The 104,300-nt window shown below is 49.3% G+C and overlaps 1 protein-coding gene across 1 annotated transcript; it reads left to right on the forward strand.

Annotated features, from left to right (window-relative positions):
* The first annotated feature begins 9,451 nt into the window (after window positions 1-9,451).
* On the forward strand, window positions 9,452-92,619 carry gpp (DOT1 like histone lysine methyltransferase grappa). Its single transcript, XM_077643021.1, is given in 22 exon segments — window positions 9,452-9,625; window positions 9,948-9,988; window positions 20,221-20,295; window positions 24,403-24,466; window positions 28,628-28,765; window positions 30,017-30,118; window positions 30,891-31,093; window positions 31,625-31,673; window positions 62,422-62,521; window positions 62,669-62,775; window positions 65,031-65,072; window positions 68,744-69,020; window positions 69,785-70,012; window positions 70,557-70,909; window positions 72,451-72,594; window positions 78,066-78,293; window positions 81,618-82,691; window positions 82,693-83,053; window positions 85,215-85,582; window positions 85,584-85,772; window positions 85,774-86,722; window positions 87,750-92,619. Coding segments are annotated over 22 exon segments (5,187 nt in total). The 5' UTR covers window positions 9,452-9,556; the 3' UTR covers window positions 87,776-92,619.
* The last annotated feature ends 11,681 nt before the right edge of the window (window positions 92,620-104,300 follow it).

Below are 104,300 nucleotides of genomic sequence, written 5' to 3' on the forward strand. Positions count from 1 at the left end.
AGCCCTCCACTACGACGCCTCTTTCTTCCTTTCTTATTTTACTCCCTTCTTTATCCCTTCCCTTACGGCGCAGTTCAGGTGTCCAACGATATATGAGACAGATACTGCGCCATTTTCTTTCCCCGAAAACCAATTATTATTAACAAACGGAACGCTGATTTATACGATGTTAGGTCGCCGCAGTTTACTAGGTGTTTATTTGAAGTCAAAAACTAAGTTTACAAAAGTCTCCTTTTGATTGCACATGGCAATGAAATGGCGTCATAGCGCTACATCTGAAATAAGCAACACTTGAGAGCATTAATAATGAGGGGGTAAATGAGAAGCCCTCTCCAGTTGCAAACCATTCGCGCAGTGAGAAATCATCGGTCCGTGCAGTTAATGTAGCGCGGCAATGGCGGCGCCGGTGGCGCTGCTTGCTGCCTGGCTCATGTGTTGGTAATTTGTTAGCTCGAACTACGGGAGGTGACAGATTTTCGAGGAGGGGGGGGGCACCACGATGCTTCACTATTGTATCTGACTAGACAGCTCGTCTGTGCGATCATCTGACGAGGCATATGATAGTATATGGTGTGGTGAATGCGCAAGGATGCATTGCAGCGGGAGGCAGCGAAATTCGATGCTGAACCATGTCGAATAACGGCCGCAGAATCATTCCGCTAAAACATGTCCGGAAAAGGAGACCGGAAAACATGCGAGCTACCCGCTAGGGGGTGGGGTGGGGGTGGGGGAGCGGACAATGGGAGAAGATACACTGGAAATGAAGCCTATGCCACGACATCCGGCCTTATTCATGGCGAAAGCCTGTGTCAGGGTGTCGATTACTGCGATCGTCCGTCCCGTAACTTTCGCACTTGGTAGTTCGGCTATAGTTCGGCTCGGAGGACACGTGGAACGGCAGGGCGGGCCCGCCTGTGACAGTACCGAACTTCCGGCGTGGATGAGCTCCCCAATAAAGCTTAGCACTCTAGCATGGAACTCGAGAGTATCGAGTATGGAATGTTACTAAGCAAAGGTGTGTGATGTGGAAGAAGCGTGATGCATTCCGTAGAACTTTCTGACGGGCTAGTTGGTACATCTCTATTAAACAGCGTGCGCTAACAGGACGTACACAGGAAACTTGGAGACAGAGGAATGAAGCGCAACTTCCCACTTTAATGACAGGAAAGGATGCCAGACGCTCTTTTATATCTGCTGGGGTGAGGGTGTGCGAAATGCATGACAGAGGCAAACAACTTCAAACAGCGGAAAACAAAAAAAAACAAAAACACGTGGCGTAACAAAGCTCACCATGCAGACCGAAAAGCTGAATGTAACAACAGGTGACCAAAGAGTGATAACGGTTGATATGAAGTGCAAAAACATGAGCAGATAACGGTTGATATGAAGTGCAAAAACATGAGCAGAGAAAACGTAAGGAACAACACGAGGCATATGTAAAAGAAGAAACTTAAAAAGGCACGTAAAGCGGCGTGTAAAAGGCGCATACAAAACAGTAAAAACGGAACAACATAGGGGAATGCAGAGTAAGAGAATACTGCTAAAAAAAAACATAAGGAAAGAACCTAGACGGAACCATCTAGAAAGGATAGTTCCTTTCTAGAAAGAAGAATAGAAGGCGTGCTAACGCACTTGTCTTTTCTTTGGTCAACGTAAAAGGCCTCAATGACTTCTCTTTCAGTCTTGTCCGGTGCCTTGGCTAGGAACCTTGTTTCGTGGAACTTGGGACGGCAATCTTTACATTGGCTGCAGTTTACAGGAAGGTTACCTCCCGTCTTGCTATTCAAGGTCACATTGTGCTTTCGGGCGCGCTCATTAAAACATTTTCCTGTTTGTTCCACGTAAACTCTGCCGCACGTCAAATGGATCTCGTACACCACATTGGCAGTACACTCTGTGAACTTTTTTGATGTTTGATGAGACAGGACTTCTTAATTCGCTTACTGGAAACCATAGTTCAAAGTTTTGCCAGCTTGCAGGGAGCTGAAAAAACGAGCTGCACCCCGTGTATGGAAGCAACTTTTTTCAAATTGTGCGAAAAACCATGTAGGTAGGGTATGACCTGCAAAGGTTTCTTTTGAAACTCTCGTTTGTCACCTGGATTCTTCAGTTTTTGAAGAAGGCCTTCAGACACGCTGGTAATCAAGTGCGCTGGATAGCCTGCTGACAGAATTCTTCCAATCTGGCACTGGAAACTTTCACCTATCTTACGCGGGCAAGATTTGTCTAGGGCTGATTTTAGGCAGAGGGACAATATGCCACGCTTAACTAGCTTGGAATGGGAACTATCATAAGCCAAAAGTTACTTTTTTTATCGTCGTTGATACATCCAACATACGTGCTTGTAGGCGAAGGAAAGTTGCAGATCAAGAAACTGAAGACAATTGTTGTGTGCTCTTTCGTGCGTAAATTTTAGACCTGTCGACATAGAAATAAAATCATTCAAAATTTTCGTGATAACAGACTCTGGGTCACACCCTGCCGGTACATCAATAAGCACTAGATAGTCATCCACGTATCTAAAGATACGAGAGACTGCCTTGTTACACAAGCTGCCCTTAAGTTTCCCGTCGAATGAGGCTAGAAACATTTCGCTCAAGACGGGCGCTACTGAAGACCCTATACATATGCCTTGCTTTTGGACGAAACATTCTTCATCGAATGACACAGCAGTAGAATTCAAATAGAAAAGTAGCAGGTCTAAAAAATTGCCTTTTGTAGTGCCCACTTCATTCTGAAATTTTAATTCGCCATAGCTTTCCAAATGCTCACGAACAGCCGTAAACAACCCTTCATGAGGAACAGAGTAATAAAGATCTTCTATGTCTACGGAAAATCCACTGTTGGCTGTGAACTTGCCTTCTTCGAGGAACTGCACCACTTCTCTTGAGCTTCGAACACGAAACGGGTCTCTGCTTGTAATTCTGTCCAAATGGCGTCGCAGGTAGTCGCTCAATGCTCTCTGCCACGTATTCCTTTCAGGCACAATGGCTCGGAGGGGGCACACAGGTTTGTGCGTTTTTTCTGCAAAGAAAATCTCTAGGCATCCTGTGTCTGCCGCCTTGACAGCCGTCGCCAGAGACACTCGGTTCATCCGAGCAATGAGTTTCAGTGCGGCGCGCTTCTGTTTAGCCGGCTGAAAGTCGACAGGTCGAAAACTCTTGTTGATAGCTTCGGTAGCTTTCTTCTTGAAGACTTCATTTGTCAGGACAACAAAGCCGTCTTCTTTGTCAGCTTCCAATACCGCGTAGTCGGACGCTTTCATGAACTCAGCAATCCTTTTGAGCGGTGGCCACCTGGTTGACACCGACCCTAATGACTTTTGGAGGCACTCAAAGCCTTCTCCAATGACACGATCCTTGTCCTTGTCCTTGTCGAGGTGTCCTACTTTTCGTACCATGGATACTAGGGCTGACCGGTTTGTTCGGGGTTCAAAGCAATGCTTGGGACCTTTTTCCAAGGTGGACTTGACATCGTTAGGCAGATCAACATCACCGAGTGTTGTGACAGAGTTCACGCACTTACTGGGAAGCTCTTTAGGTGGAAGCGCAAGTCTCGTTGTCTGCCACAGGAACTCGGTAGTTTCTGCTGCGAGCCTCTTGTACCCTTTGAAGAGGGATTCAGCCAGAAAGTTGTCGTTTCCTTCATACAGCAGGATGCGGAGCCAATCGTAGTAGTATCGCACTTGTCTCCAGGCTTCAGACTTGAGAATCTTGCAGATCCTCCTGGCATGACCCCAGGAGGGCTGAAGAGCACCAAAGAGCTGTTGAATTTCCCCTGGCACAAGTCTTCGCTTCATATAAAAGGACAGGGCACGAGAACGGCAGATTGTGGTAGCGATATGCTTGACACACACCGAAGCAGCAGCTTGCCTGGGTTGAAGACATATGAAAGAACCCGTAGTAGAAGATTTATGCTGCAGTAGAACTTTCTGACGGGCTAGTTGGTACATCTCTATTAAACAGCGTATATCTTCATATATCTTCTACTACGCATATGCAAGATTCTTAAGTCTGAAGCCTGGAGACAAGTGCGATACTACTACGATTGGCTCCGCATCCTGCTGTATGAAGGAAACGACAACTTTCTGGCTGAATCCCTCTTCAAAGGGTACAAGAGGTTCGCAGCAGAAACTACCGAGTTCCTGTGGCAGACAACGAGACTTGCGCTTCCACCTAAAGAGCTTCCCAGTAAGTGCGTGAACTCTGTCACAACACTCGGTGATGTTGATCTGCCTAACGATGTCAAGTCCACCTTGGAAAAAGGTCCCAAGCATTGCTTTGAACCTCGAACAAACCGGTCAGCCCTAGTATCCATGGTACGAAAAGTAGGACACCTCGACAAGGACAAGGATCGTGTCATTGGAGAAGGCTTTGAGTGCCTCCAAAAGTCATTAGGGTCGGTGTCAACCAGGCGGCCACCGCTCAAAAGGATTGCTGAGTTCATGAAAGCGTCCGACTACGCGGTATTGGAAGCTGACAAGGAAGGCGGCTTTGTTGTCCTCACAAATGAAGTCTTCAAGAAGAAAGCTACCGAAGCTATCAACAAAAGTGTTCGACCTGTCGACTTCCAGCCGGCTAAACAGAAGCGTGCCGCACTGAAACTCATTGCTCGGATGAACCGAGTGTCTCTGGCGACGGCTGTCAAGGCGGCAGACACAGGATGCCTAGAGATTTTCTTTACGGGAAAAACGCACAAACCTGCGTGCCCCCTCCGAGCCATTGTGTCTGAAAGAAATACGTGGCAGAGAGCAGTGAGCGACTACCGGCGACGCCATTTGGACAGAATTACAAGCAGAGACCCGTTTCGTGTTCGAAGCTCAAGAGAAGTGGTGCAGTTCCTCGAAGAAGGCAAGTTCACAGCCAACAGTGGACTTTCCGTAGACATAGAAGATCTTTTTTACTCAGTTCCTCATGAAGGGTTGTTTACGGCTGTTCGTGAGCATTTGAAAAGCTATGGCGAATTAAAATTTCAGAATGAAGTGGGAATTACAATAGGCAATTTTTTAGACCTGCTACTTTTCTATTTAAATTCTACTGCTGTGTCATTCGATGAAGAATTTTTCGTCCAAAAGCAAGGCATATGTATAGGGTCTTCAGTAGCGCCCGTCTTGAGCGAAATGTTTCTAGCCTCATTCGACGGGAAACTTGAGGGCAGCTTGTGTAACAAGGCAGTCTCTCGTATCTTTAGATACATGGATGACTATCTAGTGCTTATTGATGTACCGGCAGGGTGTGACCCAGAGTCTGTTATCATGAAAATTTTGAATGATTTTATTTCTATGTCGACAGGTCTAAAATTTACGCATGAAAGAGCACACCGCAATTGTCTTCAGTTTTCCTTCGCCTACAAGCACGTATGTTGGATGTATCAACCCCGATCAAAAAAGTCACTTTTGGCTTATGATAGTTCCCATTCCAAGCTAGTTAAGCGTGGCATACTGTCTCTCTGCCTAAAATCAGCCATAGACAAATCTTGCCCGCGTAAGATAGGTGAAAGTTTCCAGTGCCAGATTGGAAGAATTCTGTCAGCAGGCTATCCAGCGCACTTGATTACCAGCGTGTCTGAAGGCCTTCTTCAAAAACTGAAGAATCCAGGTGACAAACGAGAGTTTCAAAAGAAACCTTTGCAGGTCATACCCTACCTACATGGTTTTTCGCACAATTTGAAAAAAAGTTGCTTCCAGACACGGGGTGCAGCTGGTTTTTTCAGCCCCCTGCAAGCTGGCAAGACTTTGAACTATGGTTTCCAGTAAGCGAGTTAAGAAGTCCTGTCTCATCAAACGTCAAAAAAAGTTCCCAGAGTGTACTGCCAATGTGGTGTACGAGATCCATTTGACGTGCGGCAGAGTTTACGTGGGACAAACAGGAAAATGTTTTAATGAGCGCGCCCGAAAGCACAATGTGACCTTGAATAGCAAGACGGGAGGTAACCTTCCTGTAAACTGCAGCCAATGTAAAGATTGCCGTCCCAAGTTCCACGCAACAAGGTTCCTAGCCAAGGCACCGGACAAGACTGAAAGAGAAGTCATTGAGGCCTTTTACGTTGACCAAAGAAAAGACAAGTGCGTTAGCTCGCCTTCTATTCTTCTTTCTAGAAAGGAACTATCCTTTCTAGATGGTTTCGTCTAGGTTCTTTCCTTATGTTTTTTTCTAGCAGTATTCTCTTACTCTGCATTCCCCTATGTTGTTCCGTTTTTACTGTTTTTTATGCGCCTTTTACACGCCGCTTTAGGTGCCTTTTTAAGTTTCTTCTTTTACATATGCCTCGTGTTGTTCCTTACGTTTTCTCTGCTCATGTTTTTGCACTTCATATCAACCGTTATCACTCTTTGGTCACCTGTTGTTACATTCAGCTTTTCGGTCTGCATGGTGAGCTTTGTTACGCCACGTGTTTTTGTTTTTTTTGTGTTTTTTATTTGCCGCTGTTTGAAGTTTTTTGCCTCTGTCATTCATTTCGCAGACCCTCACCCCAGCAGATATAAAATAGCGTCTGGTATCCTTTCCTGTCATTAAAGTTGGAAGTAGCGCTTCTTTCCTCTGTCTCCAAGTTTCCTGTGTACGTCCTATTAGCGCACGCTGTTTAATAGAGATGCATTCAGAGCCGAAAATCTAGCGCCAAAATAGTAAAGACAAACTAAGAAGAGAATAAGTTCGGGAATGTTGGTGGTTTATACTTAAAAAAAAGTAACGCTCAAAAGAAGACTGGACGAATGAGACATGGGTTCGTCGTATCTTTTTTGTGTGTGCGCTATTATTTATTTTTAAGTACCAACTGAGAATTCCTGCTGGTCCCAGGCTACGTTCGCCACATTAAAGTAAACTGTTGAAAGTAAAAGTAAACCACGTGTAAGTACATTTATGGCTCACTTAGGATCGGGAGTTATTTGGTAGTTTCATCATCATCAGCCTGACTACACCCACTGCAGGGCAACGGCCTCTCCCATGTCTATCTAACTAACCCTTTCCTTTGCCAGCTGCACCCACAGTATGCCCGCAAACTTCTTAATCTCATCCGCCCACCTAACCTTCTGCCGCCCCTGCTACGGTTACCTTCTCCTGGAATCCACTCCGTTACCCTTAATGACCAGCGGGTTATCTTGCCTTCGCATTACATGCCCTGCCCAAGCCCATTTCTTCCTCTCGAAGTATATTATTAACCCGCGTTTGTTCCCTTACGCACTCTGCCCGCTTCCTGTGTCTTAACGTTGCACCTATCACTTTTCTTTCCATGGCTCGCTGCGTAACCCTTTTCGTTAGTCGTTTGGGCTGGTTTCGGGACTTTCAACGTATGCTGTACTAAGATGTAATAGGGTCACACCGTGCGTAACCCTCTTGCTGGCTAGGCTAGTGAGCGTGCCGTCACCCAGTCCGATTGATTCCGTGCGACATATTATGAGCCCACAGAAGCAGTACTTGGGAGAAAAACTTCGCCAACGTCGCCGTGAATGAGAGCGCAGGCGACAATTGAGTGAAGGTCCAGAGTTGCACACCCGTGAAGCGCAATGGAGACGACACTGAAAAGGTGAGAAAATCACGCCAGGAACAGGAAATGCGCTAACACAAAGCCACGATATGGTGCCTCTAAAATAACACGGGTGTTTGAACGTCGAGCCCAACCTGTTCTGCTTTGCGTGTTCGGTACGCGACACTTAACGATGCTGCGACTTTTCGTGGTAGCTTAACCGCCTTATTCTTCAGTATTTTCATAGGGAGGCGCGGTGAAACGACTAGCTGTGGCTGAAATTCGCGGCATCTTTAATGGTCTTCCGGTAATTTTTTGAACTCCCGCTGAACAAGATGACGATGGCAATGGTGTCGCCCCCGTCCCGATGCTCATAGGGCTCGTCCGCGTCGGACGCGCGATGGTATGGCTCACTGCAGCCTGTCAGTTTCTTAGGCACTGAGCCAGTTGCTCGTTGAACACAAAGTAACGACAGACTTTTTTTTTGGTATCGAGGTGTTCTATATTCCACAAAATAATATCAAAACAAAGTCTGTTTCTCTAATTTCTCGTTTCAAATTTTGGTTTTAATACTGAAACCAGAAAAAAGGTTTCAAAATTAATCACAATATACTTGTTTATATAAAAGCAAGTTTATCACAGTGTATATTTTGAGTTTTTTATTAGTACCATAGAGCTACTTCTACCGATTAGTACTAAAAGCTGCTTTTTGTCATGCAACATGTAGCGCCATAACAAGAACTTTCCGAATGTACTTTCGGTTTCGGTTCCGAAGGGCACAAAATGAAGTCTATAAAACATTGATGGGAGTGTTCATATTTGTTGACATCGTTCATTTCATTAATCACAATAAACTTGTTTATATAAAAGCGAGTTTCTCACAGTTTATATTTTGAGTTTTCTATTAGTACTAAAAGCTGCTTTTTGTCATGCAACATGTAGCGCCATAACGAGAACTTTCTGAGTGTACTTTCGGTTTCGGTTCCGAAGGGCACAAAATGGAGTCTATAAAATATTGATGGGAGTTTTCATATTTGTTGACATCATTTCTTAGAAAAGAGAAATGGCGTACGGGCTGCCAAGATTTTCATGAAGAGCGCACAGACGCAGTAGCTATCAGGGTGGATAAGTTATCAGCCCGTACAGGAGTGGAAGAGACTGGAATAGTTACGCATAAACGTGCATATTCTCTCCATGGAGAACACTTCTAATAAGCAAGCTACATGTAGCACGCAATGCCTTGCCATTCATCCTCGGAAAGGTCACCTTGGTGAAGCCTGTATAATGTCAAAGGCCGATATATGAGGCCATATGAATTCGCAGACGCCACCGTTTTCCAGTTTTGCCGTAGCGTTTCGCTGCTGTGTAGGTGCTTTCTGATGGAGCTCCAAGCACCTCTGCACTTCCTGAGTGCTCGTTAGTTCGCGATATGACCTTGAGGTTGTCTCTACGGCGCAAGAAATGATTCACGGGCTAAAGAAAACGCACTCGTGACAGCGGCAAAGAGCTCGCGAGAACCGCGAGAGAAGATGCGCGTACACGGTTGAGGCTAGTTCATGAGATCAAAAGACCCGCTAAAATGCTAGATTGCGTAATTCTGACACGGTAAACACTTCCTTCGCGTCCTATCGCGCACGGCACTACAAACTAATAAGCACAGCAAAAGAACTAAAAGGTTAAGCCATTGCTATAGTAGTGAAACCAAAATGTTACCGTGCAGCTGGAAATTTCGATGGAAGCGCCGTTAACCGTCGTTTAACGACGTGTTGCCACCTAGCGATACTAGCAGAAGCAGTAAGTAGCAAAGTTATGTTAGTTTTGTAAATATTTAAGAGATGGCAGGCGCGTCGCTAAAAGACTGGTTGGCGTCGCAGGCGTTCTACTGAGGTGCGCTGAAGTGGGTTTCGTTTCTGTTCTCTCCTCTAGCGAAAGGGGGCTGGGATCGCCTCTAGCCAATGGTGTGCCGATGCGCTGGTCACGTGACGTCCCATCTCACATGGCGCTTGCGATCATGGAGGCAGTCCATGGCCGTCGGCCTCTGCGCTCCACCGCGGTCGTCTTCGGGCGACCCCAGGTCGTCGACTGAGCTCACATGGAGTTACGACTCCACAGCCCCGCCGGCGCTGAGCCGGCGGTCTACCAGTGGCCGCTCTCCACCTCGGTGAGTATCCCCCTAGCCAGAGGATTAGAAAAAAAAAAAAGGAAAGTGTCGACCGAAGGGTAGCCCTTCTCCAGTGTATACTTTGGGTCCCATAGGAGGCTTAGGCCTAAGCTCGTTTGCGGGGCCCGTTACTGGGATGCGCGTCGTTTTCGTGGCCATCGGCACGTAGCCGCGATCGACGGCCCGGTCGAGTTTTCGCTGTTCGCCTGTCGTACGCGTCGTCGGATCGCCTTTCGGGGCGGCCGCGAAGCTTGCTGCTCGGCGGTGTGCATCTATATCTTGTGTGTTTTCTTTTTTCGTCCTCCCCCCTGCCCGTTCGCAGGACAAGCATGACGGTGCCATCGAAATCGTCGAGACAATTCGGTGAGTCGAGTCATCGCCGCCGGTCGTGAATACATGCGCGTGGCTTTCCCCAGCGACGCCTGCGTGTGCGCCTCGCGATAGCAGCAGCTTGCGATTGTGACGCGCCGAGAGTCGCCGCGTCTCGTCGGTCGAGCGCAGGTGATTGACTTCACGCGTCGCTAGCTCGGAGCAGTGCATGTGTTGTAGCGTGCTCGGCGTCAGCTACAGACAGACGAGCGCACCTGCTGCTGTGTCGGCGGTCGTAAAGAAAGCTCTTCGCGTGCGGGCTTCGGTACTGTGTAGCGCGGTGTAGCCGAATGGTGTTCTCGGCCCGTCGTCGGTGTGTTTTTGTTTGGTCGTCGGCGTCTGTTGGGATGCACCTGCCCACCTATCTCGTGCGGAGGACTGTTTACGGCAGACGACGTGTGCCTTTGGCGTCATGTTGGCGTTCGAGTATCGTGTGGCAAGCTACGATCCGCCGAGCGTGCAAAAGAAAAAAAAAATGTCGCTTGCAAACTACGTGGTCGCGTTCGCGCGCACCTGTTGGAAGCGTACCCGGTGGGCTACGTTACTCTTGTCGTCTAAACGGAGAAGTACAAAGTCTGGCTCGCATTGTTTCGTGGTGAAGGCTGCGAGAAGTGTCGGAGAAAATAGTCGATCACCCGACTGTGATTGTTTTCACGGCCCGACGTCCCTCCCGCCGTTTAACGTGTCTGCAAGACGCACATTTCTCAGGCGTTGGTTCATATTTCAGGCTGCTGCTTTTGATATATCGACTATTTTTCGTCATAAACGCTGACGCGAGCCATCGTTCAAATTCAGGAGGGTAGTAAAAAGAAAAGGAAAAGATGTTCATTTCGACTCTAGCTGTCGACGGAGCTGCAGTCACTATTTGAATACGGTTCTGAAATACACGTAGCCATGTTGCGTAAGGGGTGAGGTTTATGGTTTTGACGTGGACAACCTTTTAGAGGCATGGCGCGCACGAATTTATTGATGGGTTGCGTTTTTGCCGCGCATTGTCTTCCAGGAGAACCCCCCCACAAGTGAATTTCACAGAGATGACATTTATTTGGAGCCTTGAGCAGAATAATTTTGTGCGCTGAACATCTGTTGCTATTGAATTGCGTGACAGCCTAGTAGTGCTGCTCTTTTGGTTGCTTTATTGGAGCTGCTGGCAGTAGTCATTCCTGTTAGCCTTTCGGCAGTTTGTGGTATTGAGCATGCACAAAAGTCCATGCCAGACTAAAATCTTTCCATTGCAATCATTGCTGTCTCCGAGTGATGGCTTTAATGCCAGCAGCATTACTTATGCCTTTAAGAATGCATACAAGGGGGCCAGTGGATCAATGAAACTTAGCACTAGTGCTGTGCTTAAATAACTTAGTATTCTAGTAAGAACTGACACAAGACACATTAGTGCACTTTCAAAAGCACATTCAATGCATATGCAAAACAATATCACATTAGTATGTCGTCACCTCATTTTGCAGGTTGGTGCTACTTGACTTACTAATTTTCAGCGCATTTATAGTGCTGAAGTTACAGAACACTTCAAAGGTGATGGGTGACACGTTGGTGTGTCTAGATTGAAATTTATACTTTGCAGCACCTTGTGGATCTTGCATCAGCTATGAACAGAAGCTGAACTGGTCTCGATGGTCAAAAACTGAGAGTAAAGAGAACCGGCAACGAATGCCATTTATTCTTTGTACATCGCCAGTTCGTCTTCATTTCTCACCGGTTGTCATTTTTTCCAACTGTGAACCAGCTATCTTGCCTGTACCGGTCTTTTGTTCACTTCACTTAGTATCCATAGCAAGTGATGAGCTGTACAACCTGGTTCAGGATCACTTTAGTCTCACGAGCTGCCAGACAACTATGCGTTATTTGTTCACTCATCACGAAACAGGTGTAGCTTGCTTTGGCTTGAAGGACCTCGTTTTAATGCATGTACACATTGGAAGTGTTACAACTGTAATTACGTACTGCACTGCATTCTACGTGCAGCTGCAGTACTACTTCAGAGGGCTCCTAGAAAGCCGCACAGTTGGGCCCCAAGTGTTGTGTATGGCACTTCAGTGGAGTTACCTGTTGAACAAGTAGAATTCACACTTTTTCCGCCTATTCCTTGCACCACGATTTTCGTAAGAGCGAAGTCGAGACTACTCCATCATAAAGACCGCAGGTTTTGGCTGGAGGAAATCTCGATGCCCGTGCGTTAAAAAACCCGACGGGGCGCGCCTTTTACCATTAGGGCGAAGCTGGCAGCAGTCGTTACGGGCGCCAGGAAGTTGGCCTTGCGTTACGTGTTTGGTTTACCTGGGCGGAGGGCAAGACAAAGACGCATCCGACTGGTTGGTTACCTGACGCGCTTGTCTGCCGCGTCCTACGCGCCAGCACCGCTGAATCCTGTTTTCCTCGGCGAGCCGCATTCTCGAAGTCTCTTGCGTATGCGGCCAGTTCGCAACCAACTCTTCTTCCGTTTCAAGCGGGACGCCGCGCGTTTTTAATGGCCGTTCTTGCCTCTTTTTTTTTTATTCCTCGAACTCGCGTCGCATTCCGGGTTGTGTTTCTCGGCGGTGGCAATCTTTCTGGAGGTAGTTGGTTTGTTCTTAGCGGTAGGACACCAACCAAACCCTTTGCTTCCGCGATTGCGTGGTGCCGCCTGGCGAGACGCGCTGGCGACCGTGGCCTTTTTTGTTTATGCGTCTCTCTACCTTGTTCCCGCGTTTTGCTTTCCTGCTTTGGCGTCCTCTTCTTCCATGACCCGGGTGCCCCGGGCTTCCTTACCGGTTATTTTGATAGCGAATTTTCGGGGCGTTGCACCTGTCGACCTTGAACTGGTGAAAGCGCGCCCCCCTCTCCCCTCGCGTACCGGCCGTGCCTCTGCTTTGCGCTCGTCTGCATGGGGACCTCGTCGATTGGTCAGTCCCGCAGCCGGCCCCCGGTCTGTCTTTTCCGGCGACGTTGCGAAAGAGGATGTGCCGCGAAAGAGTACACGAAACTGGTCCGCTGCCCTCTTTCTCTCGGCGGCATCTCGTTCGTTGCACTCGCAACAACACGCACGCACACGCCCTCGAGCCTACCGTTGGCCGAGGCATCGAAGGAGGCGCCGGATGCGGTGAACAGGGTGGTGTTGCTTTTCGTCTGCTGCAGCCGATCTCGTACGAACGCAGCGTGCGTGATGTTGCTGTGACCGAGGCTGAGGGTAGCAGACGACACCTCTTGGGACGAATGGCGCCGCGCCCGTCTGCCTGGCTGTTCTTAAAGGCGCGCGCCGCTGAATCGCTCGTCGTGCGAGCCGACGTCCCCGTGAACTCGTTTCTCTTGTGCGAAGAATTCGCGAGAAGGGCCGTTGTCGGAAGCTGTGAGCTTTCTGTTCGTGACGGCACACCACTCTGCCCGCCGTGCGTGCGTACACATACTCGCTGTAACGTGTGCCGTCTGCGATTAGATTAGTGTGGTCCGAGGAAGTTTCACTTTCGGCGTTTTATCTCGCGAATGCGGGAGACACGTGTGTACAGTGTGTCTTGTGTGTTTGCTCGCGGTATCTCCTTTGACACACAACACTTTGTCCTCACTGAAAGCATCTCGTTGGCTTCGCGAAGTATCGCTTTTTGCATGCGGCGGGGACTCATTCAGAGTTTCGCACATTAGTTTCGGTTTCGGCGTGATCGGCGTACTTGAGCCTTCTTTGTCTCGGCGCCTTGCTGTACGCGCGGATTGTGAAAGTGAGCGGTCTTTTTCCTGCGTTCCGCTACGAGAGAGCCTGCGCGGGGGTCGAGAACAAGGGAAGAGGAGTGTCTTGTCGCATCAGGGCATTCTGTAGACCTTGATCGAAGCTTCCCATTTTGTCGTGTCGTTCCCGGCCCCGGCGCCGCATTTTTCTTTTTTGCCATAGCGACGTATATTTCGACTAGGTCGTCGTCTGCGCGGGCGTGCAGCGTCATTTTGTGCGCTACCTGGCCGTCGGCTGTCCTCTTTTTTTTTCCTCATTATTCGCGAGCGTAGCGCACTTCGGGTTGAGGTTTTCACCATTTCCTTGAGTGTTGTTTCGTTTTTGTTTCCTGTAGGAGGTACTTCTTTCCTTTTGTGTTACTTAGGAGGAGGAGGAGGGGGAGGGACTTTAATGGAACAGGAGAGGTCTTCCTGGCTGTAGGCCTGGCTGCATGTTTTGTTTGGCAGTGAGTAGTTTCGGTTTCGCCTATGCGTGCTCGGTTGCAGTCGTCGCCGTGGCATGACGGAATGGAGGGGCGTTTTGGCGCTGGCGTTCCTGCCCCCCTCTTCCCCTCTTTCTCATCCGGGGCGAATTCGCCGATCGATGGCTGTGGGAGCGCGGGCTCCGATAGCGCGCACTTCCGAAGCCCTGCGCGTCTTTTGTTTGTTTTTTTACCCGTGGACGTTTGCCGTGCCCGTGGCCTTGTAGGCGCAGGCCCCGTGCTGAATGGAACAAATAAAATGTGAAATCTTAAGCAGGTGGTTGCTGCTCGAGTTTGGTTTGTGCGTCTGTTTTCGTGAAGTCGATGGGCTACACCTGACAGTCATGGTTGATAGCTGTTGCTTTCTTTGTTCTTGACGCATAATGCGTTTAAGAAAGCTCCGGTATAACTGCGGTACAGAAACGTACAGCCTTTGCCAAAAGTAACCAGGCTGCATGGTTTGCTTCTCATTCGAATAGTAGAGCCCTTACGGCTTCCCTAAAGATCAAGAAGTTCTTAGTAGGTGAGGACAAGGGCTCTCCTTACCAAACAGAAAACAGAGATTTAGAGCTTGGGGCTGGCATAATAGGTTCAGTAGACGACTGAGAAACAAACTGTCCAGCCTGGTTAGTTTTGGCAACGACTGTACAGGGGCCCGGAAAAGTTTCGAAGCCGCGAAAAAGTCCTATTTCTTGGCAGTCTAAGCACGCAGCTATGAACTCAATGCTGTGCTCAGAGTTCCCTGAGCTCACTTCCATACGCGATCTTCACTGTTCACCCCTCAGTAGGCACCTTTACATCAGCAATATTGCCCAGATTCAAGTCAGCTGACTAAAGAATTAATGTCAGCTAGCATCCATTTTTTTTTCATCTTTTTTTGTTGCTTTCACAGCGATAGCTGCTATCCTGCCTGGCAGATTCAGTGTAGTCTGTGAACATCGTGTCACATGATGGTCACGTGACCAGCACCAGGCATGTGACCATGTAGTCATCATGGTAGACTTTGTTGCCAAAGGTCTGTAGGTCTTGGGCATTGGCAAAAGTCGAGTAGCAGCACAGTGACAGCTTTCGCTGAATTTAGTGCATTATGTAGCAATGCATATACACTTGCCAATTTTTTTTTTACCCATGTCTCCTGTGGGGACGCAAAACTATGTGCAGTTTTTTACCGGTGCCTGTTGTAGGGGTGTTCTATGCAGTTAGGTTCTGAAGTAATCTTCAGGGTATGCAGGTCTCGTCATTTTTCGTAATTTGGCCTCAAAATTGCTCTCCAAACATACTTGAAATAGTTGCTGTATCAAGGTGCTTAATTAAGAAATAAATCATGGTGGGGAAAGGAATTGAGCTTCCAAGGGTGTGTAGGTCCCAGTACATAAAAAAAAATTAAGCAGTACCAAGGGGTCTTGCTAGTGTAGTCAGGAATGAGCATGTTGCATGTTGAACTGCTTGCTTGTGACTTTGAACAAAATCGATGACTAGCTTTGGTATGAAAAATCTGTGTGAGGTATTAAGCGCCCTGAAATAATGGTGGACAAAACGAAGTGGATGGCAGAGAGTGGCGTTGCAAAAATTTCAGGGTGGTTGTAGTGCAGTGGCTTGCATGCCTAATTCCAGCGCCTTGGGAGCATGTGGAATGCTGTTTACTGCAGCTTATGCTTTTTAGGGCTGCATCTTCCTGACTCCACACTTGCCCTGTACTGAAGTTCCACGTGCCTGCTGCATTTCTTGGGATTTAGGGGTCGAATCATCTCTTCGGGAAGTTTGAAAAAACAGAAGTGTAGTGGAGTGTGTAGAGCCTTTGTCAAACGTGAAGGGCCCAAAAAGTCGGCGTCGAATCTTTTGGTAGGGCTCTTGAAACACCTGTGGAAGCCCTAGGTTTCAGAGAGGTGTGGGTTAAAGCTGTTGTCACCTTCAAAAGATTTGGTATGCTGGCGATGTATAATAAGCCACCCAGCATGGCGCAAAAGGAAACCCATTGGGTTGTTTACTTTTTTACAAAGGCTGCATGTAGCGAACGCATGAATGCTGTTGGTAAGTTGGGGCTGACAGATGACAGGGCTGCATGGGAGTGTGTAAGGGACTGTAAAGAAATTGGGAGTGCACATGATTGATGGATTGCCTCAGACTAGCCTCGTACAATTTTGCCTATTGTCCACGTCCATGCATGCTTCTGAATTTCATATCCCCCATATCGTTTGAATCATGCATTTGTATCATGCTGTAGCGCATTACACAAGTTAACAGGGCCAGACTACATCCACATATTTTGCTTAATGCGGGCAGTATATTGAGTGTATTCAGGAAGAAGTGTGGTTTTCAGTTTTCCATCAATTATTTTTTCCTTTATGTTATAATTGAGATTCTGACTTCCCAATTATGTTTGAATTTGCAAAACTACACAAGCGTTGCTTCATTCCATTGTGAGAAGTTTACGTAATGCCATTATTGGTAGTTGCTATTGCTGTTGACAGTGGCTGTGTGGAGGCATGATTTAAGCAATTTTTGTGGCTAGATGCTGCGTTCAACTGCATGCTTTTCAAAAGAATTGCACAGCATCAGCTCAGTCAGATGAAAGTGACAATTTGAAGCAGTCTAAAAGGTTGCAAACCTTTTTTTCATTATGCAGAGTAACAAATGACAATCTAGTATTTGAACTAAGGCATATTCTGACATCGAACGTGGCATACAAGAAGCAAGGCAGGCAGTGTGATACTAAGGTCTGTAAGTACATTGTCAATGGGCCATTTATACTCTGTGTTGTTGTTATCATGACCCAACCTTATATTTGTGAGCACAGTAAAGATTAGGCATTAAGGATAGTGCACAAACACATTGATATGCAACCCTGTATTTACAAGCACAGTAGGAAACACCAGAAATGGGAAGTGTTGCACAGACTGTGTATGTAAGCTCTATGTGCTTTGTGAGCCATGAATGCTCTCGACGACGTGTGTGCGGTTTGTATCTTTTCCAGCATTGATAACATAGATAACAGAGATAGTGCAGTTTCTCGCTTATGAAGGCCATCTGTTTTTACCACTGTCTCGCTGCCTGGGGCCCTTACAAAGAGATATCCTGGGCCAAAAGCATGGTACTCATCTCCTGCAGCAACAGGCAGGAAGTGGCCCCAGTGTTTTCCAGTAGTAGCTCGGAACGCTGTCACAAGGGAGACTGGAGTGGTGACTCTTAGGTGGCTCATGGATGGTGTTCTTCGAAATTGAGTTTGAGTGCTTCAGCAACTTTGCATTGCATTCTCACTTGCAAAGGGGGGCGTTATGATAGAAATTAAAAATGTGCCAGGGTGGTCTGACAATTTCATGAATGGATGAACAGATTACATGGTGTTCTGATCACACTTTTCCGAGCAGTGTTCAATGGCTAAACTTTTAGTTTGGAATCTGAGATTGGTAAGCAGGGTGTCTTAGTTTCTTTTCGGTGATAAGATAGCTAAGGGGTGCCAAGCACGTGGCGAGCAGGCCTGCAGAGCTTTGCTGTGTGACCCTCTGCCCTAAAAAGTTGTGTATTTTGTTCTAGAAGGTGGTCACTCGTTCCCCTTTTTCACTCTTTGATGACAGTTCTTCAACATCCAGTTAGCCTTGATTACGCCTTGATTACGTAGTTCGCTTTACAGGATAAGGACCTGGAGACTGGCTATGAAAAAGAAGTGGGAAATCAACTGAAGGCAACGAAAGAATAAATATTTAGTAGCTTATGAGCCGCACTACTCTCTGCAGTGTATGATTTATTCACTTCAATTTTCTGTGCTAGAATTTGCTTTCCTTGCTTTTACTTTTATTTTTAAAATTTTTTGCTTCGAGCCGCTCCTCCTTTCTCCTTCCCTATTCCAGCTACCGGCCTACGGGAATAAAATTTTTGTCGGTGTAGCCTGCGGGGCGAGATGAGTTCGAGGCCCCTGGGAATAGCGGTTGTGGGAGAGTTTCTGCAGGGTCAGCAGTGTTTCCATCACTGGTGCCATGAGTGCAGTTTGTCACAGCTGCGTGTTCCTGCATTCTCCTGACGACCATAAAGGCACGAGTCATTATGGGGATGTGAACTCTGCAGCTGGTGTTCTCAAAAATATTTCATCTGTGGTGGGCTCAGGAACAGGTACATTAATGGGGAGCGGCTGGTGTTGGGAATGTTTTTTTTTTTTTAACTATCTCTGTCTGTCTTGAAACACGTTCGGAGCACGAAAAAACGGGGTGTGTTTTCTTCGTGTCCCCGTTTTTTCGTGCTGCGAACATGTTTTAAGATGGATCTATACCAACTGGCCCAAATATCGGTGTTATTGCATAGTATCTCTGTCTGGTTAGTTTAAACACCTCTGCTTTCTTAGTCAAGATGTATCTTTCTCCATTTCATCGTGAGACTCTGGGACTGTCTAAACTTGTGGCGGATGCTGATTTTGCGTGCACGCCCCCTCCCCCATGTGCAGTTAGTGGCATTTCTGCTGTTCATGGCATTTGTTCTTTAGGCGCGTATCGTGCTTGTCCGTAGTGTTCTGGAAACTGTTATAACAAACATTGGCTTTGATGATGTATTGCCAAACCATTGGAGCAAGCGTTGCACAATGTCTGGTCGGCAGACATGGTGAGCCATGTGTCTGTAACCGGCACAAAGCTATCCTCATCTTTGTGAAGATATTTTGCTTTCCACTTTTTCATACAGGATGTGAGGTCCATTACAGCTGAGGTGTTTTACAATTGTTATGTAATGTGCATGAAAGGTATGCATTGCCCTACTTACAGACTTGAAGTCAGGTGGCATTTTTTATACAAGTCAGACATCTGAGAGTTTTGATTTCATGTGGGACCCAAGTTAATGCATTTCACCTCTAGCTGTTCCGGTGTCCAATTTGAATTTGCACACATGACTTTATGGATTTTGAAATGCTCTTGTTGCTTGGGGCCTTTGAGAAATGTTTGTAATTATTATAGTGTTGTGTCTTTGCTAGACACGCCTTGGAAGCCTCATAATTTCTTTTAGCTTACCGTGGAAGAATGCGAGTTTCGGGTCGATGTGTGTAAAAAGTTTATTCAGCATAAATTAAAGTTTTGCTTTAATGGCAGCTCCTCATAGTGTAGTTAAAAAGCCCTCTTATTTATGACATGGACGAAAAGTACAGAATTAACAATGCTTATGAAAAGAAAAATCCATGGTTGGCTAAATCTGTGTGACTCACACAAAATTTAACAAAAATATTGAATATATTCAGTAAAATATAAGAATAAAAAATTTAGGATGTATGTCTTATGTGTAAGTATTTAGAAAAGGGATTCAAAGTTGCAGAACTCGTGATGCTAAAATTCCGATCTGTAAGAACAATATTGCTCACATGAAACGCTTTAGGATGCAATGCAATGCTGTGTCAAAGGTGAACCGGGGTTGTCTTGGAGAAAACATCACCTGCTACACTGCTTGCAGCTCGGAATCGTTCAGAACATGCGTGCTACTTTCAAAGATACTCAGAATGCAGTGAATCTCCTGAACAGCGGCGAGAATGAAAGTTACAGAGGGGCACCTTTTGATGGTCTGGGCAGAGTAGTCATTGCTGTCTGAACTAAAATCAGACGAATGGACATCATTTCACTCATCACTGTTGCTTGCATCTGCAAAGTCAATGCTATGGAATTGTGAGAATACTGCCATTACTGAGCAGGGTTGATGCGAGATGAGGACACCACCTTGGATGCCTTGCTCGCTGTTATTGCTCTGTCTTGGATATTGCGGTCAGTTTAAAAGTGCTCCCTCATATGATTGGCTGTAAAATCTTATGCGAAACTGAAGCACAGTTCTTTTGCAACACACTGAACGGTACATGTCTAAAAACGGCCGTGGTTACTCTTTGGCCTTGAATCAAATTTATTGATTAGAATAAAGCACGCTAAGGAAAGGGTTCAGTCTTGAAAGCCTTCTACCTTTGACAGGGGGCCATTTTTCGCAGTTGCACCTGAAAAATATTTTTTTAGGGAACTTCTCTGTTTTGCCGTTTTATCACACAAGGACAGTGCTGAATTTCATGTGTTTATTTATTTTTTCTTTTCTTTTCAGCTGGGTCTGCGAGGATTTCCCAGAGCTCAAGGCAGCCATGGAAAACCATGTCCTCAATGACTATGACACCAAAAGGTGCATCTTCATTTGCCTGCTTTGGTGCAGTTTCTGATATCTTCGTGATGAAACTCGCCGAAATTTTGGCTTTGTTCTGATATCGGCTCGTTGGCATGTGGTGCGGGCCGATTTGCAGTTGCTTCTGTGGATCGGGTTGAGTTGCTGATGTTGAATTTGCAAGCTTGATTTCCTGATGGGAGCAGCTGTATTGATCTATCCTTATTGCGACAGTTTATCCAACTTGTTCTGATAAACTCGGAACAAGATAAGCTCAGTTGGTAGAGCACCGGACGCGGAATTCGGAGGTATGGGTCCGGATCCCACTGGCGGCATGTGGTTGTTTTTTCTTCTGCTTTTATTAATCTCCCATTGGTGAAAACTACAAATAAAAAAAAATACTTCCCCTATGCTCCATGGTTTCGGTGACTGTTGGCTTCAGTCATGTCGTTCTGACTGGGGTGGTTATTGTAGGCATTTTTCCATATTATTTTGCATTACTCAGTAGGCACCCATTCCACCATCTGAGCTTTTGTTAACTTGCATGCATACGGAGAAAGTAATTCTACTGTGCAGGACTGTTTTTGCAACCAGGCTTCTTGTGGGGATCCAGTGTTAAAAACCAGACGGCAGTCAGTTGACGGCATCTGCACATGCCGAGTCAAATATAATTGGGCACACTTGGCTGTCATGGAAAGGTGCATTCGACCTCGTTGCCCACTGCTGGCTGTGACAAAGCCAGGAACTCACTCTGTGCAATAGAAGTAAACCAGCAAACAACATGATTACAATATGCGCAAAACATTCGACGAACCACATACACGGGAGAAACACAAGGACTGCGCCAGTCCTTGTGTTTTTCCCGTGTGTGTGGTTCGTCGAATGTTTTGCGCACATCGTTCATCTGTATCACCATGCACCAACTAGGCCCAGCAGAAGTGTTATTGAACATGATTACAACAGGGAGCTGACCTTAGCCTGTTGGGGGAAGTGAGGGGGGGGGGGGGGGTGCAAATGCAGTTACTTTCCTTGCTAACCTTATTTTGGCAGACTTAGCGATGCATGAGCTTTGTTCACGTGGATTGATAGGGGCGAGAGAGTCTTGAGAGGAGCTGTCGCTTCACCCACTGAGCCTTCCTTATCTGTGGTGCTCGTTTTGAATGCACAATTGTTCCTTGTCTGATCGTTGCAGTCACACTTAACTTTGCACTCTCTTTAGAGTGTCGCCGCTTTGGGTCACACACGTGCATCCCGTGACATTGGCATTGTCGCGTAGGCTATCTTGATCTTTGTTTTGCATCGGCATTTGGTCATTTGATTCTGGCTGAAAGATGTGAGGTTGTGCCCGTGGCAGTGCCTGTTTGGATCTAGGGGCACTTCTCGAATGGTGTTTTCAGTTGTGGAGCGTTTTCTGCAGAAAGTTGGCTGCAGCTTTGTATGAAGTAAACAGAATAGTATTTTATTTATACGGTGTTTTGTTTCTTTGTTTTTTTATAAGATGGGGTGGGGTTGTCAATATTCTTAGAGATTTTGCGTGAAGTAACTGCCCATGGAAATACCTCCCGTTGAAGTTTACGAATGTAGGCCATAGTGCTAAAGCTGAGTTTGTTATGAGTATGAAAAATCGGTATATCTTTCAGTCGAGGAATTACAAGTGCATGTAGGCACAAGCTTGAAGGAGGGCCAAAAAAGGCGACTCTGGTGTAGGGGAGCCCGTGTCCTGAAATAGCACAAAAATGCCTAAGTGGTGTGCAGTGTTATTGTTCATTAAATAACTCCAAATGGTTGAATCCAGAGCCCTCCACTATGGTCACCTTTCTCTCCCTTGTTATCCCTAATCACATGATTCAGGGTAGCTTTAGCCACATGGAGAGTGGCAGGAAATGCGAAAATGGAGTGGGGTCGGTGAAGAGCCACACCAAACCAGGCGTCCGCCAAGAGTGTGACAGTTACGACACCTTTCCTTTCATTGTAAAACATTTGTATTTTTTGTGGCTGGAGTGACTCTACTGTGATATAGAGGTGACCATTGACAAGCAGATTGACGAGAACTTTGAAGATGTATGGTTCACTGGGTGTATTTGCGCCCTCAAAAGATCGAAATGGCACTTGGTGGCAGCACAGGCGACGTGTACTGGACTGCCATCACGGTCAGAATGACCTTGGCACAAAAGTGCCAAGGTCATAAAATAAAGTCTTAGTAAGGTAATAATAAAGTCTGTGCTTTATTCAACCATGACGCGGAATTTTCTGGATATGAAGCTTGCTTCGTTGCTGACACATTGTTGAATTACACATGCGTGGTTGAACTCACAAACAGCCTTGTCGTGTCGTGTCAGCATATTACCCAGCCCATCAAGTGAAGCTAAAAACGATAGCACTTCTGCCTACTGTGCGAAAGGAACAAAAGTGAAACGCAAAGCGACGCTTAAAACCTCTTGTAAGTACTAACTCACCAGACAAAGAGGGCGTTCAGTGTCCGAGAATGCATATATATGCCAGTAAACAATGGATATGCTGGAAACCACAAGCGATTTAATGCCCATCTTGGGCAAACAATGGTTTTTAAAAAAGCCTTAAAATTGAAAAGGGTTCTGAAGGTTGAAAATAGTTTAGTGCGGGTGTTTTTTCCAATGTAATATTGGTACGTTGAAAAAGACCTGGGAGCTAACACCACTGCAGATACTTTGCTACTTACATAAACACAATTGGCAGTTGGTCAGCACATTTTCAAGCTGTGAAAATGGAACTGTCTTGCTTGACATGCCTATGCTGGGGAAGAAATAAAGTTTTCTGTTGTGAAGGGCTGAAAACGATATTGAAATGACAGAGCACTTCACTGACATGATCTGGTTGAACACAGATGTTACGAAGGTGGTGCCTTACCTGATGAAGCTTTCATTAGCTTTTATCCTCTTAACGTCTTCTGGTTGATTGCCATGAATTTTCAGTATAATGGTTGCATGCTTAAAAGGTGAAGGCTACACCTCATAGGTTCATGCTTCACAGGTGTTAAATATTGGCATCATCTTCTGAAATTTTGGCAGCCAGTGGAGAAAGCAGCACTGTCAGTGCCTTTGCAGCTGAAGCACTACGATGGAGTTTTGTTCATAAAGCACTAGGCTGCAATGGTCAGCTGGTCTTGTGCACAAAGGGCAAATGCTCCCTTGGATAAGCATGGTCTATAGTCCGGTACACCTCAAGAATGCAGCGGTGAGTGCCCCTCAAAGAAGGCCCTCCAGCCAATTGGATCAACCGGTTCTATTTATGTTGCAGCTAATCCCCTATTGTGACATTGCAAGTGAATGAAAGGTGACTCTGTGAATTGGGATTAACTTAGACATCATGAAATCAATAGACTCCACTGGATAGGAGGGGGCTTCCTTGGGGGGTATTTGCCGCTGCATTCGAGTTGTATGTGTAGTCATTGTGTCTCTCTTTGCACAGAATGAAATACTGAGTAGCATGGGTTGAAAATACGGCAATAAAAATGTCTGCAAAAAAGAATGAGGATTTTTGCACTTGTGATCTGTATTTGATCTTTCATCGAATAAGTACAGATACATGTGTGTGGAAGCTGTTTAACTGAAACGATCTTTGATGATCTTGGTAGCTAATTTTTTGAGCGGGGGTTAAAATTCGCCTCTTTTCCTTTTTTATTTGACATGGCTTGCTAAATTCAGGTTGGAGGAAGTTGCCAATACCCGCCGCGGTGGCTCAGTGGTTAGGGCGCTCGACTACTGATCCGGAGTTCCCAGGTTCGAACCCGACCGCGGCGGCAGCGTTTCAATGGAAGCGAAACGTGTGCTGTGGGATGTCAGTGCACGTTAAAGGTCCCCAGGTGGTCGAAATTATTCAGGAGCCCTCCACTGCGGCACCACTACAGCACCCTTTCTTCTTTCACTGCCTCCTTTATCCCTTCCCTTAGGGTGCTTCAGGTGTCGGCCTTTCCTTTCCCCAAAAATTCAAGAGGTTATTACTGGCAGGTGGCCTGCATTTTCCTTTCAGAGACAAACCACCTGAGCTCCGTTGGCAGTGTGACCCTGTTTGTGGACGAACAAAGGTTCGGTGTGTGTGCTCTACTTTGAGTCCTGACCTGTTTGTTTCTCCGCGCATCTTCTCTTGCAGTTACGAGAGCATGCGGACCCTCTGTGACAAGTACAACAGGGCCATCGACAGCTTTCTGCAACTTGTGAGTTGGTTACTGTTGCTGTGCATTCAGTGTTGTTTTTGCTGGGAAGTTTTTACTCTGCTGCTGCTGCTTTAGGTGGTCTCCTTTCGGTAGCATGGTCTTCATACAGTCCCGAGACGCGGTGTGAATGTATACCGCACCTCGTCAGTTTCGTACGGTTATGCCAGCCGAGCATTTGTAGAGTCCGAGGCCATGTTTTCTGGCATTGACCCCTGGGAGGATTGATCTGTCCTCAGGTGAGTCGAAGCAGAGTGGGAGGTCTTCCACTTGGGCTTTGGTGGTTCAGTTGGGATGATAAGGTTTTGTTAGGCAAGTTATCAAGAAAGGAGCGCATTAATATCTGGGGACAAGTGTTCAACACGACCATGTTGCTTGCTCCGTTGGCTCAGAGACAGTGAAATGAAAAGAAGGAAAAATGTGCAAACAGTGTGCCTACATTTTTGGTTACCTCTGAACCAGCCTAGCTTAATCAGTAGGACCAGCTGATGTGTGCGCACTGCTGGAAACCAGCCTTCTTGAGAACTGAATTTCAAATATGGACAGTGCATAGCTCTCTCTAGAAGAGAGCAGTGTGACCTTTCTGAGAGCCTTGCTGCTGGTTGGCCTGACTTATTCCTATGTACAAACGTTAGCGCAAAATACGAGACATTCACAAGAAAGGTGGACAAGACGACTTCACAAGAAAGGTGGACAAGACAACGCGCGTTGTCTTGTCCACCTTTCTTCTGAATCTCTCTTATTTTGCGCTAACGTTTGTACATAGAACTATGCACCGACTAGCCCAGCAACAAGTGCTACTTGAGTGTCTTATTCCTTTATCAAGTAGTGCTTGCCCATGGAATTTCATCAAGGCATGTCTGCCAGACATTCCCACGACAGGAATGGTGTTAGAAGGGTAGAACGGATTCTTTTTGCACTTTTGTTGAGTTAGTGCTAACGGATACTGCTTAGGTTTCTGTTAGCAACCTCTTGGTCTGAGCGGTAAACTTTAGGGCAGAAAGGAACTTCGATCCAAGACTTTTTTTGTAGTGATGCACAGTCTGTGCTTTTCGCTTGAACTGCAGTCTCTTGCAACTACTACAGCTTTTCCTTCGTAGTAGTAGTACTAAATTGTTTGCAACAGCTGTTGGCACGGAAGCCCATTTCATTAAGCTTTTGTGGTCTTCTGAGGCAGCCGTTCCTGTTGGATTATTTCTTTGGCAGAACTTAACAGAGTGCTTGTATATAGTGTCCGTTCTATCAATGACTATTGATAGCTCTGCTGGAACGCAACTTCTTGAATACTCGCAACAAAAACATGGGTGGGGCCAGGTATGGTGCAGGTGTGGAAAGGTGGCAAAGATATAATCCTTGTTCTTGTGCATGAAGAAACTGCTTCCAGAGGCAGAGGTTAGAATTGCAGGAGAGGTTGGTTTACAGGTGGAACCATATAATCTATTCTCGTATGCAGTCTCGCTTAGCCTAAACATTTGTCTTGTACTGTCTACATTGTTTGTGCTCTATCTGCGAGAGCTGCATACCTCAAAACAGGTAAACGACATGTTAGGCTGCACTGAACGGGCTGTGAAGGGTTCTTGTTGATTGTGTTTCTCTTATAGCCTATAACCAGCAGTGCGGCTGTTTCCTGAAGTAGAACTGATTGCAGGTCTGAAAAATAGTTGAACGCTGTGCCAGATGTGCCATATATTTCACCTGCAGCTTTGTTTATCGAGCTTATAATTTATGAGTCTGTGGCTTTAACTTTTTTACCTTAGTCATTTTTTTACTGTGCCTTTTGTTCACTCGAGTTCTTGCTTTAAAAATCGGCTTGAGTGGCGTTTCTTGCCCATCTGATTTGATGCGCTTCACGGAAGCTTCGCATTTTAACATTCCGTGCTGTGAGAGACAACCGTGCATCGGTGTCAGGTACAGACAGGGGTCCGTGCGATGACAGATGCAGAAAGCTGCATTGGCAGGAATTTTCAGTATCAAGGAATGCAGAGAGCCAAAGGTGCCGTGAGCAGAGCGCATCCCTTGATGGACATTGAAGGCGTCATGACCATATAGGAATGGCTAAACGTTTTGTTTAAACCATTTTTCTTGGCAGGAGCCGTGCGCTTAGTTGGCTGCATTGAATTAGTCACTGATTTACTGGTAATGTGAAAAGCATAGTGAGCGGTACAAAATCGGGCAACATGAGTCTTCACACTTCCCCACATGTGTGTCCGTCCCACTGGTGGTAATGTAAGTACGCCATCTTTGTGCCATCCTCCCACGTTAAAATTTTAACTGAGCAGTGAAAAGCCCGCTTTGCAAGCAGTAGCGGTTTGCACCGTGTCTTCTTCGGTCATTTCTTTTCCGTCACCCACGAGTACTCTCGCTCGTGGCCTGAACAAACGCTTCTCCCCACCCTGTCCCAAATCCCCGGCCCATTGTTGCCAACATGCTGTCACGCTGCTGCTGCCAATATGCTGCCGTCGTTGCTTGGCCTCTTCACTCCCCTCTCCCGCTTGGCCTCTGCCTCCTGTGCCGATGGCCACCTCCTGCTGTGTGCGTGATTCAAACCGTCACCTCGCCAACCCGTGTCTCGCCTCCCGCCGCCAACTCTGTGGATTGCATCACGCCGGACAACGGTTACGTCACTTCCTTTTCACGTGGGGATGCCTGGAGGTCTTTGGTGATACCAGTTGCAAGGCTCCTCTTTGAATCCCGGTTACCATATAATCGCGTGTAAGGGCCGCCTCCCCCCGTTTTGGACTAGACAATTGCAAAAAAAAAAAAAACAGAAAAGGTTATGCAGTGTTGTTTTTTTATGCAACAGTAACTTGGCTTCGGCTAGTTGGTAACAGTTTTTTGAAAACATAGCATGAAAAAGAGGCAGGGACGACGCAGATGTAGACTGGACAGGCACTATGTTTTCAAAAAACTGTTACCAACAAGCCCAAACCAAGCTACTGTTTTTTTTTTCATTCCTGAATGGACTGCACCTTTAAAATTCGCACCTGAATTATAAAATAGTTGGCCCTTACACAAGTTTGCTGCGGAGGTTAACGGATGGTGGTGTCATGCGAGCTGTGCAGCCAGCTATCGGCACTGTGCACCTTTAATTTCCTCACAATATTTGTGCTTTGTCCAACACTGCTTTGTTTGAGCACTGCAGGATGGCATGACAATCTGCTAACCTCCGATTTTGGCCCAGTCGGAGCACCGGGTTTTGATACATAGGCTATTTGGGCAGGTTCGCAACTGGTGTAATCAAAGAGCTCTGCAGGGTTTCTTGTGAAGGTGGGGTGGTGTTTTTTACACCCATTTCTCAGATAATTGGGTCACTTGAAGGGGGGCATCCACGGCTTCATTTCTATTGAAAAAAAATTTGATTTGTTTCTCGGATGCAGTGCAGATTGGAAACCGTTGTCCGGCTTGCCTTTTACGACTACACTGCATTGCGCTGCCCTATCTTTTAACTATTCCTCCTTTCATGATTTTGTTCATAATTTGTTTGCTGGGATGTTGCAGTACATGTATGTGCCCCAACATTTTTTTTTGTAGTCTTGAATCAGCTGTAGGCTTGTCTGCGCATCATTGTGCATTTGCGATCGTAACTGATTTGTTGCTATGCTAAGCCTTGTTGGACTGGCTTCCCTGTTTGCATTATACCGTCTTCCTTTGGAGTTTTTTTTTTCTTTCTGAATAGTTCTATTTATGCAGCACATACTTTTCCACGAGTTCTTATGCTTATTAAATAAATCTGGATTGACAAAAGTTTTGTTTTCTGAATTTTTAGTTCACTGGTTGTTCATAGCTTGGCCGTGATGAATGTACTGACATGGCTGATGTTTCTGCCCCATCTAGTAGTGCATGCATTTTGCCTCTGTAGTGATTTGTCAGCCTCTTATGATGTCGTCGTGGAGCAGGGAGCGCCTTGACCTATTGAAATAGCACTCTCACGTGCCCACTGTTTGGCATATCATGGTCATTGTCTAGTGGTTAGCTCAATTGATACTTTGGGTAAAATGTGCTTGGTGCTCACCAATGTTCTTACCTAAACCTCCTCATGCAAGCACTGTACGTTCATACTTCTGAAAGTGTAGCACAGCACATCGTTGCCATGTCAGCGTGCGCTCGTCTGGAGATCAGAGCGGCAGGGGTGCCAACAAGCGGTATTTTGTGGTCTTTGTACAGTGGAAGGGCACGTCACGTCCCGAGCGGCTGCACACGCGACCGTCGACAGGACTGCTGCGTCACATCCTGCAGCAGGTCTACAACACGGCCATCACAGATCCCGAGCGGCTCAACTCTTATGAGCCCTTCTCTCCTGAGGTGAGCAAGCAAGCCGGGGGGGCTCGTTCCACTGAATGCTCTGTGGGAGCTGGTTTTCAGTCGGAGTAACTCTCTCACTGCGTCAGGGTTGTTGTGCTTCAGCCGAGCTCTTGTGGTGAAGTTTTGCATGAAATGGCGTCGCCATATAGCAGGGCATTGTGACACATTTTCATCGGCCACATGACCTATTTAAACGGGTCACATCATGCATGTGACCAGATAATTTTTCAGATTATGCCCATGTAAGGCTGACTGGAGAAAATTCAACTTGTGTGTTTTCGTGTGGAATATTTATTAGTGCAAGTGCTAAAAGAAAGTGGTTAGCAGGTAGAGCTCAGTCTCAGGTATGTCCATGTAGCCTTACATCTCCAACCGTTGTTGCTTTGCGATGTCTTGAATTTTTGCTCATGGTATTACCACCGTGAGTACTGCTGTGGTACACGATGCAGCACTGTGTCGCAACTGGTAAACGTATTGCCTTTCCTGTGTGATAATGCATGCAGGAAATTCATGTTTATCGGTCTGTTATGTCTGTATAATTGCAGGCTGATTAGGTCAGATGAGAAAGTTGGAACAAGGGGTGGGATCAGTTTAAACGACATGTGTGATGATGTCATTTTGAGCAGACAGCAATCACGAGATGGGGGGAAGAGGGGATCAGGGTGGATCTGGTCATAACTGTTTACTCTGGGAAACATATTGTGCTGCCAAAAACTGGAAAAAAAATAAAATATGGATATCGGCCGGGTTGGCTCAGTGGTTGGGGTGCTCGGCTCGAGCCAGAGTTCCCGGTTTCAAACCCAGGGGCAGTAGAAACAGTCTTTCACTCCCACCATCCTCCCTTCCCTTATGGTGTGGTTGGGGTGTCCACTGAGGTGTGAGACAGTTACTGTGCCACTTCCTTTCCTCAAAAACCAATTTTAATTTTTTTCCCACGAAAATATGGATGTTTTCATTTCCACTGACAAAAAAAACATCAATTTTCTATAGCTCTTGTTGCCACATAGCAGCATTGTTCACATGGAATGTGAGCAAGGTCACCATGTTTAAGCCTTCAGCTTTTAAGTTAGGGAGCTGAAGTTTTTAGCGTTTCATGTTTTGTGGTTAGCTTCTTAATTAGTGTTTCATGTTTTGTGGTCAGCGTCTTAATCTTTCTAGGCTCTATGTTCCTTCTCAGGAAGGTGGATTTCTGTACAACTTCATATGTACGGGGCTGTTTTACATGTCTTGCCTCTCCCTCTCTCCCTGCAGGTCTATGGGGAGACATCTTTCGAGTTTGTCGCACAGATGATCAGCGAGCTGGATTTCAGCTCGGATGATGTCTTCGTCGATCTTGGAAGTGGTGTGGGCCAGGTCAGTTTTTCATGGATATCTTTAATTTCTTTTTTTTTTCTGAAATGTGCATGTCAGAAGCTCTAGGCAGGTGCTGTTGAGACCCATGTCAGTGTGCTGCACCCCCCCCCCCCCCTTCCCCCAATGTTATCAGCACCTTAGGTAGCCCTCTATATATTAGGTAGTCCTAGTGTACCTGAATCAGCAAGGTGCTCATGCGAAGCTTGGGACCGTGGACATAAGATTGCTAAGCTGAGCCATCTTGTGGTGTGCGAATCGCCACAATGCAAGCTTGCCTTGATGCTCAGACTCGAATATATTCTTTGTCTAATGTAATTACCCAGGTGTGCATGCATACTTGCAATTATACATACATGCACACATACATACATAATCAGTTTGAGCTCAAGTAACCTGAGTAGGTGGACTCTTCAGTGAACTTACCGCAGCGGTGGCCTAGTGGTCTGAGCATCTGCCTCGCATGCGGGCGGTGCGGTGTTCAATCCCCAGTGCCTCCGGGCACCCACCAGTGATACAATGGGTTCAAGCTTTCCCCTGGACTGGCGCTTGGCTGGCTTCTTTAGGGTGAAACGCTTGGGAAAAGGTCTTTGACTCCTCGTTGAATAGAAGAAACAACCCTGTGCCATGACGTTCTTTGGGCACAAATGCCGTCGCACCATAAAAATTCATCGTCGTCATCATCCACCAAGAACTTGTCATCATGCGCCTGTTGCAAACGCACACCAAGTCTGCAATGTCCTCTCGCTTAGCCACCCTCATCCTGCCTCTCCAGGTGGTTCTGCAGGTGGCAGCTGCAACCCCGTGCAAGCTGTGCATTGGCATCGAGAAGGCCGAGGTGCCCTCACGGTATGCCGAGTCCATGGACGAGCTCTTCCAGTTCTGGATGCGCTGGTACGGCAAGACGCACGGGGACTACCAGCTCATCAGGGGCGACTTCCTGAATGAGACACACAGGGAGAAGGTCATGAATGCCTCGTGAGTAGCTCTGCACAACCCCTTCCCCAGCTTCTTGATTGTGTGTGCCTGCAGTGTTGCTTGCAGTGGAGTCTCATTTAGGGATGCTGCCAACAAAAACTAAGCTAGGTGGTATAGCTTGATTAGGATTGACTTAAAAGTAAGGAAAATAGCTCTAAATGCTGTGTCCACCCTTAACCCACTTACATGAGTAGTCAACCCACTACTCATAGGTCTGGTGTTTGTTCATGTGATTTTGCATTGCATGGCCGGTTCTAGTGTTTCATTCATTTTCATTATTTCTAGTATTCATATTTTTACACTGTTTTAGTTTTCTAAGGTCATATAACTGCCGTTGCTGTCTGGTATTCGGCGGTAGGAATTCGTGGCAGCTTCTTGACTTCCCTAGTTTGTTTTCATCCTTGATTCCATTCTTTCTTCATTACAGCACTGCACACTAAATTGATTCTATTGCATTTGCCTTAGCGGCCTCCTTGATTCGCACGGTGCATTTAAATGCTTCAACGTTTTTTGTTCTTTCCCCGTCACCAGGATTGTTTTCGTCAACAACTTTGCATTTGGACCAACAGTAGACCACATGGTGAGTAAGGCTGACATCCTCGAAACAACCTTTCTCTTCCTTGTGCACGTTTTTTCATAACCAAGCTAGGGCTAATTTTGGCACCCATCGCAGTGGCTCAGTGGCGGCTGAGCTGCTGAGTCCGAGGTCATGAGGTCATTTATAATACAGTCGAGCCCACATATAACGGCCCCACTTATGACGAACTTTCACTTGTAACGAACGAGACCTGCGCGAATGGCACAGAGTCACACGTATAACGAACGTCATTAAGCCCTGCTGATCGGTTACAGCGAACGGACGGCGTAAACCCGGCGCCGTGATGCGAGATAACCTGCCTCTGACCCCTTTGTGCACCTGGCACGCGGCATGTTTTTCCCGAGACTCATCGCAGGCCAACTGCCCGCCCTGTTTCGCGCCGCTCTCGAGCTAGCTACCCTTCCCCGGCGACGCGACTTCCAAGATCGCCCTCCCGCCCCTCCTCGCAACTCCGTTCCCCTCTCCTCACTCTCTTGCAAATCCGCGCGTGGCCTCCACGATCAACCGCGCCGGTGCCGATCGCGGAGGCCACGCTCCGTGAAGCAGGCCTTCCGTGGGAGCCAAGAGGTGGCTGCACTGACGCTCACGGACGCCCCTCATTGGTCTCTGCGCTGGCGCTGTGCATCTGTATCTTTAGCTCGATTGGCTTGATTGCCGCCTGTGCACGTTGCACGTCTACCCCATCGCGTACTTTTGTCACCCTTGTTGCGGTGCGGATGTTTCGATAGCTTCGTTCAAATCTCGGGCCCTGGTTGTAATTCGGGATGGCGGACAGGAGCACCGTGCCCATTTCCGTTGTATTCAGCGGTAGAGATTATGAAAGCGGCCTGTGCGGAGGTGGTGACCACTGGCGAGCGGAACTGCTTCCGCAAGGCCAGCTTCGTCGACACAGTGTCTGATGCCGAGCCTGATACTTCGGAAGATGACCAGCCCGGAGGCAATTTGTGGCATCGCGTCGTCGACTCCGACATGGGGGGTCGTGACATTGGTTGGAATGATTTTATTTCTGTCGATGGCGACGCCGACACCGCGGAGCCGTGCACGGACGAGGGCATCGTTTCTGAAGTGCGGGACGAGAGTGACGCAGAGGAATCGGATGAGGATGAAACTTCGGAGCCAACACCCATAAGTGCGCCTGTAGCAATGAGCTACATAGAGAGCCTCGGACAGCTTGTCTATGCCAAGGGCCTCGGCGATAGCACGCTTCTGCTTTAAATAAACTGGAAACTTCCCTCATTGGATCTGCGCTGCAGAAACAAACGTCCATCACGGACTTTTTCGCAAAGAAAAAATTTTGTGTTTTGACAAGCAACTGTCTTTAAAGCTGTGGTCCACTTACTAAGAACTTTGGGATATAACGAACGGATGCCGCATAGCGCTCATGCTCGTTATAAGCGGGCTCGACTGTACAGACATGATTTGCTTAAATTGCTTTTTTGTAGGTGCTTGTTTGCATATTGTCTTTGCTATTTTTTTCTTCTGTAATATGACTGGTTCATTCCATTACGTTTGTACTAGACCTAAATGACTGTTGAGGCATACTAAAAATAATGTCTATCTATGGCTTTATTGATAGCCAGTGTGCAGCTTTAAGACGCTAAACCCTACAGACCTTGTGTCATGTGTCACTCGCCTTTTTTCTTTCAAATCGCATACCCTCAAATAAAGAGGTTGTCTTGGAATTGGAGGGTATTAATGCTTGCTGACTTAAGTGTTTTGTTGCTGTCAGAACCAACTATAGAAAGATCAATTTCATTCACTGTTGCTGCTGCCGTGATTGGGAGCCTGTGGCTGATCACAAGCTTCTGAAATGTTATGCCCCAAAAGCTCCTTAGTTCTCTTACTGTTATTTTGAATTCTTGAGTAGTTTGAGCCAGGTGGCAGAGTCCCACCTCAATGCAAAGAGGTCTGCATGCAAAACAACTCTCACGCAAATCAGTTTTAGCACCGATAACTGGATCTGGGCATGCAATAACCACTGTACCAACTCATGTGAATATTTGCTTTCCAGGTCAGATCATGACAGATGTTAGGGATCTTTTGAGTGGTCACTTAAAATGTGTCTTGTGCTGGAATTCATATTCATGGGAATGTGAACAGTTTGCCCAATCGTCACTCGCCTGCTTGCGACATCTTTAAAAAGGCAGTGGTCTGATGTTCAAGAGAGTTGGGCGATAAGCGGGATGCTTTGGTTTGTTTAGACCCCAGGCGTCACACGTGCACAGGGAGATCTCGGATATGGGCAAGTCACACATGCACAGTGAGGTTTCAGATATAGGAAAGTTATGCCTGCACAGTCAGATCCCAGATATAGGCAAGTCACGGATGCACAGTCCGATCCCAGATATTGGCAAGTCACACGTACATAGTCAGATCCCAGATATTGGCAAGTCACATGTGCACAGTCAGATCCCGGATATTGGCAAGTCACACATGCACAGTCAGATCCCAGGTATTGGCAAGTCATACATACACAGTCAGATCCCAGATATTGGCAAGTCACACGTGCACAGTCAGATCCCGGATATTGGCAAGTCACACGTGCACAGTCAGATCCCAGGTATTGGCAAGTCACGTGTGCAGTCAAATCCCGGATATTGGCAAGTCACATGTACACAGTCAGATTCCGGATATTGGCAAATCAGACATGCACAGTCAGATTGCAGATATTGGCAGGTCACATGTGGACAGTTGGATCCCGAATAATGGCAAGTCATATGTGCTGTCTGATTTCAGATATTGGCAAGTCTAACGTGCAGTCAGACCCTGGATATTGGCAAGTCACGTGCACAGTCAGATCCCAGATATTGGCAGGTCACACGTGCAGTTAGATCTCAGACATTGGCAAGTCAAGCGTGCATAGTTAGATCCCAGATATTGGCAAGTCACACGTGCTTAGTTAGATCCCGGATATAGGCAAGTCATGCATGCAGTTAGATCCTAGATTTTGGCAAGTCACACGTGCAGTCAGATGCTGGATATTGGCAAGTCACACGTACACAGTCAGATTTCGGATATTGGCAAGTCACACGTTGTGGATTTCTCAGTAGGCACAGGCCACTACCCACTGCGGGTTCGAGCTTCGCGCGAGCCAAGGGCCCCAATCAGCCGTCACCGCACGCACCCTGGGGCACCGCTGCGGCGGCGTTCAACCTCTGCAGAGAGGAGAGCGGCTCGCCGCAAGAAACAGGCCTCCAAGTTCACAAAAGAGACGTTTATTGACGCCGTCCTCCAGTGGTACACACACACACTCAACAGTCACCCCGTCCCGGGGCGCGCTCAGAGCAAGGCTCCGGTGCGCGCTCGGGGCAACAAGAGAAATGCGCGCCGCTAGCACGCCGCTGCAGGAGACTGTCCCCGCGGCAGTGCTGTGATCTCTCTCGTGTCGGCCGTTGGGCCGTTTGCGAGAGAGAGTGGGCAGTCAACGCAAGGTGCGCCTGTCAGAGGTCGTTGGACCCCTGGACAGGCTCGAGCCGCGGCGGATCGAGGACCCACGCTGGCGAGCTCGAGTATGAACTGGTCCGAATGGCAGAGGCCGGCCCGGACGAACAGCAACGTACGCACCTTACGCTGTCTCGGAGGGGTCGCTCTCTCTCTGGGCCCCGCTCGGACGGTCGCGCGCCGCACGACCACCCAAAACAGGTCCCGAATTCCCGCCAAAAGTCACCAATGGCAAAGGCCCTTGGGAAGCCGGGGGCGGAGCTGCGGCCGAATGACAGCGATTAGCCACCAGCCGTCTCCGCCGCCCGAGGCGGGAGAAAGGGAAAGAGCGACGCGGGATGCCGCGCAGACGCCACGGCGGGAATCTAGCAGGCTTCCCACATCCTCCTCTCCATAAATGCCCTCCTACCCATCGGCGGAAGCGTGCGGCAAAATAATAATAATAATAATAAAAAAAATTAATCCATATAAAGCTACCACACTTCAGTTCCAGCCATAAACTCAAAAGACAAACAAACAAGAACAGAAAACAAACAACACTTGCATACGTTCCAAGGAGACAAAACTAACTACACTGTACACTGTACACAAGGCCAGCTGACAGGTGGCCTGCAGCCTCATAATGTTAGGTGGCGCGGCCCATTGGGCCTGTCGGCGGCCAACTCACACTTTTGCTGCCTTCAGGGTCCCGGTGGACGATTTATTGACGGCGGTCCCATGTCCTCCACAAGGTCATCAAAGTTGAGCATGAGGACGTCGATGACGCTCGACGATCCCGAAGAGGACCCGCAGCCCGACACCTCCTCGCCTGGAGTTTCCGATCCCGGTGGACCACTTGCCTGTCCGCCGCTAGGCGCCGGCACTCCGGGGGCCAACAGCGCGGCCGTCAGACTGCAGCGACCTTCGGCGGGAACCCCAACGGGAAAGGGTGCTGTCCTTCCTGCCCCCCTCTCGGCGTTGCCTTTGATCTTGGGAACACGCACATCATCACAGGCACGCACCGGCACAGAAGCGGACATTGATCAGTGACAACGACCCGCTCGTCGGAATCGTCCCGAGGCGCCGTGGCAGGGGTCAAAGGACACACAGGCGCACTCTTCACGCTCCCCATAGCCACACGAAAAACCATGCCGCGAGACACTCGCTCCTCCTTAACGAGCAAACCACTCCCCAGCCGGAAGGGGAGACTTTCGCCGACCCCTTCGCGAACCAGCCGGTCCCGCGTTCGCGAGGAAAGCCGCACCCATGGGTCAGAACGTAAATGAAAAGAAGGCGCGCTGTACAAAAAAAGGCCATCTCTGCGCTACAAGAAAAGTGCAATCGCGAGTAGGCTGAAGCTTACATTTGTACAAGTCTGGTTTAAAAAAAACTGAACGCCAACGCAAATGTATATTACATATGTACAGATCTCGGAACATTAGAAGAAACAACGAATAAACTGGAAACAAAAACATGCTAGAGACTGACTAAAACAAACAAACGACTAAATAACTGGACAAGGCTGGAACTGAGCATGCGGCAAAAAAAAGAAAAAGAAACCGCCGTGCTTCACCTGGGGTAGGGCCTGATGAGAAAGCTCGCCAGCTAGCTGAGGCTGCGTGCCTTCGGTTGCGGAAGAGTCCACCATCCGGCATCAATCACATCGGTGACCGTCGCCTCAGATTGTACCGGTGCTCGGTACGGTTGCGTTCCGCAGCGCCAGTTGTGCCTTTGCGCTTGCTTGTGATACCAGTGGGTACTGACGCAAAGTCGTCAGACTGTGACGCATAGGCCTTCAGGTCTGCGATGTGGGCACAGCTGGTTTTCCCCGTAAGGGGATCCTCCAACAGGTACACGAGCGGCGACCAGACTCTGACCACTCGGTACGGACCAAGCCACTTAGCCACTCGCATCACTAAGAACGTGGTTGCGCTTCAGGACAAGATCACCCGCCTGAAAAGTCAGGCTGCGGTGCTTGCGGTCATACTGAGCCTTCTGTTGGGCTCTGGCTGCCGCCAAACTCTGCCTTGCTCTGTTGAGAGCCCGACCAAGCCGGTCCCGAAGCGTCGACGCATAAGCAGAGCAGTCTGCCCGCGTCAGCTCATCCCCGAGCTGGCTCTGCACGACGTTTGACATCGGATTCGCCAGCTCCCTCCTGAAATTGAGGAAGGCAAGAGAGAAACCAGTTGAGCGATTCTCAGCTGTTCGAATGGCGAACGCAAATTCGCTCAAATGGTCTGCCCAGTCCTTTTGACACTCGGCAAAGGCCACCAGCATTGGCTTGAGCGTTCGGTTGATTCGCTCGGTCAAGTTGGACTGGGGATGGTAGGGTGAAGTGGTGTAGTGCTCAATTCCGAGGGAACGGCACGTGTTACCGAACACCCGAGTGGTGAAATAGGACGCATTGTCCGTGATCAGTCTTTCCGGAAAGCCGAACCAACAGAACACTTCCTGGAGTTTATCCAGCACCGCTCGTGCTGACACTTTCCGAAGCGGGTACAACTCGACCCATTTGGAAAAATGGTCAGCTACTACCATCAGGTGAATGAACCCCTGCTTACTCCTGGGGAAAGGCCCCATCAGATTGCAGGTGGCCATCTGTCACGGACGCACACTGTCAATTGGTTTCATCATTCCGGGCGGCTTGCCGCCCCTTGACTTCACCACTTGACAGACATGGCAGGAACGGCAATAGCGGAAAATGTCACGCTTCATGCCGGGCCACGTCACCGATTGACTCAGTTTTGCAAAAACTTTGGAGCCACTCAGGTGACCGGCCAGGGGTTCGTCATGAGAAAATCGCAACAGTGCGCCTCTCAGACTTTTGGGGATAACCACCTTGAACGGGTCAATGGACTCATCATCGGTGGCTATGTATTTCAGCACGAGCCCGTCATGGTCCAGCAAATATGAATTCCCCGGGGCTCGCCGCGACACTTGCTGGCTTTTACCCCCTGCGCCCGCTACAATACAAGTAGCGTCTCGGCGCTCAGTCTCCCTGAGACCGTCGCTCATCTCGCGACACATGGAGTCATTTTGCTGGGCTTTCAGCAGCTCTTTCCGGCTGAAAACGATTCCTGTTACCCCAGAGGGGGGCCTGGTCTCGTCCCCCTTCAGGTTTGCAGCCAAAATTTCCGCTCGCGACGGCGTCTCCGAGGCGCTCACGCGGAGCTTTGCCTCTCGCCCGCTTTGCGAAGCGCTGCTTGCCTGGTTAGCGGAATGGGTTAGACCGTTCGCGGGCTCCCCCTCCTTGCCGCCCGGCGGCTCGTCCGCTTTTTCGCCCGCTCCGCCTGCTGGCGTCAAGGCGCCGCTGGCGAGTGGGGCACGGGATAGCGCGTCAGCTACCACGTTCGTGCTCCCCTTTCGATACTGCACCGAAAAGTCGTAATGCTGTATCAGGAGAGCCCAGCGCGCCAGCCGACCCGCAGGCTCGCGGAGCCGCATCAGCCAACTGAGCGCACTGTGGTCTGTCTGCACCACGAATTGCGTTCCGTCAAGGTAGACGTCGAATTTCCGCAGTGCAAACACGATGGCGAGGCACTCCTTCTCGGTCACGGAATAATTCCTCTCCGAGGGCAGCAAGGAGCGGCTGGCAAAGGCCAGCGGCTGCAGCACGCCATCGAAATCCTGTAGGAGAACTGCTCCTAAACCCAGATCGCTCGCATCAGTCTGGACTACGAACTGTCTGGTCAGGTCGGGTAGCCTGAGCTGCGCTGTCTCGGCAATGGCACTAGACAGGAGGCGAAAGGATCGCTCTTGCTCGGGCCCCCATCGCCACGCGGCAGTCTTTCCCAAGAGCTTGGTCAAGGGTGCCTGCACGCGGGCACAGGACGGGATGAACGACCGATAGAAATTGGCCTTTCCCAGAAAACGGCGGAGGCCGCGTATGTCCTTGGGCACGGGAAACTCGAGTATGGCTCGGAGTTTGTCCGCATCGGGCTCAATGGAGCCCTCGCCCAGCGTGAACCCTAGCAACTGAACTCGGGTCCGCGCTATTTGGGCTTTCGCAGGATTCAAAGTCATCCCAGCAGCCCGTACCCTCGCGAGCACGTCGGCAATGTGGCCTAAGTGCTCATCGAAGGTTCGTGAATAAATCACGATATCGTCCAGGTAGCAATGGCGTGAGACCATTTAGCTTCCCCTAGGACGCGGTCCATGAGCCTCTGAAAAGTCGCAGGACCATTGCAGAGACCGAAGGGCATGCGAGTGAACTCAATCAGCCCTCTTTGGCACGTGAACGCGGTCTTAGACCGGTAAGCGTCCGCCATCTGGACCTGTAGGTAACCTTTGGAGGCATCTAGTGTGGAAAAGTACCGCGCACTGCCCAGGTTTCCTACGATTGAGCTGATCGTCGGGAGCGGATAGGCATCCTTTCGAGTCAGCGCATTCAGACGGCGATAATCCACACACAACCGGTGGCTGCCATCTTTCTTAGGCACCAACACAACCGGAGACGCCCAAGCGCTGGACGAGCGACGGATAATGTCCGCCGACAGCATCTCATCCAGCAATCCATCGATCACCTGCCTTTTCGCAAGGCTGACGGGTCTGGGGTTGCACTTCAAAGGAAGCGCATCTCCGGTGTGGATCTTGTGGCTCACTAGATTAGTACAGCCAGGTTGATACGTGAAGAGCTCATCGTACTGACGCAACAGTGCTGTCGAACGAGCCTTCTGAGTGTCATCCAACGTTACCGCAAAGGCGGCCAGCGGATGTGGTGCCTGGTCGTGCCGCGCCGCTCGGTCCCAAAGGGGAGCGTGAACGACGGAACGCTCGACACAAGGGCTTGGCCCTGGTCGCTGAGTGTGGCACTCTCCGAACGCCTTCACTGCGCAGTCAGTTGACGCCCGTGGGCAGATGAACGGCTTCAGCTGGGAAAATGGTCCGTCGCGATAGCCGCCATTCGCAATGTCCACCACGAGCCCGGTTTTCAGGAGAAAGTCCCTTCCGAGAATCATGGGTACACTGAAGCCGGGGAGGTGGATGAAACGAGTGCGTCTCGTCCGCTCTCCCCACCTGACAGTCAGCCTCGCGGCGCCAGCCGAATGGGCTACGCCTTTCGCAAGGTTGAATGTCGTACGGCAGTCCCGCAAGCGCACCGAGTGCTTTTGCAAGTGGGACAACACCTCTTCACCGAACAAGGAGGCAGTGGCTCCCGTATCCAGTAATGCCAAAAATTCGCGGCCAGCAATGGTGACCGGAATAAACGGCGCGTGCTCATTAGCAAGGCAGCTTGCTCTGTACGCTGAGGGGATTAGCAAGGATTGGGCCGGTCGTCCCTTTACGACCGACCCGCGCCGCCATTTCCCTGCCTCAAAGGAGACCTGGTTACGGGGCATTCTCTCGCTAAGTGCCCCGTCTCTTGACAGCGGAAACAGCGCACACCGCCGCGAGCTTGGTCGCGGAACAATGGCGCCTCTCCCTGCCTGGTTCCGCCCGTTGCACGGCCAAAGGGCTGGCTGATTCGGGTTTCCCCCTCCGCTGTGCGTTGGGGCGCTTGGCGTCCCTGGGCAGGCGGTCCAGGAAACGGTGCAGCGCAGGCTGTACGTCTCCTGTAGGAGTAGGGATCGAGAGCTCGTTCGCTCAACTCCGATACTTCGTTTTGCCCGCTAACGGCTGCAGAGGCAGCGAGTGCGGGTGGTCGCCGGTTGGGTCGGGGCATGGCCCCTCTCCATGCAGAGCGTGGCTCGAGGGCCTCGCTTGCCGGCGGTGGCTGACGATAGGCGCGCGCGGCGAGAATGTCGCCTTGAATTCGCTTTGCCTCGGCGGCCAGCTCCTCAAAATCTCAGAACCGGCCTCCGCGCAGGTATGCCGAAAAAGTCGGATGTGCCTGCCTGATCTGATCGTCCTTTCCACACGTTCCTCGTTCGAGGCTCTGGGCTCGGCGATTGAGAAAAGGTCCTACATCGCACGTACGTACTCCAGGAGTGACTCATCCGGAGCCTGTGTACGGAGCTCCAACTCTCGCCGCATCCTACGCTCATAGTCAGCGGGAGGAATTCGCGCAAGAATGCTGCACGGAACTCCTCGAGAGTCGCTGCCCGGTGGCCGGAAAGCCGATGCCACCTAGCTGCCGTGTCAGTCAGTGCTGCGGGGATGATGTGTGCAAGCACAACCTGATCAGTGAGACCCATAGCTCTCTGGTAATGGGTGAGGGACTCAAGGAAATCCCGGGCACTGAGGAGGTCATCATACCCGCGGTATGTTGGCATGGGCAACTTGACCGCGGGGTGAGACACCTTCGGCGCGGCCAAAAGCGTCTCAACCGCCCCAGACAGCGACTGAATCATCTGGGCAGCACATCTTAGCAGCGACTGCGCTCCGGCCTCAGAGGAGGCTTGGGCGGGCTGCACGAACGCAGGAGGCAAGGCGCCCAGTTCGATGAGCGGCGCGGTTTCCACAGGGAGCCGGGCTGGCGCCTCACCGTTCCCAGAGCAGAATTGACTGCTCGCGGGGCACGGCTGCTGCTGTGCAGGACGGCCGGTTGCGGCAGCGTCGCACGCACCGCTTTCGCACGGGGCGCAAAGCACGCACAGCGGAGGCATGTGATTGACGGGTGCACCGCAGGGTGCTCCCGATACAGCTCCAATGGGAACTGCGTGATCGACGTTGGGGGTTGTACCGCCGTATGCCCCAATGGGGACCGCGGCCAACAATGGTGTTTGGCTATTCGAAGAAACAGCCGCCAACGGATCAAAGGACGCTACGACTCCTAAGGGAGCCGACACGTAGCTGCCGAGTGCCCCGATGGGGGTGGCAGACATGGTGCGCAAGCGTGATCGTCAAGGCAACCTGCTCGGCAGATGTGCTGTCAAAGGCTAAGAGCCAGTGACTTAGCACGTTGGGCGCAAGTTGTGGATTACTCAGTAGGCACAGGCCACTACCCACTGCGGGTTCGAGCTTCGCGCGAGCCAAGGGCCCCGACCAGCCGTCACCACACGCACCCTGGGGCACCGCTGCGGCGTTCAACCTCTGCAGAGAGGAGAGCGGCTCGCCGCAAGAAACAGGCCTCCAAGTTCACAAAAGAGACGTTTATTGACGCCGTCCTCCAGCGGTACATACACACACTCAACAGTCACCCCGTCCCGGGGCGCGCTCAGAGCAAGGCTCCGGTGCGCGCTCGGGGCAACAAGAGAAATGCGCGCCGCTAGCACGCCGCTGCAGGAGATTGTCCCCGCGGCAGTGCTGTGATCTCTCTCATGTCGGCCGTTGGGCCGTTTGCGAGAGAGAGTGGGCAGTCAACGCAAGGTGCGCCTGTCAGAGGTCGTTGGACCCCTGGACAGGCTCGAGCCGCGGCGGATCGAGGACCCACGCTGGCGAGCTCGAGTATGAGCTGGTCCGAACGGCAGAGGCTGGCCCGGACGAACAGCAACGTACGCACCTTACGCTGTCTCGGAGGGGTCTCTCTCTCTGGGCCCCGCTCGGACGGTTGCGCGCTGCGCGACCACCCAAAACGGGTCCCGAATTCCCGCCAAAAGTCACCAATGGCAAAGACCCTTGGGAAGCCGGGGGCGGAGCTGCGGCCGAATGACAGCGATTAGCCACCAGCCGTCTCTTCGCCGCCCGAGGCGGGAGAAAGGGAAAGAGCGACGCGGGATGCCGCGCAGACGCCACGGCGGGAATCTAGCAGGCTTCCCACAACGTACACAGTCAGATTTCGGATATTGGCTAATCACTCGTGCTCAGTTAGTTCCCGGATATAGGCAACTGATGCATGCACAGTCAGATCTCGGATACCGTCGCTGGCTTTTTTCGGGCTACAAAAATTAGGACGTGCTTGATTATTTGTAATGCTTTGCAGCAGCACCAGTCTACCCATAGAGCGCAATGTATAACGCCGATATTTTGGACACCGTGCAACTTCTTGTTTGATTTTTCGAGCACTCCTTGAGTCAACTCAGTCGACAGCATTCGCCCCTATCGAATCGGGCCGATGCATGGTTTGACTCGCTGAAAGCCATTTTTGTTTTGAACCATGCCTCCTTGCTGCCCCACGAGGTGGCACTACTGCAAACGCCCGCTCATCATCGTCATTTCTGCATGTTCTGATGTTCTGGTAGTGGCTACAGCAGCTCCGGTCTGAGCTTAGTCACTTAAGCGCCAAAGTCAAGCCATGTATAGGCAATCCAGCGGCCGATTCGTTTCTTTCTGTTTGTAGGACACTGCGAGTAGGCCATGTTTTTAGTTTGTGTGACTGGTTTCCATGGGTGTTTGCCTTGCGTGCTGTGCTGAGGTTGTGGGGCTCCAACTCTGCACACGGAAACATTGAGTCAGGTAGATAATGGTGCTGACTGTGCCCGCAAAGTCTGCGCCGCGGGATGCTGGCAAGCATGGTAAATAGACCACAATGACAATGGTGAAAAAGATTGCCATTGTTCAGCAAATGCAGAGCGGCTGGTCCATGTTTCGATGCCGATGGTCTCAGATTACATGCGAAACAATATAAAGCTTCTTGGCGAAGCATCCTTCCTCCTGCTTGGAAAAAAAAAAATTTTACAGACGGCAGCCACCCGAAGCTCGACGAAGTCCTCCACATGTGGTGTACACGGTTGCGAAGCGAATTCCTGTATCTAGAGTCCTTCTGAAACAGAAGGCGGAGACTCGCTCTCTCGACGAACATCGAGGGATTCATGTTCAGTGACGGGTGGCTCCGCAATTTCAATAAGACATTTGACCTTGCTTTTAAGAGGATGTGTGGCAAGAGTGGCTCCATCGACCGGACCCTTGTTGCAAATTATTGCTCCGGCACTCTGGAGTTGCTGTTGTGCCATTTTTGGACAGACGATGTGTTCATCTGCGATGAAACGGCTCTTTTATTAGATGCTGTCCGAGAAGACCCTTGCTTTGTTTGGTCACAGTGAGACGCATAGTAAAGAGAGCGTCACGATAATGGTACGGTGCACCATGTCTGGATTGGAAAAGCTGCCGCTTCTTGTCATTGGAAAATCCAAAAGCCCAAGATGTTTCAAGGGAGTGAAGTCGCTGCCGGTGTGGTACAAGGCCAATACAAAAGCTTGGATCACGCAGCAGCTCTTCAGCGACTACATTTGCAAACTCGACAGGAAATTCAAGTCGCAAAACCGGAATGTACTGCTCCTTGGATAACTGCGGTGCACATGGTCACATCTATGATCTCGAGTCGATCTGCTTGGAATTCCTGCTACCCAAAACCACAAGTGTCCTCCAGCCCTTGAATAAAAATCTGAAGGTCCTCTACAGACCACGCCTCTTGAGCACCACAATACTCTGTGTCGACGCGGCAGGCAGCGCGCTGTTAACCTTCTATCCGCAATAAATATGCTTGCAGATGCCTGGAAGGCGGTGACCTCAGTCACTAAATTGAACTGCGTTTGGTACGCTGGATTTGCTGTGACCAATGAAGTGGATCCCGTGGCGGCCCAAGATCTGCCGATGTGCTCCCTACTGACACCAAAAGTGTTCTTCGAAACCTGCGCATTGGTGATATGCGATTCCGGACACAGTCTCGTTTGACAGTTTCTCAGATGCTGACAGTGCTGTGCTGACATGCTCGACGGCGATGCGATCATCAGGTTTCTGCTGCCCCGCTGAACTATGACTCGGAGTCTGAAGATGACACACCATGTGCGCTGCTGCCGTCGCATGCGGACCTTGTACATGCAATGACAGCCCTTTCAGCTGCTTGTAGTGACCACACGACACTCTCAGATTTAGGCTGATATGATTGCACGTAAACGGAGCAGCGTGCAACAGCACATTCACGGTTTCTTTAAGCCTATTGCAGAGCCTGAGTAAGTACGTGAAAATAAACGGTTTCTTTTTTTTGTGAATCTGTTTTTTTGGGACACCTGTTTATTCGGACCCCGAGAAGTCCAAATAAATGGTTGGCGACTGTATTGACAAGACGCGCCCAGTCAGGTCCTGGATATTGGAAAGTCTGCATGCATAGTCAGGTCCTTGATATTGTGATGACCCCCATAATGCGCAGGTCCACACGGGACGGAGAGGCAAAGAGACACCGTATGGCTCAGTTTAAACAAACAGGTATATTCAATAATTACACATGATTAGGATTATACATCAGAGGCTGGGGCGTCCGAGCTTACGTGCCGACGACTTCATGGGGGCGATGGAGTGGCTCCGGAGTTGGGCTCGAGCGGTTGCTGGCAGAAGCTGCACGCCGACGGGCTTCGGCGCTGAAGGCCCTCTTGGCGAACGATGTCGTCCTGAGCGTGCTTGCAGTAGAATTTCAATAGTCGTCCGTTTCTTCGAGGATGGTTCACAAACCCTTCCTCTAGTGTCGTTCGGCTTGGAAGATGAACAGGAGGCGAGCTTGTAGATGATGACAGCAGAGCATAATTTTACAACAGAACAAACTTTGCACTTCTTTACTCATCGACCGGGCAGGTTAGTGCCTAAGTAGCATCACATTACATGCTAAGCATGGAGCCCCAGCTCAGACTGAACTGCATCCGTTTACATGCGCTTTTAAGCACTTGATTAACAAAGGACTAAGGGCGGTCATTTCCAGTGGCCCGCCCAAAGCATCAATTCTCCAATCCAAAATAACATGCGAGATGGGGACCACCCCTTGGGCTGGGCTTAGCCTCGACCCCAGAGTCTGTTAACAATACAAACTAAATAAACAACAAAAACGCCACCACTCTCTCTCAAGTGAGAGTATACACAGGCTCTCTCTTCGGAGCTAATTCACTAGCGCCTGTCTTTCCACATTCTTGGCGAGTACTGCCTGTCCGCCATGACAGGTGTCCGTCGCGGCCCTTCTGGGAAGCTGTGGGTGCCTTCCCGGCGATAGCCCACGACAAAGGGGGGGAGGGAAAGAATGTCGTCTTCGCGGTTTCGCATAGCGTCGGCTGTGGTACGGCGCGCTCTGGCCCGCTGACAGCTCCCCTGTCCTGGAATGCAACCGGAAATTGGGGAGGACAAAGCCTGTTTCCCCGGGGCGGCGGCGGGACCGGTTTTTCCGGTCGTCACTCAAAGAGCATGGCTGGGCAATTGATGATGCCGCTGTCACGGTTCCCCGTCTACGCCGCGCCGTCGAACGTGGATCCTCGTATCACACACGGAATGTCACACTCGCTCACCCTCCAGAAGAATGTTCTCCGAACATTTGAGTCCACGCAGCTCCCCTTGTCTTTCTGAATCGCCTCGCACAGTGCGTCCGACAAAACACTTTTCGCTGCACTCAACACCACTGCACAACACCATATGCCTCCGCTGTCAATACTGGCGTCTCCAGGGGCAGCACTGATCTTCTTTTACAGATAAACATGAAACTCAGCACCCAAGCCTCTCCTTTCTAGTCCAAACTGGACGAAAATAAATTTACCACAGTTACAAAGGAGCTCCCACTTCTAGCACGATCACGGCACAGACAAAAATATAGATAACGAAAGGAAGTAGGGCAGGTTCTGCATGCGCTCCGCATGCTCTCCTGTGCAGGTGTTACTTAATGACAGAAAGGTTTAACTACCAACTCCGATAACTTAACACATAAGCACATAGCAATGTTATGAGCTGCGGCATTACACAATTCTAACCAGTTCACAACTCCGCTCTGTTTACGCCATTAGTCCGACTTAGCTTTCCGATTTCGCAGCGGATATCGGCCTTCATGAGTCATACTAAATAAGTCTGTGCCCCTTTGTCTGCTTTGGGACTTGCGAGGGCTCGTGGCAGGAGCCTCTCCTGGCGTTATCTGCGCGGCAACCTCGCGCGCTTCTTCTTCTAGCAATGCATGAAGTAAATCCGGTGGCATTCCGGCCGTCACCTCGGGCGCCTGCCGAACAAATGCAGGAGAGGGCGTTTCTTGCGAACTATCTGCGCGCTCCGCTTCACTTCTGTCCCCATCAAAATCCGCGCTTTCCCTTTCCTCATTTCGTGAATACTGAACCGGTGCCGACTTGAGGCGATTTGCGTGTATCCTTATCAAACGCCGGTTCACGTCTCGGACTCTGAAGTTTACCGGAGAAAGCTTCTCGACAACCTCGCACGGTCCTCTCCACTTCGTCTGGAACTTACGAGCTAGCCCAATCTGCCTTTGGCAGTTTTCAATGTACACGCTGTCCCCCACATCAAACGGCGCGTCTCTAGCACTGCGATCGTGCACCTCCTTCCTGCGCTTCGCCGCTTTCTTTAAGGACTCCTTTGCGATGTCCCTCGCCACTTGCAAGCGCGATTCTAGCTCAACCTTATAGTCGTCCAGTGAAGCGTATGGGACACGACGGGGGCCCTCTGGCACTTCACTAGGCTGGTCCGGGTCTCGGCCGTAGAGAAGAAAGAATGGCGATTCGCCCGTGCTCTCGTGTGCTGCGGAATTGTAGGCAAACATTGCATACGGGAGCCACAAGTCCCAGTCCCGCTGGTCGCGCGAAACAAAATGCGACAGGAACCCGGCCACGGTTTGGTTCAGTCGCTCCACCGCGCCGTTGCAAGCCGGATGGTACGGTGTTGTCTGCTTCTTAGCGATCTTAAGCAGCTCGCAAACTCTCCTCATTAGCTGCGACACGAAGTTCGTTCCCCGATCTGTCAAGAGTTGCCTCGGGGGTCCATGTCGGAGCACGATCTGTTCGACAAATGCTCTTGCAACCGTGTCTGCCTTCTGATCTGGGAGTGCTACCGCTTCCGCGTATTTTGAAAGGTGGTCGACAAATACTAAAATGTACTTGTTTCCGGAAGTGGTCGTGGGCAATGGGCCCATTATGTCCATACCTGTCCGCTCGAAGGGAGCCGAAACCTCAGGGAACGGCTGAATTGGAGCTGGTCTTCGTCCCTTGGGTGTTTTTCTTTCGAGACAGGAATGACACTTCGCACAGTAGTCTCTAACATCCTGTCGCATGCCACTCCAAAAGTACAAACGCTCCACACGCCTGCGTGTCTTCGCTACGCCAAAATGACCGGCGCATGGCGCATCGTGAAACGCGCGAAGAACCCTTTCTGTCCACGACCGAGGTATGACGACTCTCTCCCAAGCGGTTTTCTCTGGTCTCCCTTTCCTGGTTGGCCTCGTGCGCCGACACAGGGTGCCGTCTTTGTCAATGAAATAACCTAGCTGTTCGGGATGAGACGGTGCGCCCTCTAAGCTTTCGATTATTCGCTTCAGGTCAGGATCTTTGCACTGCTCTGTGCGTAATTCGGCGGGGTCGACTACGGGGACAAACTCTTCTATAGCTGCCACGGCAGCTGTGCGGCTGAGTGCATCAGCGTTCAGATGTGTCTTTCCTGACTTGTGCTCAACTTCAAAGCAGTATTCCTGCAGGTGTAGATTCCATCTAGCGAGTCGCGAGCTAGGGTCCCTGACACTCATCACCCATTTCAGAGGATGGCAGTCTGTGACTAGCTTGAATTTGCGGCCGTAAAGGTAGCATCTGAAGTGCTTTACTGCCCAGACAACGGCGAGGCACTCCCTTTCCGTAGCTCCGTACTTTTGCTCTGTGGGGCTCAACTGTCGGCTAGCAAAAGCAACGGGATGTTCTTTGCCCTCGATAACCTGAGATAGCACGGCACCAACTGCGAACTTTGACGCATCTGTGGCCATAACGAAGGGCAAACTAAAATCCGGGTGGCGTAACAGCGGTGCACTCATTAGCTTCCTTTTCAGGGCCCCAAAAGCATTCTCCGCGTTTTCGTCCCAACGAAAGGCGACATTTTTGGCTGTTAAGGCGGTGAGCGGCTTAGCGAGCTTGGCGAACTCCTCTATGTGCCTTCGGTAGTAACCGATCAGGCCGAGAAACTGCCGGACCTGGCGGACGCTAGTTGGGGATGGAAAATCCGAGACACACCTTAGTTTCTCAGGGTCCGGTCGCACGCCGTCAGCTGAAACAACGTGCCCGAGGTATTTCACCTCGTTTTTGAGGAATTGGCACTTAGAGGGCTTCAGTTTGAGACCCGCTGCTCTTAGTCGCACCAAAACCTGCTCAATATCGCGCAAATGGTTATCAAAACTGCCACTGTATATGATAATGTCATCCATATACACGAAGCACAGCCTCCCCAGAAGACCTGCCAGGATAACATCAGCGGTTCTCTGCCAGACAGCAGGGCTGTTGGCCAGACCCATCGGCATTCTTTTCCATTCATAGTGCCCTGAGGGCGTGTTGAATGCCGTTTTCTCGGCATCTGCCGGATCCATTGCTATCTGCCAGAATCCCGCCGCCATGTCCACTACCGTGAAGTACCTGGCAGAGCCCAGCTGAGAAAGCGTCTCCTGTATATTGGGGATGGGGTATGGATCGATGCGAGTTACGGCATTTAGTTTGCGGTAGTCCACTACCAATCGATACGAGCCATCTGGCTTTTCCACCAATAGTGCTGGTGCTCCCCAGGGTGACTTTGAGTGTTCGACAATGCCGCGATCAATCAGGTCCTGCACCTGCCGCTCCATCTCCTCACGTTGGGAGTAAGGAATCCTGTACGCACGCTGGTAAACGGGCGATGAAGTGCCGGTTTCTATCCTGTGCTTTATAACGCCACAGCAGCCCAAATCCAGGTTGGACGCGGCGAATACCTCCGAGTAGTCGTTCAGCAAACCAGCCAGAGCCTCCCTCTCCCTGGATTTTACGTGAGAAAGATCGAACGACACCTTTGGAGCAGCCGAAGGACTAGCATGCTCTACAGTTGCGAGTACCGTATCGGTGGGCTCACGTTGCTCTATCGCAGAGGTGAAGAAAGCCAATGTTTTGTTCTTGGGAAGGCTCAGTGGCTGCTGGCTACAGTTAACCACCCGTAGGGGCACTCTGTGGGCGTCATTAACTGTCACGAGGCACGCGGCTGCCTTCAGGCCATTGCTGAGAGAGTCGACCGGCTCAAGCACTCCCACGGCGCCGCTCTCTACATCTGAAGGCACAAACGCGTACAAAATGTGCTCCGACCAAGGAAGGACGACCGCCTCCTCGACCAGCCGGACGGCAACCCGCGAATATACCTTCTCCAATGATCCCACTGTTTGACGGGTGTCAATATCGGTAATGCGAATCTCAGCCCCTCTCCTGTTCAAAAACGGAACCTTTGAGCCGCCCGCATTAACCTCTTCCTCAGAGAATGAGACTACTACCTTCCCTTTTCTCAAAAAATCCTGCCCTAATATACCTGACACTCCGTTTGGCAGAGACACCGTGTCCGGGCATACGTAGCAGGGGTGCTCCAATGCAATTCCGCCGAGAGAGAAGTGTAACCGGTAGAGTCCACTTATGCCAAGAGGATCCCCCGTTATGCCTACAAATTTGGTTGCCATACCACCAGACGCTTCCAACACCTCGCGGTCCCCCTTCCTTCGAAGCGTGTTAAAACTGCTCTCCTTAAGCAATGTCACCTTTGACCCCGTATCTATCAACAATTCCATACAACAACCATTTAACTTGCAACGCACAACAGGGCATGCCTCGTCGGCCACACAAACTACCACCACCTCATCATCTACTGCTCCCTCCCCACGCTCCTCAGGCTGGGGAGGACTAACTAGTTTTTTGACTCGGTATCTGGAGCCCCGCTGTAGGCTTGCTTAGGGCGTGTCTCGCCTGCTTCTCTTTGTGGCTCCCCACGGCGCACGTTTTGGCAGAACCTGGCGATGTGTCCGCGACCCTGGCAAGCGAAGCATACGATTTCTTCAAAATCTCGCATACCGCGCCTGTAGCTTTGTGGCGGTCTCCGGTTTCCAGCGAATGGGCGCTGTTGAGCGCGCGCTTCAACCTGGCATTCTAGCTGCTGAGATAGCAGCTGTTCTAAGCGATCTAACCGCTCTGTCAAAAAAGCAACCTCAGGGTTGAGCACCGCTCTCTCTATGACGCGTACTCTCGCTGCGGCTGTCGTTAACGCCTCATTTTGTTCCTCATCCAATGCGGCCTCCACGGCTTGGTCGAAATTGCTCGGCTTGCGCGAGAGCACGAACCGGCGCACGGGGTCTTGCAGACCAGCCACGAACAAAGCGGTCATTTCCTCTTTAAGTATATCCTCCGCGTATTTCTTCTTAAGCTGGTCTCCTTCCTCCTCCCTGCTTAACGTATCGCGCGCTAAGCGCTGAAGCCGCGACGCAAACGTTCGCACGTCCTCCCCTACCATCTGTCCGGCGTCACGGAACCTCTGTACTCGCACGTGACGTGGTTCAGTGTCAAAATGCTCAAACGCGAGCTTCTTAAATTCCGCAAATGATTTTGTGGATTTTACTTTTTCGTCTCGCCATGCAAAATCATGAGCAGCTCCTGCCATCTTACACCTCGCCATTCCCAGCATTTGAGCATCGGACCATCCCCCCATTTTCCCAATCTCTTCTAGCATGGAAAAGAAATCGCAGATTGGAACCCCTGTCTTATCTCCCGTAAACGTCGGAATGACGCTTCCTAATGCCAGCATGCTTGCTCCGAGCGACGGCTGTGGAGTGGGAGCTCCCTCAGATACAGTCATTTTTTTTTTTTTCAAGCCCTCCAGTGCCTCAAGCCTCTCAAATGGGGGTAAAAGTCCCACAATCAGTCCCGTGATTCCCTTTTGATTACAATTTTGAAGTCCTGAATGTCACAGCATTCAGAGGACATTTGCTTTTGAGACCCCACTTCTGGCACCAGTGTGATGACCCCCATAATGCGCAGGTCCACACGGGACGGAGAGGCAAAGAGACACCGTATGGCTCAGTTTAAACAAACAGGTATATTCAATAATTACACATGATTAGGATTATACATCAGAGGCTGGGGCGTCCGAGCTTACGTGCCGACGACTTCATGGGGGCGATGGAGTGGCTCCGGAGTTGGGCTCGAGCGGTTGCTGGCAGAAGCTGCACGCCGACGGGCTTCGGCGCTGAAGGCCCTCTTGGCGAACGATGTCGTCCTGAGCGTGCTTGCAGTAGAATTTCAATAGTCGTCCGTTTCTTCGAGGATGGTTCACAAACCCTTCCTCTAGTGTCGTTCGGCTTGGAAGATGAACAGGAGGCGAGCTTGTAGATGATGACAGCAGAGCATAATTTTACAACAGAACAAACTTTGCACTTCTTTACTCATCGACCGGGCAGGTTAGTGCCTAAGTAGCATCACATTACATGCTAAGCATGGAGCCCCAGCTCAGACTGAACTGCATCCGTTTACATGCGCTTTTAAGCACTTGATTAACAAAGGACTAAGGGCGGTCATTTCCAGTGGCCCGCCCAAAGCATCAATTCTCCAATCCAAAATAACATGCGAGATGGGGACCACCCCTTGGGCTGGGCTTAGCCTCGACCCCAGAGTCTGTTAACAATACAAACTAAATAAACAACAAAAACGCCACCACTCTCTCTCAAGTGAGAGTATACACAGGCTCTCTCTTCGGAGCTAATTCACTAGCGCCTGTCTTTCCACATTCTTGGCGAGTACTGCCTGTCCGCCATGACAGGTGTCCGTCGCGGCCCTTCTGGGAAGCTGTGGGTGCCTTCCCGGCGATAGCCCACGACAAAGGGGGGGAGGGAAAGAATGTCGTCTTCGCGGTTTCGCATAGCGTCGGCTGTGGTACGGCGCGCTCTGGCCCGCTGACAGCTCCCCTGTCCTGGAATGCAACCGGAAATTGGGGAGGACAAAGCCTGTTTCCCCGGGGCGGCGGCGGGACCGGTTTTTCCGGTCGTCACTCAAAGAGCATGGCTGGGCAATTGATGATGCCGCTGTCACGGTTCCCCGTCTACGCCGCGCCGTCGAACGTGGATCCTCGTATCACACACGGAATGTCACAATATTGGCAAGTCACATGCACAGTCAAATCCCAGATATTGGCAAGTCACACGTGCACAATCAGATCCCAGATATTGGCAAGTCACACGTGCAGTCAGATCCCAGGTATTGGCAAGTCACACATGCACAGTCAGATCCCAGATATTGGCAAGTCACGTGCCGTCGGATCACAGATATTGGCAAGTCACACGTGCACAGTCAGATCCCGGATATTGGCAAGTCACATGTGCAGTCAGATCCCAGATATTGGAAAGTCAGTTAGATATTGGGTATTGGCAAGTTGCACGTGCACAGTCAGATCCCGGATATTGGCAAGGTACATGGGCAGTCAGATCCCGGATATAGGCACACGTGCAGTCAGATCCTGAATATTGGCAGTCACATGTGCACAGTCAGATCCCAGATATTGGCAAGTCACACGTGCACAGTCAGATCCAAGATATTGGCAAGTCACGTGTGCAGTCAGATCCCAGTATTGGCATGTTAGGCATGCATTTAGAACTCAGATATTATCAAGTCACGCATGCAGTTAGATCGCATATATTGGCAAATCACAGGTGCAGCCATCGGGGATATGGGCAAGTCACACGTGCAGTCACATCCCTGATATTGGCAAGTCACGCTTACAGATCCAGGATATTGCCAAGTCGCGTGTACAATCAGATCCCGGATATTGGCAAGTCACACATGCAGTTAATCTCAGATATTGGCAAGTCACACGTGCACTCAGATCCAGGATATGGCAAGTCACACGGGCACAGTCAAATCCCAAATATTGGAAGTCAAATGTGCACAGTCGGATCCCGGATATAGGCAAGTCGCACGTTCACAGTCAGATCCCGGATATTGCCAGGTCGCGTACAGTCGGATGCCGGATATTGGCAAGTTACGCTTGCAGTTAGACCTCAGATATTGGCAAGTCACGCTTGCAGTCGGGTCCTGATATTGGGAAGTCACAGGTGCACAGTCAGATCCTGGATATAGGCAAGTCATGCATGCACAGTCAGATCCCAGATATTGTCAAGTCAGGTTCAGTCAGATCTGTTATTGGCAAGTCACGTGCACAGTCAGATTCCCGATATAGGCAAGTCGTGCTCATTCAGGTCCCAGATTGGCAAGTCACGTGCACAGTGAGATCCCAGTACTGGCATGTTACGCGTGCAGTCAGGACTTGGATATTGGCAAGTCATGCATGCAGTTAGATCGCATATATTGTCAAATCACAGGTGCAGTCACCCCGCAGGGGGGCGCCTGCGGCTTGCAGGCGTCGCGACGGTGAGTGGCGACACCGCGGGTTCCCGAGCATCCGCAGGGACATCCCCGCAAGGGGATGATGGTGAACTGTGCATCACCACGGACCCGAGCACCCGCGCCTCGCCGTGCGTGGCATCGCCGTGTCCGGGGAAAAGGGGATCCTGGTGGTTGAGCCGATGCCGAGCGTTTGGACCCTTAAGGCCCCTCGGCGGAGGCAACACACCACTTTGGCCCCAGCTTCCTGTAGACGGCACCTCCGGCCTGACCCGACCGGGGGAAATCGGCAGTCGTCTTTTCCTTATCCTCCCCTCCATCATTCACTTTCCTATCATCTTTCTTACAACTCTCCTGTCTCCTCCTCCTTCCTTGGTTTTTTCCTTTTTCCTGGCGGCTAGGGTTAACCCTGTGTGGCGAACTATCCTGGGTTTCGTCATATTCGGTTATAGCAATGGTGTACAGCTGGCGTGGGCAGGACTTGTTTTCAAGTTCCTGTCCTGTCCCCTAGTTGGGCTCCATGGTGGGCGGCTGGCACCAAGGCCGAAGAACAAAATTTTTTATGGCTTCCTCCCTGCTTAATAATGATCGCCCTCTGAAAAGAGGACGGACCGATGTCACAACACAGTTTTTCAGCAAAAAGAAGACAACTTTTCCGAAGTACCACATCGTCCACAGTAAAGAAACAGAAAAGCCAGCCAGACAAATATCCCCGTTCCTTGTTTCAAGAGTTCTTACAGAATCCCTGGGCCCTCAGTACAAAGTCACAAAGTTGGCTTGTGGTGACCTCCTCCTCGAACTGCTCGACATAACTCAGATTTCAAAGCTTGCAAACATTGAAACTTTTGGCGATATTCCTGTCTCTGTTACACCGCACAGATCATTGAACACAGTACGTGGTGTCATCTCAGATAATGATTTCCTGCACCTAACAGAGGAAGAGATGCTTGAAGGACTGAACCCTCAGAATGTTACCAATGTCCACAGAATTACAATCCGCAAAGACAACAAAGAGATTCCGACAAAACACCTGGTCCTGACGTTTGCCTCATGCACCCTACCCGAGTCAATCGAGGTAGGCTATGCAAAAATCTCCGTTCGCCCTTATATCCCCAACCCTAGACGCTGTTTCAAATGCCAGAAGTTCGGTCACGGCTCCCAGAGCTGCCGCGGCCGCAACACCTGTGCTAAATGTGCCTCCAATGACCACCAATCAGACGGCTGCGACGCCGCGCCACGCTGTGCAAACTGCGAAGGCGAGCACGCTGCTTACTCAAGGTCTTGTCCTGCCTGGAAAAAAGAAAAGGAAATCATTACAATAAAGACAAAAGATAATATCACATTTAAAGAGGCAAGGAAGCGTTATGCAATGTCGCAAGGCACTTTCTCCTTAACACCCCACACAAACTTCGCCGATGTGGTGCGCGGGCGCGGCGCATCACACCGGTCTCAGGCACCTGCCCAGTTCACACCTAGTGAGGCTGAGGCAGGGCCATCCGCGCCCCCGGCAGATGCAGCGAGAGCTGCTATGCCACCCCCAACAACGGACCGGCCGTCCTCCAAGTCGGCAGCCCGCAAGGCTTCCCCCGTTCGGGAGAAGTCTACCACCCCCCTGCCCGCGGGTTCCCCGCGGAACTCCAGCGCCTCCATGGAGGCGATGGATACAAGTCAAAGCTCGCCTCGGTCGCAACGGCGACGGGGCTCTCTTGACCGGAAAAAAGAAAAAACCACGATAACAGGCCCTCAACAAGGAGGGACCTGAGGTCTCAAAACACTCCTCCTTAAAATAATCATGGCGTTCCTTATCCACTGGAACTGCCGTGGAATTTTAAATAACTACAGCGATGCAACAGATCTCCTACGCTCTATGTCTCCTGTAGCATTGTGCCTTCAGGAGACCAATTTGGGACCTTTACAAAAAAATATTTTTAAGAATTATAAAGTCTTTCGCCATGACCGTGAGCAGGCAGATAGGCTCTCTGGAGGTGTTGCTGTCGTTGTTAAGAGCGGTGTTGCAACACGTGAAATCCAGCTGCAGACGAATTATGAAGCCATTGCAGTCACCGTCATTAGCTTTAAAACAATTACCTTATGTTCAGTATACCTTCAGCCACACCTCACAGTAACACTTCATGACCTAGAATCACTTTTTAATCAGCTACCAGAGCCATATCTGGTAGTTGGGGATTTTAATGCACACTCCCCTTTCTGGGGGAGTGAACAGACAGACACTAGGGGCCGTATATTAGAAGATTTTATTCTGTGCAATAATGTTTGCCTACTCAATACAGGCAAACCCACATATTGCTCTCCAGCCTCAGGAAAAATGAGTTGCATAGATTTATCTTTTAGCTCTTCTTCCGTTTTTACCGATTTTAAGTGGGATGTTCTCGATAACCCGTACGGAAGCGATCATCTTCCGGTAGTGATTAACTTTTCATCGCCACCATCAGTCATCCCTAGTAAACCACGCCGTTGGAAACTACACCAAGCCGACTGGCAACTATTTAGAGAAAAGGCTAGCCTGGAGAAATTATTTTCAAACAGTCTTAACGTTGACGAACTGAATGAAATTTTTACAAGCTGCATTATTGATGCTGCGTGCCAAGCTATTCCGCAATCGTCAGGAATAGTACGACAAAACAACAAGGTATGGTACACGCAGGAATGCCGGGAAGCAAAAAAGAAGCAAAATAAAGCTTGGGGAGTTTTTCGAAGATACCCAACTCAAGATAACCTCATCAACTTTAAAAAGACGAGAGCAAAAGCTCGGTACATCCGCCGAAATGCCGAAAGAACATCATGGAGAAGCTACGTATCATGCATAAATAGTACAGTTACGTCCAAAAAAATGTGGGAACAAGTCCACAAGTTTAACAGAAGCTTTTCTCCTTACACAATTCCTTTCTTAACAGCTCCAGGTACACAGACAAATATAGAGGAACAGGCAAACATCTTGGGAGAACATTTCTCAAACATTTCTAGTTCTTCACACTACACAGAAACATTTTTAAAGCATAAACATGCAGTGGAGAAACATAGACTTCCAACAACGGGCTGCACAAAAGAACCGTACAATGGTTTAATAACGCTCCAAGAAATAAACGAAGTTCTCTCGGCCGGAAAAAAGACAGCACCTGGCCCTGACAATATACATTACGAAATGCTAGCACATCTTTCCCAGCCATCTGTGGAGGCGCTCTTGAAGTTTTTTAACCAAGTGTGGGTGCTCGGAAGATTGCCGAAAGCCTGGAAGAAAGCAGTTATTGTACCATTCCTGAAATCTGGAAAACAACCAACATCCCCTACTAGTTACAGGCCGATAGCCCTTACCAGCTGCCTTGCCAAATCATTCGAAAGTGTGCTGAATAAAAGACTAACTTTTCTGATTGAATCTCTTGAGCTTATTGACATCCATCAGTGCGGTTTCAAGAAAGCATGCTCAACAACAGACCACTTAACTCGCCTGGAAAATACTGTCCGAGAGGCTTTTATACACAGACAGCACTGTCTTGCCGTCTTTTTTGACCTCGAGAAAGCATACGACACCACCTGGAGGTTCGGCATCCTTCGTGACTTAGCAGATCTTGGCATCCGTGGCAGGATGTTGAACTGCCTGAAGGACTTCCTTTCCGACCGCTCATTTCAAGTGCGCCTAGGATCAACCGTGTCCAGGGGCTTCGTTCAAGAGAACGGGGTTCCTCAGGGGTGTATTTTGAGCACGACATTGTTTGTTATTAAAGTAAATTCCATAGCCAAAGTAATACCGAAGGCCATTATGTATTCCGTCTATGTTGACGATCTGCAAATAGCCTGCACATCCTCAAACCTTTTAACATGCGAGAGACAAATACAGCTGACAATGGATAAACTGGTGACCTGGGCAGACGAGAACGGTTTCCGGTTTTCCACACAGAAAACCGTGGCCATTCTTTTCTCTATTAAGCGAGGCTTACAGGCCGACCCATTTATACACCTGAACAAAACACAGCTACCGGTGAAAAATGAGCACAAATTCCTAGGCGTAACCTTTGACAAAAAGCTCACTTTCCTGCCTCATATAAATGCACTGAAAAAGAAAGCCTCCCGATCCCTCAACATACTCAAAGTACTGTCACGAAAACATTGGGGTGCCGACAGGACATGCCTTCTAAAAATTTACCGCTCTGTAGTACGCTCTACCCTTGATTATGGATGTATAGTGTATGGGTCAGCGAGACCATCATACCTTAAACGACTAGATACAGTGCATAACTTGGGTTTGCGTCTCTCCACTGGTGCTTACAGGACATCACCCATTAACAGTCTTTATGTAGAAACCAACGAACCGTCACTCGAGGACCGAAGAACCATGCTCACGTGCTCGTACGTTTTAAAAATCCGTTCGCTTCCCAAACACCTATGTTACCCCATAGTCACAAAGTGCCCATCAAGAACACTTTTTAACAACAAACCACAATCTATCAGGCCACTCCTCCTGCGTTTTGAAGAGATGTGTCAAAACCTCGGAGTACTGGACACATTACCTGCCATTGCTCGAAGACGAGCTCCACTGCCTCCATGGCACAATTTTCCGGCAATCTGTGATTTTACCCTTACGCAGTTCCAAAAAAAACAAACTCCAAAACAACATATAGTACAGGAATTCCTTGCACTCGAAGAAAAATACAGTAGTTTTACGGACTTTTACACTGACGGTTCAAAAACGAATGTTTACGTAGGAAGCGCAGTGGTGCGAGGAAATTCGGAGACAGCAATGCGACTTCCACAGTGCGCATCCATCTTCAGCGCAGAATGTTACGCAGTATGTGTGGCAACAAAAAAAATACTAAACGAGAACCTCAAAAACACTATTATTTACACAGACTCTTTAAGTGTACTTACAGCCCTCCACCCTAGAAACGCAACCACTCCCATACTTGGGGACATCATACACAACATTGTAACAGCAACAGCTCGAGGACAGAACATTAAACTCTGCTGGGTCCCGAGCCACGTCGGAATAAAAGGAAATGAGAGAGCAGATTTGTGTGCCGCTCAAGCTCGGGGCAAGGAAATAAAAAAAGTAGATATACCCTTTAATGACTGTATGAAATTAGTTCAACAGAAATTAAGACAAAAATGGCAGTCGCGTTGGAACAGCGAAGTGAATAATAAACTGCACTTTGTAAAACCAGTTTTGGGTGAATTTAAGTCATGTGTGCACCAGGAACGTTTTAAAGAAGTGGTTTTATGCCGTCTGCGAATTGGCCACACGCACCTCACGCACAACTTCCTGCTAACAAAACAAGATAAACCTGGTTGTGAGGAATGCGGAGAAGAACTTACTGTTAACCACATTTTATTCTCATGTGTGAAACTAGAAAAACTAAGAAAAAAGTACTTCACTCAATTTTATCATGAATACATTCCTTTTCACCCAACATTGCTCTTAGCTGATAATGCCATTATTAACATACCCTCCGTTTTTAGCTTTTTAAAAGCAGCGGGCGTCCTCGAAAAACTGTAACTTTTGAACCACTGGTTCCCTTTATTACATGATACACCTCAGCCACTTTCTCATTCCTGAGAAGTAGGCTGAGGCTTTTTATTTGATTGGTTGGGAGCCTCAGGATCCTTGCCTAGCCAAGGATAGCCGCTAAGGCTGCCTGGCCTTCTTTAAGGCTTTTACCATTAGCGATTTCCAAATTTCTTCTCTTCTTTTACTAGGCAGCACAATGTTTTTAGGTCATCTACGCCATCGGCATTTTTTGATATTCGTAAACATTCTACAGAAAGCCAATTCTACACCTTGAGTTTGGCGCATGATGGCCTTAGCTGCCTATGTGCCATAAAACCCAACACCCAACACCCAACACAGGTGCAGTCATATCCCGGATATTGGCAAGTCGCGCTTGCAGTTAATCTGATATTGGCAAGTCACGTGCAGTCAGATCCGGGATATTGGCAAGTCACATGTGCACAGTCAGATCCCGGATATTGGCAAGTCACACATGCACTGTCAGATCCCGGATATTGCCAAATCGCATGCACAGTCATATGCCGGATATTGGCAAATTATGCGTGCAATTAGACCTCAGATATTGGCAAGTCACACGTGCAGTCAGATCCCGGATATTGCCAAGTCGCGTGCACAGTCGGATCCCGGCTATTGGCAAGTCACGAATACAGTTAATCTCAGATATTGGCAAGTCACACGTGCAGTCAGATCCTGGATATTGACAAGTCACGCAGTTAGATCCTGGATATAGGCAAGTCACGCGTGCAGTCAGATCCCAGATATTGTCAAGTCACCTGCACAGTCAGATCCCTGATATTGGCAAGTCACACGTGCACTGTCAGATCTCGGATATTGGCATGTCACACATGCACAGTTAGACCTTGGATATTGTCAAGTTACCTGCACAGTCAGATCCCTGATATTGGCAAGTCACACGTGCACTGTCAGATCTCGGATATTGGCATGTCACACATGCACAGTTAGACCCTGGATATTGACAAGTCACGTGTGCAGTCAGATCCCTGATATTGGCAAGTCACGTGCACTGTGAGATCTTGGATATTTTCAAGTCATGCATGCACAGTTAGATCTCGGATATTGGCAAGTCACACGTGCACAGTCAGGTCCCAGTTATTGGCAAGTCACTCATCCACAGCTAGATCCAGATAATGGCAAGTCACGCGTGCACTGTTAGATCCCGGATGTTGGCAAGTCAAATGTGCACAGTTAGATTGTGGGTATTGGCAAGTCACATGTGCACAGTTAGATCCCGGATGTAGGCGAGTCACGCATGTACAGTAAATCCCAGATATTGGCAGGTCACACTTGCACAGTTCCCAAGCAGCACAGATAATCAACCCAATATTGGAAATCTATTGGCCAAATTGGGTCGTACAAAGGACCAGTGCAAAATCAACGGTTTCCAAAATTAGGCCAATTACCTGTGCTGCTTGGGTTAGATCCCGGATATTGGCAAGTCACACGTGTGCAGTCAGATACCGGATATTGGCAAATCACACGGGCGCTGTTAGATCCTGGATATTGGTACATTATGCGTGCACAGTTGCACAATTAGGTCTCAGATATTGGAAAGTCATGCGTGCATATTTAGATCCTGGATATTGGCAAGTTGCGCGTGCACAGTCAAATCCCGAATATTGGCAAGTCACACGTGCACAGTTTGATCCCAGATATATGCAAGTCATGCATGTACAGTTAGATCCCGGATATTGGCAAGTCACACGTGTGCAGTCAGATACCGGATATTGGCAAATCACACGGGCGCTGTTAGATCCTGGATATTGGTACATTATGCGTGCACAGTTGCACAATTAGGTCTCAGATATTGGAAAGTCATGCTTGCATATTTAGATCCTGGATATTGGCAAGTTACGCGTGCACAGTCAAATCCCAGATATTGGCAAGTCACACGTGCACAGTTTGATCCCAGATATATGCAAGTCATGCATGTACAGTTAGATCCTGGATATTGGCAAGTCACACATGCGACTTTATGGATAACTACGGTAGCTGGAAGATATCTATAGCATGATCAGTGAGTTAGACAGGCAGAGTAGAACGGTGGGTCTAAATATTAATATGTAGAAAATCAATGTAATGTTCAACAGTCTAGCAAGGGAGCAACAGCTCACAATTGGCGGCGAGGTGCTGGAAGTGGTAAAGGTATACATCCACTTAGGGCAGATAGTGACAGCTGATCCGGATCATGAGAGGGAAGTAACTAGAAGGATAAGAATGGGGTGGAGTGCATATGGCAGGTTCTATCAGATCATGAATAGCAGTTTACCAATATCCCTCAAGAGAAAAGTGTACAACAGCTGTATCTTGCCGGTATTCACCTACGGGGCAGAAACGTGGAGGCTAACGGAAAGGGTTCAGCGTAAGTTAAGGACAACACAGCGAGCCGTGGAAAGAAAAATGATAGGTGTAATGTTAAGAGACCGGAAGCGAGCTGAGTGGGTGAGGGAACAAACGCGAGCTAATGACATCCTAGTCGAAATCAAAAGGAAGAAATGGCCTTGGGCAGGGCATGTGATGCGTAGGCAAGACAACTGCTGGTCCTTAAGGGTGACAGAGTGGATTCCAAGAGAAGGTAAGCGTAGTGGGGTGCGGCAGAAGGTTAGGTGGGCAGGTGAGGTTAGGAAGTTTGCAGCCATAGGGTGGGTGCAGCTGGCAAAGGACTGGGTTAATTGGAGAGGCCTTTGCTCTGCAGTGGGTGTAGTCAGGCTGCTGCTGCTGATGATGATGACGTGCGAAGTGAGATTCCGGGTATTGGCAAGTCGCACGTGCACAGTACTCTGCCTCAGTTTTGGGTAGCAACTTGTGCCCCCTTTTTTCATGTCCTACTTTGCAGCTGAAAGAGAAGTTTGCCGAGATGAAGGATGGCTCGCGGATTGTCTCGTCCAAGTCCTTTTGTCCACTCAACTTCCGCATTACGGACAGGAACTTGAGTGGTGAGTGGGAATGCATTGTTTCACATTTTGCAAGGGAAAAAATATTAACAAGAAATTTAATAAAAAAGACCAGTATAAGAGTGAGCGCTTCACTGCTTGTGTGTGTGCTTCCTTTCCTCTCCCATTCGTCGCTGCTCCCTATGCCAGACATTGGGACCATCATGCACGTCAAGGAGATCCAGCCTCTGAAAGGCTCGGTCTCTTGGACGGGCAAGCCGGTGTCCTACTACCTCCACATCATAGACCGGACCAAGGTCAGTGACTGTTTCTTGAGGTGGTGGCAGCGGTGTTTTTTTGAACCTGCCACCACCCGCCTTCATTTCAAAAATGGACTCTTCTTTTTTTTCTTAAATAGCACATGGCAAGGCCCTAGGAATTTCAGCAGTGTTCAGTGAGAAATACTGCAAATGACTAGGCTATGGTGGTGTATTGATGGAGGTGTAAACAGGGGTTCCATGAGGCAGTGACAAAATGTACCGGTCTTGTTTGGAGCACAGACGCTGGTTAAAATGGAATAGCAGTGCGGAGGTGTCAATGGGCTTTCTTTATGCTGGAGCTGTGGCTGTTGCAGAGTGAATAAACAAATAGGCTGAGGACAGAGGTGGTTACATAACCACTGCTTAAAGGGACGAACCAAGACATTCGTTCCCGGAAGCCAATTAGACCTACCTTTATTGTTGTAATTATGGAGCTCAGCGATTGATTCAAAGGAACATGTTAGCTGAAGCTGTAGAACAGTAATGTAGAAGAGCAGCTGGGAGGATCTCTGCGGGGGACCTCAGAAAGCCACCTATTGTGTCCTGAAACTCTTAGTCTTTAATAATTACGCGTGCAGTTTTTGTTATTTTTTTTGTGGCAAGCTTTTACGGAACTACACATACTTATTCAAGTGCATGACTTCAGTCGGGTACCTTCAGGGGTGTGTATTTCTCAAATACCGCATTAGCTGCGCAATGGAGTTTCCTCTCACTGAGCCCTGAAGCTGCGATAACTGTCCTCTGTCTATGGTTGCTTTCCCTTATCCACAAGTAGGCCTTGCTGTGAGCACTTTGCTTTGGTTCGGCCCAGCTTGCGTCTGCTACTTGTGTCTCAAGTTGCCGTTTGTCACACTGTGCAACTGTTGGAAACGCCGCCAAACTTTTGTTTTTACGGTTTAAGTGCATTAATTTGACCCTCGTTGCCGTCAGCCCTCAGTTGACCCTCAATGCCAGTTGTCATAATTTTGCTTTGACCGTCATCCTGCTTTAACTGTATTCAAATTGCACCATGAGACAACTGTAGCTGGGGGCCTGTTACCGCGTTGATGTCAGTTCGGATTATTTTTATGTGCGTCACATGACGTGGCTTATCAGGCGGCATTATTGCAAAATAGCGTTGCGCATGCACTTGTATGGGGACAGAAGTGTGTACCTAATCTGCACTGCGGCATGTTGAATGTTGGTTGCAGATGTGCTGCCAGCCTGACTGTAAAAATGGGCCCGAAATTATGGAAAAGATATTTAACCACTAGTTTTACTCCATGCAGTACTTTTTTGGGGTGAACGCTCTAATTTTAAAGAGAAGTTGTTTCATACAAACTGCTGCCTTGTTTATGCTTGAAGGTTTGACGGAATTTTATATTATGGTCCAATCTTGTTTCGATTCCACGCTTGGATGTTGGTAGTCTTGGATGCATGCATTCAGCAAGAAACTGCACTCATTGTTATTGGCACTAGAAATCTTGCTGACTGAATTACCCAGTGCTGCCACCTGCTCAAAAAGACATAAAATAACTCTGCAGAAACCATTGAGAGAGGCGTCTTATCTGGGATGCACATTGGTAGGTGGCAACTGCAGTCAGCTGTGGTGCGTTGATTGATGCTGCCTCAGATGACTGTGGTGTTTAAAGCAATTAATTGGATCGTATTGCCGAACTTGGCATCAAGAAAAATGGACTGTTATAAATTATTTGTTTTCCCAGATGCGTGTGCAAACAAATGCGTTAGTAATGTGAAGCGATATTCTTGCAACTTATATACATTCTGTGTCTTCCTGTTCCCACATTGAAGCACTGGAGTTTTCCTTCTCGGGTGCTAGCTCCTTTCATCACAGCACAGGTGGCAAAAAAAAAGAAAGTAAATGCGTTAAATTACTCGCACCAGACTGATAGAAATATGAAATATTCGTTACGCAATGCCGACAAGCTGAGCAGAAGGAAAAAGTTTTCACATCTGTGATAACACTTGCCTTGCTGTGAGCGGCAGTGTCTTGAGGAGGAGGAGTGGACTGAGACCATGCCACCGCGGCGGCGCTGCGGGTGGCGGTGGTGTTTGCTCGGTGCCAGAGGGAGGTGGTGACGAGATCTGGTGGTGGCTTGGAGGAGGTGGTGACGATTGATGGCGTGGCGATGTTTGGCACGAAGCAATGATGCCTTGCCAGCGCTTGTGCTCGTACCAGGTGAGAGGTGTGACGAGAGTGGCGTGTGTTAACAGAGGAATCGCCTTTTTTTTCTCTTTACCGACCTTTTCAGCTTGAGCAGTATTTTCAGCGCCTCAAGAATCCTAAGCTGAGGGTGAGGCTCTTTTGCATCTTGTGAACGTCCTCTTGACTAGTGTACTTTTACTGTTAAGATTACCCCCGCTTTTTTTTTTTCCTATCGTGTGAATAGAAGAGTAGAGAGAACCTGCAGGCAAAACTTGCGCAGTCGTGTTTTAAGGATAGCCCGTCTGTTTCCGAGGAGGGCCTTGCGATGGTAGCTTGTAGGCTCTCGATGACTGCTCGCTCTCTGCTGGTGGACAGCAATTTTTGAAAGGAGGCATTCTGTACCAAGCTAACAGAAAAGCTGAAATTTTCAATAAGGAAAAATACATTATGAAAGTCCACTTACTCTACTGCTTAGCACTTAAGGATGTTAGAAGGGAAGAGACCTTGTTTGCGGTCGGTCTAGAAGGGCCCTGCTACATATTTTTTATGAAGTCGTAAAATATTTTGGTTCACAGATGAACTCTGGTTATGATGGTCAGCTTCACCTAATGACATGTTATATTTGTACACCGTATCCAGTGGTAGCCATATGACACCTATTCTCGTTGGCGTGACTGTTGTAGTACGTTGTAGCTGGAAGCGCACATTCACCCCATGGCAGTGAAAATGTGACCCAGGTAGGCTTGTACCTCAAGGACTGTTTATTGTTGTATAGATGCTCTTGAGGATATGCCATCGTTGGTCATGTTTTCTAGGCGGGCATTAGAATGGATGCTTGTGTGGGCATCCATTCCTATAGGTTACTTGGGCATGTATATATAAATGTGTCCATAGGGTAGCGTAGGTAAATGGCAAGTCCAGGGATTTTTAGAGATTCAGGTTCTCTAATAAAACTTGCACTAGGTTTTCCTCCCTGTCCTGATCATTTCCACCAAGTTTGGCAGCCATGCAACAATTCCTGTGCAAATCATTTTGAAGTTTACCGTTTTCGTGGCCTTAGTTCAGGGGATTTCTACAAGCAACACTGCCTTTGTGACATACAAGCATTAATCGCGTGTTATTGCCCTCTTCCGACATGAAAAACAAATTCTTAGGTTTGTATTAGGTTATCTTAGGCACTTAGTAAATAGTCATTTTCAGTTGTTACTTCAGCCGTTCAACGCGTGTTTGAGTGCTTTTTCAATAATGTCTGTGACGTCATCACTGCATCAACCGGAGCATTGTCCCTAGCTGCGAACAGAGTTTTGGTTACAGTTTGCTGCTTTTTGCTGTTTTATAATAGTTATAATAGTAGTACTTGGTATTTTGAAAAACTGTTTCTTGGGCCAGAGACAGGGACTCTAAGGAATGTGATGCAGTAACTAACTCAAAATCTTGGAAAAACTCCGGAGTTGTCCTTTAAATGGCCACAAAAATGTTGCCAGCTCTGGATTGTACAAGACTGTACTGCCTTTGACACGTGTTTACGTTCAGTGTTGGCTGGAAATATTGGGCAACATGATCTCGCAAGTGTAATCTTCAAAGCGTGTGTCAGGGCCCCTTAAACACTTTTAAGAGGGATTTGGGAACTAATTGAATGTGTTTAGGTGCTGCAGAATATGTACAGGTGTTACGTGACGATTTATGGAGCTAATGTGTTTAGGGAGTGTTAGGGATCGGGGGCAGCTTGCATGCTACACCAGATACACGCACACATGACTGTGAGGTGGCGTCAGTCTAGTATGTACAGGCAATGCATGACATACGGTTTTTGAAGATTGTGTACTTTTTTAGATAATAGAATCAGCTTGCATGCTATAATGTATACACTCACATGTGGCTGGCGTGGCATCATCTTGAGCCTAGTAGGTATAGGCTGTGTATGACGTGGTTTTTAAATATAACGCTTTCCAGAAGTTTTAGGGAACAGGAGAACCTTGTGAAGCTTGAGAAGTCCCATGTACACATACATGGGACTGTGATGTGGTGTCAGCTTGAGGTGCATTTAGTACAGGCAGTGCACATGGTTTTTGCAGATGATGTGTTTTGGGAGTCTTAGGAGCAGGCATAGCTTGCACTCCACAGTGCATGTGCACACAAGTGGCACTGAGGCAGTATTACCTTGAAGTGCATCTTGTGGTGGAGAGGGCATCTCGCGGCATAATGACACCGTCTTTTGCCCATACCCACTTGTAGTTTTATTGGTTGGAATCAGACGGAGAATCCGGTGCTGTTTCTTGGAAGTCGTGTGGAAATCGGTTTGATAAGCTGCGAAATGACTTTGGCTGCACTTGTTGCAATACAACCTGTGCTGAGATGAGTCACCATTCATGCATCACTTTTCCATCTTTTTTTTTTTTTTCTGAACCTTTCTTTCTAGTTCTCTTGTGGTGGGACCTGATGAATTGATATCCTTGCTCGTGCTAAGAGGTTGTAATGCCAAATAGTTGCATAACGTCAGTACGAGTGGCATGTGTAGGTTTGCTGGTTGTTGATTTGACCGTGAAAAAATAATAGCTGTACTCTCTCTCTCTCAGATGATGACAAAACATGCCTTCCAATTTACATCTTTAACTTCTACTGTTGAACTTTCACTTTTTTTTGTTAATTTCTGAGCTTATTGCCATAGAATATTTGTTTCCTTGTACATCATATTTTCAAATTTGATGGAAAGGCCAATTTAACTTCTTAAGTTACAGTGTTAGTGCTGTGTTGTCTTGCAATTGAGAAGTCTTCCTTCCTTAAACAAGTTGCAGAGCATGAGGGTGTATAGCCAGGCATGAGCCATAAGCAAAACATGCTCCTCTGTTGATAGGCTTCTGAGGAGGTCACGACATCTTATGCCTGTCCATTCCTGCCTTTGTGTTTTATTACTGCGCTAGCATTAGTAGCGACACTTTGCAAAAAGCCAGCGGTGTTGGAGTTTTGAAACCCCAAAGGAAGTGCAGAGGAGGATAGTGAAGGATGAAACTGAAGAGGAGGAATGTGCAGTGGGGAAAGTGTCAGGATGAGGCAAGTGGAGAGGAGGACAAATACGGATGTGGGCAACTGGAGAGAAGGAATTGGAGAAGGGGAGCCACTGCTAGTGCATACCACACCTTATCAATCGGAATGATCGATCGCCTGTATTTCCTTTACTTGGTTTGGCTGCTTAGTGGGAAGTACGGTTTAAGGTGTGAGCTGCACAGGGTGTGTATTCTGAGAAAGGTAGTGCTTCTTACCTGAGGGTGTAGCTAGTTGTGCTATGTAATGAAGGTGTTGGCTGAACACTGTATTCAGCATTGCCTTAATAATAACAGCACGGCTACACAGGTATCGAGGAGAAACAAAGGTAAACTCAACTGCTCTGCTTGCCCCACAAGCTGTACAGTAATTACTGTGCCTGCAGTATGTCAACTAGCTTAATTGTATTCTTGGATCCTTTCATTTAAATCAAGAGAATTATTCAGACAGCCTGTATGTGTATATATATATATATATATATATATATATATATATATATATATATATATATATATGGCCACCACAATCGAAATTTGGAATAGCAGGTGGGAGATACTGAAAGGACATGAAGAGAAAATGTATGGCAACACCAGCAGTGAGTCAGCCCTCTGTGTGTTTTCAGCACATTTCAGTTGCATAAGAGCTGAAAGCCCAGTTGGCAATGCTCTGCGGTTTCGCACGAAGCACAGCGATGTATTGGTAGTAGTGTGTGAAGAAAAGTCATCGCGGATCGCACAGTCGTACGAAATCATCCTGGCTGCTGCCTTCCTGCCCCAGGATGACGATTCAGCGAGCAACAACTCGTCTCGGAGTCGCCGCAGCAACGGACATGGTGGTGGCCATGGGATGCGCTCCATGAATGGCAGTATCTGCAATGGGAGCCTGAGTCAGGACTCGTCATCCAACGACTCGCGCATCGACGACTGCCTCGTGATGGGACCGACGACGCGCCGGGCCTGGTCCGACTGGTGCAACAACAAGGGACCAATGCCGGGCACCAAGCAGGGCAGTGCGTCCGCGCTGAGCAGTGGACATGAAAGCAATGACGAAAACGGTTCGTGGCTGGGTTTTGCACATTTGGTGCACCGCCGTGAGAAGCAGAACCTGCAGAAGAATGATTATACGGGCTGAATGAAACTGCAGTGTTTGGAATGATAAATGTAGCTCTCAGTGTTATGTGCACCCTCAAAGATTTTTTTTAAATAATATTGTGCGACTGGCGATCGTGCGACGTTTTAGCACCTCATAGTGACGATAAACAGGGAAATTTCCTAATGTTTACCAAAAACGTGAAGTGCAAGCATCGTCTGCTGCATTGTTCCCTAAGGTAGCGACACTGACAGTTGCACAATGTTTTTTAAAACCTTGGAGGCTGCACATGACTTAGTAAAGTACTGCACTTAAACATTTTCAGGGAGGAATGAAACTTGGGCATTCGAGGAACTGTCGCAAGAAATGGCACGGATCTGTGAAGTGCTGAACTTGTTTTGTCTCCCACTAGCTGCAGATAGCTGTTTAAAGGTGTAGGTGATGTACTGAACGAAACTAGCAGTGCTTATTAATAGACGATGTCATTATAAGAAGTTACAATAGCTTCGTTTTCATTTAATATTATGGCAGTGGTGTGGCTTGCAACAATGATAGCACGCATTGCACTGGAAGGATAGTGTGGTCCTCATCCTCATCTACATGCATGTACTTTGTGAGGGCCTGTAAGGATCGTTTTCAGCATGCCTACACATAGGAGAAGAGAAAGGTTAGGCTACAGCTGCAGCTGTCTTTGCTGCACGGGCACAGGAGATGCCTGTTTTCGTGCAGAGCCTGTGAAGAGACGGCCCAAGGCTCCTCGGCGTACACCGCGACGCAAGAAGTCGTCTGCGCTCAGTTCAGGGGCATCATCGGTGGCATCGGTTGAGGTGCGCAAGGGACCAGGCCGGCCGAAGAAGTCGCCTCAGCGTAACAACCGGCGCGTGGGGCGCAAGCCAATGAAATTCAGCGGCCTTGATCTCCTGCATGCCCAAACGGTGCTCAGCACATCCAGCGCTGGTGAGCAGTGAACTGACTTACTGTGCGTGTTTTTCTTCTTTAGTTCTGGTAGGACGCACTGGTTACCTTGGCCCCAGTGAGCACTGTTGTTTGTACCCAAGCATTGCATGAGCAGTGTAGATGCTATGCAGGCCACGGAAACTTGCTTGAAGATTTTTGGCTCTGGAAGCTTCTTAAGGTATTGGTGCCTTTCTTCGGTACCTGATCACATCCCTGTATTATCGGATATTTTTAGAGAATCTTTCGGGCTACGAATTTCACGTATTACATAACGAGTCAGCATTGCAGCTTCATATTTCTTAATGTCATTATGAAATGCAAAACGTGAGCTTATCGTTAACTGCACAAAATAATTGGAAATTAGTTCTTCTCAAAGTGGCCGAAGTGTGTCTTTGAAGAAAATACGCTCGCCATTTCACCGAGAAGCTTGTAGTTGGGAATGTCAGAGTACAAACTTCATTGATAAGTCGCTTCTCCGAAACACCACTTGCAAGTGATGTTTTCTTTTCTTTACTAGCCTTACATTGCTCTGTTGTCCCTGCAGCTGCCATGCACACAGAGCCTGCGCCCGGCTGTGTCGACCAGAAGCTGGGGGGCTTGGCTCCGGAAGAAGGTTCACTCTCGAATGAAATGCCAACGGGCTTCCTGGAGGTGACGGTGAAGACCGAGCCGCCCACGGAGACCTCGGCAAATGGGGTGGCCGGGGCAGCAGGGGCCATGCCCGGTGCAGCAACGATGGGCACGGGTCCTCCCCTGCGCCCGCTCACGCCATTGGCCGAGCCCCCCGAGCTGAAGGCGATGCTCAACGAGTTTCGGGCGCAGTACATGGCCATGCTGAACCACATGCGGACCGAACAGTACAGGCAGCAAGTCAAGGAGCACATTGCCAGGGAGAGGGTCAGTCTTTGTTGTACCTGCTGCACCATTCTGGTCATTCGAGTCTCTTGCAAACGTTGGGCGCACGTTGCTCTGCGGGACGGGAGAGCACTTCCCACAGAGCAGGCTCATACAGTAAAACCTCATTAATTCGGACTATCGCCAGACTCCCGCCAAGCGCCCGTGTATGTCAGTGGTGTCGGAAACGTGCTTATTCAGACGCCCTGCGGGTGGCTTCGGTTAATTCGGCCAAATATTCATCCTCAGGCTTAAACTGAATATTAAATTGCCTCCCGCGCCCTTTTGACATGTGCGCAATGGCAGAAGTGTTGACGACCGACGGGCACTTGTCGACAGACCGATAGAGAGGCCGGCCACATAGTTTCGTTTTTGGGGCTTCGCCGCCAGCCCACTGTGGCTGCGTATATCAGCCAACCAGCCTAGCGCATAGCTGCACGCTGTTTAGAATGATAATTGCCTTGCCGCTGTTTTTTTTTGTTTGTTTCTCGAAGGCGTCAATGTGCGCCTCCCTTGCTTCCGTCCACGTGGCACTTCCGTTCTTTCAGCGTGCCCAAACTCCACGCTCGTCACGTGCTGTTCGCAGTTTGTGTGGTAATGCCTCCTCATGTGCGGCACCACATACAAAGAAGCTCTAGCGCTATCGTGTCACACACTGAAACAAGCCTCGGAGACCTGTACCATTATGGAGCAGTTCTGCTTCCGACACTACCGACAGCGTGCTCGAAATAATGCACTTTACAGAACTGCAAAAAACTGCCTTTGTCACGCAGTTTTCATCCTAAAGGTGGCTGGCTATTGCCCGGGTTTTCACCAAATAAATTTTGCTTTCACGCTGACTGTTCTTGGCAGTTCTGCTTGCTCAGCCAGTATAGGTGCTGTGTATCCTGACGGGGATCTTCCCTCGCTGGCACCAGATTGAGATGATGAGCTCTGGCTTCCTAGCACTGCTTCAGTTTCACGTTTTGTTCATGTTGCATGTGTACAACACAGAAATTACATTGTTTAGACCCTTAGCCAACGGTGAGTTCTTGAGTTCAAGGGCGGCAATTCATAGTGGCAGTTAGAAAGGCAGAAATAATACAAAATATGAAAGGGAGTGTTGGGGGGGGAGGTAATATTCCTACCAACACAAGGACTGCATTCATGTGCTTCAGCACTTTCTTTTTATGGGGCATTTTCCGTTGAAGCGCGGCGGTGGCCTAGTGGTTTGAGCAATCCACCTCGTATGTGGGAGGTGGGGGTTTGATCCTCAATGCCAGCAGGTACCCACCCGGCGATACAGTGGGTACAAGCTTTGCCCAGGCCTGGTGATCTGCTGCTAGGTGAAATGTTTGGGAAGTGGGTAGTTGACTTCACCTTGAGTAGAGTGGAATACCTTGTGCCAAGGCATCCATTGGCAAGCTGCCCCTGTGCCGTTAAGTCATCATTATCATCATTTTTCATCGAGTTGACCTTACAATAAAGTGAGCAGGTCTGCGGTGGCGTTCTGTGTGGGAACCGTGGCTGACCGGTTGTGGTCCTTTCTTGTGGTGGGTGCCCAGGAGCGCAACGAGAAGCTGGTGGCCAAGGCAGCACACCTGGAGCGGCAGATCAAGCACCTCATTGACGACAGCGTGGTCCTGCTCAAGGCACGCATGAGCGAGCTAGGGGTGCACAGCCACACACCCGCTGACCTTATCACCAAGGTGGGTGAACCAGGCTCTTCCGCATGTGCATCTCTCTCTAGTGTGCAGTGGTGGGGTGCAGCCCTCCTCTACTTGGTGGGCATCTTGTGCTAGGTCATCACTGTGCTGTGCCCATTTGGTATCAGTAATCTCTCAAATGGGGGTAGGGGGGGGGGGGGGGTGGAGGGGGGGGGGGGGGGGGGAATGCTACACTGAACAGAAAGGAATAAAAGGGAGTAAGGTGTCCTCTAGCATAGATACGTGGCGAATTGAAAGGTGAGCATAGTTCGGATATAGAGACCACAATCTGTTAGTTCCCGCTATCTCACCAGCCTGATTAGGATTAAAAGTTTAGTTACACATGCTTGAGTGGTCAAGCTTTGTTTCTGAATTGCGCTCTGCATAACAAGCAGCTTGCTTGTCATTTGCCATGGCAGCTAGAGTAGACTGCTGTTAATTCAAGGTGAGGTAATTTGATATGTCATCTAAATTGTTCCTGTTCCCAAAACGGGGGGGGGGGGGGGGGGCACGTCGTTCATCGTTTCAATCCAGACAAAAGGACTTCCCGGATGGGGAATTGGGTTATTCAACCTGTGCTGATCGATAGGCACACATGTGCGCTGCTTTTGGCTGCAGTAGAGTCAAGACAGCTGCTGGGCTGTTGAATCGAAGTGCAGGTGTTTGCAATGGCAGGGAAAGATGTACTGTGTGACTAAGTCGAGCTTAATCCTATCCTTATTCCTGGTATATGTGCACAAAGCAGGACATACAGTTTTGGGCAAATGCAGTGCAGGGAAAGAAATTGTGGTAGCAGCCATTTCTTTTACTTAGAGTGAACGCCTGCGTGGTCAGCAGCGAAGGAGCTCTGCACAGAGGAAACGGGGCGGGGGGCGGTGGCAAGGGAGAAGCTGTGTGTATATTGTCGAATTTGACTGAGCACCAAAGGGACTGAAGCAGGGAATGCCAGAGCAGCAGCCAGCAACTGTGGCATGGCGTTGCGCATCATCTAAGCATTGAGAGTGTAGACAGACGACGAGTGTGCACCCTGACCAGCTGCGGGATGGGCAGCAATGACAGAGATGAGGGTAGTGCCAAACTTTGTTATTTTTAATGCTATTTCCTTATTTTGTTATCTTTGTGCTATTTCCTTTCCCCAAAAACCAATTATCATTTACTGTCTGGTGTGAGTGCCTTTAATGTCGTTTTGAAGAAAGCAAGGTGTTTAACAAATAGAAAAAGCTTACTACTGTGTGCGTCAGTATGGCTATCTATGGAAACCGCCAGTCGCTCGACCCCAAACGTAGCCAGGGAGATGCAGCTTTTCGCTTTTGACCAGGATTAACCAGAGCTAAACCACCAGCAATTTTCTTTTTCAATTTCACTTTCTGAAATTATCTGCAGGTTTTGCGTGTCATTTGGAACCGGATTCGGTTCCGTATTTCTGCATACAAGGATCAGTAATGCAGTTGTAAATATCACCAAAGCTACCGTATTTACACGATTGTAAGTCGACCCCTTTTTTGAAATTTAAAATTCCGAAGTAGGGGGGGGGGGGCGGGGTCAACTTACAATTGAAATGAAAGCTTGAACTGCCAATAAAAGCAAGAAAAACAATCTATCAGGGACGCTACTGCGATGTTAGAAGTTTTTGTTTGCTCTACTGCTCCAAGCGTAGCATTCAGGTATTCCGCGGGCTTTTTGGCCAGGATTTTTCGTTTTTTATTTTTACTGCGCACACCGTTACCCACCGCGATGGTTCAGTGCTACTGAACAGGATACCTGGGTTAGAACCCGACTGCGGCGGCAGCGTTTCGATGGAAGCGAAACGCAAAGGCGTTGTGTGCTGTGCGATGTCAGTACAGCAGATTAAAGATCCCCTGGTGGTCGAAATTATTCAGGAGCCCTTCACTACGGCACCTCGTTCTTCCTTCTTTCACTCCCTCCTTTATCTTCCCTTACAACTGTGTTTCCGCCGATATTTGAGACAAATACTGCGCCACTTCCTTTCCCCCAAAACCAATTTCATTTCATTTCACTCGCGGGAAGGGCCGCTGTCCGGCTGTTCCAATCACGGAGTCTGCGCCAGCGCCCGGGAGTGTCGCTAGCTGATGGAAGAGCCGCTATTTCAGTGGGTTGCGCAATACGTAACAGCGGCGCTTCTGGGGAATGCCGATGTTTGCTGGAAGAGCCGACGCCCCGACACCGATTACTCTTTGTTTGGTGGTGCTTGGAGTTGGTGCTTTTGACTCGACTGCCGGCCGCGTGCTTCGCCATGAGCTCTCCAGGTTTGAAAAGCATTCGGCGCTCATTCACTACAGCGTTCAAGAGAGAGGCCATCATTTACACCGAAGAAACCAACAACTGCGCGGCGGGCCGCAAGTTCGACGTTTTTGAACGGTTGGTGCGGGAGTGGCGGAAGCAGCGAGACAAAATTTTCGATTGCGACTCCAAGCGAAGAGGTTTCTGCGGGCCGAAGTCGAGACGCTTTCTGGAGCTGGAGGTCAAGCTTGCAGCGTATGTCACCGAAATACGTGATCGATCCCTTCCAGTGACATGCGAAATGATCACGCAACAAGCCCGGGTCTGCTGCGGAAGCTGGAATACTCCGACTTCAAAGCCAGCAGGGCTTGCGCTTCGAAATTTATGAAGAGGGCTGGCTTCTCTCTTCGTCGGCGTACTAGTGTATGCCAAAAGCTGCCTGCTGCTTACGAGGAGAAAGTTCTCGCCTTCCATTGGCACTACCTCAAGCTCCGCGACTAGCGGCGGTACCTGCTCGGTGAAATCGGCAATGCGGACCAGACTCCCATCTACTTCGACATGACGAGCAACACAACAGTGAGCGTGAGGGGAGCTCGCGAGGTTAAGCTCGCGAGGTTAAGCTTCTCACGACAGGAAACGAGAAACTTCGGTTCACTGTTATGCTATCATGCTTGGCAGATGGCACAAAGCTCCGACCGTACATTGTCTTCAAAAGAAAAACTATGCCAAAGGAAATGTTCCCTAAAGGTGTGATTGTGCGAGTGAACGAAAAAGGCTTTATGACGGACGACTTAGTTATTGATTGGTATCGTCGGGTGTGGCTTTTGAGGCCAGGGGCATCCCTCAAAAATCGCAATCCGAACCTCCTCGTGCTGGACTCATTTCGCGGCCACCTTACCGCGAAAGTGAAGACAGAGCTCTGAAAAGAGGATACAGATATGCTGGTGATTCCGGGCGATCTGACGGGCAGCTGCAGCCGCTAGACGTTGGCATTAACAAGCCATTCAAGGACTTCTCCGGCGTGAGTACGAGTGGCTGGCGGCAGAAGGGCGGGAACTTACGCCAACGAGGCGCGTGAAGAGAGCCTCCCTGGCGGCTGTGTGCGGGTAGGTGATTTCCACTTGGGCGGCCATTCCACGCGATGTCGTGGTGCGGTCATTTAGGAAGTGCGGGCTTTCCATGGAGGACTATGTGCTGTGGGATCGCAGCGGCAACGACGACGACGACGACGACAGCAGTACCACTGAAGATGACTCAAGTGAGGATGAATAGCCCATCTATGCAATAAATTTTCGTTTTTGAAGCGCTCCACCGGTGTTTTTTTTTTTTTTCGGACATGCGATTGGGGGGTCGACTTACATTCGCGTCAACTTTTTTTTTTTTTTTTCGGATATGCGATTTGGGGGGGTCGACTTACAATCGTGTAAATACTGTATATAGCACTAATATAGTGACAGTGTTAAGGAACCCTGAGCAAAAAATCTCTTCTCCTCACCGTGAGTGAAAAATTCCTCCTCCTCCTCGCAATGTACGCCACCACGGCCCCAACAGATGGCAGCGCAAGGAAAGGAAGGGATGCCTGTCACATATCTCCACTGGATGGAGCCTGCAAGGGAAGGAAAATGACATGAAAATAGGTTTTAAGGAAAGGAAGTGAGGGCTGTCTCACATCTCTCTGTGAACCAACCCATAAGGAAAGGAAGTGATGCCTCTGACATATCTCTTGTTCGAGCACAGTGGGGTTGTGAGAGCACGCAGGAATCGCGCGGTGAGCAAGGCAGCGCACATCCAAAGCGCGTTCACCACGAAGCTTGCAGTTTGCTGCCCGTTCGTTCGGCACGGAAGCTATGCTGGCATTCGTGGCATCGAGTTTGTCGAGAACGATGTGCCGACGAACTACAACTGCAACTTGAGCCCCGCGCGTTTCGGCAAGCCGCCTGGCAGCGCTTCTACGTGGTCTGCTGCTCCGCGCGTCCGTTTCACCGTACGTAGCGTAGCACTCTCAGCGTGGGAAAAAGCGGTGACCAAGGTCAGGTACATCAGATTTCTGACTGCTGAAAATTCGGTGGGCATGTAGTACACTATAACGGAATTGCAAAAAATCATTATTGCAGCAGAGTTCTCTCTTAAAAGCAGACGAGACCATTGCCTATTTTTTCTTCAGTTATTTTCTGCGGTGTAAAACTATTTGTGAAAGAGTTTTTTTGTATCCATTCGACTATTCGACCTTCATACAATTTGGACCATTTTTCCACTTCCTTAAGGTCTCAGTTAATGTGGTTTTACTCTATCGAAAAACCCGCACATTATTGATTAGTTTTTTCAACCGCACCTGAGTAAACATATCATTGCCTTTCATTCATTTTTCATGTGGTGCTAAAACATTTAACTACATTCGCATACAGAAATAAATCCGAAATACTATTTGTATGCATAGATATCCATAATGTAAGTCACAGTCAGTTTCGGATCATATTAAGGCGCACCTCTGATAGATAATTCAAACAAAAATCTCTGGTCCCTTGAAGTTTGAATGAGAGTCTGCTGTAGCTATTTCCGGTACACTGCAGTTCCTTTCACATGAGCTCGCTGCCAGAAAGGTGTTTAAATACATGGGCACCCGGTGTGGCATGCTGTATTATGCACATCTTGAGTGGAAATGGGAGCTTATAGATTGACAATTAATCTGGGAAAAAAAGTAATTTCTTTCTGCTGGGTAAGTCAGTATTATTGTGGTCTCACGAAGAAGTCTTCTAGAGTAGTTTTATTTGTATGAGTGCCGAACAAAATATCCAACTATCTGACCCACTGGTTCATTTACCTGTCACCGCCGCTCTATCTGGACTGATAGTGTTCATGACACCACGAAGAAATTTATTTGGCCTAGCTTGTTTGGCTGACACAAAATTAGTCTCCATCATATTCGCAGCTGGCTGTACCACCCTCGGCATGCGCACTTTAGCCAGGTTATGTGAAATACCTGTGCCAAGGATGCGTTTGGCAGTAGCGTTGTCGGCACCCCAGTTGAGCGAAATACCTGTGCCAAGGATGGGTTTGGCAGTAGCATTGTCGGCACCCCAGTTGAGCGAAATACCTGTGCCAAGGATGGGTTTGGCAGTAAGGTTGTCTGCACCTCATTTGACCGAAATACCTGTGTCAAGAGGATAGGTTTGGCATTAGCGTTGTCCGCACTCCAGCTGAGCCGCTGCACCTCGCTTTGCCCACCGTTGCAGGCGAAGGAGATTGTGGTGCGCCACAAGGAGTTGCAGGCACGGGCAGCCACCCTGGAGCGAGAGGTGATCCATTTGGAAGAGCAGCAGGCCGAGCTGCTGGCGAAACAGGTGCCCAACGTAAGGGTCGTGCCTCCATCCACAGCGACACCACCGGGGGCCGCCGGCTCTCCCGGCCAGGCTGGGGATGGCACTGTCGCCAACGGCTTCTTCCTGCCCAGCAACCAAGATGTGAGGCCTAGCTGCTTGACCAGTTGGCATGGAGACGTTTGAAGGAGCTATGATCTGTGATATGATATCATATGAAGCTATCATATTTATGATAGCTCTGATATGAAGGAGCTATGAGCTTTTGGAGACATGTTCAAGATGGGTAGAGGCGGTGTGACACTAATAGCCTTTAGATTGGGCATTTAGCATGTCCCGGGCCAAGGTGGTTGCATTGTTGGCACCAGCTCATTCTCTTGTCACCCAGCTGCTTTAGAGCCAACTGCAGCTGGTTTCAAAAGGAGCTGTGACCTCCATGAAACAATTGACAGTAGTTGATTACAGCCTTTTCTTTTCTTGGAATGCATAGCAGTGCAGTTGCAGTGGCCATGTATATACAGTCGACGACCGATTTTTCGGACCCTCTATTGACCGCAAAAAAGACCGAAAAATCAGGCAGTCCGGAAAATCAAATTTCACCGAAAAAAATCACGAACTTATTGATATTATGCTGGAAGAAGAGATCAGTTGTGTTGCACACTTTCTAAAGCTCCTAATGACTAAATTTCGCCGCGTGACATGTGCGCAGACGACTGGCGGCGACCGCTTTCACGAGCTCGGCCTGGCTGTGCTGCCCTCGGCTTGTCGCCGATGAACACACGGGTTGGGACAAAGTCTAAACGAGAAAGCGAGCATGCCGCCACGGGAACTGCATTGCACCCGCGGTACGATGGGCCCAGAACGAGAACGCGAAGATGGCAAAACAATAACAACCAAGAAACAGCCGAAGTCGGCGTTGGCCTTCGTCATTAGGCCTAGCGACTAGAGCCAAAATTGGCATCGTATTCGGTGATATGCACTCTGCAGTGGCTTGCGTATAATGAGGGGCGTCTTTCCTGTCATCGAAATGCCAGTTAATTACGGTTTTACGATAGAAAAGTCAGGGTTGCGGTGCGTTTTGCCGCGGGTACACTGACCTCGCTTTAAAATACACCACCTCCCGCGCTCGCCGTCTCCGTGAAGCCGTATGCCTCCCACGCGCTTTGCTGCTACCTCTTTCCATATTCGAAACGAAAGACTCGGCATAGATGAGTTCCGTGAACCCTGACTGCTTTTAAAAAACTTCGTGCGGCGGAAGACGTTCAAGACGTATGAATTCGAAACCACGCGGGCGTAATGTGCCGACTCGTGCAGAATTTCAGTATCGCAAGAGGTCCCCTTTAAGCTTGAATATTGTTTTACTTGATCAAGTTTTCGATCTCTCCTGCAGTTTGAAGTAATGAGGTTATACTGTACAGATTATATGGCGGCTTGGGTATTGGCGGCAAGTGCGAACGAGGCCCGAAAAATCGAGCAGTTGCGGTGCGTCCGAAATTTCAGGCGCTCTTATACATTGCCTCTATGGGCCATGTCGCGGTGCCGCAAAAAATCCGAATAATCAAGCATGTCCGAAAAATCAGCCGTCCGAATTTTCGGTTGTCGACTGTACACAACCTTGCTGAATGAAGTGTGCATAGATCCACAAAGCAATGTCGAAGAAGTGTGAGTAAGCCAAATAGAGTACACTTATTCTAGTTACATAACCCGTAAAGGCAGCTTCGAGAGGGTATTTTGTTGCAGCGGGGCTATACAAAACAATAAATTAAACTCTAAGGGGATATCATAGTTTCTTTGAATAAGTGAAGTCATTTGGAGGCTGGTGTGCAGTCCGAAAGGGAAGGGAGACATTTGCATGCTTGTACCATGCACTTATGGCCACCCCGCCAACGTACCTGTTTGACAAATTGCTGAATTTGAAAAACAAACCAAAGGGGGGAGGGCGTGGACGTGCATGGGCATGCAGACTGTTCAGCCACAGTACTACACCCATGACCCTCACAGTGAAGTCAGACCCGATTATAACAAGTCCGGGTAGAGTGAAATATGGTTTGTATTGAACACTTTAAGTTGTCTTATCATTCATCATGGGAAAGGTACTTTCTGTAACAAGCTGCACAGTGCATATATTGAACTTGGTGAGTGCATGCAATCGATCAGCACCCATACGTGCCGGTGTGCTGATTGCACCGGCTCCGGCAGGCAGCCCTGGCCGCGCCTCTCCCCAGGGCTGATTTAGGAAGAAAGAGCCCTCTTTGAACTCCATGCCATCACCCTGCCATGAATTGCTGTGCTCCTATTCGGCAGCTACCCGCCACGTGATGAACTACACATTAGCAGTTCCGAGCGTGTCGCGGTGTAGGTAAGAGGGGGCACTGGTTCGAGCTGGTGCTGGGCGGTGAAGGAGAGCCAGCCGCGCTGTTTTTTTTTTATTTTATCCCTCATGCTTGCTTTTTTCTTTTCGCATGCTGCTGCTGTGCTGTGGTCTCATGATTTGGGCCGTTTGTACCCAGCTGCCGATTCTGTATTTCTGCTTTCCGGCACTTCATCCTGCAAGCGTTTTGCAAGTGTGCCGCGTGGCCGAGATAACAATGAAGCATCGCCTTGAAGTCTCGTGTAGAGTAGAGCATGGCAAAAAGAAATTGGTTCTTTTAGTGTATTTCAAGGTTGCCGGGAGCGCAGTCAATATGATTTTGAGAAGCAAGTCAAACTATAAAGAAAGCACAAAAGCGATCACATACTGATTGCTGTCGCATCTGCAAGCAGGCATTTCCGTTTGACGGTTCACAATCTTGTGTACAACGAACTTGCAAGTGAAATTGGTTATAAGGGGGTTTAGTTATATCAAACTAGTTCACATATCGAACAAAATGCTGTGGGTCATTATGTTTGCTATAGCCGGGTTTGACTGTAGTGTGCTCCTTGGTCTTGGCATTTTCATGATAACACCAGCCATACTAATGCAAAGGTTGCTGTTGTAATTATTATTTAATCTGCTGAGTTCGCACAATCACCTTTTGCTGATTTTGAGATTGATCTTAACACCTTGACTACCTTAGGCTCAATAATGCAGTGAAAGCTCGTTCAGTTTAACTTCATTAATTTCAATTTCCGGATAATTTGAACTGTGCGACTTGGTCCGGCCATGCTCCTTTGGAGCATATGTAAATGCAGGCATGAGGGTGCACCACTGCTCAGGAGGAGAGGAGGTGCAGAGGGTTATGCCACATAGGGGCAAGAGGGAGGCTCTCTTTGTGTTAGCTATGGCATAGCAGTGGCAAGAGATTTGTACTCTGCTTTTCCTTGTAGCTGCTGATCTCGAAGGCTTCAGTAATGGCGAGACACAGTGAATCAGGCACATCGCAAGATCACCAGCATTTCGAATCCGAAACCGCAGTCATACACGAGACCGCGATTATCAGCTGTTTATTTTGCCCTTGTGAATGACCTACCACGCATTGTGCCTTGCAGGAACTGGGCCAGCTGTCGCAGGAGCACATTCTGCGCGAGATCAGCAGCACCCTCTCGCAGCGGCGCAAGCTTCACAGCAAAGTGCAGAAGCTTGAGGGTGAAGTGCACGCACTGGAACGTACTCTCGTCTCACCGCCTCCGCGGAGGCCGCCTACGCTCGCGTCTCCTTTCACCACAATGCAGCAGCAGCATCAACAGCAGCAGCAGCAGCATCAACAGCAAGTGTCCGTGCCACTCATCGTTGCAGGACCAGTCCCCGACCTTGTCTCTGAGCCTGGTGTGCCACCACAAGCAGATGGCAAGCCAGAAGACTTGGCAAGCCAGCCAGTCCGTACAGCAACACCGCCACCACCAAAGCTGGGGCCGCAGGCCACAGCTTCGTCGTCCACTCCCTGGCCATCATCAGCTTCATCGAAGGTCTCTGTGCAGGGGTCACCGGCATCTGTGGAATCTAGCAGCGTCGCTTTGGATTGCAGCGGGCAGCACGAAAGCGGGCTGTCTGGCATTGCACCAAGTGCCTTGTCAAAGGAAAAGAGCTGCAAGGAGAAAATCGCTGCCCAAGCTTCTTTTCCGAAAGTAGCACCAGTGACAGCGACCACGGAGGAAGCTGCTTCTGAAAGTCAACGGCCCCCAGTCATTCGCAGCAGCTGCAGCAAAGACATCGTTGATGCCAGCTGCTTCTCATTGGCTTACTCACCTGTCACCCCTGCACGGCCGCAGGGCATGCACGTGGAAGTTGCGCCAGCAGTGCCGTTGTCGTCCGCAACAAAGACAACAGACGTGTTGCACACGAGCAGGGACAAGTCTCCAACGAAGCCTGGCCACCATCACAAGGCACCATTGCCTGTGCCACTGAGGACTGCCATTACAACAGACTCGCCAGTGTGCTCAGGCACCCCTGAGGATACGCCACCAACACCCAAAACGCCTGTGGAAGATGTGCACGCTGGCAACAGTGGCAGTGGTGCCACACACCTGTCGTCACGCAAGAACAGCTCGCCGTCCAAGTCCAAGCACAGGAAGTCGCCCCGGAAACGGGAGCCCTCACCTCCACCACCGCCACCTCCTCCGCCGCCGCCGCCGCCCACCACCACCACCACCACCACCACCCTTGCCGGTGCCCGCGTCGCCATCTCCGCCCCAGCAGGCCAAGAAGAAGCCCGAGTGCGACGAGGCGAGCCCGCCAGCAGCAGCAGCGCCGCAACCAAAACCGTCCAACGGGCTCATCTTAAACCTGGGCAGCCTTCTGGCTTCGCGGAACGGCTACAGTCCTAAGCGGGAAGACAGGGCGTCACGAAAACTCAAGCGGAAACACTCGCCGCACAAGCAGCGGGGTGCGGACACGGCGGCGGATGTCATCAGGCCTCCACTGCTGGGGCTTGGCGACAAGACTGTGTGCATACGGATGAAGTCAGAAACGGGAGTGGACGTTGAGGGTGAGTGGACTAGACCTCCGGTGTGTTGTGTGTAGGGCTGATCCAGTTGGTTGAGTGATTTCCTTGGGCAGTGACATGGCCTCGATGGTCTGTCTCTTGGAAGGGATACCTGTGCACCACAGTTCACACTACTTTAGTGCTGAACACACTTGGCTGAGCAGCTGCGGTGTTTCTGTCCGCTGGCTTTGGTTTTGTGCAGCTGGGCATGAGTTACAGCTTTGTGGACGGAAAATGCAGGAATACATATATGCTGAAGTTTAGAAAGCTGCGCTGTAGTCCTCTATTGTGGTGGCATCAGTGAGAGCAGTCTGAGATTGTGCACTGTCACTTCTGTGCTGTCGTATTATGGTTTGGTAGTTCTGTCTTTCATGCTTTTCCATCACGCTGAATTTGGCAGGGCTGAAGCGGTAGTACAAACTTAGGTTGTTGCACAGTAATACCGTAAAAACCGGACTATAGGTCAAACCGGATTATAGGTCGACCCCCTAAAAGTACCGGAAGACACCCTTTGCTTGAAACAAATGCGATTCAACAGGTTGCACAATGGTGAGAGGATTTATTTTCACTTCAATGCTGCTCGTATGTACACCCGGCCAATTTTTTAACTGTATCGCGTGCCCATCGACCCACGTGTTTGTTTCTGGCACACAGAAGTACGGTGCCGTAGAGCAAAGGCTTCGTGAATCACCACACCCAGGATGGCTAGCCCTTGACTTGCGCCCTCGTGAGTCTAGAGGCACGCGCGATCTCTAGCGCTTTCACGCGGGTGCATTCCGCAGTCACAGGCAGCGATCTTGCACGCAGTGCCGCCTTTCCTTAAAATTCTGGATTTGCTGCGGTCCGCCCACGAAATGATGTTTTCTTCTGGTTGCTGCAAGTTGTAATATGCAGCTTCTGTCTCTGTCAGTACTGAAGGCTCTTTTCAGATACTCCAAATTCGCGCTGTGCCGCCAGGTTTCCGTGAGCTTCCACGTACTCAATCCCGTTTTTCTTGAAGGCAATGGTGAATTGCCGCTAGCTTCCACTCATTTTCAAACAAAATGTGAAAAGCAGTCTTCAACCAAAATAGCTTTGCAACAACGCAAAATGGCGGCGCGACAACGTCGCCACACTGTGCTGCTGCTGATGGCGATGGTGGTGGAGGCTGTTGACTTCAGCCGCACATTGTTGCAAGATTTCCGTAGTTTTTTCCGCCATGACCGGTATATAAGACGGGGGTCGACTTTTTGCCATGGTTTTTTTTAAAAAAGTTCTACCCTTATTCCGGCTTTTACGGTACGTTGCATAGGCGTGAGACAGCCAACTTCATCAAGGCCATATGGGCGACTTGGAGAAATAGATTATTGCAAGCAGCTTTTTTTTATCATTATTATTACATCCTGCTAAAAGACGCCACTTCTGCAGAGTGGCTAGCACAGTGCTTCCTGCTAGCAATGCTTGCTATTAATTTGCTGTCATCAGCCTGTGCCTGTGACTCATAGCCTGCTGGGGCTATAACCTTGCTGTCCTGGGTATCTGTTCGATTCAGTTGTGGTTCCTAGGTGCAACTGCAGTAGATGCCAACAGTATGTTGCAGTAGCAGGAGTGAGTGTTGCTTTAGCCTGAGGACAAAAAAAAACTATGGTCTTGGTTAAATTTGTGGTGCTTTATTTAACTATAGTAACAAAGTAAACCGGAACCAACATGTATTCCAAGTCCCTCTGAAACCTCAGACCTGTAGGTGCTTCCTTTTGTCAGATGATAACCATTGTCACATCTTTACTTTGGATCTATTTGAGGTCAGTAAATGGGTTTCTGTGTGCAGAGACTTTAATGGCAGTGTAGGCGGGACCCTGGTGTTGCCTTTTGTGTTCTGCTCACGAGTGAAGGTGGCTGTTCCTTCTCCTGTGACTGTCAACCTGACTGTATCCCTGTTGGTTTTTCTCTCTGCCCCATTGTTCTCCCCCCTTGCTGCTTTTACCATTCCTTTGGTCCACTGGCCTCTTGCTGGGCTACCCTACTTTTGGCCTCTTATTGCCTGCACTGCAACATTCTCTGTTTTCTCCCGTGGTTTCTTTTATTTGCGTTGCTCTCCCCTTCTTCTCCTACGCCTGCTGTTGCCCTTCCTCTTGTTGCCTGCCCTCTCCTGCTTCTCGCTTCTGGCTGTTTCCCACCCCTCTAGAGAAGTTCACCATCAAGGCCGAGGCGCTGACCCGGAGGCCCGAAGGCTCGTCGCACGGCCGCCACCACTGGCAGGCACGTGTGAGCAGCGGCTTCGACAAGCTGGTCGCGCTGGCCTCCAACCAGCCCGAGCCGGCACCGCAGGCCGCGGTGCGCAAGGACCCGGCCGCTGTGGCCGGGGCTTGCTCATCGTCTGCCTCTTCGTCATCCTCGTCGTCGTCCTCGGAGCACTGTGAGGTCCCCCGGCAGGCGCCGCCGCAGCAGCCGCACAAGAAGTGGGTGGTCGATAGGGTTCACCGTAAGGACCGCGGAGGGGAGAGCGGCACGCAGCTCGAGAGCCTGTCTATCAAGATCAAGGCCGTGAATGCGGGGTCCGCCCTCGCCAACCCGAAAGAGGCACCGGAGTCCCCCTGGGCCAGCGCCTTCCTCCAAGAAAGGGGGCGGCGCCGCGTCCGGTGAGCGGTCTCCGCTGCCCAAGAGGCGGGGCCCGCGCACTCCACCGGACACGCCCCCTCGGACTCCATCTGCCTCCCCCGAGCGGCCTGCCACGCCGCGCACAGCCGCTGTCGCCCGCGGCGCCGCCGGCCCGCTGCCGCCGCGACGGCGAGCCCCCGCACAGCCCCATCAGCAGCGTGGACAGCCCGTTTAGCCGGCGCAGCCGGTCGACCAGCCCGCTGCCGGGGAGCCCCATCGAGGAGGACGACGAGCTCGCGGATGCCGACCGTGCCACGCCGCGCAGTGGCGCCTCCAGCACCGACGAGCCGCGGCCGCCGCCTGACAACACCGTGTACAACAAGCTCGGACGCGGCACCCGGGACATCTCGGTCACGTCCGAGCAGAAGCAGCAGCAGGTCCTGATGGGGGGGGACAAGGATGGCCTCTGGGACTGGGCCAAGGAGGCGGCCGCACCTCCGCTTCCGGAGCAGGCGCGCTCAGTGCCGTCGTCGTACGCCGCGGTCTCGTATGGGACCACCACGTTGGACTCATCGCTGCGGCCCCAGGCGCCCCTCATGCTTGTCACTTCGTCCAGTCTGGCCCCGCCCCCGATGCCGCCCTCGCTCACGCCGCAAATGACAGCGCCTCCCCCGCCGCCGCCACCACCACCGCACTGCTCTTTGCCGCCGCCCCTGGTGGCCAACGTGTCGGTGCCACCCCCGTTCAACATGCCCCCTCCCCCGCCTCCTCCCCGGGGCACTCCTGTGTACAACCCATCGCAGTTGGTGTTGCCAGACACGTCAGTCCCGCCTCCATTTCTTGGTCCCACCCCTATGGCTCCTCCCCCTTGCAACTTTACTGTGCCTCCGCCAAACCTGCTGGCTGCTGCGGCAGCGGGCCACCCAGCTCAGCATTCGGCGGGAAGCGAGCAGCCGCAGCACAGGCCCCGCCCTCACATGGCCCCGCCCCCGTACGCAGCAGGGCCGTACACGTTGTCCATGGAGTCGGCTCAGCGAGTGCCTCATTATGCGGCACACCCGCCGGGGCTGACGCCCCACAAGATGCCCCATCCCGGTGAGGCTGCCTCCACGGTCTGAGTGTCCAATTCAGTTGTGAAGTGATTACGTGAGCACTTCAGCCTGCTTTCTTGCCGGCTTGTTCAGTGTACCTGTGTCCTCTGTGTGTGGACAGTGCAACTTATTAAGTTCTATTGCTTGTGCCTGTGGAACTGTTGCTGTGATTTCCTGCTGTTAGGCATCTGATTTTGATTTAGTAGTCAGTCTGCAAAGGACTCCATGGGGCTGTTTATCGTGCGTGCCACCCTCGGCAGCTGAACAATGGTATTGGGCATAAACAGATGGATTAACCAAAGCTGCAAGGCCAAATTGCAGAACTTGTGCGCTCCTTGGAGAACAGAAGTGGTTGTGCCAATATGGTCAGAATATAACAGCCTTGGATTGAACAGACATTCATTGATAATGTGCATGTGACGTCAAGTTAACTGGTAATGTGAAGTTTCTCACTGGCATTAGACTGCCCCACTGTGTACACAGTTCTACAGCTTTGGTGCAGAACTGTCTTTTGAAGAATTATAACTGCATCAGCCATTCAGTTTTGTTTTTCACTGGGTGAGGGACATTTTGAACAAGCGGGAGGTTACCTTGTTATACAAGTGGCGGAGAAAGAGGCCTGAATGAAACACTGGTTCTGTTTTCTTGCGCATGGGCATTCCAGGTAATTTCAGCTTCAGGTGGTGCAGTGAATGTTTAGCATCTGTTTTGCTTTGGTGCTGAGTGACCACATTTTCATTTTGGCTGTTCATGCCAAGCAGTGGCCCTAGTACCATGGGAGCACTATGGCCAAGTTGTCAGCATCAGGTGTTCGTTATTGCGGGCTTTCTCTTGGCCACCAGCATTTGTTATAGAGGTGACTCGGACTTCAAGAAGTGTTTGAAAATGGAGCTTTCGAGTGCTTGGGGGGCCGTGAGCAGTGCATATGGCTCGTCTGTAGTCCTCTTGAGCATGTGGGCAGTGGTGCGTGCTCTCATGCGATGGCAGAGTGACCTGATGGTCTGGCGCCTGTGTTTTGACTTTCCACACAGTGCACACTCAGCACTACCTGACTTGACGTCGGCGTCACCGGGGCTCGACCCGAAAACGGAAGCGACGAGATTCTCACCATCGCCATCGCCACACTGCCACAGCGCCCAGTGGAGAGGCAGCGGCAAGCACAGCCCCGCTGGGATGCAGTTCGGTCGATGCATGACGACCCTGCCGAGCGTGGCGCGCTGCGCGAACAAGTCCTGAATCACTTTCCTTTTTGTTTTTTTATATTCCGTTCCGTTCGATTTTGCTGGAACGGCGACCAGAACTGGAAAGTGAGTAGGCAGTGAGGAATCATCGTGCGGTTCCTCGGGCTCCGGATTCTCTCTGAGAAGGCGCCGCATTGTTTTCCCTTTGTTCGTTTTCATATGGGGAGGGGAAGCGAATTTTGTTCTTCTATTATGGACAGGGTGTTGCACAGTTGGGCAGCGGCTATGCGCGACATTTGTTCCGGGGAACTGCGGGTGCAGCATCAGTGAGGCACGCTTGTGGGAGACGGTGTTTTGTGGTCCATTCGGCAAAGCGACTGGCTGACCAGTGTATCGTAGCAAGAATATAGCACTGCTTTAACTATATAGATAGTGAGGCACAGCAAGGCAATCGTTGCTATAGCTTCATTCGCCATCGTAGTGACATCACATTCCTACTTGTTCATCTATTGTAGTGACATAGGCAGCCGTGGCAGCTTAGCGTGTGCACCACTTCTTTTCCTGTTTAAAAAGTTCAGATCCTGCAAAACTGCAGCAAATAGTTCGAAAAACAGTTACGTGATGCATCACCGTGTACAAAGCCCTCTCTCTTTCCAAGCGTGCAGTACTGATTCACCAGCAGATTTTTCAAAATGGACTGTGTGTTTTAGCACTGACCCTTAAATGTGCACAGCTGTTGTCTTTGTGCCCTTTGTTATTTATCTTTTCTTCTGGCATTCGTTGAAGGGGGTGGCCAGCAGCTTGAAAGCGTTGCGTGATGTCTTTCAGATGTACTTGTTATGTTGGCTGCTTCTAGGCTTGAGAAGTGTGTGTTGCAAGCTTTGCCGAGAATTCTTGCCGTTTGCATCTTTTCTGCCAAGTGGTCTCTAGTGCAGGTTTTTACAGTGGCGTGGAGCTTTATCCAGGCTGCCTTAGCCTGGACGAAGCCTGGATCGCCTTCGTTCATCTTGTCACACCTGGCCGAATTGTAAGGCAGCCATCAGTTTCGGCTTGTGAAGAGGTTCACTTGCAGAGTACCAAATGGGCAATGCTTTGGTAAAGCCTTACTGTGTATTGTGGGCTTGTGTGCGCTCTCTAGAGTTCAGATGCTCGAACAGTTTGTCCTTTGGGGGGCTGTTTGAGACGAGTGTGGAAGTGCTGTTATGCCTCGCGGCAACTTATCTAACATAGTGTGAGTTTCTGGTTTTTCGGCTGGTGAGCAACCCCTACTTTTGGTGTTTCATTACCATATTTATTGAATTTGTCCTCTTTATCTTCGTTCTTGTTCCCTCAACAGTTCCCCTCCCCCAACCAAAGTGTGCCACATCATGGACTGACTGGCACTGTTGTAGTAGCTCATTAAAGGTTCAATCACTGCCACCAATAATTTTTTCTTTCATCATTTATATGCAAGACTAGTCAGCGGAGTGAACCGTAGCATTCTTCCATTATTTTGTACCATTTGTCCCCTCCCCCTTCTTTTTTTGAACCCAGTTTATAGCTCGTGTACTTTTGCCATAACAAAGATAGTAAATTTCTTTGATTTTCTGTACTCTTCTTGTACGCCTTTTCCCAAGGAAACAGTTGGTGCACAGAAGTGTCAGTCTAAATCGATCTCTTTTTACTACATGGACTTTACCTTTTATTTTTAATAATGTTTCTAACAACATGATAATTTTGGTAGCTCAAGGATGGAATTTTGTCAAGGTGTTAGTAAAAGCAGTCACTAGTGCTTTGCTGCAATAAAAGATTCCCAATGAAGGAGCTCATAAAGCTGCAGTTCATTTGCACAGATCCTACTGAATGATTTTTAAGAACAGGGCTCTCGATTAACATTAGCGGTTTGTGCAGTTCCTGTTTACCATAACTTCTGCAGCAGTGCTATTTGAACAGCCCTGAAGACGTTGAATTGGTATGCGCTTTACGATGCCATGGATAGCGTCTTCCAAGCTTTGCAACAATTTTTATCTGGGAGTGCTGAAGCCAAGAGTGAGAATTATTTTGTCACGTTGATGACTATTAACGTCACATTTTGCATTTTTCTTACTGGACGCATTATACTTCGTGTTAATTTTCAAAATTCAGGCCGTGACAGATCAGGTATTACTTTATCCTGGAGATGAAATATACCATGTGAAAGTTGGATGTTTTTGATCGCTCACAGTCGCCACTTGAAAAACTGATATAAAAAACTGCAGTGGGCTCTTCACTGCTTGTACCTAGAGACCAGGGATGCCACAACCTATAAGCTACACCATGAAAAACGCAGCACAGCTACCGACTTCTGATTATTTGATTAATTGCATCTGGTGATGGTTGTAGTTGAGTTATTCTAACTGGCTTTTCTTTAAAGCATCCTTGGGGAGCAGGATTCGATAAAGAATCGACTTCAAGCAAACTGTGTCTCTCTGTATGGTTACCCGAGGCATTCTTTGAAAGCACCAGTTTGGCCATCTGTCCTGTGTGCTTAGTGTACAAATTGGTCAACTCAATGGATCTTTACAGAGGAAACTTTCTGTCTTTTCTAACGCATGACCAACTCCAAAGAGGACCTGCTGCACTACACACGCAGGACCGTTATCAACACATTTTTGCTCTAGATGGGGCATGCTGATGACCAACACAACTCTTTTGTTCACGTTGAGAAGCAATTGTGTTTTGTCTGTATGGTGTTGCCAACTGTTTCCTACCTTTTCCCACTGCGCATTTCTGCATGAAAATGTAGGGTGCGTCTGCTGTCATCTTCTATGTTGGTGTCGTTTTGTCGTGCGTGGAGTTTCACCTCTGCCTTCCCTTTTGTCGAGCTTTGCTTCCTGTAATATTTATTGTTTTCCCAGATTGCTTTTTTCACTTTCCACGTGCCACTCTGTGCCGCTTGGCTGGCAGTTCATTTTGGAAGCAAAAGAAGAAAAAAAAAAGCTATCACTGCCATAGTTCGCGTGCGAGAAGGTCGTCTGTGCTGGGCTTATTCCTACACTGAACACGAATACGCCTACATGGGAGTAAAAAAGGAGTAAATTATCCTCTTGCAAATTCCCTTTTATAAAAGGGAGTGCACTAGAAGATAACTTACTCCCCTTTTCTGATTAGAGAGTATGCTTTCTTTGCTCTTTGATCGAATGAGCTAGTAGTGGGTTGAAGTGGCTTGCATCCTGATGCGAGAGGTCTCTGCCAGTCCTGTTTAGTGATGTGTGTGTTCAGAAAGCAGGAAATGCGCTGCTCCTCCATGGCACATCAGCATCGCTGAATTTTTGCATGGTCTATTATTCCCCCCCCTTCCTTCCCATGGTCGAGCGTTGGAAAGCACCTTTCTCGCCCCTGTTCCCAACTCACATTTGTATCGCAGCCCGAAATGCATGTGCGTGTGTGCTTGGCGCTGTGCGAGGACTTGTACTCTTCATGCCGGCAAATTCTTGTGCCTGCGAGTACGTTAATCGTGGCAGGCCTTTTGTTTTGTATGCTTCTACAGGCTTTTGGAAAGCGTGCATGTGTTACCGGACGCGTGTGTATTTGCTTGACGAGTGCAAATGTGCTGAGCGCGCGGTTGCTGGGCGAGCTCTTGTTTCTTGTGGCCTATGTTCTGTTCTTTACTCTGTTCTTGTTTGTTTGTGGGTTTCTTGTTGAAGATTGCCCAGTGTCCCTCTGACAAACTCGCGCAACACCTGAGAAATGAACACTGCCGCCAAAGCATGGCTTGTATCGCCTCTTTTCACCACGATTCCGTTAACTTCCTTGGTTTTTTTTTGGCATGTGTGCGTTATCACGCATTGTTTCACAGTAGACAAGGGAAGCGTTAGAAGCTGCTGCTTTTTTTGCAGAGGGCTTTCCCGCATCAGCAGAGCATGGAAGAGAAAGAGAATGTGTGGGGTTGCTGCCCTGTGTCAATGTTTTAGTGAGTGCGAGTGGACGGATGCCTGGCCTTTCTGTGCGTACAACTGCTATCCTTGGCGTTTGTCTGTGTTGGCGTCCTCTTCTTCTCTGTCTTGCTGTACCTACTAGCCGTAACCTATGTGATGCCATTCTCCAGTCGTGTACATTTGTAACGCAACAGGGCTACTTGTCTGGATTTTGTTCAGTTTCTCTGCAGTTTTGGTGACGGGAGTGGAAGGAAGGTCGCAGTTGTTGTAAATAGCGTTTTCGGCGTAGCCTGCGCAGGAGAGAGGAGGGTATGATGTCTCTCTTTTGCCGAGAGGGAGGCTGATGGAGGACGAGGACTGATGCTATTGATTGATTTATATCTCCTTTTCCTGTTCCTCCAGTTTTCGCAGGGAAGCTCGAGATTTGTAGGGAGGAAGAATCGCTTGCGTACCATCTTTTTGACATGAGGTAGCTGAGCATTGTGGCAGAGCATGCTTGCTAGGCTTCATTTTCCCAGTAGGCTTGCTGTAGAGAGCAGTGCTTGTGTGTGGATACAAGTGTTGTAACCAAGTTTGAGGGAACAAGCGGCCTTGTAGCAGGGCGCCACATGGCAACAAGTGGCGCAAGCTGAGAGTAGGCATGTGAGGTTAGTGACTTTGGCGTGTGGTGCCTGTGTGCACCATTTTGTTTTGCCGTTTCAGTTATGAAGGCTGGCATCTTGCGTAGCTTTCACCTTACTTTGGACTTTGCAGCATCTGCACTTGCAGAGTGCCAGTAGCTCTGAACCAAAGGCCACGTAAAAGGGGGGGTAATGCAATTACCTTTATCAAAAAATAATGAAAAAACTGTTCATGGGGTTTAACGTTCCAAAGCGACTCGGGCTATGAGGGACACCATGGTGGAGGACTCCGGATAATTTCGACCACTTGGGGTTCTTTAACATGCACTGACATCGCATAGTACATGGGGCTCTAGCGTTTTACCTCTATCGAAATACGACCATCATGGCCGGGATCGAAGCCGCGTCTTCTGGGTCAGCAGCTGAGCACGAACTTCAAAGTACAGAGTGTCAGGAAAGCTGTGTATATGAGAAAAACGTCACATTTATGATGTGGTTGCAGATTCCACAACGCAGCTGCACGCATGCTGTATTTGAATTTATGCATAAGTACAGTAAGATAGGAAAAAGAATGTGATGTGTGCTTGGCTCAGAGTTGGCTGACCTGTTGTCCTGCTTCCTTGGTTGGCCGTGGGGTTAGTACGCAAGATGCCCGGACTTCCTCGTTCGGTTTTAGCATGCGGACATTCAGGCAAAAAGTTTGCGTATAACATTGCAGAGAGGTCTCGACTGAAGCTGTTCGCATGTGTCAGGGTTACCCCGCTCTGCTCGTGTATAGCAAGTGTTATGCTTCGAAGTGTTGAATGTTTGTTGAAGGTGGTTGCCGGAGGTGTTGTTGTAAGCAGTGTTGTAAGCACGTCCCTCCTCAGCCACACAGTGAGGACGAATGTGTGTTCTGGGCATTCTTAACCTAAACAGTGTCGCTTATTTAATGCGCCTATTTTTAGGCTTCTCTTTTTTCATTTTTACTTCCTTTCTCTAGAACCCTTTTAACCTTTAAGTGCTGCTTCTGCTGTTCTGATTTGAAGTACAGATTTTGTTTTTTGGGGGCATTTTTTTGAAGCACCTGGTTCATTTGTGAGTGCTTCTCTCCATTTTTGCTCAGCTTGCATTGCGGGTTATGGGCCGGATTGCAAGGCATGGGAGATGCATGTAACAACTTGGATGTTTTGCCTTGACTCGTGGGCCACTTTTTTTGTTTTGTTTGTTGCTTAGTGCACGAGAGCTCCGCAGCATTGCGATGCGGGTGTTAATTGGCTTTTTGCATAACTGAGCGTGTGTATAATCGGCGTGACTCCATGTCCCATTCTGTGTAACAGCCTTAGTGCTAGAGTGACGATGGTATGTACACTGCACCCGATTGTGGAGGCCAACAAGTAGTGTGTTGAGCGCACGAAAGTCCCTGCCAGATTTGTCGACTCTGGTAGCCACCAAAGGATGAACTGGGATCACATGTTCGTTTGGCCTTTCATCCTTTCACTGCCCGATAACATTGCGTCGGCGGTACAAGCCAACTTAATTTTGTATTTTTTTTTTTCGGCAGCCAAATTGAACTTGAGGAATGTACCTGCACCCACAGTGTCTACTGCGATACGGCTTTGACTGCATACCTTATACTGCCCAACCTGTCACAGCTTGAACCTGGAAGTGAGAGTTGTTTCTTTAGTACCCTAGTTATCCAAAGAGAGAGTGCTGCCACTTGTGAGCAGATGTGCGGATTGGATCGGAAACCAAAGTTTAGATTTGATTGTTTAGTGGTCAGTGCTACGTGGTTCCTTTAGAAATGTACCTGAGTTTTCAGCATTGCATAGTGGTTCGCAGCAGTACACTGCTTTGTTTTACCATCATCTGAGCATAACCATTGATGTGTTCGTTTTTGTGCGCATGGTTTAAGTGCATTCATCCATGCAGTCCTGATGGCTGCACATTTTATACTGCCTGCTTATTCAGCGCCTTAATTTATTCTGTTCAGCGTTGCATACTACACCATCGCAGTGCACCCAGCAAATCATGTGTCAACTATCTAATATGTAGAGCTCTTTGGGGCTGTTTTTATTTTTTGCCATTGTTGGTGCCATTGCCATGATCAATTTTCTACATTTAGCCACAGGAGTGCACATGCATTTCTGTGCTTACAATAGAGCAAGTTGTAGTAGTATAAATCATTTAGAACTTAAAGCCTATACTGCCTTTTGCATTGACCGCTTGTAGCTACAGCTTTTAGTGGCATGGCTTGTATCAGAAGTTAAAACTTGGATTTAACCTTGCGGATGCAAATTATCTGTTGTTTTAATGAAATGCAAACCATTCTGGAGTTGTTTCAGTTAGAACCGAAGACTTTTTAAAAACTGACCTCTTGCGGTACTAGTATTTTGGGACTGCTGAGAAGAAAACCGACCAAATGCAGCCTAATTGGTATCAGAGACTAGCTAAGGGCTCTGCAGATGTTTAGTATATTCATTCTCTCTTAATTCTCTGTTCGTTTGAACTGGCACTTCAGTCCTGTCAGCATCAGGTGTATCAAAAGGCATGCCTTGATTCAGTTCAAACTCTGCATAATTTGAACGAATTTTTGATCCCCAAAGAGTCTGGATTACTGAGTTCGCTGTAGTTGCTTTTGTAAGACCGAATATCTCTTCCAGGCTGTGCAGGTGAACACATTATCATTGCACACTGCCTGTTTTGTGCTGTTTTTGTTACTGCTTGTTGCAAGTCCAAGTGTGTTGTTCAGCCGTACCGCAGTGGACACTGTGAACTTGAGCTGCTGATTTTTTGCTCTCCCCACAAGTTGAACTCTGTACGCAAGCACATGTGACCTGCTTCATTGATGTATCCATGATGGAGAGGAGGACTGTGCAGGTTTGAAAAATGTCTATTGTCGTGCGAGCACCAGAAGGATTTATACACAAGGACGACAGTTGACGGGTTTTACCGCTCTTTCCTTCACCTTCTTTGTCTTCCTTCCCCCTTATTTTTTGTCTTATTGTATCTGAAGAAGGAGCACTGAAAAACTGTTGCATGTTAACCGGTTTGTTGTTGATGCTGTGTTTTTCATTTTTAGAGATATTTATATGCATGTACAGGAAGCACACACATACTACTACGACTACTGCCGAAAAAATCATTTGTACCATACCTCGAAGATGATCGTCTCTTGTAACTAAAGGGAAGAAAAAAGAGAATCCACACTTCCAACTGTAGCATTGGGAATTAAAATGCCCCTCTTTTAGTAAAAGAAAAATTGTATTGTGAGCTCATTTAACCGTTGGTTCCTTCAGTGTGGGACATTTACCTGAAGGCACCTCTCACACTGAGTTGGATTTTCGCTTCACAGCAACGGCTGTTAATGCCACATTTCCAGAGATCGTGTTTGTGTTGGTCGGCATTGTGGTCTATGGATTGCGGGAGAGGGGGGAAAAGCGTTCCGAGGCAAGGCAGGTGTGAAGCCTGATGTGGTGTTTGTGCGGAGGAAAGTGTGTGCGTGGCTACAAATCCTGTGTGGTGTGGAACTGGAGTTGGCACGGAGCTGGTAAGACCGCAGAGGGCTGCGAATTCTGCCGCCTTTTTCAAGAAGCGCTACTGTTCTGCGGAACGAGCTAGGGGATGCTTCGATTGCATGTCGCGTGCTTGGAGGAGAGGCGTAAAAGGTTGGCGTAAGGCCTAACATGGTAAAGGAGGTAGAGCAGACATAGGTGTGGCTCACTATGGAGGCCTCGCAAGTGAAGCTCCACAAAGAGTTCACGGCAGTTAGCGGCAGGAAGTGGACACGGAGGAGCCCCAATGGCGAGACTAAAAATGAAATAGACTTCATACTCTGCGCTCACCCTGGCATTGTGCAGGATGTAGAGGTCCTCTGTAAGGTGCGTTGTAGCGACCGTAGGATGATAAGGTCTCGAATTAGCCTAGACTTGAAGAGGGAACGAAAGAAACTAAAGTGGAAGTGTATTTTCGGTTAGAGGGAAAATAGAGGAATTCAGGATATTGTTGCAGAGCAGATATTCAGCTTTGACTGGGGACGACAACCTCAACATTCAAGCAATGAACGATAATCTCGCAGCTATCGTTATGGAATGCACAGAAGTAGGCGATAGATTGATTTTACAGGATACCGGCAAGCAATTTCAGGAGACGTTAAGATCTGATTAAGAAACTACAAAGAATGAAAGTGTCTAACCCGGTAGACGGAGTATATCTGGCAGAGCTATCAGAGTTTATCAATTGCAAGGTAGCCAACACAAGGAAGTGCAATACAGAGAGAATCTAGCGTGCTATAAAGAACGGAGGTAAGCTTAAAAGTGGCGAGGAGGAAACGGCATAGGGAAAAACCAGTTGTATTCGTTAAAAGATGAGGAAAATCGTTAGCAATGTGGATAAGGTAGCTAAAGTAGCGGAAGAGTTCTAAACAAATCTATGCAGCAGCCAAGGAAATCGAGATGTCAATGAAAAAGGCAGTAGCGCACAGCGCTGACTCCCTCTGCGTCATCGGTGGCGTGACAAATGTTTAAAAGACTGACAAGTGTCCCCATTGTGGTGCTGCGCCTGTACTGTGCGACACAAAACACTTGCTGTGGACTTGCCCGGCTACGTACAGCCTCCGTGAGATGACGCTTCCTAAGGAAGGTAGGCCTGAGATGGGGCGTTGACTATCGCAAGTAGACTCTTGATAGTCGCTTTATCGCGAATCTTTGCCACTTTTTAAGCGAGGCTTGTTCACACTCCTTTCTGTCCCTTTCTCATTATGCCTAATGGAACACATCGAATAAAAATAAAAGCTGGTGAGGATCGGGTAACGGCAGACCTCTTGGAAGGATGGATTGGAGATTGTGTTAAAAAAACTATCCACCGTATATATGCAATATGTCTCATGACCTCTAGCATACCAGAAGCTTGGATAACATAATCCATTCAAAGGAGACTTCAAGGACTTAAGAAGTACTGACCGATCAGCTTACTGTCCCCTACAAGGTATATAATTGCGGACTAAGGTAATCGCTAATTGAGTTTGAACAACCTTAGACTTCAATCAACCAAATGATCAGGCAGGATTTCTTAAAGTGTACTCGACAATAGACCTATTCGCACAACTAGTCACGTGATAGAGAAATGTGCAGACTATAACCAACCCCTTAATATAGCCTTTATAGATTATCCACTGAGCTGGCTGCATGCGTGGTCGCAGAGCTGCGTTGCCAATGGCTGCAGTTTAATCGCAGCTGCGGCCGTGTAGTGCGCAGATATGGTGCAAGATTCTCGCTGCGGACTCCGGGCGGAGCGGACGTGTGCCGCTTGCGTTCCCTCAGCTAGTGCTAGCGCACGGATTTCGCATTTGATTGAAAATGATGGAGGCAAAACGCTAAGGCGTCCGTGTGCTGTGCGATGTCAGTGCACGTTAAAGATCCCCAAGTGGTCGAAATTATCCCTGAGCCCTCCACTACGGGCCCGCTCTCTTCCCTCGTTTATCCCTTGGAGAAAATTCGAAATGCTGAGGCAGAGAAACTCAAGACCCAAGAGACCGCCAAGCGGATCACACTCCAGCGCACCAGCCGATGGGACCGGCAACGCTCCGATAGCCAGCAGCGGCAGCTCCGAGACCGCTCGAGCTCTTTTCCACCGCTCAAGTCTCCCGCTCCACGGATGGGTTCTCAGGGGACCTCCCGGACCAATCCCGGGCCACCTGCAGTCGTCCAGCAGACAGGGGACTCTCCTCATCCTTTGCAGCAGCCACCTGGGCCACTACCATCTCTACCCGATCTACGAGAACGTCAAGAACCGGTGAGTACGCAGGAAGGGACTCCCACTACTCTAGACACACACAAAGCGATTATGGAACTGACAGCAGTCATCCACCAACTTATACTCAGAGTAGAGGCTCTCGAAAAGCCAATGGCCACACTCCCTTCGTCTCCCCCGCATCCGCAGGGATCATATGAATCAGTACCTATGGATATCGCTCCTCCCAACCGATCCGCACAAAAACGCAAAGCAACGTCCGACACCGACTCACCCGCGGAGGGTTGGCAGGCGCGTTTTGCCAAAGTTGAGGAAAGCTGCAACCTCAGTCAAACTCGCATCAAAGCTTTAGAAGCACACATCGAACGCTCACTCCACACAATCGGCTCACAAGTCACGCAACAATTTGACATGCTGAACAAAGCTCAACAGGATAGATAAGCGGGCGAGTTGGTGATACATAATGCAAAAAAACAGTGTGCTTCCTGTGATTAAACTTTAGGTGACAGTCAGCGCTTGTTCCTGTGTATTCTTCGTCTAGTCCCCGTTTGTTCGCGCTGTTTTTTTTGCATTATGAACAAAGCTATAGAAGCACAGGGCAAACTCCTCGCTGCCGTGGTACCCGCGGCCCCTGCGCCGACACCCGTTCAAACCCCACAACTATCCCCGCCTAATCATGGCGAGCAGCTCGGGTAACACCACCATCTGGCAGTGGAACTGTCGTGGGTTCGCGCGTAAGCGTCCGGTCCTCCAGCAGTTCCTCGCCGCGAGTGATCGCCCCGAACTAATAGCTCTCCAGGAATGCGACAAGAACACGAAACTTGCCGGTTACAGTACATACCTATCGGAACGAGTAAAACCTCGAATAGCTACTCTCGTCAAACGTAACCTCACTGTCCTCCAACACAATTTAGATCCAACTTTCCCCGAATACGTCTTCTTAGAAATATTACCCCGACCCTCGCGTAAACGTTGCACTAGTCTGTTTATAATTAATGTCTACAGCCCTCCCCGAGCTCATAAGGATATTTTCGGTCCGCTTTTCCTCAAAGCCCAGCAGCTGGCGCAGGGGCAACCCCTCCTCATTCTCGGTGACTTTAATGCGCATCACCGCGCTTGGGGCTACCACTATGACTCCGCTAAAGGTCGACGCCTTTGGAATGACTGGCATATGAACCAGCTGACTCTTATCACGGACGTGTCCTACCCCACTAGACACGGTACGGGCCTACATCGTGATACAACGCCGGATCTGGCCTTTACGACCTCCGGAGTTAAAGCGACTTGGTGTCACACTCACGAAAACTTTGGGAGTGATCACTTCGTACTCGAAATCGTAATACACGAGCCCACCAGGCAATGTACGCGGCCAGCTCAGGTGATTGACTGGGACTCCTTCCGGAAGCACAGGAAACAGCAGGACAAACCTCCCGCTATAACTGATATCAAGGCGTGGACAACCGAAATTGTCAAACAAGTGGCCGACGCCACTCAAACCGTCGAGTTAGAGGACAGTATCCCACACTGCGACCGCTACTACGCCCATCTGTGGGAGCGCAAGAAGTCGCTCGAAGCTCTACTTGCCACTCGGAAATGGGACCGCAATATCCGACGTAGACTGGCGCGCGCACATACGAATATCGAGAAATATGCAATAGAACTCACTCGACAGAGCTGGCACAACATATGTGACCAGATGAACAACACTCCAAACGCTCGTAAGACGTGGAACCTCCTTCGACATTTACTCGACCCAGCAGGAGGCAAGCTCCAAACACGCCAACAGCTCGAGCGAATCTTCCACCAGTATCCTGGCACGTCTGACGAGCTTAAACAAGAGCTTATAAATACTTACATCCGCCCTGAACCAACAACCAACCTCCCTTTCTATCAGGGCGCGGAAAATCTCTGTCTAGACGCTCCGATCACTTTAGCGGAGGTCCGAGCAGAACTCAATCGCCTCAAGACGACTTCGGCGGCCGGTCCTGACCGCATTTCAAATAAAATGCCTAGGAATCTAGACGACGCATCCATTCATGCTCTTACCGACTATTTTCAAGAATGTTGGGCCAGCGGTACCATCCCTCAAGAGTGGAAATGCGCCAATCTAGTCCTCATCCCCAAGCCAGGCAAACCACCAACCTTGGCCAACCTCCGTCCCATCTCTCTCACGTCCTGCGTTGGGAAGCTGATGGAACACGTTATCCAGACCAGACTCTCACGATACCTTGAAGACAACCATCTTCTACCAGACACTATGTTCGGCTTCCGCCCTCATTTAGCAGCCCCGGACATTATGCTTCTTCTCCATCATCAGGTAGTCATGAGACGTACACTAGACACGAAAGTCATCGTCGGCCTCGATGTTGCCAAGGCATTCGACAACGTCCTCCATGAAGCGATTCTTCAACAACTTCAAGCTCTCGGTGTCGGACATCGCATGTATGCGTACATCCGAAACTTTCTCACCGACCGCACAGTGCAACTTAAAGCCGGCACGGGAGATCCTTCCATCATCTCTCCGGGAAACCGTGGCACGCCGCAAGGCGCCGTACTTTCGCCGATGCTTTTTAACGTCGCACTGATAGGCCTGCCGAAGCTACTGGCCGACATCCCCCACCTTCATCACAGCATTTATGCTGACGACCTCACACTTTGGATCACGCGCGGCAGTGACGGCCAGATTGAAGAGACTTTACAGACCGCGATCGAACGGATCGGAGATTATCTAAGTACAGTTGGCCTCACGTGCTCGGCGACAAAGTCCGAGTATATCATCATTCCTTCCCCGGGTCGACGCCCTTCAAAGATACTTCCGGACATCAACCTCCAGGTGCAAGGAAACCCGATTCCTCGAACAGACAACATCAGGATCCTGGGCTTGCATCTACAGGCCAACGGCAGCAACAACATCACGATCCAACGCATCGACCAGTCGGTTGTGCAGATCGGACGCCTCCTTAAGCGAATCTCCAACAAGCATCATGGCATGCGAGAGTCCAACCTCCAGCGCCTCGTTCAAGCTTTCGTCTGCTCCCGCATCACCTACTCTGGACCCTACTTACGTCTCACTCGTGCCGAAAGCGAACGGCTAGACGCATCACTTCGAAAAGCATACAAGACGGCCCTAGGTCTTCCCATGTCCACAGCTACCGATAAGCTCATGGCTCTCGGAATCTCCAATACCGTGAGCGAACTGATCGAAGCAACCCTCACCGCCCAGTATGAGCGGCTCTCACTCACACACGCTGGCCGAGCGGTACTGCAGCAAGTTGGGATCTCCCCGCCGAGATCGGCCCCAAGTTACACTGAACTTACATCGGAATATCGCCTAAATCTCCGCATTCCTCCCATTCCCAAACGGATGCACCCGGAACACCACGCCGAGAGACGGGCCGACCGGGCTCGTCAGTTCGAGAAACGCTTCAGCGGACGTCCGGACGTCACGTATACGGACGCCTCTTACCATCCATCGAGGCCAGCGATGGTGGCGGTAGCTCTCGCCCCTCACCGCAGCTGGTACACAGCCTGCAGCATTCGCAATGCAGAAACAGTCACCGCAGCTGAGGAGGTTGCCATTGCGCTCGCGCTAGCCGACCCTAATACCAAAGTCGTCACCAGTGACTCTCAACAGGCTATTCGCAATTACGATGCTGGCCGTATCTCTTGCCAGGCGTTACACATTCTACGTTCTACAGCACCCTCTTCCACATCTCGCTTACTTCTTTGGGCTCCAGCCCACGAGTCGCTCAGCGGAAACGCCCAGGCACACACTCTCGCTCGAGATCTCAGCTGCCGAGCCGAGAGTATGATCAGCCACCCTGCTTCCGCTGACACTAATATCCCACGCGCTTCTCTACTCACCACTTACACGGACATACTCCAGCACTACCGACTCCAAAGGTGCACATATCCTCCCGCACACCGCGATCTAACAAGACGCGAGGCCGTCCAATGGCGCAAACTACAAACTGGCAGCTTCCCACACCCCCTCTTATACAGCAGGATCTTTCCGGAACAGATAGCCCCCATGTGTAAACACTGCTCAACTCCGGCCACACTCATACACATGGTGTGGACTTGTACACATTACAACACAGACAACGCAAACACCCCAGAGACGTGGGAGTCTCTCCTGTGTACTTCCAAGCCAGCAGACCAACGCTGGCTTATCCAGCGCGCGGTGGAGGCCGCGGCATCCCAAAGGATCCCCGCCGACCTCCTCTAAGTCAGCGCAACCGGTCCTTTGACTGGTCCCCTGTTTTTAGGCGCAATAAAAGAGTTTACCTACCTTCCCGTACGGCGCGGTTCAAGTGTCCAACGATATATGAAACATACTGCGCCATTTCCTTTCCCCAAAGACCAATTATTATTGAAAATGAAATATTTTGTTTTTTTGGGGAAAGGAAGTGGCGCAGTATCTCACATATCGGCGGACACCTGAAGCGCGCCGTAAGGGAAGGAAGAAAGAGGGTCCGTAGTGGAGGGCTCCGGAATAATTTCGACCACCTGGGGATCTTTAACGTGCACTGACATCGCACGTCACACGGGCGCGCGCCTTAGCGAAGGCAGTGCGAGGAGGATACAGCGTGGTAGCGTGTATGCAGGTTGTACGGCGGCGACCCGCGGTATCAACGGTACCAAAGTAGCGCGCGCCATCGGATGGGTGGAAAAAAAAATGTGGTTAGCTCAGCTAATCCAGGATATACAAAGTGAAAGATGTCGGCGTTCACTGTGTTCATTGGCGTTGACAATGTTCTAGAAAGCGATGGCAAAGGAAGGGCGCAAAACTGGCTCATTCGTGCTTTGATATATGTGGTGGTGGTGAGATCTAGAGAGATATGTGGCCTGAATGCATTAGCGCAGACAGCGTTGTGGCTGACGCGGCACTGCAGCAATAGCTAGGCGCCGCACCGTTCATTTGGTGATCATTCTCGCGATCAACCATTAACTGCATATATGCCACCTCCCAGGGTGGCAGGGAGGGCGCGCTGCCTATTTAGTGTGCGGAACGCAATCAAAGCTCGCTTTTGCAGTTGGGCACCGACGCCACGTACATGAAAGCGAGATTGAAGTCTCCACTGACCCACGGAGCCGGTTGTGCGCCTTTCCTTTCGTGAAAATGAACGACCTTTGCAAAGTTGTCAACGCCAATGAAAGTTCTCGATGAACGCCGTCGGCTCACTTGTTTTGTTTGGTTTTTGACGAAAGGAAATGACACACTAACCGTCTCACATATCTCGGTGGACGCCCGAACCGCGCCGTAAAGGAAGGGATAAAGGAGGGAGGGAAAGCAGAATAATAATAATAATTGATTTTTTGGGGAAAGGAAATGGCGCAGTATATGTCGCATATATCGTTGGACACCTGAACCGCGCCGTAAGGGAAGGTATAGAGGAGGGAGCGAAAGAAGAAAGAGAAATAGGTGCCGTAGTGGAGGGCTCCGGAATAATTTCGACCACTTGGGGATCTTTAACGTGCACTGACATCGCACAGCACACGGGCGCCTTAGCGTTTTGCCTCCATATAAGCGCAGCCGCCGCGGTCGGGTTCGAACCCGGGAACTCCGGATCAGTAGCCGAGCGCCCTAACCACTGAGCCACCGCGGCGGGTAGGAAAGCAGAAAACTGAAAATTGAAAGTTGGATTTTGAGGAAAGGCGCGGCGAGGCGCGCGTTGTGACGTCATATATGCCTCCTCGGACCACCGCCACGGCGAAATCGCAAGTTCGCAGCCAGTAAAGCTTTCGCTTTGAAACTTTAATTATTGGCGACAAATTTATCGATGACATCATCGGTAAGTTATGCGTCGCTCAGCGACGAAGCAGCGCGCGTAGGCGTAGGTCGTTCGCCGGAGGCGAGGTCCATGGGCGGCGGAGCGCTGTGCGCGCTGCCCAGGTCGAAGCCCAGACCAACCCGTACGGCACTGCGTGTTCCAGTCGCCTTTGGTTTCGAATACCACAGCAGCTGCGCTCAAAAATCGCTTATATATATCTAGAAGCCTAATCGTTGGCAATTTTTTTTGTTTTAATTCCCGGTTAAATGGCGCCGTCGTAGTTTGCAACTGAAAACCCAGATTCATCTGGCGGCATAGGCCTGTGCTGCAAGGGCTGCGTTGGCCAAGAATTGTGTTGCACTGTCATCCAGGTGGGCTGTT

This window comes from Amblyomma americanum, chromosome 11 (assembly GCF_052857255.1).
Source record: "Amblyomma americanum isolate KBUSLIRL-KWMA chromosome 11, ASM5285725v1, whole genome shotgun sequence".
NCBI classification, from domain to species: Eukaryota; Metazoa; Arthropoda; class Arachnida; order Ixodida; family Ixodidae; genus Amblyomma; species Amblyomma americanum.